This window comes from Triticum aestivum, chromosome 5A, assembly GCF_018294505.1.
Source record: "Triticum aestivum cultivar Chinese Spring chromosome 5A, IWGSC CS RefSeq v2.1, whole genome shotgun sequence".
Taxonomy (NCBI): Eukaryota; Viridiplantae; Streptophyta; class Magnoliopsida; order Poales; family Poaceae; genus Triticum; species Triticum aestivum.
Window position 1 is genome coordinate 395,551,929 of NC_057806.1, and position 141,447 is coordinate 395,693,375.

Genomic DNA, 141,447 nt, shown 5'->3' on the forward strand with positions numbered 1-141,447 from the left:
AGTGTGGACTTTGGTTGACTTGCCCGATGATCGGCAAGCCATTGAGAATAAATGGATCTTCAAGAAGAAGACTGATGCTGACGGTAATGTTACTATCTATAAAGCTCGACTTGTTGCAAAAGGTTTTCAACAAGTTCAAGGGATTGACTACGATGAGACTTTCTCACCCGTAGCGATGCTTAAGTCTGTCTGAATCATGTTAGCAATTTCGCATTTTATGATTGTGAAATTTGGCAAATGGATGTCAAAACTGCATTCCTTAATGGATTTCCTAAAGAAGAGTTGTATATGATCCATTTATGTTTTGTCGATCCTAAAGGTGCTAACAAAGTGTGCAAGCTCCAGCGATCCATTTATGGACTGGTGCAAGCCTCTCGGAGTTGGAATATACGCTTTGATAGTGTGAACAAAGCATGTGGTCTTATACAGACTTTTGGAGAATCCTGTATTTACAAGAAAGTGAGTGGGAGCTCTGTATCATGTGGGATTTCTGGAAGAAGAGTTGTATATGATGCAACCGGAAGGTTTTGTCGATCCAAAGGGAGCTAACAAAGTGTGCAAGCTCCAGCGATCCATTTATGGACTGGTGCAAGCCTCTCGGAGTTGGAATAAACATTTTGATAGTGTGATCAAAGCATATGGTTTTATACAGACTTTTGGAGAAGCATGTATTTACAAGAAAGTGAGTGGCAGCTCTGTAGCATTTTTGATATTATATGTGGATGACATATTGCTGCTTGGAAATGATATAGAATTTCTGGAAAGCATAAAAGGATACTTGAATAAGAGTTTTTCAATGAAAGACCTTAGTGAAGCTGCTTACATATTGCGCATCAAGATCTATAGAGATAGATCAAGACGCTTAATTGGACTTTCACAAAGCACATACCTTGACAAAGTTTTGAAGAAGTTCAAAATGGATCAAGCAAAGAAAGGGTTCTTGCCTGTGTTACAAGGTGTGAAGTTGAGTAAGACTCAATGCCCAACCACTACAGAAGATAGAGAGAAGATGAAAGATGTTCCCTATGCTTCAGCCATAGGCTCTATCATGTATGCAATGCTGTGTACCAGACCTGATGTGTGTCTTGCTATAAGTTTAGCAGGGAGGTACCAAAGTAATCCAGGAGTGGATCACTAGACAACGGTCAAGAACATCCTGAAATACCTGAAAAGGACTAAGGATATGTTTCTCGTTTATGGAGGTGATAAAGAGCTAGTCGTAAATGGTTACGTCGATGCAAGCTTTGACACTGATCCGGACGATTCTAAATCGCAAACCGGATATGTGTTTACATTGAACGGTGGAGCTGTTAGTTGGTGCAGTTCTAAACAAAGCGTTGTGGCGGGATCTACGTGTGAAGCGGAGTACATCAAGAGACGCTTTGTGACAATACTGGTGCAATTGCCTTGGCAAAGGAATCCAGATTTCACAAGAGAACCAAGCACATCAAGAGACGCTTCAACTCCATCCGGGATCAAGTCCAGGTGGGAGACATAGAAATTTGCAAGATACATACGGATCTGAATATAGTAGACCCATTGACTAAGCCTCTTCCACGAGCAAAACATGATCAGCACCAAGGCTCCATGGGTGTTAGAATCATTACTGTGTAATCTAGATTATTGACTCTAGCGCAAGTGGGAGACTGAAGGAAATATGCCCTAGAGGCAATAATAAAGTTATTATTTATTTCCTTACATCATGATAAATGTTTATTATTCATGCTAGAATTGTATTAACCGGAAACATAATACTTGTGTGAATACATAGACAAACAGAGTGTCACTAGTATGCCTCTACTTGACTAGCTCGTTGATCAAAGATGGTTATGTTTCCTAGCCATAGACATGAGTTGTCATTTGATTAACGGGATCACATCATTAGGAGAATGATGTGATTGACTTGACCCATTCCGTTAGCTTAGCACTTGATCGTTTAGTATTCTGCTATTGCTTTCTTCATGACTTATAAATGTTCATATGACTATGAGATTATGCAACTCCCGTTTACCGGAGGAACACTTTGTGTGCTACCAAATGTCACAACGTAACTGGGTGATTATAAAGGTGCTCTACCGGTGTCTCCGAAGGTATTTGTTGGGTTGGCGTATTTCGAGATTAGGATTTTTCACTCCGATTGTCGGAGAGGTATCTCTGGGCCCACTCGGTAGTGCACATCACTATAAGCCTTGCAAGCATTATAACTAATGAGTTAGTTGCGGGAAGATGTATTACGAAACGAGTAAAGAGACTTGCCAGTAATGAGATTGAACTAGGTATTGAGATACCGGCGATCGAATTTCGGGCAAGTAACATACTGATGACAAAGGGAACAAAGTATGTTGTTATGCGGTTTGACCGATAAAGATCTTCGTAGAATATGTGGGAGCCAATATGAGCATCCAGGTTCCGCTATTGATTATTGACCGGAGATGTGTCTCGGTCATGTCTACATAGTTCTCGAACCCGTAGGGTCCGCACGCTTAAAGTTCGATGACAGTTATATTACGAGTTTATGTGTTTTGATGTACTGAAGGTAGTTAGGAGTCCCGGATGTGATCATGGACATGACGAGGAGTCTCGAAATGGTCGAGATGTAAAGATCGATATATTGGACGACTATGTTCGGACACCGGAATGGTTTCGGGGAGTTTCGGGCATATACCGGAGTACCGGGGGGTTACCGAAACCCCCCGGGGAGACTAATGGGCCTATTGGGCCCAAGTGGAGAAGAGGAGGGGCGGCCGAGGGCAGCCACGTGCCCCCTCCCCCCCCAGTCCGAATTGGACAAGGAGGGGACGGCGCCCCCCTTTCCTTTCCCCCTCTCTCTCCTTCCCTCCCCTCTCCTACTCCCACATGGAAGGGGGGAGTCCTACTCCCGGTGGGAGTAGGACTCCTCATGGGAGCCCCTAGGGTGGCCGGCCCCCTCCCCCTCCTCCACTCCTTTATATACGAGGAGGGAGGCACCCCTTGGAGACACAACAATTGATCTCTTGGATCTCTTAGCCGTGTGCGGTGCCCCCCTCCACCATAATCCACCTTGATAATATCGTAGCGGTGCTTAGGCGAAGCCCTGCGTCGGTAGAACATCATCATCGCCACCATGCCGTCGTGCTGACAGAACTCTCCCTCAAATCTCGGCTGGATCGGAGTTCGAGGGACGTCATCGAGTTGAACATGTGCAGAACTCGGAGGTGCCGTGCGTTCGGTACTTGATCGGTCGGATCGTGAAGACGTACGACTACATCAACCGCGTTGTGCTAATGCTTCCACTTTCGGTCTACGAGGGTGCATGGACACACTCTCCCCGCTCGTTGCTATGCATCACCATGATCTTGCGTGTGTGTAGGAATTTTTTTTGAAATTACTACGTTCCCCTACAACTTCAACCTTCTATTGCACCATCGGTACCATCAGAATCTGCATAATTATTTCGCTTCCGTCTCACTACTAGGGAAAAGCCTAGCAGTAGCACGGGTATTAGGTATAGCAATAGCGCGGGCACCCGCACTACTGATACGGCGCTACAGCTAACCTGTAGCAGTAGCGCGTGTCGGCCCACGCTACTGCTATACATGCGTAGCAGCAGCGAGCTCTACAACAGCGCACTACTGCTAATAGCTGTAGCGCTTCGTGTTATGCCACACTACTAGTAAGTATACGCTGTTGATAACTTTACTCCCCTCGCTACTGCTAATTTTATTAGTTTTGATTTTTTTCCTGCATATTTGTTTTGTATTTGAACAGGCTATATACAATAATCTTTAGCACATACAAATTTCATCATCTTACACATACAAATGGCTGCGAGACCACAAATGTAATCATAGCTTATACATACAAATAGTCTCATCAAATCATGTCATCATCATAATCATCATCCAACACAAAGTGGCACTACAAAAAAAGACACATCCGTGACATTTTGGGCCGAACGAATTTTTTTGTCATGCTTATGACAGTTCTATGATGATAATGTTGGGAAACGTAGCATGCAATTTCCAAAAATTTCCTACGCTCATGCAAGATCTATCTAGGAGATGCATATCAACGAGAGGGGGAGAGTGTGTCCACGTACCCTCGTAGACCGAAAGCAGAAGCATTTCACAACGCGGTTGATGTAGTCGAACTTCTTCACGCTTCAACCGATCAAGTACCGAACGTACGTCACCTCCACGTTCTGCACATGTTCAGCTTGATGACGTCCCTCGACTTCTTGATCCAGCAAGACATCGAGGTATTAGATGAGTTCCGCCAGCACAACCGCGTGATGACGGTGATGGTGAAGTGATCTCCGCAGGGCTTCGCCTAAGCACTACAAAAATATGACCGAGGTGGTAAACAGTGGAGGGGGGCGCCGCACACGGCTAGGCAATTGTCTGTTGTGTGCTAGGCGCCCCCTCCTCATATATATATAGGTGGGAGGGAGGTAGGAGCAGCCATAAGAGACGTCCAAGTAGGAGGAATCCTACTTGGAGTCCCTCCCAATCCGCGTGCGCCCCCTACCATATATAACCGAGGGGGAAGGAGAGAGGGGAGGGGAGAGGGAAGGAAGTAGGAATCCTAATCCACACTTTGCTTGCCCTCCCCTCTTTCCTTCTCCTCCTCATATGGTTGGCCTCTATAGGGGCGCAACGGGGCTGGTGTGTTCCCTCAATTGGCCCATAAGGCCCATATCTTTGTCGGGGTGCCCGAAACTCCTTTCCGGTGACCCGATAAGTACCCGGTACCTCTGGAACACTTCCGGTGTCCGAATACCATTGTCCTATATATCAATCTTTACCTCTCGACCATTTCGAGACTCTTCGTCATGTCTGTGATCTCATCCGGGACTCCGAACAACATTCGGTCACCAAATCACATAACTCATATAATACTATATCGTCATCGAACGTTAAGCGTGCGGACCCTACGGGTTCGAGAACTATATAGACATGACCGAGACACCTCTCCGGCTAATAACCAATAGCATAACCTGGATGCCCATATTGGCTCCTACATATTCTACAGAGATCTTTATCGGTCGAACTGTTATGACAACATACGTAATTCCCTTTGTCCGTCGGTATGTTACTTGCCCGAGATTCGATCGTCGGTATCTTCATACCTAGTTCAATCTCTTTAACGGCAAATCTCTTTACTCGTTTCGTAATAAATCATCCTGCAACTAACTCATTAGTCACCTTGCTTGTAAGGCTTCTTATGATGTGTATTAATGAGAGGGCCCAAAGATACCTCTCCGATACTCGGAGTGACAAATCCTAATCTCGATCTATGCCAACCCAACAAACACCTTCGAAGATACCTGTAGATCATATTTATAATCACCCAGTTACTTGTGACATTTGATAGCACACAAGGCATTCCTCCGGTATCCGGGAGTTGCATAATCTCATAGTCGAAGGAATATGTATTTGACATGAAGAAATCAATAGCAATAAAACGGAACGATCAATATGCTATGCTAACGGATGAGTCTTGTCCATCACATCATTCTCCTAATTATGTGATCCCGTTCATCAAATGACAACACATGTCTATGGTTAGAAACTTAACCATCTTTGATTAACGAGCTAGTCTAGTAGAGGCTTACTAGGGACATAATGTTTTGTCTATGTATCCACACATGTATCAAGTTTCCGATTAATACAATTCTAGCATGAATAATAAACATTTATCATGATATAAGGAAATATAAAATAACAATTTTATTATTGCCTCTAGGGCATATTTCCTTCAGAAAACGCTCTACCTAGAGGATAAGGATATAGAAAAAGAAAAATGTTGAAATGAAATGAAATAATAAATCCAAACAAATAGGTTGAAGATAGAGGGATCCCAACTTCCAAACGAAGAAATCAAAACTAAAAAATGACCGTTCTGATTCTCCAAGAATAAAGTTGTGACACATGCTACCTCTTGAGCACTGCGTTGGATTTCCCCGAAGAGGAGAGGATGATGCAACAAAGTAGCGTAAGTATTTCCCTCAGTTTTTGAGAACCAAGGTATCAATCCAGTAGGAGGCTACGCGCGAGTCCCTCGTACCTACACAAAAACAATAGCTCAACGCAACCAACGCACTTAGGGGTTGTCAATCCCTTCGCGATCACTTACGAAAGTGAGATCTGATAGAGATGATAAATAATATTTTTGGTATAGAGATGCAAGGTAAAAAGTAAAAGCAAAGCAATAATAAAGTGATAGAGATTGATATGATGAGAAAGAGACCCGGGGGCCATAGGTTTCACTAGTGGCTTATCTCAAGAGCATAAGTATTCTATAGTGGGTGAACAAATTACTGTTGAGCAATTGACAGAACTGAGCATAGTTATGAGAATATCTAGGTATGATCATGTATATAGGCATCACATCCGAGACAAGTAGACCGACTCCTGACTGCATCTACTACTATTACTCCACTCATCGACCGCTATCCAGCATGCATCTAGAGTATTAAGTTAAAAACAGAGTAACACCTTAAGCAAGATGACATGATGTAGAGGGATAGTTTCATGCAATATGATAAAAACCCCATCTTGTTATCCTCGATGGCAACAATACAATACGTGCCTTGCTGCCCCTTCTATCACTGGGAAAGGACACCGCAAGATCGAACCCAAGGCTAAGCACTTCTCCCATGGCAAGAAAACCAATCTAGTAGGCCAAACCAAACTGATAATTCAAAGAGACTTGCAAAGATAACCAATCATACATAAAAGAATTCAGAGAAGATTCAAATATTATTCATAGATAGACTGGATCATAAACCCACAATTCATCGATCTCAACAAACACACCGCAAAAAGAAGATTACATCGAATAGATCTCCACAAGAGAGGGGGAGAACATTGTATTGAGATCCAAAAAGAGAGAAGAAGCCATCTAGCTACTAACTATGGACCCATAGGTCTGAAGTAAACTACTCACACTTCATCAGAAGGGCTTGGATGAGATGTAGAAGCCCTTCGTGATCGATGTCCCCTCCGACGGAGCTCCGGAACAGGCCCCAAGATGGGATCTCGTGGATACATAAAGTTGCGGCGGTGGAATTAGGTTTTTGGCTCCGTCCCCGATCATTTGGGAGTACGTAGGTATATATAGGAGAAAGAAGTACGTCGGTGGAGCTTCGAGGGGCCCACGAGGCAGGGGGCGCCCTCCACCCTCGTGACCGCCTCGTGGCTTTCTTGACGAAGGGTCCAAGTCTCCTGGATCTTATCTGATGAGAAAATCACGTTTCCAAAGGTTTCATTCCGTTTGGACTCCGTTTGATATTCTGTTTCTCCGAAACACTGAAATAGGCAAAAAAAACAGCAATTCTGGGCTGGGCCTCAGGTTAATAGGTTAGTCCCAAAAATAATATAAAAGTGGAAAATAAAGCCCAATATAGTCCAAAACAGTACATAATATAGCATGGAGCAATCAAAAATTATAGATACGTTGGAGACGTATCAAGCATCCCCAAGCTTAATTCCTGCTCGTCCTCGAGTAGGTAAATGATAAAAACAGAATTTTTGATGTGGAGTGCTACTTAGCATAATTTTAATGTAATTCTTCTTAATTGTGGTATGAATATTCAGATCCAAAAGATTCAAGGCAAAAGTTCATATTGACATAAAAATGATAATACTTCAGGCATACTAACTAAGCAATTATGTCTTCTCAAAATAACATGGCCAAAGAAAGTCCATCCCTACAAAATCATATAGTTTAGTCATGTTTCATTTTCGTCACACAAGAATGCTCTCAGCATGCACAACCCCGATGACAAGCCAAGCAATTGTTTCATACTTTAGTAATCTCAAACCTATAAACTTTCACGCAATATATGAGCGCGAGCCATGGACATAGCACTATGGGTGGAATAGAATATAATGAGGGGGTTATGTGGAGAAGACAAAAAAGGAGAAAGTCTCACATCAACGAGGCTAATCAATGGGCTATGGAGATGCCCACCGATTGATGTTAATGCAAGGAGTAGGGATTGCCATGCAACGGATGCACTAGAGCTATAAATGTATGAAAGCTCAACAAAAGAAACTAAGTGGGTGTGCATCCAACTTGCTTGCTCACGAAGACCTAAGGCACTTGAGGAGGCCCATTGTTGGAATATACAAGCCAAGTTCTATAATGAAAAATTCCCACTAGTATATGAAAGTGATAACATGAGAGACTCTCTACTATGAAGATCATGATGCTACTTTGAAGCACAAGTGTGGTAAAAGGATTGTAACATTGTCCCTTCTCTCTTTTTCTCTCATTTTTTGGGCCTTTTCTCTTTTTTAATGGCCTTTCCCTTTTTTGGGGGGCCTTCTCTTTTTTATGGCCTTTTTTATTATTATTCCTCACTTGGGACAATGCTCTAATAATGATGATCATCACACTTCTATTTATTTACAACTCAATGATTACAACTCGATACTAGAACAAATATGACTCTATATGAATGCCTCCGGCGGTGTACCGGGATATGCAATGAACCAAGAGTGACATGTATGAAAGAATTATGAATGGTGGCTTTGCCACAAATACTATGTCAACTACATGATCATGCTAAGCAATATGACAATGATGAATGTGTCATGATGAACGGAATGATGGAAAGTTGCATGGCAATATATCTCGGAATGGCTATGGAAATGCCATAATAGGTAGGTATGGTGGCTGTTTTGAGGAAGATATAAGGAGGTTTATGTGTGAAAGAGCGTATCATATCACGGGGTTTGGATGCACCGGCGAAGTTTGCGCCAACTCTCAATGTGAGAAAGGGCAATGCACGGTACCGAAGAGGCTAGCAAGGATGGAAGGGTGAGAGTGCGTATAATCCATGGACTCAACATTAGTCATAAAGAACTCACATACTTATTGCAAAAATCTACAAGTCATCAAAAACCTCGGCACTACGCGCATGCTCCTAGGGGGATAGATTGGTAGGAAAAGACCATCGCTCGTCCCCGACCGCCACTCATAAGGAAGACAATCAAATAACACCTCATGTTTCAAATTTGTTGCATAACGTTTACCATACGTGCATGCTACGGGACTTGCAAACTTCAACACAAGTATTTCTCAATTTCACAACTACTCAACTAGCATGACTTTGATATTATTACCTCCATATCTCAAAACAATCATCAAGCATCAAACTTTTCTTAGTATTCAACACACTCATAAGAAAGTTTTATTATTAATCTTGCATACCAAGCATATTAGGATTTTAAGCAAATTACCATGCTATTAAGACTCTCAAAATAATCTAAGTGAAGCATGAGAGATCAATAGTTTCTATAAAACAAATCCACCACCGTGCTCTAAAAGATATAAGTGAAGCACTAGAGCAAAACTATAAAGCTCAAAAGATATAAGTGAAGCACATAGAGTATTCTATCAAATTCCAAATCATGTATGGCTCTCTCAAAAGGTGTGTACAGCAAGGATGATTGTGGTAGACTAACAAGCAAAGACTCAAATCATAAAAGACGCTCCAAGCAAAACACATATCATGTGGTGAATAAAAATATAGCTCCAAGTAAAGTTACCGATAGAAGTAGACGAAAGAGGGGATGCCTTCCGGGGCATCCCCAAGCTTTGGCTTTTAGGTGTCCTTAGATTATCTTGGGGGTGCCATGGGCATCCCCAAGCTTAGGCTCTTGCCACTCCTTGTTCCATAATCCATCAAATCTTTACCCAAAACTTGAAAACTTCACAACACAAAACTTAAAGTAGAAAATCTCGTGAGCTCCGTTAGCGAAAGAAAACAAAAGACCACTTCAAGGTACTGTAATGAACTCATTCTTTATTTATATTGGTGTTAAACCTACTGTATTCCAACTTCTCTATGGATTATAAACTATTTTACTAGCCATAGATTCATCAAATAAGCAAACAACACACGAAAAACAGAATCTGTCAAAAACAGAACAGTCTGTAGTAATCTGTAGCTAGCGCAAGATCTGGAACCCCAAAAATTCTAAAATAAATTTCTGGACGTGAGGAATTTATCTATTAATCATCTGCAAAAATAATTAACTAAATATCACTTTCCAAATAAAAATGACAGCAGTTCTCGTGAGCGCTAAAGTTTCTGTTTTTTACAGCAAGTTCAACAAGACTTTCCCCAAGTCTTCCCAACGGTTCTACTTGGCACAAACACTAATTAAACACAAAAAACACAACCAAAACAGAGGCTAAATAAATTATTTATTACTAAACAGGAGCAAAAAGCAAGGAATAAAAATAAAATTGGGTTGCCTCCCAACAAGCGCTATAGTTTAACGCCCCTAGCTAGGCATAACAAGCAAGAATAGATCTAGGTATTGCCATCTTTGGTAGGCAATCCATAAGTGGATCTCATGATAGATTCATATGGTAATTTTATTTTCTTTCTAGGGAAGTGTTCCATGCCCTTTTTTAATGGAAATTGAAATCTAATATTCCCTTCCTTCATATCAACAATTGCACCAACCGTTCTAAGGAAAGGTCTACCGAGAATAATAGAGCAAGAAGGATTGCAATCTATATCAAGAACGATAAAATCTACGGGCACATAATTCATATTTGCAACAATAAGAACGTCATTAATTCTTCCCATAGGTTTCTTAATAGTGAAATCCGCAAGATGCAAGTTTAGAGAGCAATCATCAAAATCACGGAAATCTAGCAAATCACACAAAGTTTTGGGAATAGTAGAGACACTAGCACCCAAATCACACAAAGCATAAAACTCATAATCTTTAATTTTAATTTTAATAGTAGGTTCCCACTCATCATAAAGTTTTCTAGGGATAGAAACTTTCAACTCAAGTTTTTCTTCATAAGATTGCATCAAGGCATCAACGATATGTTCGGTAAAGGCTTTATTTTGACTATATGCATGAGGAGATTTTAGCACGGATTGCAACAAGGAAATACAATCAATCAAAGAGCAATTTTCATAATTAAATTCCTTGAAATCTAATATAGTGGGTTTAGCATCATCTAGGGTTTTATTTCTTTTAATCCCACTTTTATCAATTTCACCATCAAGATCTAAATACTCCAAATTTTTAGAACGCCTTCTAGGTAAAGGTGGATCATATTCAGTCCCATCATTATCAAGATTAATATTGCAGAACAAAGATTTAATAGGGGACACATCAATAACTTTTAGATCTTCATCATTATTTTCATAGGAACTAGAAGAACATGCTTTAATAAAGGCATCTTTCATAGCACGCATCCTAGCGGTTCTTTCCTTGCACTCATTAATGGAAATTCTCATGGCTTTGAGAGACTCATTGATATCATGCTTATGAGGAATAGATCTAAGCTTTAAAGAATCAACATCAAGAGAAATTCTATCAACGTTCCTAGCCAAATCATCAATCTTAAGCAATTTTTCTTCAATCATAACATTAAAATTCTTTTACGAAGAAATAAATTCTTTAATATTAGATTCAAAATCATAGGGTATATTATTATAATTTCCATAAGAATTGTTGTAGGAATTACCATAATTATTAGAGGGATTACTAGGATAAGGCCTAGGATTGAAATTTCCTCTATACGTGTTGTTACCAAAATTGTTCCTACCAACAAAATTCACATCCATAGATTCGTTGTTATTCTCAATCAAAGTAGACAAGGGAATATCATTAGGATCAGAAGAAACACTCTTATTAGCAAATAATTTCATAAGTTCGTCCATCTTTCCACTCAAAATATTAATTTCTTCTATCGCATGCACCTTTTTATTAGTAGATCTTTCAGTATGCTATTGAGAATAATTAACCATAATATTATCTAGGAGTTTAGTAGCATCTCCTAAAGTGATTTCCATAAAAGTGCCTCCCGCGGCCGAATCTAAAAGATTTCTAGAAGCAAAATTCAATCTGGCATAATTTTTTTGTATAATCATCCACAAATTCAAACCATGAGTAGGGCAATTACGTATCATTAATTTCATTCTCTCCTAAGCTTGTGCAACATGTTCATGATCAAGTTGCTTAAAATTCATAATATCGTTTCTAAGAGAGATGATCTTAGCGGGAGGAAAATACTTAGAGATAAAAACATCTTTGCACTTGTTCCATGAATCAGTACTATTTTAGGCAAAGATGAAAACCAAGCTTTAGCACGATCTCTAAGTGAAAAAGGAAATAGCTTCAATTTAACAATATCATTATCGACATATTTCTTCTTTTGCATGTCACACAAATCAACGAAGCTATTTAGATGGGTAGCGGCATCTTCACTAGGAAGGCCGGAGAACGGATCTTTCATGACAAGATTCAGCAAAGCAGCATTAATTTCACAAGATTCAGCATCGGTAAGAGGAGCAATCGGAGTGCTAATAAAATCATTGTTTGTTGGTATTGGTGAAGTCACACAATTTAGTATTATCTTGAGCCATCGCGACAAACAAGAAATCCAACACAGGAGCAAACAAAAGGTAAACAGGCAAAAAGAGACAAATAGAGAAGGAGGATAGAGAGAGAGAGGGCGAATAAAACGGAAAGGGTGAAGTGGGGGAGAGGAAAACGAGAGGCAAATGGCAAATAATGTAATGCGGGAGATAGGGATTGTGATGGGTACTTGGTATGTTGACTTTTGCGCAGACTCCCCGGCAACGGCGCCCGAAATTCTTTTTGCTACCTCTTGAGCACTGCGTTGGATTTCCCCGAAGAGGAGAGGATGATGCAGCAAAGTAGCAAAAGTATTTCCCTCAGTTTTTGAGAACCAAGGTATCAATCCAGTAGGAGGCTACGCGCGAGTCCCTCGTACCTACACAAAAACAATAGCTCAACGCAACCAACGCGCTTAGGGGTTGTCAATCCCTTCACGGTCACTTACGAAAGTGAGATCTGATAGAGATGATAAATAATATTTTTGGTATTTTTGGTATAGAGATGCAAGGTAAAAAGTAAAAGCAAAGCAATAATAAAGTGATGGAGATTGATATGATGAGAAAGAGACCCGGGGGCCATAGGTTTCACTAGTGGCTTCTCTCAAGAGCATAAGTATTCTATAGTGGGTGAACAAATTACTGTTGAGCAATTGACAGAACTGAGCATAGTTATGAAAATATGTAGGTATGATCATGTATATAGGCATCACATCCGAGACAAGTAGACCGACTCCTGACTGCATCTACTACTATTACTCCACTCATCGACGGCTATCCAGCATGCATCTAGAGTATTAAGTTAAAAACAGAGTAACACCTTAAGCAAGATGACATGATGTAGAGGGATAGTTTCATGCAATATGATAAAAACCCCATATTGTTATCCTCGATGGCAACAATACAATACGTGCCTTGCTGCCCCTTCTATCACTGGGAAAGGACACCGCAAGATCGAACCCAAGGCTAAGCACTTCTCCCATGGCAAGAAAAGCCAATCTAGTAGGCCAAACCAAACTGATAATTCGAAGAGACTTGCAAAGATAACCAATCATACATAAAAGAATTCAGAGAAGATTCAAATATTATTCATAGATAGACTGGATCATAAACCCACAATTCATCGGTCTCAACAAACACACCGCAAAAAGAAGATTACATCGAATAGATCTCCACAAGAGAGGGGGAGAACATTGTATTGAGATCCAAAAAGAGAGAAGAAGTCATCTAGCTACTAACTATGAACCCATAGGTCTGAAGTAAACTACTCACACTTCATCGGAAGGGCTTGGATGAGATGTAGAAGCCCTCCGTGATCGATGCCCCCTCCGACGGAGCTCCGGAACATGCCCCAAGATGGGATCTCGTGGATACAGAAAGTTGCGGCGGTGGAATTAGGTTTTTGGCTCTGTCCCCGATCGTTTGGGGGTACGTAGGTATATATAGGAGAAAGAAGTATGTCGGTGGAGCTTTGAGGGGCCCACAAGGCAGGGGGCGCCCTCCACCCTCGTGACCGCCTCGTGGCTTTCTTGACGGAGGATCCAAGTCTCCTGGATCTTATCTGATGAGAAAATCACGTTTCTGAAGGTTTCATTCTGTTTGGACTCCGTTTGATATTCTGTTTCTCTGAAACACTGAAATAGGCAAAAAAACAGCAATTCTGGGCCGGGCCTCAGGTTAATAGGTTAGTCCCAAAAATAATATAAAAGTGGAAAATAAAGCCCAATATAGTCCAAAATAGTAGATAATATAGCATGGAGCAATCAAAAATTATAGATACGTTGGAGACGTATCAAAACACTTCGTACCTCTGGTGAGGATCTTCCCCGTTTTTCCTGTTCTGAAATATTTTACTGAAATCTTCCCATGCTGGCGATTTCCCAGGCCCACCTGATCCTTAGAGCGGCGTCACTGGTACACACATGTAGACAACAATCAAATTAGCAAGGCCACTTGTCCCTCTACAAATATGACAAGTAAGTGCAACAAATGTAGATTTCAGTACCTATGGGAACATCTTCTCGCAGTGTGTTGTTAGGCATGAGCTTTGTTTTCGGGCGGCATGAACTCCGAGAAATGTTTGATATCAAGCCTAATAATTAGGGGTACACTTAAAAGTTTTCCTAGAGTAGGGGGAGGGGGCGCAATGGTCCCTTTTGGCCCCATGAAGCTCCGCCACTATTTTTGGCCCTCGAAGATTTTATCCAAATTGATTTCTTTTTTGCATGCCATATAAATTTTAGTTGCCAGATTATAAATGTTATAATCTATTTAGCTAACCATCAACTTTTCGAATGGTATTTAGCTAAACTTACGAGCGACAAAGTTTGGTCATATTTGATGTTGCAAAGTTTTAAAAAAAATTGATTTTTTTCCTTTTTTTTGGATTTTACTATTCATAGATGGTGTAAGGGAACCCTGGAGCTGAAGAACCACTCTCGTTTGGGTATGTAAATTGGTGGGAGTGTAAACCCGTCTTTTGGAGCCAGCTCCTGCTGCGGAAAGCCTGAAATGGTAGCTACGGCTTTTGGGTCTAATTTTTGGAGCGCTCCGATCCTAGGATCTTTGGTGCCAGCTTGGAAAATGGGTGTTTGTTTGGGCTTCCGGCTTTTCCGGGCCAGAAGCCATAGAAGCCCACTAGGAGCTCAAACAAACACACCTTAAGAAGAGGAGATTCCGCCCTGAAAGCTGGCTATTGGCATCATGCGTCATGACGATAAGTGGAGTTGTATTTTTTTTCTCAAATACGCACGAGTGTGCGTATTTTATAGTATTATAGAAGGAGGGTGAAGAGCCCTCATGCATCCATTTACATATTACAATGCCTATGTAATGTCCACCCCACCCAAGCTGAACTAAACAAGCATGGCTAACTCCTCCCGTTCACCCACATTGACAACGCCACAAAGAACGCTGTGGTATCACACATCTTCCACGGCTGTCCTTCATCTCGCATTCCAGTGTTTTTATAGCTCCCACATCACCAGCAGGAATAATGTCCTGACATCTTTCCTGCGGCCTTGTTTCCAGTTATCTTGATGCACCAGTCCTGAAGTGAGTTTACCATTGTCGGTGCCCATTCGGGCCTGCCCAAGGCCCAGCACAACACCATCCATGGAGTTGTATTCTTCTAACAAAGATGATTTCCAAGACAGAGTTGTTTCTTATGTAGGTAACTTTGATCTGTGCCTCGTTCTTCAATGGTGATAGATTTCTGCGATCTGTGCCTTGTTCGCCGTCCAAGTCTAGCACCATCATAGATTTTCGACAAAGGGTGGATTTTATTGACTCAAAATAAAGCATCAAGTGTATACAAACATAATGAGTACACATCCGGCCTCTGCACAACTAGGATGTACACAGCCAACATGAACGCACACACAAAAAACGCTTCGGTAAAGAGCAAAGTCATACAAGACCAAAGCTATGCCTAGGCGAGAAAAAACACATAAAGTGATCAATAAACTACAACGACGACCATATCCGTACCAACCATTTTTGACACCATAAGGACTGTGAGATTCTTCAACAACAACACCTTTATGAAGGGAACGACGCTCAAGCGCCGCTGTCATCGGACCCAACCACCAAACCGAATCTAGATTTTCACCATGAAGAACATCCGAGCAATGCGACGATGCAAAACATCGCCATTCCCAGGTATAACCAACTCGGGCCAAACCTAGGTTTTTCACCTCGGAGCTTGAGATCAGGTACTTGAGAAGCACCACAAATCAAAGTCAATCATATATTATCGCCACCACTTTTCCACGATCTAAGCAGCTATATGTGCTAGATTAAAAATCTCGGCACCGCCGCTGCACAACCATACCCTTTGTGTCAAGCCAACGTCCATAGATTGCATCTCACCTTACTAGCCACACATGGAGGCAGTGGCGGAGCTTGACTGGAATGTTTGGGGGGCAAAAGGGCAAAGTGTGCATGTTTTGGGGGGGGGGGCTAATGAGAAAATTTCTTCTAACTATGTCCCTCCAAAAAATATTTCTTCAGGAATTTGTCATGGGCTGGGGGGGGGGCACAACCCCCTCAGGGATGCATAGAGCTCCGCCCCTGCATGGAGGGCGCCACCACTGGCCAGAGAGGTCCTGAACGGTCGCCCAACCGTTGCCTGCCATGACATGGACCCAAGGTGAAGAGCACCAAGTCGCAGCCATGGCGACCAACATTGCCGACACAGCTGCCGGACATGAGGAAGCCAAATCAGGTCGCTCCCCATATCACAAGGCCACCGGTGCGTTCCTGCAGTGTGTTGTCGTTGTTGCATTGGATCCTCCATTGCCGGCTACTCTTGGGCTGCCCATTGGGCTTAGCAGCCCGGGATGCCGCGATATGGCGCGGGTTCAGAGGAGAGCTGAGCCCAAAAGCAACAGCGGCGGGGTCATGTGCCCGCGAGAAGTCATCCGATGCACCACCAATGGACGAATGCGGCCGGCCTAAAGATGAAATGTAGATCGACGACATGGGAGAGAAAAGGGGGTGGGGAGAGGGGAAAGTGGGGGCGTGGGGAGCCCCGCCGCCGCCATCAGCCTTGGTGGCTTCCTCCGGCGGCGGCAGGTGGATTTGGCGGTGGGTGAGATTGTTTTTGGTGGCGGCGGGGAGGCCTCCAGTAGATAACTTGCTACTTCCTTTGTAAAGAAATATAAAAGCGTTTAGATCACTAAACGCTCTTATATTTCATTACAGAGGGAGTACTATATATATGCTTCTATCAATATTTGAATTAGTGCTACACTGAACCTATACTGGGATGTGGTCTTGAATTTTGGTTTTAGAATTATTTCCCCACTAAGCCAAAGGCGGATGAGGGTGGCCTCGTTGTTGGATATACCCTGTCGCTGCGCTCTTTCCGAAAATCGACCAAACAAACAAGGCGACCAAGCTGCTAAAATCTCTTTCTTTTTCACCCGCAAAAAATAAAATAAAATCTCTTTCTTTTTTCCCAGCTACAGTTCTGAGACATCGCCACACCATTGTATCAAAGCAGTGTTTCAACCAATGAAACCCATCCCATTTATGGCACCTAGAAGGTTTACGGTGTGCCCGAGCAAATGACAAAAGTGTCAAGTGATAAATTGCATAAAGCTTCTTGGCAATTCAAACACAACAAAGTAGTTGTACAGTCATGTCACATTTTATACAGCTTCTGCTCAACGTAAGCGGCGGCGATACGATGGAGCATTCAGCTCGTGCAGCGATAGAGTTTGGCAATGCAAAATACAAAGCTTGCATGTGGATATGACGCAAATAATGCATCCACCTGGACATAGCCCACATAGTTTTCACAGCCACTGAAAATTCTGAAGACACAGTGTACACGATGCGCCCGATCTTCACTTGTCGGATTCTTTCTTCGGATGGATGGCCTCAACGATAGCTTCGATCTCTTCCTTGGCACGTTCAAACACGCCCGGGCCTTTGACTTTGCTGACAGGCGTGTCCTCACTTATATGATTGCTTGTACCATGAGTTTCGTTCTCATGGGTCTTCTTATGCATGTTTGCCTCACTGTGTTCCTTGGAATCCTTGTGCAATTCTGCAGGTAAATCAGAGCGGTGGATAAAAATCAAGACGGGGTACTAAACAGAGCACTACCAAAGAACCACAACTACCATGTATGAGGAAAGTAACACAAAGAATCAGGAATAAAGGAATTGAACACTAGAGGTTTTAAAGGAGGTACGATTATCTATTATGCCCTTCTTGTATCCTTATTGATACATCCTTCAATCGAAATGGTAACTTGTAGTGAAGCTATATTTCCGAAACATCTTTTATACCTGATGAATTTTTGTCCACAAAGTTCTATTGTTTCAGTTTGGGTGATGTTAGGTTATAAACCATAAAATTGTATGCTCAAGAAGTCTTCATTATAACTTAGACAAAGCTGAAAATCCAAATGTTCTTGGTCTTAGAAATCCCTGGTACACAAAACAGAATTTCCAAACTCGATTTCAGAGGAGGTTCTATTATCCTTTGCCCTTCTTGCATATACTTAATTTCTCTTTCCTTCCATCAAAATGGAAGGCCTGCTTTGTATACAGCTTCTAGATAAGTGCTATTTCAGAAACATTTTTCATGCTTGAATTTTTGTACACAAAACTATTGTTTCAGTCTGGGTGATTGTTAAGTTATAAACCTCAAATACATATGCCCAAGCTACCTCCATAACACCTCGGACAAAACTGAAAATTCAAATGTTCCCAGTCTCAGAAGACAAAACTCCTTTACAAAGAACACTACTCTTCTCAACAAGGTGAAGTCTCCCACAGAAGCCTACAACAGCTTAATAGTTCATCACTGCAAACAAATTAACTGAATATGCAGAACAGGAACAGCAAACAGAAAGTTCCCGTGAGCCTATGTCTTAGCATTCAACACAGAAGCACTGTTTCCAGTCAAACCCTGTCAGCTCTCAAGAATTGAAAAGCTAAAACTTGTGATACGGATGAGCTCTCAAGAATTGAAAAGCTAAAACTTGAAAAGCTACGGTGAGCATAACCTTAAGGTATGTAACAGGAAGCAATACTTGTCAAAGTTAAATTAGGCAAAATGACATCAACTTAAGTAAATTACCACCCTCCTTCCTGCGGGGACTGGAATGGTGCTCCATCTTATCGTGAACAGCCTCCACAAGAGCCTCGATCTCTTCCTTGGCCCGTTCAAACAGATTGGGGCCCCTGACCTTCTCCACAGGCGTGTTCTCGCTTATGTCGTCGCTTGTTCCGTGCGTCTCCTTTTTGTGGATGCTGCCTTTGTTCATTATTCGCACCACCACTCTGTTGAAATATGCAACAGCTTTCAGTGTCAGTAGTAGTGCACAAGAAACTAAAATGAAACAAGAGATTTGCACTCGACCAAAAATGCCTTTATACAATGAATGAATGAATGAATTGGAACAGCAACACGTGGCGCCAAGCTTGCTTTGCAGGAATGCGTAAGGGTTAACTGTAAAAAGCACCAAATACCCCGAGATCAAGAGGTTAAGCATCTACAGTACTTCGGTAACAAACAGGAAATTTCTAACTAACTGGTATTGGTAGGCTACAAGTTCAGAAAACCTGCACAAATCGACATGGTTAGCTTACTGCGGTCCCAGTTAACCGCGACGAACTACCCTTTAGGCAACAGCTCTCTCCACTAGAGACGGTAAGAAATGTTAATGATCCATCCGCTGATCCCATGTACGAGCGATCTAGCATATCCCGGGATCGGGCAAACACAGACAGCACGTGAAGTACGAGGATGGCAGGAAAGTTTTTGAAACAGAGCGGGATATGGAGAGAGAGATAGATTCGCGCCTGTGGGGGTGTGTCGTCGCCGGCGAGCCGGCGCGGCGAAGTCGATCTCCTGCGTGCTCCGGCCTCCGGGAGGGGGAGAGATGAGGACTGCGGCAATTGGGAGAGGACACGATAGGACAGGAAGGGAAGTGGGAGAAGAAAGAGACGGAATTATTCCTCGGCCCAGGCCGAAAGCTCATGTAAAGCCCACTTATGGTCTGTTGACCCACATGTCAGTGGTCAGGGCTCTCTGGACTATTGGCCCACATGTCAGTGACAGGGCCGTCGGAAGAGCCGCGCGGCTTTTCTTGAGCGTCGGGCAGGGAACTCGGGCCCACTTGCCAGCGTCGCCCCCTCCCGCCGCGAGGACGACAAGTGGCCAGCGTCCGCGGAGACCCCGTCGTTACCGACTCGCCGGCCGCCGCCGCAAGGCAGACAGACGCATCCGCGCTCTCCCGATGTCTGGAGCAACCGCCGCGGGCGCGATCGCCGCTCTCCTGCGCGCCCACCGCTTGCCCATGCTGCATTCGCCGTTCGCGTGCTCGCTCGCCGCGGCCCGCTCACTGGGCGCGCATCTCCCTCTCCGCGCCGCGGCGGCCGCCGCGCCGCTCTCCTCACGCCTCCCCCTCGTGCGCCTCCGCTCCGGCGCTTCGCGTACGTATATACAATCGTAATTGCATAGTTTACTGGTTGCGCCTCGGCTGTTCGACGTAATGCCTGTACCCCTGGTGAACCTTCCAGCGCGCTTCTTCTCCTCCTCCTGCGGCGCCCCTGGCAACGCTGTCTCTTCCTCGGCGGCGGAGCATGATGAGCCGCGGAAGTCGGAGCTCATCTTCCTCGGCACTGGCACCAGCGAGGGCGTCCCGCGCGTCAGCTGCCTCACCGACCCCTCCAAGACTTGCCCCGTATGACCCTCCACCTGCATCTCGTTATCAACCGCCGGTGGACCCACTTTGTTCTGCTTTCTCACAGTGCTCGCCGCTCGGTGTGATGTTGGCTGTTTGTTTGTTATGTCCTGTTCGCAGGTTTGCACCAAGGCAGCAGAGCCGGGGAACCGGAACCGAAGGCGCAACACCTCCATTCTCCTGCGTCATGTCACGCCGTCTCGCACTTCTAACATCCTCATCGACGCTGGCAAGTATGCACTACTTCTTGCACTGCCAGTTGCTTCTTCTCCCTTCCTCAACAAGTAACGGATTATCATACTTGAAGCTAGAGCTATGGGTAGGAATAGTAGAAAACACCCAGAGTATCACTGTTTTGAAGCAGAGTACCTGAAAGTTCTTCCATTCATAGTAGCTGATATAGAGGCTGTTTTTTGTAAATAATGTGCATCTACAAAGTAAAAAAATATTAATGAGTTATCACACCCTGATGATTAGTTCTTCTGTCAGGTTTTTCTACCATTCCGCGCTCCAGTGGTTCCCTGCTTTTGGGTACTGAACTGTTCACATCCTCTATTAGTATTTATTTTAAAGGAACATAAGTGTTGTTAACGTTTGGTGCTGATCTTCAGGTTGAGGGAGATTGATGCTGTCATTATTACTCATTCTCATGCTGATGCAATTGGAGGTCTGAGTGGTTCCAACCTTCTCAACTCCTATGCACCTTATAATTGAATCCTTGTACCATTTTTAAAAGTCCCGTCTAGTGTAAATGCTTTCTGCAACACAATTTTGTTTCTATTAATCGAGACGAGAAACCCATCATCCTTGTGGCCTTTTCCTTTCCAAAAAGATAACAGCATGAATGGTGCAGGCCTTGATTGTCTTCGTGATTGGACGAACAATGTCCAGCCCTCCATCCCAATTTATGTGGCACCGCGTGATTATGAGGTTTGAAAATCTTGTACTTAGTTATGTTGTATGTTATTTTTTCTAGTATTACAGCCTCAGAAAATTTTATGGAATACATGAAAATCCATTATGCCATTTTATTAAAAAAATCACGGCCTTCCCATTTTTGGTTTATACTATATCTTTACAGCTGGCTCAGTTTTCTTTCCTTTCCCCCTTTGCTGGTTTGTATCAGGTGATGAAGATGACACACCACTATTTGGTCGACACAAGTACGGTTATACCTGGTGCAGCAGTTTCAACATTACAATTCAACATTATGAAAGAGGAACCATTTACTGTTCAGGATCTTGAGGTTTGTAATCTGAAACAACAACTTCAAAGCAAGAAGTGGACTTATACTTCTAAGCTGTTCGCTTACAAATTACAAATGATATTCTCCCTTTAGACTCAGTGAGATGTAGTAAGGAAATAGTCCATGTAGTCAGGTATACAAATATGCATTTAACTCCTTTATTTTGATCAGTTATAATGGGATGGGATCACTTAATTGATTGATAGTGTTGTTAGTAACAGCCAATAGGGCAATTTACCAGCGCAATTCAGACAAGATGCCTTCCAGTAAGTTTGAGTAAATCTGTTTTCATTGATGGCTCGAGGTAATATGGAGAACTTTTGGGTAGAAACATAATATGGAGAACTTACCAACCTGTGGCTGTGGAGCTAAGTAAACCTGTCATGAGCTCAATTTTTATGTATCCTGCTCAAATGCAAAATTACTTATTCATTAGGTTTGTATGTGTTGAGTATACTTGGGATTCATTACAGATTCTCCTATTCAATTTATTTTGCTAAAGATGTAATGTCTACATTTCAGGTAATTCCTTTGCCTGTATGGCACGGTCAGGGTTACCGTTCCCTTGGTTTCCGTTTTGGTGACATATGCTACATAAGGTAGATTGAGTTCACTGGAAGGCCTGTTTATTGTAATGACTTGTGTTGTTGGTAGGCATCTTATCTGAATTGCTCTGATGTTTGCAGTGATGTCAGTGATATACCTGACGAAACCTATAAACTTCTGGAAGACTGTCAACTTCTTATATTGGTATTCCTTTTTTTTTCCTTTCTTGTTTTGCATCTCTGGTTGTTAAATCATGAAATTGTTTCATTTGACTGTTGTACGCAGCTAACTTTGTTTTCTTGCGTATCTCTGATTTTTGAATCATGAAATAGTTAGATTCATCTGAAAGATGTACATTTCTTATGCTGCTAACTTTTGTATTGAGCTACTTGTGCATCTCTCTTGAGTATTCACTGTTGACTATGAATTGGATTGATCTTGGTTTTATGTAACTTACTACAGGATGCTCTTAGACCTGATCGTTCTTCTTCAACACACTTTGGATTACCTAGGGTAAGTTATAACACATTAGTTCTACCTTCTTACTATTTCACTGTATCAAGTTATGATATATTCTTCAACTATACAGGCCCTCGAGGAAGTCAGGAAAATCAAACCAAAAAGAACGCTGTTTACCGGTATGGCCTGACTAACCAATCATTTTGTTGCTTCTTTTTATACTAATTTATAGTGAACGTTTTTTCCCCTTACAAAATAGCTCAGGAGTTGTATTGAGATTAGGGCACATGAGATCTGTCGTTTAATTCCAACTCCTTTGTTTGGTATCTAATGGGAATTATGTGTGGGAAATTGACAGAGAAGTTTATTCCGTTATTTGTATAGTGGGAATTGATGCAAGATTAGACAAGCGATGATGACATAAGTCATGATGAAGGGGTTAAGATGTCACCACTAAAACAATTCCCTCCCAATTCCCATCCCCTCCCTTGTTAATAAAACGGTGGGAGTTGGACTCTCAACTGTCATGCCTAATTCCTCATCAATTCCCATGCCCCTAACCATACGATGGATTTAAAGTCTCATACCCCTTCAATCCTCACCCCCTAGCTCTAATTACACCCAACCAAACATGCTGTCAGTGTCAGCTCTTAAGTGCATTTTTGAGTTTCTCTGGATCCACAAAACATAACGCACTCTTAAACAGACTGCACAGTTTGCAAGAGAAAAGTTTAACATGATTTTAGTTTACAGTTGAGAAATGTCACCTATCTGTTGTTTAATGGACATGATTTCATCTAGAAAAGTAACAAGGACAACTATTTGATCTCCTTAGGGAACTGTTAAGCAAAACTCTTAACACACGTTGACATTGTTATTTCTTACTCTTGCAGCTTTTGATGTTAGATATTAGTCCCTCCGTTCCTAGATATAGGGTGTATAGTTTTTTGCTCGAATATTAACGCACAGGCTGGGAAGGCAAATTCCGTTGCTTTTGGACGTAAAAGCCCCTAGGCGGACCATGTGAGGCTAGATGGAAAATAGGTAAATCGGGGGATCCTCTCTCTCCTGATCAGATTACTTCCATATAAATATCGCCCTTGCGTTAATATTTGAGCAAAACACACCCTATATGTAGGAACGGAGGGGGTATGATCTGTTAAGAAACGCGAAATAGAGAGAGGTACCGAGAGAAATTAACACGATCGGCTGGGCATGCAAGCTACACGATTTGTTAAAAGGAGAAAAAAAAAGAATATTGATTCCTAAATCTAAGGGATTTCATGCGTGGGAGCTGATCGGTGGAGGGGTAAAATTGACAACAAAGGCAATACATCCTCTATTCCGGATTTTTTTTCTCAAAAAACTATACACCTTATATCTAGGAACGGAGGGAGTAGTATATCACCTCTCAAATACTTGTCCAAGAAAGTAATAAATTGCGCCTGAACACATTAAATCTCAATATTTACGTCGAACACAGTTCATAATTATTGATTCCAGGAATGGAGTCTTGGAAACTTTATCGCAATATTTTCTTCTTGACATGGAACTATGGGAAGCTTATAGCCTTATTTGATCAAATGGCATGTGCTCATCTTCCATTATTTTGAATGGTATCTTCAGGGATGATGCATTTAATGGACCATGAGAAAGTGAACGATGATCTTGCCAGGCTGATGGAAACAGAGGGGCTTGACGTCCAGCTTAGCTATGATGGTCTCAGCACACCTGTAAGGCTCTAGAACTATTGGACACACACGATATGTTATCTTTTGGGCACTGTTGAACGGTGGTTACAGATTTTCTGTAGTTTCATTTCAGTAAAATGGTCACAACATGTAATCCGTTGAACTCCTCACGTCAAGCTTTCCTTTTACTTATCTTTCTCCCCCCCACCCATCCTCATCAACAGAGGAATTATATGTACTAGCAAATTTAGTCCTTACATCGATGATGAAATAAAGTTTCAGCACAGTGGTTTGTTTCATACTTTCTGTAGTTGAGACTTTTTTTTTTGGTATACTGCACCACTATTAATGGATTTAAATAGTGGATCCTTCCCCGGACCCTGACACCCTGCGCAAGCGGGAGCTACATGCACCGGGCTATTAATGGATTAAATAGTTCTTGTAGATGTTTTATCAAACCATTCAAGTAAGATTAGGGACCGTATACTGAAGCAATTCATCAGGGCTTGTGTCTCATACTCTACTTAAGAAGAAAAGGAAGAAAGATGAGTTGATAAACAATTTAATGGGCAATATCGTACGCGACAAATAGTTACTGGGTACAGATGAAACTCCTAGAATGTCTTACATTGGTGATTCACACTGGATCCCAGCAAAAATTAGTGATTTCTTTTCTAGGTCACACACACATCATAAAAGGCAGGTGTTCAGGAATCTACTACACCCCAGCTGCTCGTCCTAGCCGCTGCCTTAAGATCTTCACTCCAAAGTACCTGAGCATAAAGTATGATTAGAAGCCATTACAGTTTAAAATTGAGCATTTATTTTGCCAAGAAAGTTATGTTCTGCATTAAGTACCTGCCCATCATCATGACCGTGGCTTGAGGGTTGGTCCCTGGTGACCTAGAGAACGTTGAGCCATCAACAACCCGGAGCCCTGAGACTCCAAGCACTCGGTGCTGCTGGTCGACCACCTTCCCTACATGGCACCCACCATGGTAGTGCCAGATGGTGATTACCGTGTCCTTGCAAAATTGCTCCAGGGATTCTGTGGTATTGGTATGCTTGGGTATCAGATTCACGTTAGCCCGCACGCTCATGTTGAGCACCCTTTCTATTTCATATCCAGCATCATCATCAGGAGTCAGATGAGCGAAACTGTTTGTCTTCAATATTTTCTCAATGGTCTTGATGCCATAGACACAACGGCTGAGATCTTGTGGATGGCTGAAATAGTTGAAAGTAACTGCCGGGTTGTTCTTGACATCAGTGTCTGCAAGGACAAGATGGCCTGTAGACAGTGGACCATCGATCTTCTCAAGGATAAAGCCACCCTGGAACACCTCTTTGGGTAGACTAAGTTTGTTATGTGCATACTCCCTGGCTAGTTCCAGGCTTCTTTGCTTCGGAGGAACTGTGGACAGCTGTCCAATCTGTATTGATAGGAATGTAGTATGGTGCATTGGATCGGCAACGGCAAAAAATAAAATAAAGGAATAACTTCACATGATTAATTATGCATGCAATGATGACATAGTTATACTTGCATTTCAAGACATAAGTTTCATTTTGACTCATAGCGAATGATATAGTTATAATTTAAGGCTTCAATAACTTATATGTTGCATACCCAACTACCCATCTTAATTCTAGATTATCAAGAATAAAGCTTCATACAGTGCAAATCTGAATCTTGTGGTGATATTACATAATTTGGAACTATGCAAGTAAGTAGTAAGATTGGTGCCAAACCTCAGCAGACATGATTCCGTGGTGGCAGTGGATGCTATCTTCTGACTGGCCAAAACCACTGCTGGCCTCGATGAACACACCGGCTTCAGTTATCCCGACAGTCTCAATCAGTGACTGCCGCGGGGGGCTTTTCGTAGGTATGAAGATGGAGTTCATGGGGTTGTCGGCCATCCCTTTCCCCACATACTTGTTGTGGAGAACAACAGGAATGTTATGATTCTTAAGATCATTCTTTGGCCCAATCCCACTGAGGAGTAGCAGCTGGGGGCTGCCAATTGCACCAGAAGAGATGATAATTTCGCTATCTCTGTTGTTGTTGAGGAGTGCCTGGTGGAGTCTCCCGTCCTCATCAGCAAATTGTACCCCGATAGCCCTTGGTCTCAGTCGTCCTGCATAGGAGTTCATGTTATTGAAAAAGGGTACATGATGGCCAATGTCTGTTGTAGTATCTACACTTTCTGTTGTAGAAATTCTAGAGTGTTTTGGAAGAGAAGTAAGCTTTTAGGAGCTTGGATGTACCTTGTTGCGAGTCGAACACTATCTTGTGCACACTAGCATGAAGCAGGACCCTCAGGTTGTTACGGTCTCCAGCTGCGAGCAAGTCGGCTGCTGTGTGGCGGTGGCCATTTGCGTCGAAGATGGTGCCGCCAACCTTGGTCCCAGAAACATGGTCATAGGTGTACCCATTGAAAGGGGATACACCTGCTTCAACAAGCCCATCCCGCAGTGCAGCCTGCCAAGGCGCGATCTTAGGCCACTGGACAACCTTATCCTCTACCCAAGGGTAGGACTCATTCACCAGGTCTTCTTCCCAGCCAACATCCTGCACGAAGCTGTTGGTCCAAGAAACACAAGGTATGTAAGTATCAGGTTTGATGGAATAAGTAAATTGCCTTCAGCAATAATACTGAGATGATATTTCTGTTTTTCTGAAAGACACTATGGCATGCTTATCAATTACAAATGCATGTTTGCTAATTCATCTTCATGGGTTTCGTTTTGCTAATGCGATATGTCAGAAACTTATTCTTGGTTCAAACTTTAAGTTGCGCTGAACTGTACTGCGGTTACGGTTATCTCTTGGGCTTTGCTTAGCTATCATAGTTACCATGGGCATCAAAGAATTGTTGATATGCCCATGTGATCTTGTTTTGTTGCCTCCTTCAGTAATACACCCTCTGTTCCTAAATATAAGACATCTCTGCTGTTCAAATTGAACTATATAGCTGTATGATTCCAACAGGAAACATGTGACAGTACTATATTTAGGAACGGAGGTAGTACTATATAGCTGTATGATTCCAACATGAAACATGAGTCATTTTTGTATGATTTTAATTCTGTGAGAGAAACAGAGCATGTGTTACTGTCAGGGCCAGTTATTACTTTGCACTACCAAAGCCGAGGCACTTGAATGCAAATTAATGCAGTACCTTCTTGTTTTTCTTTATGTTATCAAGTTGCCCACGAGTGCCAATTTGTACGCAGGTACTCATTGTTAAAAACGCTGCCAGTTTTGCAACTACACTGAAATAATAACCAAAATATAAGTGGAAGAATGTACTACTGACATAACCCAAATTACTGAAGTGGATAAAAGTGAATGACAATATTCTTCTCTGCTTTACTGAGAGGGGTCGGCCCCCTTTATATAGCAGACAGGACTTGACCGACAAGCCGGCAAGTCTATTCAAACTCTAATACGATATCTGAGCTGATTGTACTCTTTCCTAACAAACTTGCTTAATCAACTAGGACTCTAATTAATTAAGGCTCCACGTTTGATGATGAATGCAATATCTAAACTGACCGTACTCTTTCCTAACAAACTTGCTTAATCAACTAAGACTCTAATTAAGGGACAAGACTCCATGTTTGATGGGCTGGTCCACATAACAATAAGGTCATGGTCCAATCGAGAGCAGTGTCGGGTATGGTAATGCAGAGCATAAATGATTTTGGCAGGGTAATCTTAGTACTTTGGGGAGAAATTTGAGCTTGTTATTTTGTGCATGTAAGAACAGTTGCTCTTGCTGTCCATTTCAGCAATCTGCAAATGCAGAGAGCTGGTTATAGCAGCATACTACATTGCTAGGGTGGCAGCACTCAAGCAGACCTCTGCATTTATTTCCTCCTGGCGCTATCACTGCTCACTGCCCTGCATTTACCCTAGATCTGACATTTACTGGCCCGAAAGGGACACGTCTTGTGCTGCTGCATAGACTGAATCATGACATGGCATTTTACCTAAGCTAACTTGATTCTGGGTTAACATGAAAGGGACAGTGTTGTTGATTTTGGGTTAACTTGCGTAGACTGCTTTCACGTTTATCATGCGCAGAGACAGAGGGAAGAATGATGATATACTACAACTCTTAAGAATGATGATACGGAACCTCAGCAGTGCATTGCGTACCTTGAGCTGGCTCGGCTGTAGAAGCCAGCATTGATGCAGGTGCCGCCGCCGAGCACCCTTGCCCGGGCATTGATGACGCCGTCGGTGGAGACGAAGGCCTGCGACGAAGAGTCCGGCGCCGTGTTGCTCAGGCCAATGTGGAAGTTCTCCATGTAGGAGACGTTGCGGTTGCCGTAAGGGGACCCGCCCCTCTCCAGCACGAGCACCTTGTACTTGAGCGACAATGTCGCCGCCAGGGGGCAGCCGGCGGTGCCCCCGCCGACGACAATGTAGTCGTAGCTGTCGTGGCGCATCGCGGGGAAGCTGCTCGCCTTCTCGAGGGGAGGGAGGTTCCTCAGCGTGAATGGCGGCTTGGCCGTGCCCCTGCCTGCAGGTACAAGTGTTCCATACTGTTTGTTATTGCTCGCTTTGTTTGTTGCTGGGCTCTAAAGTTCGCAAGTTCTAGTTTGTTCTTTTGGCAAAAGAATGTCCCAATCTAGTGGTTGAGCACTTGGGCTAATGTACTTGTTAACTATTTCATCAGTGTCTGGTCTCCTGGTATTATGCTACATTGCTACTCCAGATAAACAGGTACACCTTTTTATAGCATGATATACTCTGTCCATTCCTTTGTGTACTCTATTTTCTACTAGTAAATAAAATATATAAAGATGTGAATAGTGCATGGTCCTCTATCTGTTACAAAAAAGGAAAAACATAATCCGAGGGCACAAGATAATGACCGGAACCAAAATGTCCGAGGAGAGAAGTTCATCCACTGAATCTGAATGAGCAAGCGACTACTGGGAGAAGAAGGAAAACAGAAGCTGAGAAGCGCAGGTGCAGCATTGCTTCTTGCTAAGCGAGCAATCAATCTCCCAGGCAGCATTGCAAGTTCTTCACCGGGAAGGGTGGAGCAGAGGTGTTTGGATGGAAGCAGAAACGCTCAAGAAACACGGACAGCATGCATGGAGTCAGAGGTGAGGCCCGCACCTTGGGATAATCCGAGGAAGCAGAGGCAGGCCACGAGCTTGATGCAGAGCGAGGACGCCGCCGCTCCCTTGCTGCTGGAAGCCATGGAACCTGAGAAGCACCTGCCAGGCTAAACCGTGGATTGGTGCCGGTCGACGGTGGTGGCTGGCTCTACGCCTCTAGCTGTCCACTACTTCCTTCCAGCTCGCTGTGGAGCTCTCCAAGGTCGCCCGCCGGACTTGACCCGTTTATGTAGGCGGCGCCGGAGGGAAGGACCGGAGGCCAATGGAGTAGCGTGTGCGCATTGAAGAGAGCTCACCAGCCGCAGTAAGTGCCATTGAATGCGGAGGGAGCACTGCCCCGGTACAACTGTGATTTATGGGCTTCATCAACCAACCAACCAATGCAGGGCTGCGCCGGATACAGGTACGTACCCACACCCACACCACCCCCCCCTCCATTTACAAGAATGAATGACTGTCGCATCCATCCTTCCCAGTTTTCTTATGCTTCTCTGCGCATGGCACTCGCCCAACTGGTCGCGCCAGCGCGGCATTTTCTGTCTTCTTGGCAAAGAATATGTGTGGATGCTGCATTTCTTTTCTTAATGGCGACAGTCCTGTTCTGTAGCAGATGATGGCGTGCATGAATGCCCATTATTCCATAGAAAATGGCCGGCTCTAGAAAATGCACTGTGCTGTTTTTTATACCGGTTGCAGAAAGGGCGTGCTGCTGTGAGTCTTCTTTTTTTTTAGCGGGGAAGGGTGTGCTGCCATGTTGACGCACCATGCTGACGTACGTATCTCCCTCTAGGTGGCTTCAATTCCGAGACCATGGTTCCGATGAAGATAATCCATGGTGTTAAGTTATTGACTTCTTGTACTACTCCAGTTCATCGGTGCAAACAAGTTAGTGCCATCCCTGAAAAACCAAGAGTTAAGAAGCACAATATAATCTATTCCCTAGTGTTTCTCCTTGCAAAATACTTCCTCCTTCCGGTGTAGTATTTTTTGTGACAATATGATGCGTTTTACAGTAAACTAAAGGCAGAACAGATTTGAAGTGACCAATAGTGGTGTCCAATCTATAGCAGTACTACAAGGATTCATATCGGTACCGGTGTACTGACGGCCATAGCAAGAGAGCAAGCGATGTTAAATGTCGTGTCCATCATCTGGTTAGGGAGCAGTGGTACATACACCACACCACATACTGTAGGATAACCAGGATCGACATGCCCAGGCTTGGTACAATGCTGGTATTGTAGAGGATTGTACCTCCATGTCCATTTTTGAGGTGGTCACTTGAAGTATTGTGAAGAAACAATTAGACATCCACGATCCACCTACGTTCTTGAACTATCTTATTAAGAAAAGCAACTATTAACTGGAAAGCAAATGAACAGCAACCGCCTCTGTATTCTGCAGCAAAACAATTGGCACACAAGAAAAGAGTGAAGCCTAAAGTATCACAGCTACCCCGCAGCTGCAGGCTGCTCTCTTTCCGTTCGCCTGCTAGCATGGAACCTGTGAGCTGCTGTTAGGACTTAGGACTGAAACATAATGCGCCCTACTGTATACAGACGTGCCGCCTGCGCTAAGCCGCGCTCTCTCTCTCTCTTTTCTTTCCCTGGGAACATATGACCTGAGAATCGGGAAATGATGACCGGGAAGTAAGTACTACTGCCATAGTTGTGTGCTGCGGCTATGTGAAGCTGCAAGGTTTGGGGTGTGTTTTCCTTGCTCCCGTTTGCCTGCTGGATCTGTTTGTTTCTGAAACTGGGTGTGTTAATCTGTCTGCAGATTTGAGGAAAGAGACGTCCGTCCTACTCTCCTCTCTGCTCTTTAAAGCTCCCCGCAGCCGGAGGACACGGAAGGTCTGGAATGGTCATGTCTCTCCATCGTCATCACTTGACACCCACCAACCTGATCAAGGCACTCTTTGTCATGTGGTACGTACGAGTTTACAGGTAAATACAGGTACGCCGCGTCAGTTCACTGTAATTTTGTACTGACCGTTTCACCCCACACACACACACACACACACACACACACACACACAAAGTGGCTGCAGAATTAGCTGCAGAGCAACGGACAAAGCCTTCAGACTTCTTGCCAGCCATGCAGCTCACACTGACTGAGTGACTGCCTGAGTCCTGACTGGTGGTGCCGCCAGGAGATCTGGTCCAAATGAAATGGTGCAATCAAACCAGGATGCTCGAGGTCAAGGCCCTGCCCCTCGCTTACTGTACCGTGATGATGCAGGAGGATGCTCCCCCTCTCCCTGATAAGAGAATGAGATCCCAAATTCTCCAATGGTATGGATCAATCATGAAGAAAGAATGGTATGGATCAATCGTGAAGAAAGAATGGTATGGATCAATCATGAAGAAGGAAGCATCATGGATTCATGGGGGCGACAAAACATGGGTATGTATATATAGTGCATCATCTTCCCTTGTTTGACGACGCTGGCCGTCTTGTTTTCGTGTCAACAGTGCTTAAACAGGATCCTAAGATAAGAGTGGCATGGGCAAGGCCCCGTATTAACTGGTGTGGGGTAATTCGCAACCTCCTCCCTGCCGTGGACTTGAATGGGGATCATGAGATGCATATGGACGGCCAGCCATCGCCATGGCATGGGGACCCCGGCGAGCTGCGCTCCAGTGCCTGTCGCGAGCTCTGCGCCCAGGCACCTACCAAGCAGTCAGAGCCAGTCGACCACCGCGGCACCAACCTACGCCTGGTCGCGCGCCCACGGAGTTGAGTGAGCTGCTGCTCGTACGAACTGGTCCATCCGTCGTCGGCGTGGTCACCGCCAACAGTAGTTGCCGCTGCCGCGCCCGGCGCCCGCTCGGGCGGGGCCATGGGCTCGGGCGATTGATTCACTGCGCGGCTGGCCACGGCACGGCTGGTGGTCGATCGTGAAACTGAAGTGGCTGCCCGTAGGCGGGGGGAAGCTGTCTGTCGACCGATGGGAATGAATGGCGGCAAGTGGCAGCGGGATGCTTTGCTTAGCTGTGCGCGCTTGAATGAGGCGGCAGAGCAGCACATGGGATGGCGGGGGGCAAGGGAGGTTTACGGCTGTGCGCCCCAGCTCTGGCCGCTTGCCCCCGTCCTGGACGCAACCGCGCGTGACCCCCGTGCGTGGTGACCGCCCCATCCGAGCGACTCCCTCGCCGGCTCGGCTCATGACTGTTTACGGTCTCGGTAACCCAACATGCTCTCTCGTGAATGATCGGCTGATTTACCGCATGCTCTCTCCGTGGGGACGAACTCTCACACAAAGTTAGGCTACTCATAATGGGAGTAACATAAGATATGTCATTTATAGTCTACCTCTTTCTATATATGGAAAGTCAAAGAAATTCTCATCGAAACATCGAGAAATTGTGCATATAGAAAACTCTAAAAGAAAAAAAAGGAGACCCATGCCATGATTTTCAAATTTTTTTTCGAGAGTACGCCAATGGCGTATCATATTTTTATAGAAGAGAGCAAACATAATTACAAGAGGCTAGGCATAGATGCGAACATCCTGCTAGCGGAACCCACTCAACACCTAAAGGAAAAAAGACTTGACTACTCACAAAACGGTGTATTCTTCCGACTCCGGCTTCATCCCATTCTCTAAGATCGTCAAAGATTTGGTGCATCAATTGTCTCGGCCTCCTCTGTTGCTCCAGTCGCCCAAAAACTCTGGCATTTCTTTGTTTCCATATGGACCAAGCGACGAATATGACAATAGTGTCAAAACCTCCTCTATCCCTTGTCGCAATTGCACTCACACTTGAAGCCACCGTGCCTCAAGTGAATCATCAGGTTGCGGCTGCCTAACGGTGACACTGATTTGTGTGAAGCATAGATGCCAAACCTCCCGAGCGTAGGGGCAATGGAGAAGTATGTGATTGACCGTGTCTTCCTCTTGTAAGCGTGTGTAGCAAGCAGCCGTACTATCCTGCAGGCCGTGCCTAGCTCGCCGATCCGAGGTCCAAAGTCTAGCTAGCCATGCAAAGATTTTGCATTTGAGGATCGCCCCACTCCTCCAAATACACTCATACGTTGGAGAAGTCGCAAGCCCAAGATGGAGAGCCCGATACACCGACCGAGTTGTCTACTGCCCCGAAGCGTCCCAAGGCCATGTGAACGTATCCAGCGCTTGAGGGTCACGATAAGCATCCATAGTAGCCACTCTGAGATGCATGAGCTATATAAGGGCCATAAAAGGTGGCTCTCCATTAATATCCATCTCCCACCTGCTATCCACCATGGCCTGGCCGACCGTCCGTTTATTTTGCACTCTGGTGGGAACCAAAGGTAAGATGGCCGGCGCAATGTCTTCCACCGCCAAGCCGTTCATCCATCGATCCTTCCAAAAGAGCACTCTGTTGCCGGCTCCCACCGTGATTTGCACTAGTTAGTTGTAAAGCTGCCTCGCTTCCTTCATCGACCAAGAACGGGATGCCTTGCCAAGGTCTATCCAAGTCCGTTCGCCTCAACCATTCCCATCTCACCCGGAGTGACAAAGCTTGCAACTTCAGATTCTTAACTCCGAGGCCTCCAAACCTTGTTGGGAGACATATGGTGTTCCACGCCACAAGGCATTGCCCGCCGTTAACCTTATCCTTCCCAGCCCAAAAGAACGACCGCATCCAGGCGTTAATTTCATAGAACACCCAATCAGGAGCATTGAGCACCATTAGCTGATGGATAGGTCTCGCCGCCACCACTGATTTGATGAGAACAAGACGTCCTGGCCGTTGAATAAGACCTCGTTGCCAGGACGGGAAGAAACTCCTCACTTGATCGACGAGAGGCTGCCAGTCCGCTCTGGACAGTTGGTGAATCGCCAGGTGAATGCCCAGATACTTGCAAGGGAACTGCCCAAAGTCACATTGCAGATGTGCGACAACTCTGTGTTGGTCGTCCTCCGTGCCGCGAATCAAGATCGCCTTTGATTTACTATAATTCACCTCCAAACCTGATGCATGGCCAGCTCGCCAGCGCCTGCTTGACAAAAATCAAGTCCATCTCCGTTGGTTTGATGAACAACGCAACGTCATCCGCATAAATTGATAACCTTTGTGTCGGAGAGATCCCAGTGAGGTTGCTAACCACCCCTTCCTCAGCGCCTTTCCTGAACATCACCGTTAGGGCTTCCATCGCAATGACAAACAGTAGTGGTGAGATGGGGTCCCCTTGGCGAAGGCCACAGGCGTGCACAAAGCTCTGTCCCGGACATCCATTCACCACCACCTTTGTGCTAGCGGTCTGAAGCAAAATGGCCACCCACCTGACCCACGCCTCCCCGAAGCCCTTCTTTCTCAACACTTGGAACAGAAACGGCCAAGACAAGGAATCAAACGCCCTTGTAATGTCGAGCTTCAGGAATACTCCGGGCGTTTTTCTGGCGTGCAGTTTCCTCGCGATCTGTCTGACCAGGAGATAATTGTCGTGCAAGCATCTACCAGCGATGAAAGCCGACTGGTTTGCCCGGACAATTTCCTTCATTCGTCTCCTAGCCCTAAGAGCCAGAGCCTTGGCGAAGAGTTTCGCAAAGCTATGCGTCAGGCTAATCGGGCGATAGTCTCCCACCGAATCAGCATCCGCGCGCTTAGGAATGAGAGTGATCAGCGCCTTGTTTAACTTGCCAAACCCGCGGCTGTCTCCGACATATAACTTTGTGATAGCTGCCATAATATCATGCTTGATAATAGGCCATGCCTTCTGGTAGAACATGCCAATAAATCCGTCAGGCCCCGGCGCGCGATCAGCCGGAAGGTCGTTGTGGTAGTCTAAGTTTCTCGATGAGGATAATTAATTCGGTCGTTGTGGTAGTAACATAGCACAGCTCAAGAAAATTGTGCTTTGTGGCATGTAGTTAATGAGGAGAGGGGTGTTTAGAATAACATAATATGTTACTGTAATATAGCGCTTTCCGAAAAAGGATGAGTCTACAAGCAAATAAATGAACCCATCTATGATACTACTATTATGTTATTTTGCACTATGATGGTAATAATTTAGACTAGTGTCATATGCATGACACTAGTATAAGGCTACTACCAATGCAAAGGTGCTTAGATGAGGTGCTAAGTGCATTAAATACCTTAGCAACCCAACTCCTCAATGCATAGGTGCTTAACTTGTTGTTGCTAAGCACACTTTATTTAATGAGTTAGCACCTAAAGTCTTTCATGCATTGGTCAAATTGTTTCATTTAAGTGGTTTGCCTAGGTTCTCGTGCTTGGCATTGGTTCTTCCAGATGTCACCAAAGTGCTCTCTCTCCTCCTTAAATGTAGTGCCATGTCATTTTTTTGCTTATATGGCATGCTTAGCACCTGTCCATGGTGAAGCACTGAGAAGGGCCTAAGTTACTCCCCACTATGACCGATGCTACTCACCTGGCTGGTTAACCAGTAATCTCATCCTGTGGAAGTAATCAACGTGCGTCCTTTTCTTCCACGTGGATCCAAAACGTTGGAGAAACACTCGCAAAGTACTGTACTTGAGTCAATTTTGAGTAAATAATAAGACCTCGGATCGCATCATTCATAATGTTGCATCTCAAGCATCTTTTTCCCACTGGCTCATAAATTCGACTTGGTTTCACCAAAATTCGTTTATTTCGTTCATTAATTCGTTCTGATAGCTACGCAGAGGTCTTGAGACGTACGTTCGCGGGTGCAAAAACCATCATCATAGCTCATCTGATTGCTGCGTCCCAACGGACTGGTGTCACCATTTGGCGAGGCGTTTGAAATGGGTGGCTTGATTAAGTTCACACTTCACACCATCGCCGTTGACAGGCTAGTAACAAAACACACTAGATGAAATTGATTACCTGATGTTAGTTGCTCAGTACTTCAGACTTCAAATGGAGGCCATGATTTGACAAGTTGTTAATAACGATAGTACGACCTGACCATGACCGACTCCCAAATTTCCTTCCGCCTCCGTTCATGGACACAGGAGGACCAGTCCGGGGACTTTGATGTTGAAGGCCGACATCTAACACTGCCCGTATACATTTCAACAATTTTTTAAATCAATCGGACGAAATTCATGCATAGCGGATGGATTTTGGTATAAACCGAAAGAGATTCATCCAAACACTGTGGATTTCATATGAACATGAAGAAATTCATTATATTTCAGACATACTTTAACTAAAAGCGGAGCTCGTCCAACTCTATAGGTATAATATAATATACTTCAACTAAATGATCATCAGCGCCCGTTCCCCATGTTTGGCCAAGATCCGCGATAACTGAAGCTTTACCATCTCCAGTTCCGTCTTGGAGCTCTCCAGTTCCGCCTCCGTAGGCGCTCAGCTCCGACTGAGCAAAGGACAAGGACCTCCCCCCCTCCCCGGGCGGCGATGCCGCGCTGCACCGGGGCCTCCCCGCTGGTCTTCCTTCTCCCCCGGCGAACGACCCTCCCGCCGCCGCCGCCGAGGGCATCACAGTCTAAGCCTGCGGGCCGCAGCGGTGGCGGCGGTAACCTTCCTCGGCCGGCGATCGGATCTGGGTGGCGGCGACCCACTCCGGCCGATTCAAGGGCGGCGGCACAGGCCGGCGGCGACCAGGGTTGTCGTGCTGGCGGCAGCGACGAAGAGATCACGGCGGCGGCTAGGGTGCCCGATCTGGATCCCATTTCGGATTTGGATGGTGGTTCGTCGAGCCGTCGCGCGCATCCTTTGTTCCGGCGCGGCAAGCGGTCTCTGGACTAGGTCCGCGACACGAGGATGTCGGGGGCTCCGGCCTTGGGCGTGGAGGTGGTGGCCATCTTCTTTGCCTGAGGTGGTCGGCTAGACGGTTGTGGATTCTCGCATCTAGTCCCGGCGTCGAGTGGGGAGACGAGGCTGCCGGTGAAAACCGTGCTATGACTTGGGTCATGGCGGGCGATGGCGGCGTTTTCACGTCGTTGTCTTGTTAAAGACATCGCCACTGCAGCTTCTGTCGACTTGCTTGCACTGCTCTGGGTGAAAACCTATACCCGGAGTTTCTAGATCAGACGATGGTGGTGCTTTTGGCGTCGTTTTCCCTCCTGGAGGCATCATTTTTTGAGCAGCGGCTGGATGTAGGACCAGAGGATGGATTCTTTGGTGGAGCGGTGCGGCATCACACTCATTGATGACGACGGGTCTCGGAGGCATGGCGTTGTGGTGACTCTGCATCCGATGCGCGGAGATGGACTCGCACAGGAGGGTGACGCGGTCTGGCGTCGTGGTGGCGTCGACGGCAGCTAGACCTGGGCAAGGTCGATGCAGCAGTACAGCTTTGATGATGGATTGGTGGCAGGTGGTTGCTGTGCCCTCAGACCCGGTAGGCGTCCTGGTTGAGGAGTACGCCGGACTGGTAGGTGCCCCATACCCGGCAGGCGTCCTGGTCGGGACCTCAGGTCTTAGATGTTAGGTTTGGTTGCGAGGTCTGTTTGGTACTAGGACCAGACTATCAGCATTCCTTCATCACTTAGATAGGAGTAGCGACACTTTTGTTGCCTAGACGGCGGCTTCAGTCTTACTGTTGTACTCCCTCCGTCCCCAAAAACATGTCGCGAGGTCATTTTTTTCAGTTTAGTCCTTGTCGTTCTCCTGACCAAACCCGCGGTCCTCGTCCTTCCTCAGTCTTCTCCGACGCCGGCCGATTTGGTCGCCCCGCCCCCGCCGCCCCACGCCGCCTCCGCCTTGCTTCCCTCCCGCCTCCCCACACCGGCGCCTTGTTCCCCTCCCCTCCGATCGCCGCCTCGTTCCCCTAGGCCCGGCGCCTTGTTCCCCTACGCCCGCCACCCGCGAAGGTTCAATTTTGGAGACCACCGTCTGCAGTTCTCGCTCTCCTTCCGCCTGCGCTCGTCGTGAATCACCTCCTCTCTGTCGACCATGAAGCTCGCCCCTCCATGGACGTCGTCGACCCGAGCACTGGGAAGCACGGGTGCCCCTTCTCCAATTCACAGACGGTGCCTTCCACCAGTGGCGCTCCGTCCGACGGAGCCGTCCTTCCCCGAGGGTGGCGAGTCGGAGCTGGCACTGCCCTTCGTTGACCTCCTCCTCGCCGTATGGCTGCCTCGCCGCCCAGCAGCCACCACCACTGTCCACCTGGCCGTCAACCTCATCCACTACTACAGAGCGAAGGTGAGGATGCTTGCCTAGATCCCCAAAATGTCAAAAATGAAAATTTTAGTATTGTACTCACATGTGAATCACTCCATTTTGGGCAATTTTGTGGAATTTTGAAACATTTACTCCATTTTGGGACACACGCAGATGGGATTCAGTGTACTCTATGAACTGCTTCAAAATGTAGGGCATTTTGGGACACACGCAGGTGTGCATTTTTGTGGAATTTTCCGTTTGTAAAATTGGAGTATTGAAGAAGTGTATTTTCCATTTTGAAACTGAAAATAAACCGTATGTTCTGCATTCTGTATATTGATTATCAATTCTGTTTCCACTAAATTTTGATTAGTGACTATAGCACAATATTCAGTTTCCACTTTGTAAATTCAGTTAACACATTTGCTCCTTTGTAAATTCAGGTAACACATTTAACACTTAGTAAATTCAGTTAACTCAAGGCTAAAGACAATCTACCAAGGCTAAACCATATACTGACATGAAACGACAATAATGAAGCCATGGAGCAGCAGCAACTCAAGGTCATGGATCATCTCTCTTGCCTTGTGTAGCTTGCTCTGTTTCAAAGCATCTAAATTTTCCATTAGTTGATAGCAGCACGAGTCATGAGTCTCATACGATTTTCATCATCCTAATAAGAGTATCTGTCAACTGCTTGTTTGTGCCCAAGTGTTGCCATTTTCTTTAGATTCTTCTTCAATTGCTTGCTTGTGCGCAACTGTTAGCAATTCTATTTTTCATGGTTATCTTGTCGCCACCCATGCAGGTCCTTTGAAAATCAAATCGTCCTATTTGCAATATCATGGGCTTTCACAAAGACAGGTACTCCCTCTGTAAACTAATATAAAAGCGTTTAGATCACTACTTCAGTATTCTAAATGCTCTTATATTAGTTTATGGAGGGAGTATAACAAGGATTCCAATGAGAAATAGCGCCTAAAGAACAAGGTATGTGAGGGAGTCCGGGATTAGGGGGTCTCCAGACAGCCGGACTATATCCTTTGGCCGGACTGTTGGACTATGAAGATACGATATTGAAGACCTTGTGTGACCCTAGCCCTCTCCAGTGTCTATATAAACCTTCTTGGCGTGGAAGGAAAACTAGGCAATACGAATATGGATATCTCCTTCTTTGTAACCGACCTTGTGTAACCCTAGCCCTCTCCGGTGTCTATATAAACCGAAGGGTTTTAGTCCGTAGGACAACAGATAATTATACCATAGGCTAACTTTTAGGGTTTAGCCTCTTCGATCTCGTGGTAGATCAACTCTTGTAATACTCATATCATCAAGAATAAATCAAGCAGGACGTAGGGTTTTACCTCCATCAAGAGGGCCCGAACCTGGATAAAACATCGTGTCCCCTGCCTCCTGTTACCATCCGCCTTAGACGCACAGTTCGGGACCCCCTACCCAAGATCCGCCGGTTTTGACACCGACATTGGTGCTTTCATTGAGAGTTCATCTGTGTCGTTGCCATTAGGCTTGATGGCTCCTACGATCATCGATAGCGATGTAGTCCAGGGTCAGACTTTTCTCCCCGGACAGAACTTTGTGTTCGGCGGCTTCGCACTGCGGGCCAACTCGCTCGGCCATCTGGAGCAGATCGAAAGTTACGCCCCTGGCCACCAGGTCAGGTTTGGAAGCTTAAATTACACAGCCGATATCCGCGGAGACTTGATCTTCAACGGATTCGAGCCCCTGCCTTGTGCGCTGCGTGGTCACGATGAGTACGATTTAGCTCTACCATTGGATAGTGTTCGAGAAATCGCACCGGCAGCCGCTCCGACCCTCAATTCGGAGCCAATTGCGCCATCCATGGACGGGTGGATAGACCCCACCACGGAGGCCTCATCCTCAGCGGCGATCGAGCCAAACATCGACCTTACCCCGCATGAGAGTCGTGTTGTCAAACTGCCGGACCCTTCTCCGACCACGGACTCCGAACCGCCTGCGCTCATTCCTATCGAATCCGATTGGGCGCCGATCATGGAGTTTACCTCCGCGGATATTTTTTAGCACTCGCCCTTTGGCGACATACTGAACTCATTAAGGTCTCTCTCCTTGTCAGAAGGATCCTGGCCGAACTGCGTCCGGCAGGATTGGAATGTGGATGACGAAGAAATTCGCCGCCCACCCACCACCCACTTGGTAGCCACTATCGACGATTTAAGCGACATGCTCGACTTCGACTCCGAAGACATCGACGGTATGGACGACGATGCAGGAGAGGAACAGGAACCACTGCCCACAAGGCACCAGACGCCCACGTCATCACATGACGTATACATGGTGGACACACCAAAAGAAAACGACGACGAGGAACAGAAAGACACAACGAAGGGTTGTCCCCTCGAGAAGCAGCCAAAACGGCGGCGTAAGCGCCGCTCCAAATCCCGCCTTGACAGAAACAACGATCATATGGACCTAGCGTTAGAGCAGGGTGAACCATCGCCGGACCATGGCAGCACGGAAAATCAAACCAAACAACCCGACTCTGTCAAAAATAATAATCCGGACAACATCACACCGGACAGACACCCGGAGCAACAGAATGCCCATCAAAGGCTTGTTGCCACCGCGAGGAGTCTAAAAAAGCAGAAGCAAAGGCTCAAAACTGCACAAGACACACTCAGAATCAGATGGAGTAAAGTACTCAACACAGTAGTGAAGTACGGCGGTAATCGCCACAGGGTGCTAGCTCGAGCATCTTTTCCAGTACCGGATTGTCCAAACCCTTAGGAAGGGGGGCCGAACACCGAATCATCTTCGCCTTTGTTAGCCAGTCCTGGTCAGAGAGCGATTTCTCAGAATGACGTCATGATAAATAAAAGATGGTGTGTTCGGCTAGAGGATTACTTACTTGGTCGGCAGAGCGGTTGCTGCTCGGGCCCACGTCCTCGGTAGTATCTGGACACTCTGTTTGGGGTCCGAAGAATGATTTATACACCTCCTTGTGGGTCAGGCCGAGGAAATTCTAAATAATGCACGGTCCTTCTGGGTTGAACTCCCACATGCGGAGGGGCCGACGTTTGCATGGCTGGACTCGACGGACCAGCATGACTTGCACCACCATAACCAGACTAAAATCTCCTTCGAAGAGATCTTGAATGCGGCTCTGCAGTGTGAGCACGTCCTTAGCTGGACCCCAGCTCAACCCTCTGCTAATTCATGACATCAGTTGTGGGGGAGGGCCCGAGCGGAAAGCAGGGGCAGCTACCACTTGGCACTTCTGGGAGCTGTGATGTAAAACCACTCCTGTTGCCATAATCCGGATACATCTGGAAAGGAACCCTTCGGCCATGAAGCGCCAGTGATTTTTCTTATTAGAGCGCCTCCGCACGCTGCGTGGTGCCCTTCAACCATCTTCGGCTTCATGTCAAAGGTCTTGAGCCACAGGCCGAAGTGAGGGGTAATGCGGAGAAAGGCCTCACAAATGACAATGAATGGCGATATGTGTAGGAGGGAATCCGGGGCTAGATCGTAAAAATCCAGCCCGTAATAGAACATAAGACCCCTGACAAAGGGATCCAGAGGAAGGCCTAGTCCTCGGAGGAAGTGGGGGACAAACACGACGCTCTCGTTGGGTTCGGGAGTAGGGATGACCTGCCCTCGGGCGGGCAGCCTGTGCAAAATCTTGGCGGTCAAATATCTGGCCTCCCTCAACTTTTTTATGTCCTCCTCCGTGACGGAGGAAGGCATCCACTGGCCCTGGAGGCTGGATCCGGACATGATTGGAGATCTGAAGCACCTACCTGGGCTTTGGGTGTTAGAACTCAAGGCGGGGGAAGGATTCGATTGAGCACGGGAGGGAAAAAGTAAAGGCCTTGTCCCTTTATAAATAGGATGAATATCAAGCGTCCTCTCAGTAGCCGTTTGGGACTTGCCTAAGATTTAGGAGTCCTAGGCGCGGTTGGGTTACCCACGCCCGTATTGATGAGAATCCCGTAATAAGGGGGACGCGATCTCTGCTTTGACGAGACGTGTCAAGAAACCGCCTCGCGTTATGTGCGGGGCTAGTTAAAGAAAAATAGTTCGAATAATCGCCGGGCCATGGCATGATGTCATGTTGCCAAAACATGTCAGCAGATTAGATTTGTGGAAATATTATTCGCTCTACGGTGGTATGTGGAACTTATTTTGCAGGGTCGGACACTATCCTTTTATTCGAACTCTTCTGTGGTGTATCCGGAGGAGGAACCCGCCTTGCAATGCCGAAGACAACACTGCACGCCGGACTCATCATCATTGAAGCCTGGTTCAGGGGCTACTGAGGGAGTCCGGGATTAGGGGGTCTCCGGACAGCCGGACTATATCCTTTGGCCGGACTGTTGGACTATGAAGATACGAGATTGAAGACTTCGTCCCGTGTCCGGATGGGACTCTCCTTGGCGTGGAAGGCAAGCTAGGCAATACGGATATGGATATCTCCTCCTTTGTAACCGACCTTGTGTAACCCTAGCCCTCTCCGGTGTCTATATAAACCGGAGGGTTTTAGTCCCTAAGACAACAGATAATCATACCATAGGCTAGCTTCTAGGGTTTAGTCTCTTCGATCTCGTGGTAGATCAACTTTTGTAATACTCATATCATCAAGAATAAATCAAGCAGGACGTAGGGTTTTACCTCCATCAAGAGGGCCCGAACCTGGGTAAAACATCGTGTCCCCTGCCTCCTGTTACCATCCGCCTTAGACGCACAGTTCAGGACCCCCTACCCGAGATCCGCCAGTTTTGACACCGACAGTATGTGTGATAAAATCATCGTGCTTGGTGCATTTGTTGTCCCATCACTACTGAAGCTGAATTGAAATTCTTAGAACAAAGCCCACGTTTATAAATGTGGCAGATCATAGCTGTCAATGGTGGAGCTTTAATTATTTTTGTTACCTTGCAGCCCAGGATTATACTGCTGTGCTCTGCTATTTATCAAACTTCATTGCCATGCTGTAGTATATAGTCATGCTCACTCACTCTTCTCTCTCTACCATGTAATGGCACTGGCACTGAAATTATTCAATCTCTGTATAAAAGGACTCACCAGTATATAATCCAGTGCTACTCCTCTCATTATCTAATCTATCCATGCTATGACTACATATTTATTTACTGTACCAAACATGTCCACTGCATATCTGTTTTTGTTATGCCAATAATTTCAGTAAATTAGAATATACAGTAGTACACCTCGTGACTATTCTTGAGATGGTCTTTCTTATTTTAGCTGATCCATCCCATGTGATATGCTAGAATCTTGCCATTCACTGTCCTTTTATTTGTTCCATGCCAAATGGACCTCTCATTAGTTGATGTAGTTGTCAAGCAAAAATTTCGGTCCACTAACCCAAATTAATTCAAATAACTAAAAGTAATCCAAATCAATTCAAATAATTCAAATAAATCCAAATAACCCAAATTAATTCAAATAACCCAGATAATTCAATTAATTCAAATAACCCAGATAATTCCAATAAATTCCAACAAGGAGTTGATATACAAGGATTAGACAATGCATACACAAGGACATGCCATAAGGGCATCTTTGTCCCCTCTTGACACAAGATTACACAAGACATACACAAGGAGCACCTGACTACATGACATAAGGGCCTCTTTGTCCCCTCTTAACTACATTCTTTTCCTTTCTCTGTCCACTTCTTCCCTTTCCTTCCCTTTACTTTTCTTTCTTTTCCCTTCTCTAGCTAATTCTTTCCTTTCATTTTCTTTTCCTATTGCAATTTCCATTTCTTCTATAACGTCCCTAGTATCAACAACTACCCGACTGTCGCAATATACACCAGTTATTTCCATTCCAGCATTCTAAACGCGGTCCTTGTGCCAGTGGGGCAACTTATATTGATTTCCTCCTTTGTCTTTCATAACTTCAAACATAACTGCTTCTAATGTGATAAAGCTTCTGTGCAACTTGTCGGGATCGTAGTTCTCGAATTCCTCTTCCACACCCTGTACCAGTTCCTAGATGTTTGTAGGTGACTTGCAGTCGGTTAGAGACTGGAGAGAGTTATGGAAGCAGAGGTCCAAACAATTTAACTCAGGGCTATTTGGGGGCTGTTGTAGCACTCGGATGTCAACATCTGTTTGTTCCACAGCTTCTCAAAAAGATACATCATTGGGAAGGACATGAGGCTTTTGCGTTATCTTGTTGGATGAATATTGTTGCTCCCTCATCATCGTCAGGCCACTTATCCTGAATTGCCGGGATAACCTTATTGATTAGATAATCTCTGCACACAGGTCTGGTTACTTTCACTGATGTCAACACTTTTGTTCCCTTTGTTCTGTTATGACTTGTTCGCTTCGCCTCAGTCTCTTCGACGAATGCCCAAATGCCGATCTTCCCATTGAATGTTAGCTCCCCCTCATTGTTATATCAAGGCCTGGCAACAGCTGTTAGGAACATTACCTTCCCAATGCTGCGAGTGTTTGACACAGTGCACTTTGGTTCAGGTTCTCCTGGAAGTACATAGTAACTATTCTTCACTCTTGTCATGTCAAACCACTTCTCATCGATGTGAACCATATTCATCATTGGTTTGAACATAGCCCGAGAAGTTGAGATCGAATTGTCATCGACCATGGACATACAAAATTTCAATCTCGCAAGCTTGTTCTCTAGCTTGAGGTGAGGCTTCACGGTGCTTGTGATGCGGTTGAGCTCATTCAACTGGAACCTCTTATGTAGGGTCGATCGGGCCACACCTAGAGACCGTGCCAGAGATCGAATTGTTTTTCTTTTATTCAGTGGGATTGTTGAAGTCCTCTCTAGATCTAGCTCCTTTCTCTTTCGGCCAGATCTTCCCGGCTTCTTGCTTGAGACATCTACTTCTTTGCCATCGGCAATTTGCTTTTTGGCGTCTTCCCAGATTCTTTCAATAGATCGTACACTTATGTCCAACAGGTTTGAGACTAGCAGCTTGTCGTCTGGTTGAACAGACCCATCTCTGAGCTCGATTACCAGCAAGGCGAAGTAAACACCATGCCTCTCCTTATCTGACAATTCTCTTCTCTTCTCTTGAAGTATCCAATTCATAACTTCATCCTCTTCCTCTTGAGCTTCATCCTCTTTCCCTTCATCTTCTTGAGGCATCCAATTCATATCTTCATCATCTTCTTCTTGAGGCATCAAGTTCAAATCCATAGCTACATTCTCTGCCACTTGAGGTTCCTCCTCTTGAGGCATCAAATTCAAATTAATACCTTCATCGTCTTCCTCTTGAGGCATCATGTTCAAATCCATACTCCTGCTATCAATGACAAAAGATGAGTACATCACGGTACCATAACAAGGATATACACACAAAAAATGAGTAGAATGACAGGAGCCTTGCAAGCATTACAAAATGTGAACTACTGACTAAGAATGAGTAGAATGACATGAGCTTTCGTATTGCCTAGGTGACTGGGTATATATAGTGGAAACAAACTGAAAAAGAAGAAAAAATGCATTCTATGCAGTAGGCATTAATACAGAGGATACTTCAAGAGAAGAGAAGAGAAGAGAAGAGAAGAGAAAATGCATTCTATGCAGTAGGCATTCTATGCTCTTCTCAACTTATTACAGTTGGATGATGGCTTGGAGTTCTCCTTCACTGATAAGAGGCGTTTTGCAAAAATACGATTGCTTGACAACGTAATACTCTTGTGATTCCTTGAAAACAAAATTTGTTCTCTCAATATGTGTTTTGTACTCTGTCTCTGTTTATTTCCACTATATATACCCAGTCAGAAGCTGTCTCTGTTTTTATATTGCTTGACAACGTGATGGCTTGGAGTAATTTGTTTTTGTTATTCTGTCTCTGTTTAATAGCCAAAAGCTGTCCCTCCAATTTCTGAACTTGGACCAGATGCCCTACGCGAACCAATGCAGCTTGATGATTTTGTACAATCTTTTGGTAGAAAGAATGCGCCAATAAAATCCCTTTTGCTTGATCAGGTATAATCTTAAGCTCCATACTTTGCTCAAACTGCTTGTCTGAAGCAGAAGGGGTTATCCATATTATATTCAGATATCATATAAATTCAGAATTCAGTTATGAGCTTATAGCAAAGTGTTGTTAAATAACTGAAGAAATTTCTTGACTTCATTTCCAAATATTTCTAAACCTCAAGCACCGGTTAACATTTTTTACCAGTTAATTTATAGCTTGTGGTTTAAGATGATCATGTAGTTGCCTCAGTAGCACACAGGCACACACAGTCATCCCTTTCATTCTTATTTTCAAGGTAATGTTTAGCACAAAAACCTTTTTATTTATGCCAATTCTTACACCCCCTTTTGTTGAATCATCTTTGCAGAGCTTTATGTCAGGAATCGGCAACTGGATGGCAGATGAGGTGCTTTATCAGGTATGTTTCCCTGACAATGCTAAAACTGCTTTGCTAAATAAAATTATAAGAGGCGTTAGTCTTTTAGTTTATCTATCCTCTGTATCATAGTTCTACTCTAGTGAGGTGGCTTGTTATATGCAGAATTTGTTTTTATCTCTGAACTTGTATGATATGTGAACCCCAAAACATGCATCGTCAGACATGTGTAGGTTGATGCCCCTCCATTTTTCACATCACAAGTGATCATTTTCTTTTTAAATGCTAGGAAAAGGGGAGGTGTTCACCATACTATAGAGAGCAGAAAGATTGATGGCTAGGGAAACTCATGGAGAAAAGAAGACAAAGTTCTTCAGTTAACATTGACTGACTGAGTATCTACTGATTTTTTTAGTTAACTCATGGAGCAAATCCTTACAGTACCTTCTTCCTGATGAATGTATCTCTGGCGGCAGCACGGGCACACGAGCAGCAGCAGTACGGGTAGACGAGCAGCAGCAGTACGGGTAGGAGCTCCACCGGTTAGTTCCTTACTCGCTAGATAGTTCTAGAACCTGACAGATAGAAACTGCTGTTTCAGAAGGAAATGAAACAGAAACAACTAACCAAAGGGAAATCAGAGTGCCTTGAATCCCAAAATTAGTTTTCCTTCCATATGCAGAGATTTGTGTTTGGGTGTGGCCACGATAAATTAGGATCACGACGCTGTGTGGGTGTCAGATCAGTTCAACTGATTCGGTTGACAGGAATAATGGGGACATTGACTCAAGAATGCATTTTAAAAACTGCTTTGTTGCCTATCATCTTCTCTGATCCCCTCCTGCCATGGCTATGGATTTTCTCAATTAGCTCCAATGGTGGTGTCTGTAAGACATGGAAGTGTGCAATTTTTTTGTATGTGATCTCATATTTTTGCTCATGCGTGCTTTTTTCAGTTATTTTTTCCCATATTTTGGAAAGAACCATGCACAAAGGAAACAAACACTTCATCTGATGGAGTACCTTCTTCAGCTAGCAGTACTCTGATGGAGTAACTTCTTCAGAGGGCAAATAGCACCAGCAGCAGCAGTCACGGCGGCAGTCAACAGCAACAACAGCAGCACAGGCAGAGGAGTCGTAGCATCAACACGGGAAGAGGAGCAGAAGCAGCACCACCGGCGGCAGGGGAGAAACAGAGGAGAAACAAGATGCAGCAACACGGGCTAGCACCACCGGTGGGCACGCAGGCAGAGAAGGAGCACGACGGCTGCGCATGGGAGCTCGACGAGGACTCGCGGGAGACCACGGAGGGCGCGCGCGAGCTGCTGTCCACCGGATCGTGGAGGCCGGCTCTGGCGATGCCCGTAGTTGGATCGCGGTGGCGCACGGGAGGCAGCTCAAGGTGGACTCGCGGGAGCTCGAGGACGATGAGAAGGAGCTCCTGCTCCACCGGATCGTAGTGTCAAATTCCGGCGACGCCCGCAGGTAATCGCCGCGGGAGGGGATCGCGGCGGCGCAGGTCTGGGCGGCGGTGGCGGAGCAAGTACTTGGCGACGGCGGCGGCGTTGAAGGTACTTGGCGGCGGAGGCGGAACACTTCCTTGTGGGCGGCAATCACGCAGCTTGGCGGCGCCGGCCCCTGGAGACGCACGGGCGACGGCGGAGGAAGAAGACAGGGGTGGAGGGACTTGTTTGCTATTATTCCGAAACTACAAGGGCTTTTTTATAAAATTGTCAATGAACTACGCCTGCGACGTGTCTTTCGGGACGGAGGGAGTTTGACTTTCTAAGGTCTTGTGTGAATAATTAATAAAATGGCTGCATGCATCGTTCAGATACAGAGGCCGGGTGTCCTCCTCCATTTTTTAAAAAAAGCTCCACCTCCGTAACCTCCTCCTCTGGAGCCCCGAGAAGTGAAGGTGTCTGCTTCCATGTCGCCGCCAAGTAGCTAACCGGCTAACGATGTTCGACCAACTAAGCTTGGCTTCAACGTGACGGTGGGAGCAGTGGCCTTCTTGCACTACTCTTTTGTCGACGACACCTGCAGACGTGTCGGCTTCGCGGTCGTGGCGGCGGGGCGCGGCCTCGATCGGCGAAGCCAATGATGTCCTCATCGTTGTCGCTCTTGCCCCACATCTTATTCGCTGCTTCGTCGAACTCCTTGTAAGCGGGTCTCCAGTTTCGCCTGACATTAGCGGTACCGCCAGCGAGCGAGGCGGATCTCGCGGGCGAAGCGGTAGGACTCGAACAACGTAGCCTGCTCCGCCACATCCGCGTCCGGCGTGATCTCCCTGCCGGCGTTGAGCTCCTCCTCCGCTTACTAGTGCTCCTGGAGGAGTTGGAGGTTGTAGGCGATGTCAGCCTGCGCCTCTCGGAACCGCTCCCCCCGCACCATGTCCATGTAATGGGCATGAGCCTCACCGATGGTCATGATGCAAATTCACCGGCTAGGAGGGTGGTGTCGGCGAGTCCTCGGGCGCGTCCTCCATTGGGACGTCATCGGCCTCTAGTTGCTTGCTAGTCGGCAGCAATGCCGACCATCTCCTTCTTCTGCTCCGGCGACAATCCATCCCAAAGAGTTTTGGAGCACGAAGAGGCCATGGTGGGAGTGGTATGGAAGAAGAGAAAGGGATCAGAGGAGGATGAATGCGGCTATGGCCGGGGCTGCATTTTATAAAGCGGGCGAGGCGGCAATGGTGGGTGGCAAAGGGACCCATAGGTGACACCGGAGTAGCTTCCCGAGCAACAACGTGTAATTAATATGGGCGGCAGACGGACGGACGGACGACCATGGTCTCGTTTGAACGCGGAGCAGTCACGTGCACTGGGAAGCGGCGCTTTCTGGACCAACGCGCCACTTCAATGCCGACGCCAATAAGAGGTCACGTCCGCTTTGGCCCAACATAAATGCGGCGCTGACGCTCTGGAGCAGTGTTGATCGTTTTGAGCGAGAAGCATGCGTTGGCGAGAGAAGGGTTTGGATGCGCCAGGCGGTCAGACACGGGCGTGGCAATGGTCCGGACGCGCACAAAGCCCCAACATTTTCTCTGGTTTGCGAGAGAATCTGCGTCTGGACCGCTTGATAGACCGATACAGTCCCACGTTGAATGACACAATATATTCGACCACACAGTCAGGGCCGGGTCCATAGTAATGCAGACTGTGCGGCCCGCACAGGGCCCATAAATTTTAGGGGCCCAAATTTTTGTATAGGCCCCCCGTTCCTGGGCGCTGGACCGCTGGCGCGTCCGCGCGAGTTGAGGCGTCGAGCGTCCGCAGACCGCTGCTCGATCGGAAACGAGATCCTTGGATCCATTGCGAAAGCCACTCGTGGCGCTACAGCCTACATGAATCCTGCCTCTGGCGCCGGGCGACACGGCGAGTCGGCGACAGTTCCTCTCCTCTCACCAAAACAAAATCAACCGTACCCAGACTCCGGAGCGCCGGCAACGGGCGACACGGCGATAGTTCGTCAGTTCCTCTCGCCAAAATACGTAGCCTCCGGCTGGCTAATCCTTCTTTTTAATTAACCCCGACTCCTACTTCTAATTCCTAATTAACTTTTGGAACGCAAGCACGTTCCACTGCCGCACGGGCGTTTCACCACCATAGGGTACAAGAAGACAAGGACCTGCTGCGCGAGCCCGCCAGGAAGCCCATGGAGCTGGCGCGGTTCGTCGGGCTGTCTCTCCGCCGCGGAGGGGGATACATCTCACCTGGAATCATTACGACGGGCAACTTGGATCCCCTCCGCCTGGTCAGTTCATTCTTGGCATTGATTCAGTCTTGTTGATGACGTACGAGTAGCACAGTGATTCAGTATTGTTGATGGTGTCCAAAATTCATTTCTCTTGCTATGCAAATTCTGTTTATGTACTGTCCAAATTTCAGTGTTTTGTTGTCCAAAAATTCATTGTATGTGCTGTCCAAATTTCAGTGTTTTGTTGTCCAAAAATTCAGAGTTGGTGTTAGTTATCCAAATTTCAGTGCGTAGATAGACTGTCTAAATTTTAGTTTATATGCTCTCCAAATTTCGGTGTACTTTCCCTGCTATTTTACTGCCATTTATCAAATGGTTTGCTGCCTTTCATCTAGTGATTTCAGTGTACCAAGGTTGACTTTAACCCTCTTTTTTCCTAAGCACCCACGAGCTTGCATTGTTGCAAGGACGAATATGCTGATCTCGTAATCAATAGAACAAAAGGTACTGAGTATTTAATATTTCTACTGAAATAATATTATTTTTGCAAATTACTGAAATACTACTATATACGATTTTGGAAAAATAATCAGGTTTCTCATTTAGTTTAGTCCACCTATTTATTTTTCTTTGTAGCTCCGCCACCAAAAGATGGGCCCCAGTTTAAAGTTTAGCACAGGGCCCTGGATATTGCCGGCCCGGCGCTGCACACAGTTCAAACGTATGCGGACGGTTTAAGAGTCCCATGCTCTAACTCCTCAGAAAACTATCAACTGCGGAAGCGCCTGCCTACCTTCACTTTTTCCATTTAGTTAAAATGAGCTCCATCAGTTCAGGAATGGTGCACACCAAGGTTCCTCGAAACGCATTTCGCTACTTTCACAAATGCCAACAGATCAGAGTGACCAAAGAGTTAAACCCTTACCGAAGAGCCTTGCAAACCGCATCCTTGATCACTAGCCATCAACTTCTGAGGCCTCGTACAATTCTAAATGCTTAGAAAAATAAACCGAATTTTTCTAACGTATTGATGCCTATTTCTAAATGAGAGAGTTTAGTTAAATATTTACCCTCTGTAAATAAACATCGATACTTAAAAAAATTAATTTATTTCTCTAAGCATCTTGCATTATACTCCCTCTGTAAACTAATATAAAAGCATTTAGATCACTATTTTAGTGTTCTAAACGCTCTTATATTAATTTACGGAGGGAGTACAAGTCTGAACGAGTCTGTGTAAGAGGGGTCAACAATATTTATACTTGAAGCCGGAAGCAACGATGCCCGACCTCCCTAGATGACACGCATTGCATGAGGATGCGATCCACCGAGGCCGTCTCCTGCAAGCAAGTGAAACAAACCGACACCTCATCCTGGAGCCCATGTCTTTGCCTTCTGTCCGACACTCAGAGCATGTACTAAAAAGGCATCGACAGAAATTTTTTGCACTTAAGATGTGACCAGCAATTCCGAATCCCATATGCAGCCTGAAAGCATATCTTTCCATGATAGAGAGCTCGATAGACAGAGGCAATTGAATAAGAACCGGACGCAGTACTGACGCTGACGTTTATATACACACACATCCTATTCTTATGTGCACTTTCGAGAGACCGAGCCGATACAACATCTTATAAAATTAAAGAAGTCACCGCAAATACTTTGTAGTCGACAGAACATCTCCTTTTACTGAACGAACATCGTTGGACGGGCTAAAATAAATTCATAAAAATGGAAACACCAATGCCAAATCTAGGAATTAAACCTTGTGGCCAGGTTACATCAAAAGAACCTAACAATTTGAGATAGACTCAGTTACTTTAGTTAACAAAGAGGAGGAATCGTTATAAGGAAGTGGGAACTTTTGTTTTCTTTTCAGGGAAAATCTAGCTTTTTCCATTAGCGGTGGAAAATCCAAATTGCCCACCAAAAACAGATGAAAAAGGTGTGGCTGCCCCTCCAGGGGCAGGTGCATCCGCATGAGCAGTAACTTCAGAAAAGAAAAATACAAAAAGAAAATTGAAAAAATAAATCTGGTTTTGTCTTTTTACATCAAACAAGATCAAAAGTTTTTAGCTTCTTACAAAATTTCGTGAACAAATACCATTCAAGGAGCCCTCACAGAAAAAACAAAACCACTTCTCAAAAGTGAACAAAACATTGAACACTGATTTTGTTATTTCTGGTGAGGGCGCCTCGAATGTTATTTGTGTACGAAACTTTGCAAAAAGCTAAAAGTTGGGATCATGTTTGATATCCAAAAAATTCAGAATTTTCCGATTCTGTTTTGTATTGTTTTCTTCTTCTAAATCCACTCAGTGTAGGTGCACCCGGGAGTATAGAGAATCCAATCTCCAAATGAATACAAAGGCACGCGTTTCAATCATCATCCTATATCGTCAACGGCCATACCATGGGCGAAACAGAAACTTTTTTGTATTATATCTCGCAAAAGAAAACTTTTTTGTATTGGAAGTAGCGAAACAGACGGGGCTTCATGTTCTTGCTGCAAAAGAAATCGACTCAGAGCCGTCCCTTTTCCGATCATGCCAAGGAACGGGACCACAGCTCGATCGATCCGAGCATCACACGTACTACGTTCTCTTCCCACAGGCCGAGTCGGACCTGATCCCGTGTCGTGTGTGGCGCGCACCCATATATACATACGCGCACCACCCCTCGTGGCGCCCAGCGAGAAAAACCAACCTAAATCATCGCCACCACAACTTTGGAAGCCCCGCGCACGCAAAGCCCTAGCTAGGTGGTAGCGAACTCAGCGAGGGAAGGATAGTGCCGATGGCCGAGGAGGATCGGACGGTGCTGGTACGGTGCGAGGACCTCGTCCGGGTCGAGCTGCCGGCGTTGCTGGCGCAGCGGGCGGGGCGCGTCGCGGCGGCGCTGGAAGCCGGGGAGCGCGTGGTGGAGCTGCCGCGAGGGGTCTCCGGCAAGGGCCTGGCGACGGCGGCGGCGTACTACGAGGCCCGCGCGGAGGCGGAGGCCTGCGGCGTGGACGGCGGCGAGTTCGACGGCGAGTTCGTCCGCGGGCTGACGCACGACGCGGCCATCGACCTCATCCACGCCGCCCACCACCTCGGCGACCAGGCGCTCTTCAACCTCTTCGCAGGCTACAGGGCTAATCACTTCTAAGTACAGTAGTAAAGCTTTTTATAGAGTCAGTTTATGTTTTTTTTTGTAGGGAATTCGGTTATGTTGATCGGCTGAATTTGACTTGTATTGATGCTACCTTGATTAATCATTATGCGATATATGTGGGCTTGGAAGAAACAAATGATCCGTAGTACATTGTTTTTCTTTTTGTGAAACAGTTCACATTGTCTTGGTTTTAAGGTCGTGTTTTCATGCACATATACCATGACAAAACTGACAACAAAGCTTTATATAGCAGCTCGATCAGTTTCGTTGTTAAATATAAGAAGACGACACACATCCAACGACAAAAATTTGAAGCAAGTCTTGCGATGCACAAGGACGCCCAAGCACCAGCCAAGGCGAATCTTCCAAACAACGGAACACCGAACACGCAGGGAGCAAAAACATAAGACTCACGAAAAACACATCCTAGCACGCACGCGAATTTCCTGATGCGACCCAAACTGTACTACACAATAGAACAAGGAAAGAAGATGTGCATAGCAATCGGCCGGCAGAAATTATGGATGCACAAAGGGCGTGAATCATGCCGTCATCTCTTTTAAAAACGACTTTGCAGCGCCAAACATTTTTTCGAGGCAAAAAACTTTTTTTTTGCGAGGAACAAAGGAAAAAACTTTGCCAGCCCATTTTTTTTACGCAACTAAGGAGTTTTATTCATGAATCAAAGGGTTACAATCGAGTGGCAATAGATCCTCACAACATGGAGGACATCTGCTCATCCACACCGCAGTACACGACTCGGCTCGGCTATAATTTGCCATACAATCTGCTACCCTATTTTGAGCTCTACTGATTTTCTGAGGAATAAACTCCCTACCAATCATCATCGCCTTGATTTCAACAACTAAGTGTCCATAAGCTGAACGAGACCAATTATCACCTACGAGTATTGAGAGAACCTCTAAGGAATCCGCTTGTACCATCACTGAACAATCCGTATGTTGTGCAGCAAGGGCCATACCTTGCAAAAGTGCATGTATCTCCGCCTCAAGTGCCTCATTGCAGTGAAAAATAACTTGGTATGCAGAAAATATAACCGATCCATCCTCTCCGGAGAAGGAACCATCGACGGGCAAAGCTGTCCATCCTGATGGCGGCGGTGGCCAAGGGGCAGGAGGCACCACATGATGCACCATCTGACGTGGTGTCTCCTCTTGTAGTAGCATTTTACCTTTTATAATCTCATCCATACTATATTTCCTCGTGAGACCAAGAGATTTATAATAGATATCCAAAAACTCCTTGGTAATCTCAATTGATGGTACATCCTTGCCATGCACCACATCATTTCTTAATTGCCATATCCTCCAGATTAGAAGAATTACCAGGTCCCGTGATTGATCATTGCACTTTGCTAGAACATGTAGAAGCCATTCTTTCCCACTATCCACGTTCTAGCCTGGGCAACACTCATAACATAGGTGGAAATAGCCTGGGCAACCGATTTTATTAAAATTTCCTTGTTACCTGTAGGCATATACTGCTCGCTCCAATCTACCAGCCTCTTCCTAAGGCTATCTTGGAGAGTTTCAAATCTCCCTTTATGCATCCTTCCTTCCGGCACAGGAAGACCCAAATACTTTGGTTCAAAAACTTTTTTTGTTATATCCAGAGTTCTCTGGACCTCAGTAGCCACTTGCTCAAAACAATTATCAGAGAAAAGGATGGAACACTTTAAAGGGTTGATGAGTTGACCCGTAGCTTCCTCATAAGTGTTCAACAAACCTCTAACCACTGTAGCTTGTTGTTCTGTAGCCCGGAAAAATAATAAAAAATCATCGCAAATAATAAGTGTGATATCACCGGAGCACGTCGACATATCTTCACACCATCCAGTCGCTCCTCCATAATTGCTTTGTTGACAGGAGCAGATAAAGCATCAGCCACAAAGAGAAATAGAAACGGAGATAATGGATCACCCATTAAATAAGAAGTTCCGGGGAAACCAGACTAAAAACCACAGTTACAACCATAATTCAAAAAGAATATGGCCTTTTGGAGAACGAGCTCCATAAAGCTCTTTTTTATGAAATATTCAAAAATCACATTTTTTAAGTTCCAAAAATTCTAAAAAATCTACACTTTCATATGGATGTATTCTACATGTGTCTATAGTCTGAGAATGAAATACATTATGGTGTGAGCTAGGCAAAAAAGACAAATTCATGCATTTTTAATAGGGAACAGTGGGTGTACCGTTAACCATTTTCAAAATCATGATTTTTCTTTTAGTGTAGCTCTCACCATAATGTATATCATTTTTTAAATTTTACACTATATGAATGTGTGTGATTTTTCTAGAATTTCTTAAAGCTTCAAAATGTGATTTCCATTTTTTTAACAAAATAGCTCCATGGAGCTCGTACTCCATTCCTCATTTTCGCCTAAAAACCACAATCTAGCCAAACTAGATCCATGGCACGACAAGCTGACACAGCCAAGACGACTCAAACTCAACGCCTCAAAGGAAGGGATTCAAAGAGTCCATGCACGCTAGCCAACCCACGCGAAAATGACCAACAAACTCTGACCTTGGGGATGAGATCTAAGAGCATCTCTAGCAGTTCCCCCTATCTTAAAAGTGCAAAATCTTCTCCCTATCCCATTTTCCTAAGAAAATTTAGGGAAATCGTTGTTGCTCATATAGCAAATCCCCTATCCCAATATTTTTATTTTCGTCAAATCTTACGTTTCAAACTTACATACCTGATTAGTTGTCTTGCTACATACCTATAAAGATTTGTGCAGCCGAGCTTCATGCGATCTAGTGACATGATTTGTTGTTGTCATCTTTCTTTTTAGTTTTCGGTCGGTTTGAGTGTGTTGCTAATTTTTTTATTCTTCATACTACCTTCTTTCTGGCTTATTAGGCATGCGTGTATCCATAAATTAATGATTTTAGTAACAAGGTATGATTTATATATCACATGAATATATCATTAGAAACTTTAAATGGTATATTTTCTAGTCATATAAATTTTGGGATCTATTATATTGATTAAATTATCAATTAGGGATACGTGTGAGCCTAATACCCCAAAAAGGAGGTAGTACCTCTCACCGACTCTATGGTTATTTTGAGCTTAATAAATGTGGATGTATGCATCGTCAAATGCAGGGGCCAATGAAAAACCCTTATTTCCCGAAAAAATTATTGATTTGCACATCCCCGCCTCGCAACAACACCAAAATAATGTAGGTTTAATAAGATTTTTCCATATATTTGGCTCTTCTCTGCCATGGGTCTGCGCAGATGCCATTGACAAGAACCATACCTAATCATGGACAACCTTACACGTGTTCGACCCAAAAAAAAGACAACAGACTGGGTCGTAAAGTACGTAATAGCTTTTGTGCAACGTCAAAAGGTTCTTGATGTACTTCATCCTTTCTGGTTTACTGGACTTATCTTGTAAATCACATTAAGGAAGGCCTATTTAAGTGCTAAAATATATTAATGCTACATGCATGGCCCTCTCACCCCTCATGCATTGGTCGATTCTACATTGAGAACATAAATTTGACAGAGTTTAATGTGGACATAGCTATATTTGCATGTTCCCAAGATAGTGAGCCTTGCAAATCGAAATTGAAATTGTTTGGGGCCGGGCTCTTCTTTTGGCCCAGGCTCGAATTTCATTTTATAGCCCAAAAGAAAATTCAGGCCAAGCTCGGGCTTTTCTATTTTTGTGGTTTTTGGGTCGGGCTTGCACGTGCGTGGCTAAAAAGTAACGTTTGGTCTGGTCTTTTGGGCTTTGACTTGCTTTTGAGGCCAGGCTCATGCTACCTTGCAGTCCGTGGCCACATGTATCCTCCTTTCATAGAGATCATCTGAGAGATCTAGTGCTTCTCTGATTGCAATTGCCTCCAAAGTCTGTAGTTCTGCAATAAAATTGAGGACCATTACAGAAGCTCCCAAGAATGTCCCATCCGCACTACGGCATACTGCCCCAACAACACCACACTTAGCTCGTCTCAACACCGCAACATCAACATTAACCTTAACACATCCCGCTACCGGTGTTTGCCACTGGTTCGGTTTTGGGATGGCCGCAGGACTCACTTTTGGTAGTTTTGCATTGATTGCACTAACTTCAGCCAGATAGCTTGTGATGAAACCATTTATGGCATGCGGTGATTGATATATATTTTCATAGATCGCTTTTCTCCTCGCTACCCAAATCGCACACATGGTAACAATCAGCCGTACAAAGGACTCCTTATCAAGACGGTCATGAAGGGCAAAAAGCCACTCCCTCGATCCTTCCTCCTGTCTTTCCATCAGAAAATAGCTATTTTCGGGCTTCAGGTCAGGCTCGGGCTTGTAGTTTCAGGATCGAGCTTTTACAATTCCGGTCCGTCCTAATGTATGATCAAGTTTAACAAGAAGTCTTTCCTTCTCTTTTTTTAAATCAACCATATGGACGTGGTGTCTCTGAGCTTGAGCTCAAATGAGCTCACGGTGAACAGTAAAATCTGAGAAAATTGAAAAGAAACTCAAATAATTCTATTTTTTTTGGGTGCAAACATTTACAAATATTCTGTGTGCTCACAAAATTTCATAATGAAATAACATTTGTGGAAGTCGTGAAAGAAAAAATTGATGCTCCAAAAGTGTTATTTTCAAAAGCATTTTTGAGTGCTGATTTTTTTTGCCAGGACTTTCACGAATATCATTTCAGATGAAATTTTGCAAGCACTGGAAACATTTGTCAAAGTTCGTCTCAACTTTTTCAGAATTGTTTGAATTTAATTTTTCACTTTTTGGGTTTTTATGTTCATCAGGAGCTCAAGATGACTTTCATGCTCATGGATTGCCTTTCTTCGAACCCTTTCCTTCTCTCGAGGAGTGTTTTTTTTTTTGAGTAACTCCTTCTCTTGAGGAGTAGGGGTTGAAGATACAGCTCCTTTTTTTTTGAACTTACAGCTCCATTTTTTAGTGTATGTAGAGCTACTTTTCACGGCAACTCCTATCCTGCGGCATGGGCTGACCCACTCAGGCTCCCTGTGGTTTGGTTTGGTTCTTTTTGTTTTGGAAAGGTTTTGTCTGTGTTTTTCTCTATGCTTTTCTTTATTGGATTTATCGGTTTTCTTTTAGTTTTTTACTTTTCCCTTTTTTCTTGTTTATATTTTATCGGATGTCCCCGAAGGGACAACTTATTTATATTTGATTACATGTTTCTATTCTATTTTTTCATTTTTTAATAAATTCATAAAACATCCTTTTAAATTCTTGAAACATTTTAAAAAAACTTGAATATTTTTAAAAATTTCGTGAACATTTTTTAATTTCGTGATTATTTTGTAAAATTTACAAAGATTTTTTCTAAATTCATGAATATATTTTAAATTTGTGGGTATTTATTAAATTCACGAATAAAAACTTTTAAAGTTCATGTACTGCTTCTTTTGAGCTGCTTACATTTATTTAAAAAATTACGAAATAAAGACATTTTCCGATTTTTTTTTAATCTGTTTAAAACCTGGGTCGAGTGATTCGCCTCTGTAGCTATAGCCTATAGAGTAAACGCGCACCCGGGAGAGGCAGAGTGGGCACCTTGTTTCAGATCGAGTGAATGCGGCCGCCTCCCTCTTCTCCGCGTACAAGGACGACTTTGTGGGCAGCGAAATCAACGCAGCAGCAGTGCGCAAGTCTGCGCCGCGGCTTCGCTCCCAGCAAGGTCGCAGCGCGTGCCCGCGCAAGGAGGAGGAAGCTGCAGTGCGCGGCTTTGGCTCGCGTGCCGTGTGTTTAGCTTTGAGTTGCGCAGCATTCTTCCGCCCCCATATTCCATGATTCGGTGCGCCCTGGTCCATGGAGACGCATCGCATCTCGGAGACCTCACCAGCAAATTAGCCGCGTAGCGGCGGCTTAGAGGTTGCCGAAGACAGCGGATCGACGGACGTGAGTTCTCTCCTCTCTGTCTGTTTTCTTGCTATATCTAACATCTTTCCTTAGCCTGAATATGTATTATTGTTGTGCACTGATGTTATTGATAGCACATCTGAATGGCTCTGCTCATGTGAACAATTGTCTTAACAGCTATTAATAGTGACCAGTTGGACATCGACCTTTATTATTTGAGCTTTGTTTCTCCTATCCGTAATCTGAATTTTGGTAACTTCCGTTACTGAATTCTGTTAGGTTCAGATTGTAGCCTGAAAGGTGTTCACAACTTCAGACAGCTGCAAATTTGATCTTGAACCATTAGGAAACAGAGACCCCTCCTCCCGACCCCGTGCGGCGGCCGCCGGGCCGCACCGGGCGGCCACATCCCAACCTCCCCTCAACTCCCCGTGCATCCCCCTCCCTTCGCCGCCGCCGGCAACGTCGCTGGGCGAAGGCCCCGTGGCACGGCGGCGGCAGACCTCCTCTGGCGTCCCGAGATCTGAGGCGGCGGCGGCCTGATTTGGATCTCCCTCCCGACGAGGATGGCGGGCAGCGGCGGCCGGGGCGCGGCGGGGGGTTTGGCTGCAGCCGGCGGGAGTAGTACGAGATGGCGGCAGCGGCGGCCGGGGCGTGTCCCGGGCTCAATCTAGGACCTTCGGGTCTAGGCGGGCGGCTGCCGTTACGTCCTCAAACTGCTGCATCTCATCGGATTCGGCGACGGCTCGCTGAAGCACTCCGGGTCTGCATCGCATCACGAGGACTATGGTGGTGGTGGTCATCTCCTACGTCGGAGGTGGTCGACTTGAGACTGGATGATCGGATCTCGAGATCTGTAATCTAGTCCCGGCTGCGAGTCGGGAGACATAGTTGCCGGTGAAAACCGAGCCGATGGTGGACGATAGCGGCGTTCTGCGCCGTTACCTTGATGAAGGCATCGTTTTGTAACTACTGTCGACCCACTCGTGCTGCTTCGGGGGAAACCCCAGGATCTGGTTTTCCAAATCGGACGATGGCGGCACTGCGGTGTCGTTTCTCTCTTGGGAGCATCGTTTGTGGAGCAGCGCTGGAAGTCAGAGGCAGGAGGTTGAGCGGTTTCGTCTTGCATGGAGCTTCGGCGGAGATGTCAAGTCATGCCTGACCGACAGGTGCTACGCTTTGTCATGCCTGGTCGGCAGGTGCTACGCACGACAGATCTTCCAAGGACTTCAAGCTGTGTCGGCTGGTGGTACTTGGCAGCATGGCGCTGAGGTGTATCCAGGGGCGAATCTAGCAATATGGCGAGGTTTGGCGGCTGCCATACCTAAAATTTGGCTAAATACCGCGTATGTATACTATATATCTGGAGTTTGAGCGTTGGTCGATGGAGTTCTATCCGTTTCATCAGTTTGGAGGAGCAGGAGACACACAGGGGCCTCAAACTTAATTGCCAATGGCCCAGTTATCCTCCCAGCAGCCCACCTAGCTGTATGTAGCCCAGCTCGATCTGTCCAGTTACGCTGCGATTCACAGCTTGGAAATCGCATGCACACAGCCGCAATTACGGAATAACGGCACGATCTACCTCAGTTAGGGTGACTCAGGCACCCGGCGATGATGCTTGACGAACACAGCAACGGCGGCGGGTGGCACTGCAGGGAACTCGGTGGCGAGTGAAACACTGCGCTGCAAACCACAAAACGACGAGCTTATGTGCCAGCGACGGCGAGCCGGAAGCAGCGACATCAGGTCAGGATCACATCCATAGTAGCCCTAAAATTTTGTAATCCTTTTGTCCAATTTTTTATAGTCCATAAACTATCAAACATCAATCTTTATAATTTTGATTAGTTATATGCGACCGGTTAATTTTGATTATTTGTATACAACCAGTGAATTTGTTGTTCTAATCTACTAAGATGGCAACGATCTGCACATAGTTATATTATCAGTTATATTAACTTGGGCACATCTTGATTATATTATACATTGTTGTGTTTCGTCCTTCGTGAACTCCGCCACGCCTATAAAATTTTTTTGCCTTCGCCACTGGGTGTATCAGTGGCGACCGCGACGTGCTCAGCTGTTTGCGCGCAGGGAGGAGGTGCCGTTGGGCGCCGTGGTGGCGTCGACGATAGCTAGACCGAGCAAGGTTGATGCATCAGTACAGTTCTGAAGATGGAGCGGTGGCGGCCTCTGAGAGCACGCCGGACCAGTGTGTGCCCCAGACCCGACAAGTGGCTAGGTTGGGGTCTCAGGTCTTAGATGTTAGGCTTGGCTGCGATATCTGTTTGGTATTAGGCCCAGGCTATCTGCGCCCCTTCATCAACTGGATAGGTGTAGCGACAGTTTGTTGCTTAGATGGCGGCTTTAGTCTTACTGTTGTATGACTTTGTAAGGTCTTGTGAGAATAATTAATAAAGTGGCCGTATGCATCGCCCAGATGCAGAGGCCGGGGGTCATCCTCCTTTTCTAAAAAAAAGAAAGCCAACATTCATGTGATCTCATCTGTTAAGTTAAAAATCATCTTGGAAGAAAAACGAAGATAAATTATATGACTTTTATCTTCGAGCACTATAATCCCATGTCAAAGATGATCTGCTATTGACCTTCCATTATCACAGGAAGCAAGTTCCCAAGAACCACTTGCTGCTATTAGGCATGGCAGAAGGCATTGTTGCCTCACTGATGGTCAAGCTGGGAGTGGCCTTAGCAACTCAGGCGGCAACATTTGGTGGATCATGCATCGCTCATGAAGTGACTGCTTTGAGAAGGCTCTTCAGTGAGATGGAGGAGATCAAGGATGAGTTGGAGTGCATGCAGACCTTCCTGCAGGTTTCTGAGAGGCTCAGAGACCACGACGAAACAATGGCAACATTTGTTAGGAAGGTACGGACGCTTTCCTTTGGCATCGAGGATGTTGTTGATGAGTTCAGCTGCAAGTTCTGCGACGATCATGGTGGAGCCGCTTCCAGGGCAATACGGAAGCTCAGGCGCATCAGGACATGGCACCGCCTTGCCTTTCGGCTTGTGCGAATCAAAGCCAGCCTAAAAATTGCCGTAGAAAGAGTTAAGATGTTCAACACAGAAGGAATTAGCAAGGTACAACAACCTCAAGCACACGATAAAAAATTGGGACCATCAGAATCTGCTGGCCTTGTAACAGCTGATTGTCCGGTTGGGATTGAGCATAACAGGGACTTGCTGATTGGATGGCTAACAGATGAGATCCAGCAGAACATGGTGATCTCTGTGTGGGGCATGGGTGGAGTCGGAAAGACTACTCTTGTAACTCATGTTTACAACATTATCAAGCCAAGATTTGAGAGACATGCATTCATTACAGTTTCACAACACTGTAGGTCCGTCGATTTGCTAAGACAGATACTGAAAAAGTTCTGCAAGAAGGATCACAATGTAACACTATCTGAAGGCATCGATTCCATGGATCGTGAAAGCCTAGTCGAGATTATGCAAAGTTATCTTCATAGTAGAAGATATGTCCTCGTCTTGGATGATCTATGGGATGCTAATGTTTGGTTCGAAATCCGTGATGCGTTTGCTGGTGGAGATGGTTCCAGTAAGATAGTTCTTACTTCAAGGATCCATGACGTCGCATCACTAGCAAAAGACAAGTACATAATTGATCTGAGACCATTAGAAAGCCAGCATTCATGGGATTTGTTCTGCAAAGAAGCATTTTGGAAAATGGAAGATAAAAGTTGTCCTCGAGAACTGGAAGCATCGGGTCAGAAAATTGTAGAGAGTTGTGACGGCTTGCCAATAGCTATTGTGTGCATAGGACGCCTCTTGTCCTTCAGAAGTCAGACTAGTTATGAATGGGAGAAAGTGCAGAAAGATATTGAGTTGCAGCTAACGAGCAATTCGATCCTTGATATGAACCTCATTTTGAAGGTTAGCTTGGAGGATCTGTCACACAATTTAAAGAACTGTTTCCTGTTTTGTAGTTTGTTTCCAGAGGTCTACAGGATCAGAAGGAAGAAGCTGATCAGATTCTGGGTATCAGAGGGATTCATTAAAAGAACTGAAACAAGAACAGAGGAAGAGATTGCCGAGGATTACCTGAATGAGCTAGTTAACCGGTGCCTGCTACAAGTTACTAAGAGAAACGAATTTGGACGAGTTCGTGAATGTCGAATGCATGACGTGGTCCGTGTTCTTGCTCTATCAAAATCGAAAGAGGAGATGTTTTCTGCTGTTTATGACTGCTCAAAAACAACCTCTTTACTAGGCAAAGCACGAAGGATGTCAATTCAGAGTGCTGATTCTACGCTTTCAAGTCATGAGATGACACATGTGCGATCGTTACTTGTATTTGACAAATGTGTCCCTATAGATGCTCTAAGTGCTTCACTCACATCACTCAAGTTGTTGTCAGTTTTGGACCTACATGGCATTCCAATAAAAAGTATACCTGTTCAAGTGTTCAGCCTGTTTAATCTGCGATTTTTGGGTTTGCGAGGAACTGAAATTGATGTGCTTCCTAAAGAAATAAAAAAATTACAGAACTTAGAAGTACTGGATGCTTACAACACAAAAATTACATCACTGCCAGAAGAAATGACAAGGCTCCGGAAGTTGAGGCATCTCTTTGCATCTGGAATCCGAGATGATACTGACAGCAATGTCGTGGTATCCACTGGTGTAGCTGCTCCTCGAGGCAAATGGCATTCCACTAGTCTGCAGACCCTTCAAAATTTTAAAGCAAATGACGAGATGTTGCAGAGCATTGCATGTTTGTCCGAGTTGAGGACGCTTGGCACTACAGATATAAGATCAGGCCAGTCTGCAAGCTTGTGCAGTGCCATCTCCAAGCTGTCTAAACTTCAACATCTTTTGGTGTCCTCGAAAGGTGATGAAGCGCTTCAGCTTTCGTCTGTTCAGCTGCCCCAAACAATTCAGAAGCTCGAGGTTGGGGGTCTGCTGGGGCAGGCGACAGCACATAACCTCTTCACTTCCATCCGATGCCTTGAGAACATCACTCATCTCCATCTATGGTTCTCAATGATAAATCAAGATCTCTTCCGCTACCTCCAATCAGATTGTTTGTTGTCGCTCTGTATTCTGCAGGCGTTTCAAGGTGAGGATATGTCGTTCTCTGCAGGATCATTTCCCAAACTTCAGTCGCTTGTGGTACACGGTGCATCACAACTCAGGCGGATTGAGTTAGAAGAAGGCTCTATGGTGAACCTGGTCCGCCTTACGGTAACAGGTTGTCCAACACTGAAGGAGCTGCCTCAAGGTGTTGAGTTCCTCCACAAGCTCGAAACGTTGCAGCTCGAGATCACGGTTGATGACTTTCTTGAGAAGATTCAGTCAGAAGAAGAATGGGAGGTACACCAGAGCAAGATTAGTCACATCAAGAAGGTTTATGTTGGATTTTCAGGAAATGAATAAAGTACATTCCACTAATGGGTTCTTACCTCGTTTTTCTAGGCTGGACAAGAAATATGTGCTAAATAGGGTAGGTATTGCGTCTGGCCTACCTTTATCTCAAAATGGTTGTAACAGATTGTATGTTTTTTTTTGGCAAAAATAGTTGTAACAAATTGTATGTTCTGTATACTTTGATGACTATATTGGAGTATATAAATATCGCGATTCATTCGTCTTTTCTCATCATGAAGGTGACTTTCTATTCTCCAAAGAATTGTATCACACATATGGAAGACAATAGATGGTTACATGTAATCAGTTGTGAATACTGAAGTTTACAAGTTGGCGGTTAATTTTCTCATAAAATAGCTATATGTTGCATCTCAACCATGCACCTTAGCCATGGCAGTCAGTGGCTTGGTGCCGACGAACCCCTCCCGTCAAACCCTCCCAACTTCTTCCTTCCGACCACTTCCTCTTCACCTCTCATGTGGTCACTATCAACTTCAAGGGCGTTAGATCTGTCATTGCCTATCCAAGTGATGCTGGCAGAGAGGAAGTTAGCAATTGCATCCTCTCCAAAAGCTTTCTTGCCTCCGCGAGATAGCCCCGGATCTACTCCTCCCACAACAATCTTGGCTTCTTCTCTCGGGCATATGGTGTGAGGTCAGCTAGATTGGCGGAGCGAGTCACCATTGATTTGTGTGTCGATTATAATGTTCATTTCTCGTGTTTGCCTTGTTGTCTCTAAAAAGTGGATTCGACTTGCACATGTTGTATCGATTTTCATCTGTTTTCTCTATTAATTTATTAGGCAACCAACATAATTACTTTCTCCGTCCGGGTTTATTGGCACCCCTCATATTTTGTATCTAAGTTTGACTATAGATTTAACTAACAAAATATAAGTTGTATCTCACAAAAATTGTATTGTTGGATTTGTATTTGAAAGAAAGTTTTCAATAATATTGTTTTTTGGTATGTAACTTATATTTTGCTTGTTAAATCTAAGGTCAAGGTTTGATCCAAAACAAGAGAGGTCTAATAAACCCAGAGGAAGGGAGTAATACAACAGGTAAATGTTTTTCCTAAGAGAGACACCCAAAGGATCTTGGTAACTGTTTTGCCTTAGTTTTGAAGGAAAAGGAAATTACCAAGTCCAAATGGTGAATTTTTCAGAAGTCAAATCACAATTGGAGCCTAGCCGTAACGGGCCAGCCACACGGGGAGATGACCTGAACCGTAACGGGCCAGCCACACGGGAGATGACCTGAACCGTAACGGGCCAGGCCACACTGGGAGATGACCTGAACCGTAACGGGCCTAGCTCGAAGCGGCCACAGATCGAGAAGTCTCTTCCCCCACCCTCCGCTGCAAGGAAAAACCTGCTCAAACCCCTCATGGCCGCCGCCCCGTCACCGGCGCCGCCGCGGATCCTCCTCGCCGGCGATGCCCACGGCCGCCTGCACCAGCTCTTCAAGCGCGTCAAATCGGTATCCTCCGCTCCCTAACCTGGCATTTTAGCTGGTTTCGTCTTCTCATTCGTGTATCCGTGCGCCCCAGGTGAACCAGTCGACGGGGCCGTTCCACGCGCTGCTCTGTGTGGGGCAGTTCTTCCCGCCCGAGGCCGCCGAGGGGGACAGCCCGCCGGGGGACGTCGCGGACTATCTGGAGGGACGGGCCGCCGTGCCCATCCCGACCTACTTCACCGGCGACTACGGCCCCACTGCGCCTCGCCTCCTCTCGAAGGCTGCTGCCGACGCCCGAGGATTCAACCCCGGTGGCATCGAGATATGCCCCAACCTATTCTGGCTCAAGGGCAGCGCCCTCTTCAACCTCCACGGTCTCTCCCTAATTTGTTTGGTTAACCGAGCTATCAGTAGATTACTTCAGCAAGAGTCGTGCTCACTTGCTACATTTTTGTACTCCTAGCTGATAAACCATTTCATGTGACAATGTGAGCTGATTTACCTGACAACGAGCATATGAGATCATTTGTATGGCATGCTTGTTTTAATTGCCATTGATTGCTTTCCCCTTCTGTTCATAGGTTTATCGGTGGCTTACTTGTCCGGAAGGAAAGGGTTAGGAGGGCCTGGCTGCTACAGCCAGGATGATGTTGATGCCCTGCGGGCTCTTGCCGAAGAGCCAGGAATTGTTGATTTGTTCTTGACATATCCTTTGTTCCATTTTAACATTCTTTTAAATATCTACGAGTGTTAATACCAAGAAATTTTTTATTGTCAATTTTGAAAGCATCAATCATGCATAATTGGTTCCCTTGACGATTATGAGATGTACTAACGAATGGCCAGCTGGAGTGGTGGATGGCGCTGATACTTCTAAGGTGCCTCCTCAGGTCTTAGATCCTCAGGGGTATGATCCTGTTGTTGCCGAATTGGTTGCTGAGATTAAGCCAAGGTTTGGTTTCTAGACTCATATAGTAGCTTAATTGTTGAGGCTAGCGCCTCCTTGAAACTAATTTGAATTTTTGTAAATGTTGATATCATACACTGAGATTCTATGCCACCATCCTATCTTTTCCCTTTTTTATTTTAAACCAGAAAACAGAAGTGTGCCAAATTCCCAAAATACGTGACATGATTTGTTTCTTGCAGATATCACATTGCAGGTACTAAAGGTGTATTTTATGCAAGGGAACCTTATGTGAATGATTCCTCTCCCCATGTTACCCGTTTCATTGGACTTGCTAATGTGGGTAACAAAGAGAAGCAGGTATACTTATACTTAACAAAGTCAACTTGTCCTGAAATACTTTTCCGTGTATACTTCTGTTATGCCACTACATTCTGCCCTTTATTGCTTTCACGGTTTAAGACTTTTCCTCCTGCCATTCAGTTTCAAAAATAAGATCCATTCTTTTGTTCACATATATCTCGTGCTGCTGTTAACTTAAGTTATGTAAATCTTCTGTTATAATATATTTTTCCAGTGTAAATGTGCTGCTGCACTGATAACCTGTTTAACTATCAAGTCATTAATTGGCTACTCCTTATTGCATATACTTTTCAGAAATTTATTCATGCGATTTCTCCTACTCCAGCATCCACCATGTCCAGTGCTGATATTCATGCGAGACCTCCAAATGCTACTTTATCACCATATGCTGCTCCAGCAAAATCTGTTCATGCTGAAGATACTCCAAAGCGTCCTGCTGAAAGCACGGATTTGCAATATTGGCGTTATGATGTCAAGCGGCAACGACAAGGGCAAACTGATGGAAGTCTATTGTGTTTCAAATATACATCCTCAGGGTCCTGTCCTCGAGGGAGTAAATGCAACTTCAGGCACGATGAAGAAGCCAGGGAACACTGTCAGAGAAATGTCTGTTTTGATTTTTTAAACAAGGGAAAATGTGAGAGGGGCCCTGAATGCAGGTTTGCTCACAGCCTTACTGAAGAGGCTGCTGCAAGGGATGCAAAACCCCGTAGGTGAGAGGAGTTATCCGAATCTCTCTCTCTCTCTCTCTCTCATGCATTCAGTAATCAGTTGTGGTACTCATCCTATAATTTTGTTAACTATAGTGAACGACGACGTGTTGAGAGCAGTTGCTGGTTCTGTTTGTCAAGTCCAGATGTCGAGTCACATCTTGTTATTAGTATCGGAGATGGTTACTACTGTGCGCTTGCAAAGGGACCACTTGTTCCGGACCACGTTCTAGTGATACCGGTTGAACACTTCCCTACTACAATAGCGATGCCTGTGGAACCTGAGGCAGAGCTCAGGAGATATAAGGATTCACTGGGCAAGTATTTTGAGAAACGAGGAAGAGCAGCAGTATATTTTGAGTGGGTTTCACAGCAGTCTCGCCATGCAAACCTTCAGGTAAGGATACCTCTGTAGTATGATTTGTTCCATGCATTTCATTTTTTGTTACATTGGATATTAATCGACCAAATTTCTTTGTGAAGGCTGTCCCTGTACCATTGTCAAAGGCAGCTAATGTTAAGAAGATCTTTCACCTAGCAGCCCAACGACTGGGATTTGAATTTTCTGTTGTGAATCCAGGTGCGCCATTATGTAATTTTTTTATATGGCCCGACTTAATGTAAAGGAAAGACACAAACATAGGCACATTCTTTCAATCCATGCAGCAAGATACATGCCTTGTCCTGGTTACCTACTCGTCATTATTTCCTGTTTAAGAAACTTCCAGAAACATATTGATCTTTCCACCAATTTTCCTATCGGGCGGCATTTTCTTATTGTGATGCCAATATTACTTCTACATATGATACTGCTACTTTCAGAAAGCCTTCGAATTGTAAACATAGGTTGATCTCGGTCTCATGTCAAGTCATTGTTCTGGGGATTAGATAACTGAAATTAATGGGTTGCAAATCATTGTCCTTTGTAAATAGCCTTTTCAGCTTGTTCTATCGATTAAATGGTCTTAACTCTGATCACAAGTAAACTATAGCTGTATATCCTTTCTTTTAAAATAAAAAGTTTGTGCATGTATTCTATTGCTAAGCTCCTTTTTGTTTTGGCTTATGACAGATGGTGATGCTAACCAAGGTAGAGAACTGTTAAGGTCGCAGTATGACGGCAAATCGGGCTTGTTTTATGTAGAGCTCCCTGATGGCACACTACTCTTGCATATAATTGACAGTGGTGAGAAGTTCCCTGCCCAGTTTGGACGTGAGGTATGTCAGAGATGATTATTGATCCATTTTTTAGTTTCAGATGATAACCTGATACCTCAGCAACCTAACTTTGTCAATCTTAAGACATACTTCAGTAACTTACTTGGTTAATCCCAAGGCATAACTCGCCTACAAGGCGATGCCTGAAATTGATGTTTGACCAATACACGAGTGCGATCCTACAGCTGCAGCTGAGTCTTTCCATGTACTTGTGACAGGTATTGGCGGGATTGTTAAGCATGGCAGACCGTGCAGACTGGAGGAACTGTAAGCTTTCCAAGGAAGAAGAAGTTAAGATGGTGGATGATTTTAAGCAAGGGTTCCACGAGTTTGATCCTGCTGAATGACAACATGCTCAAGCCACCTATCTCTTGGAGGTTGATGATGCATGCCTGATGTCCATGACTTCTTAAGCTAAGCCACTGAGACAAGTCCTAGCGTGTCCCCAACAGGTGAGCCGGGCCATGATCGAAAACCTGCTGCGGATTCGTGGTTTTGTAGCTGACCGTACGTAGGTTGGTCAGGTATAACTACAAGAAATGAGAATCGGACAGTCACAAGAAATTTTCATTGATGAGGAAACTGGGCAGTTGATGGTTGAATCCAGCCTTTTTTTTTCAACCTGCCATTTGAGTCTGTACCGCTTTCCTCTCCCTTCTTTGTTTGAACTCTAGAACAACAAAAAAACAAACAAACAAGAAATCTATTGTCATAGATGTACATCTATGACGCACCCTCCATCATGATCCGGCTTTCGTCATAAATTTGTAATAGATGTTCATCTGGGACGAAAAACTGCTTATACATGTTGAAGGCGTAAGTGACATCACATGGAGTGGGAACTAATACCATTAACCGGTGTTCCCTACAGGAAAAAATGAAAAGAAAAAATTGCATGGAAATGTCTACATGGGATCCTTGCTTACTTTGGAGTTTTGGCAAATCGGCAGTGGACCTATTGGCGAGAAGCCCATCATAGGAGGACATCATTGGCCATGTGGTACGTCTATCATAGGTTGTGAATTGAGAAGACCTCAATGGCCACGTGGCCACATGGGTACGTCTATCATAGATTTTGAAGGGGTGAATAGGGCTGTGGTTACGAAAGCATGAACCAAGGAGAGGACGCTTCTAAATCTCACCAGCATATTAATTTTATATAGTGAGAAGGCCAAAGTGTGATCGGATGCTTGGTTGAGACAAAGACATGGCTACATTAAATTAAACATGGATGCGGGTTTTGATGTGGACACGCTCCAGGGGATGGTTGGAGCAGTCATTCGAGATCATCATGGAAAGTTCATTGTAGCCTCACTGAAAAGATTGATAGTTGCTTTGACTCATTCACAACGGAGGCAGTTGCAGTGAGGTTTGGAATGAACCTTGCGCGTACAGTTGGATACAGTAAGATCGACGAGGTCTAACTCTGGTATGCTGAGGTTGTTACTGCCCTAATTGATGGTTACTCTTCTTCAATAGCTTTTGCCATCTTTGATTGATGACTATCTTTTTATGTCACTTGACCTTACTCATGTCATTGTAATAGAGAAAGAAATCAAGCAGTTTATGAACTGGCTAGGATAACTAGATCCTCTCATCCAAATCTCTGGATGGACACCACTCCAAATGCGGTTATTCCTCCTATTGTAAACAATACTACGATCCTTATGACTGAATAAAAGAGGAAATGCCTGTCAAAAAGAAGGAGATGAAGCCTTAATCTTTGATTTACCCTACAGCATGATCGTATTAACACCCTCTTTAAAAAGAGAGAATCCCAACTACTGAGTGTTAGTAGTGGTCAACACTAACCTGATTGATTTTTTCCACTTGAGAAGAGAAGACATGCGTGCTTGCCTAGATTGTAAGGTGGTACCTAAAGAGAGTGTTGTCCCTCAACATAACCTTGTGGTGGTGGACTTTCGCTTCTCGATGGTCAAAGTTGCTACGACAAGTAGTGGAAGCTCAAGGGAGGGGGGGGGGGAGCTCAGGCTTTCAAGGAGAGAGTTATTAAGGATATATCTTGGGAGGAAGGGGATGACACAAACAATATGTGGATGAACATGACGACTTGCGTTCATAAGGTGGTTTCATAGAAGTTTGGGGCGACTAGGGGAAGTCGAAACGAAGCTAAAGACACTTGGTTATGGAAAAATGATGTCAAAACAACTATTAAGCAGGAAAAAAAGAATTTTTAGCACCTATACCTGGATAAGAGTCAACATAAAGAAATACAAGGTGACAAAGAAGACCGCAAAGCAAAGTGTGAGTGAAACAAGGGTTCGGGCGTGGATTCATGACTAAAAAGATATAGAATATATGCTACAAAAAGTACACTGTTGGATTTGTATTTGAAAGAGCTTTTCGAAGGTGTGATTTTTATGACATGTAATTAGATTTTATTTGTTAAATTTGTTGGTCAAACTTTAGCCCAGAATAAGAGGGGGACTAATAAACCCGGATAGAGGTAGTACATTAACCTCGTCAAGGATATGTATCATAATATTGTGACAATTGTTCATACAAGTGATGTCAACACTGATCCTTTCCAATTAAAATAGGCATGCACCAAGGGTCAACTTTGAGCCCTTATCTTTTTTGCCTTGGTGATGGATCAGATCATTGGGCATATATCAGAGATATTTCATGGTGTATGCTCTTTGTAGATGATGTGATGCTAGCCGACGATAGTAGGACAACAATTAATATAGGAAGTTAGAATTGTGGAGACAAATATTAGAATCCAAAGATTTTAGGCTTACTAGAACTTAAACTAAGTACAAGAGGTACATTTTCAGTACTATTAGGCACGAGGAGAAGGAGGTCATCCTTGATGGACTAAGAAGACACCTTTCGATATATTGGTTCATTGTTGCACAAGAATGGTAATATCGATGAACATGTGAGCCATGGAATCAAAGTCGGATGGATGACGAAGTGGCGCCAAGCTTCGTGTGTCCTATGAGACATGAGAATTTCACAAAAGCTAAAAGACATTCTATAGGACATCGATTCGACCCGGGATATTATGTTGGCCAACTAAAAGGTGACATGTCCAACTGTTAGGTGTAGCAAATATGCACATGCTGAGATGGATGTGTGACCACACAAGAAAAAATCGGGTCTGAAATGTTGATATATGCGATAGAGTCGTGGGTTCACACCAATTGAAGAGAAACATGTCCAATATCCTCTAAGATGGTTTGGGTATATACAACGTGGGCCTCCAGAAGCGTCGATGCATAGCAGAAGGATAATGTTTGCCGATAATGTCAAGAGAGATTTTTTTTAGGGAAAACCTGTTGGAACTTTATTCCAAGGATGAAAGAGTTACATCATTGAGTACATGCGGTAATAAGAAATCTGGAGATTCATTATCCCATAAATAAGACAATTGGGGATAAACATGTCTAGCTAGTAGGTGTGCCAACCTATTTGCTTCCTAGGGCAATGTTGAAATTTTTGCAACGATAGTACATGTGCTAAATCAAAACAATTCACCAAGATCGCTGAGTATGGAGCTCAGATGTCAGTATCTCCTTTGCATGCTTGAACAATCTTAGGGCAATTTGTTTCCATGAGTACACGAGAACATGCAATATCAAGAGTCAATTGTAGGCCACACTTAACTACCATTACTTCTGCCGAGGCTGCATCATGCACTTGATGGATCAACTCGTCTACCCCCGCAACATGACCTCTCGAATCTCGGACGACTGCAACCATATCACCTGATCCATCTTCAAAAAACACTGCATGTGAGGAGTCCCTTATTTAAGACTTGAAGGGCTCGAATATCATCAAAGAACTAGCCATGGACTGGGTCAAGTGAAAGTTAGCTATCCACGTGCTAGAATCATAACTATCATAACTAGAGTTCAAGATCTTATGAGTTTTAACCCTAGCCCATCCCTACTTTTTAGGGAATCTAGCCTATCCTAACTTGTTTGGGATTGAAAGATGTAGTTGTTGTTGTTTGCAAGAAGCTCATTATTGCCACTAGTAGAAAAAGGGTCAAACGTGAAGCACATTAGTGCCGGTTTGTATTTGAGCCGGCACTAATGTATACATTAGTGCCGGTTCCAACGGCTAGCCGGGCCGCTTTCATTAGTACCGGTTCGTGGCGAACCTTTAGCACCGGGTCGTGCCACGAACCGGTACTAATGAGAGTGGTGGCAGGATGTTGTTAGACTGGGGCCCCTCCAGCCCCTTTAGTACCGGTTCTTGGCACGAACCGGTACTAAAGGTTGTCCTACATAAACCCTTCGTCCACCCAAGCTCGCTCTGTTCTTCTCCTTTCCCCTCTCCTCTCTGTTCTTCCCCTCTTCCTCTCGAGCTCATCACACATTTTGCCCAAAATTTGTCAAGATTTGAAGGCCCCCATCCATTCAAATGATCACAAAGGTTAGCAACTTTGTCCTTTCATCTCTCATTGCTAGAGTAGCTCTTGCAATGCTTTATATAGTGATTAATTTATGAGTTTAATAATTTGGGAGGATATATATATATATGTGCTAGTATTTGATTTATATGCAATTTGATGTCAAAATAACACTTAGTTTGCATATATAGGTGTGGTTTACTTAGTGCCTTCTAAATCTCCATCGCAACCACCGTCGATCGCCCGCACCGTCCCGTCGTCGGCACCACCTTGTGGTGAGCCTCTTGTTCATGAAATTTTATATAAAAATTGATGTTTGTGTGATTTGGATATATAGTTACTCGTATAATTATCTTACCCGTACGTTGTTTGTTATACATATAGTGCCATGGTTTTGATATTCGTCCCGTCGGCCCTCGTCCTTGTTATGATTCGGATGTGGTATATATATTCTCTTTTAAAACTAGTTGCATTTCGTGTTTATGACAAATTATGCCCATCAAGTTGACATAGAAATTTTTTCTAGGAGGTATGTGAACCGGAAATTCCAACCGACCCTATTGTCGAGAGGTTAAATTTAGTTGAAAGAGAAAACGAGTACTTGAAAGAAAAATTGAAAAGAATTGAGCGGGAGAAGATGGAATTGGAGTTGCATGTTGCTGATGTCGTCGATGATCACAAGATCAAGATGGAGAAAATGCGCTTGAAGATTAGAAAGATTAGAAAATATGCCATCGATGGTGAGGCTTGGTATCATTATACTGTTGGATCCATTGTTACCTTAGTTACGATCTTGATCGTATTTGTTGTTGCATTTAAATGCTTTAGCCAGAGAGTTATTTGTTTGTTGCATTTAAGTGTTGTATGAACTTTATGTATGAACTTGTATTAATTTGGTCTATTCGGTGTTGTGTAATGAAGATGAGCCGGCAATGGATGTACGATGACCGATGCTCTCCCCAGTTCATTGAGGGCGTGCATACTTTTCTGCTTGCGGCTGAGGCAAACAAGCGGGCGGATGGTTTTATGCCTTGTCCATGTGCTCGCTGTAAGAATGGTCATAATTACTCTACGTCAAGAACCATTTACGTCCACATGTTTAAGTCCAGTTTCATGCCCCACTATAATGTTTGGACCAAGCACGAAGAAAGAGGGGTTATGATGGAAGACAATGAAGAAGAAGAGGACGGCGACATCTATCCTGGCCATGGGTTCCCTGAATACGATGATACAACAATAGGGGAAGAAGCTGAGCCGGTAATGCGGGAAGAAGCTGAGCTGGCAATGCGGGAAGAAACTGAAGAAGAGGCATCAGATGAGCCCGTTGATGATCTAGGTCGGGGCATTGCCGATGCAAAGAGAAACTACGCAAATGATTTGGAGAAGAAGAAGTTGCAGCGCATGTTAGAGGATCACAAAAAATTGTTGTACCCGAATTGCGTAGGTGACAAGAAAAAGCTGGGCACCACACTGGAATTGCTGCAATGGAAGACAGAGAATGGTGTATCTGACAAGGGATTTGGAAAGTTGCTGGTAATGATAAAGGATATGCTTCCAAAGGACAACGAATTGCCTGAGAGTACGTACGAAGCAAAGAAGGCTGTCTGCCCTCTAGGGTTAGAGGTGCAGAAGATACATGCATGCCCTAATGATTGCATCCTCTACCGCGGTGAGTACGAGGATTTGAACGCTTGCCCGGTATGTGGTGAATTGTGCTATAAGATCAGCCGCGATGACCCTGGTGATATCGAGGGCGAGCGCCCCAGGAAGAAGATTCCTGCCAAGGTGATGTGGTATGCTCCTATAATACCACGGTTGAAACGTTTGTTCCAAAACAAAGAGCATGCCAAGGCGATGCAATGGCACAGAGACGACCGTTAGAAAGACGGAAAGTTGAGAGTACCCGCTGACGGGTCACAGTGGAGAAAAATCGAAAGAAAGTACGGGAAGGAGTTTGCAGACGACGCAAGGAGCGTATGGTTTGGTCTAAGCGCAGATGGCATTAATCCTTTTGGGGAGAAGAGCAGAAACCATAGCACCTGGCCTGTGACTCTATGTTTGTATAACCTTCCTCCTTGGTTGTGCATGAAGCGGAAGTTCATTATGATGCCAGTGCTCATCCAAGGCCCTAAACAACCCGACAACGACATTGATGTGTACCCAAGGCCATTAGTTGAAGAACTCTTACAACTATGGAATGGAACAGGTGTACGTGCGTGGGATGAGCACATGGGGGAAGAATTTGACCTAAAGGCGTTGCTGTTCGTGACCATCAATGATTGGCCTGCTCTCAGTAACCTTTCAGGACAGACAAATAAGGGATACCACACATGCACGCACTGTTTGGACGATACCGACAATATATATTTGGCTAATTGTAAGAAGAATGTGTACCTGGGACATCGTCGATTTATTCCGAGCAGGCATCCTGTAAGAAAGAAAGGCAAGCATTTCAAAGGTGAGGCGGATCACCGGACGAAGCCTCGCCACCGTACTGGTGCTGATGTACATGATATGGTCAAGGATTTGAAGGTGGTCTTTGGAAAGGGTCCTGGTGGACAACCTGTTCCGAATGACGCTGACGGACGCGCACCCATGTGGAAGAAGAAATCTATATTTTGGGACCTGCCCTATTAGAAAGACCTAGAGGTCCGCTCCACAATCGACGTGATGCACGTGACGAAGAATCTTTGTGTGACCCTGCTTGGCTTCTTGGGCGTGTATGGGAAAACAAAAGATATACCTGAGGCACGAGAGGACCAGCAACGTATGCACAGAAAAGACGGCATACATCAGGGTCATGCAAGCTACGCTCTTACCAAAGAAGAGAAGGAAATCTTCTTTGAATGCCTGCTCAGTATTAAGGTACCGTCTGGCTTCTCGTCGAATATAAAGGGAATAATAAACATGGCAGAGAAAAAATTCCAGAACCTAAAGTCTCATGACTGCCACGTGATTATGACGCAACTGCTTCCGGTTGCATTGAGGGGGCTTCTACCGGAAAACGTTCGATTAGCCATTGTGAAGCTATGTGCATTTCTCAATGCAATCTCTCAGAAGATAATCGATCCAGAAATCATACCAAGGTTAGAGAATGATTTGGTGCAATGTCTTGTCAGTTTCGAGTTGGTGTTCCCATCATCCTTCTTCAACATCATGACGCACGTCCTAGTTCACCTATGCGAAGAGATTAACATTTTGGGTCCTGTATTTCTACACAATATGTTCCCCTTTGAGAGGTTCATGAGAGTATTAAAGAAATATGTTCATAACCGTGCTAGGCCAGAAGGAAGCATCTCCAAGGGCCGTCAAAATGAGAAGGTCATTGAGTTTTGTATTGACTTTATTCCTGACCTTAAGCCGATTGGTGTTCCTGAATCGCGGCATAAGGGCAGACTGGATGGAAAAGGCACGCTAGGAGGGGAACAAATAATATGTATGGACAGACATTCTTTTACTGAAGCATACTACACAGTTCTACAGAATTCCGTCTTGGTGGCTCCGTATATGGATGAACACAAGAATTTGCTACGCTCCAAACACCCGGAGCGGTCTGATGACTGGATTACACGTGAACAAACCAGGAGTTTCGCCAGCTGGTTGCAGACACGTACCATGCATGACACCTCTATTGAAGATGACCTGTACTTGCTGTCCCAGTTACCATCTTCGAATATAATGACTTTCAAAGGGTACGAGAAAAATGGTAATACATTTTACACGATAGCCCAAGATAAGAAGAGCACCAACCAAAACAGTGGTGTCCGCTTTGATGCAGAAACCAAGACGGGAAAGAAAACATATTATGGTTATATACAGGACATATGGGAACTTGACTATCGACGTGGTTTGAAGGTCCCTTTTTTCGGTGCAAATGGGTCAATATGACACGAGGCGGGGTAACGGAAGACCCACAGTACGGAATGACAACAGTGGATCTCAACAATCTTAGGTATGCAGACGAACCATTCGTCCTAGCCAATGATGTAGCACAGGTTTTCTATGTGAAGGACATGTCTACCAAGCCAAGAAAAAGAAAATATAAGGAAGCGAATGCATCGTACGATGAGCCAAAGCGGCACATAGTTCTTTCTGGGAAGAGAAACATCGTGGGAGTGGATGACAAGACAGACAAGTCAGAAGATTATGAAAAGTTTGATGAAATTGCTCCATTCACAGTGAATATTGACCCGAGCATCCCGTTAAATGATGAAAATTTTCCATGGTTACGGCGCAAAGGGATACACGCGAAGAAAAAATTTCACACCCAAAGATCTGGGATGTGATCGGCTTCACTATCATCACTTTCTTCTGTGTTTCACACCCAGAAGGGAATCTCTGTAATAGTTAGGGTAGTTAATTATGTGTTTCGGCATTTGAAACGCGAAGAAATTTTATGTGCAAATAAATTCTTTCATGCTTTTACTGATTTTTAAAGTTAAGTTATTCATAAACTAGTGATTCATACTAATTTCAAATAATTCAAAATTTAAACTATTCAAATTTGAAAACTACGGGCACTAACAGAAAGTTTGTAATTTTTTGTACCTAAAGCAAAAATATTCACAAAGAAACTCTAAATACACAAAAAAAAACTCAAAAATAAATAAAGCAAAAAAATAAAAAAAGCCCGCCTACTAGGCCAAAGCGGCCGGCATACGACTAGAAACCTAACCTGTTGTTGGGCCAGGATGCAGGCCCGCATAGGCCCAGTAGGCCAACAGGGCAGCACAGAACATGTAGGCCCAATAGGCCTGCTTTGGAGAGGAGCTCGAGAGAGCTACCGCACGGGGGTTTATAAACCAGTGCGGTCGCCCCTCGGCTAGCGAGGTGGGACTAAACTTGCCGCACCGCACCTGCGCCAGCGCCCTTTAGTACCGGTTGGAGCCACCACCCGGTACTAAAGGGGGTCGCTTCCCGCCGCTTGGCTTGGCCAAAATAGGCCTTTAGTACCGGTTGGTGGCTCCAACCGGTACTAAAGGCCCCTCCTATATAAACAACACTTACGAAAATTTCAGTTTCTCATCTGCTTCTTCTCCTCTGCACCGTCGCCCGCCGTGCCCCCCGTACGTCTCCATCCCTCATCGCTGCCCCCGTTGCCGCCCCGTCCCCATCGTCGCCGCCCCGTCGTCCCCGTCCCCGTCGTCCCCGTTGTCACCGCCGCCTCGTCCCGGCCCGTCCCGCGTCGTCCCCGTCCCCGTCGTCGCCGCCCCGTACGTCCCCTCGTCGTCGCCGCCCCGGCCCGTACGTCCCCGTCCCCGTCATCACTGCCCCGTCCCTGTCCCCGTCGTCGTCATCCCCGTCGTCGCCGCGCCCGTCGCCGTCCCCGTCGCCGCCCCCCGTCGCCTCTCGCCTCGCCGGTGAGCGCACACACACACACATACATATTTTGTTTTTTAGTTATACAAATAGTTAGAAATTTTTCTGTTTTTTAGAAATTGTTAGAAATTTTTTTGTTTTTAGAAATAGTTAGAAATGTTAGAATTGTTAGAATAGTTAGAAATGTTAGAATTGTTAGAATAGTTAGAAATGTTAGAATTGTTAGAAATTTTTCTGTTTTTTAGTTATAGAAATAGTTATAAAAAAGTAAGAATTGTTAGAAATTTTTCTGTTTTTTAGAAATAGTTAGAAATGTTAGAATTGTTAGAATAGTTAGAATTGTTAGAAATTTTTCTGTTTTTTAGTTATAGAAATAGTTATAAAAAAGTTAGAATTGTTAGAAATTTTTCTGTTTTTTAGTTATAGAAATAGTTATAAAAAAGTTAGAAAGTTTTCTCTTTTTTAGTTCTAGAAATATTAGAAATGTTATAGAAATGTTAGTTATATAGAAATGTTAGAAATTTTAGTTATCAAAATCCAATCATTAAAAAAATGTTACTTTTTGCGGGCATATAGCTAGTATTTGTTCTCGACGATGCCCGACCCGCATCCTCGCCGTCGACCCGTCCGCGACGATGTCCGACTGACCCATGTCCGGGACTGGGCTCCGCCGGGCTGGCACTGGGAGGTGCTGCCTGGAGGGGCGCGCCGCTTGATGAGGAACCCGGCCCCGGGTCCCGTCGTCGAGCCTGATCTCATTTGGTGGCGTTCGCGTGAGCCAGTTTCGGTGCGGAGGGAGCCGGCCCCGCCGGAGGTGGTACGTCGTCGTGTCAGGGAGGAGGACGAGCACGTTCATCGCTACATGGTTGCGTTAGAGGGCGGCAGGTTCTTTAATACCTGGCAGTTTCTTCAGGGATCTCACTTCAGCTATGATCCTGTGAGGGTTCCTTCTCTTTGGGTGTCCACCGCCCGCGCCGCAGGAACCGCGAGTGTCCTAGATTCTTCTGTAGTATTCGATCTTTATTAGCTACCTAGCCAGTGACGTCCTCGATATATAATATTCAAGGCGATGTATTCGAGATTATATATTATTCGAGACGATGTATTCGAGATTATATCTATTATTCGAGACGATGTATTCGAGATTATATCTATTATTCGAGACGATGTATTCGAGATTATATCTATAATTCAAGACGATGTATTCGAGATTATATCTATTATTCAAGACGATGTAATTTGAATACTAAATTGTTTTATATTTCTTTTGGCATAGTTAAATAAAAGCTATGGCGGACAATACCAACAGAGAGGGAGAACAGACCATGTTCAATATAATACGCGGGCCAGATGATGATCAGAATGAAGAAGATTATGACGGCTCCGAATTTCTAAACAAACCGGAGAGGGTGATATGATATTCGATCGCGACGACCGAATTGATGAAGTCATGAACTATGATTATGTTGGAGATGTATATATATTTATATAAGCAGGCATCTGGTGATCATCACATGTTTTAAATGAGTTGAAGATATATTAACGAATCGATCTTTCTTCTTTTAGCCATCCGGATCGAGCAAATCTTCAGGCAACAGGACGAAACGAGGCCCGAACAAAAAGTTGAAGGAGGGCATAAAGTATAATATCGAGGCAATCAAACCTAATGACGAACCATTAGCGCCTAAGAATATTGCGGACAAGTTCGTTCGTCGGTGCGCAGTTCTTGTGAAGGACCAACTCCCGATCTCCCTTCAAGAATGGAGAAAGCCAGCAAAGCCACGTCCAGATCTTACTTTTGTCGACGACAGACAAAAAAGTCTGCTTTGGGATACTCTCATGGAACATTTCACCCTACCAGATCATTTCACAGAAGCAAATGTGCAGAAAGTCAAGGACGCTGCTCTTAGGAAGATGGCGGTTGCATTCAAGAACCACAAGAATCGTGAATGGGACAAGTACGTCAAGGGAGGAAGGAAGACTTCAGTATTCGAGGGAACACTAGAGAATCAAAGTGCTCATTGGGACGATTTCGTGAAATTCAAGGATTCAGAATTATCTAAGGAACGGTCAAGAATAAACAAGGCCAATGCCGCAAAAAAGGATAAGTTCCATAAGCTGGGGCCAGGTGGCTATGCGGTGGGAATGCCTAAGTGGGATAAGTCTGAGAAAGAGATGCTGGATTCAAGTGTCACTCCAGAAACATTGAGCTGGCCCCCCAGGTGCAGGACTTGGTTCTATGCGCATGGGGGGGAGTTGGACCCGAAGACAGGCAAAGTTTCCAAGAAGGCATGTCTGGACGGAGCCGAAGATAAGCTACTTGTTGCAATAGAAGAGGCTCGATCCGGGTTGTTCGAGCCCAACAGAGAGAACGACGAGCTTACGCGTGCCCTGGGAAATCCTGAACACCCGGGAAGAACACGAGGCATGGGCGCTATTCCGTGGTATGAGGGGTTTCCGGACTGGAACGCCGACTACAGAACCCGTGCGAGAAAGAAGATTGCGGAGGAGAAGAAGAGGAAGATGGAGGAGGAGCAGAGGAAGCTCGACTATGAAAGCCTTCAAGGCCTAGAATCAGCGCACGCGGACTTGGCAATCAAATTCCAGCGGCAGCAGGAGCAGATCGACTCACTTAGCCAACAAAGGGGGTCTCAGCAGCTGCAGCAGCTAACGGATGATCCAACATTGGATACCACCGCCCCATCCATGCCGAGAAGCAGCGTGGGTTCCGCCCCGTTTGACGCAATGCTAGATAGATACCCCGTGAATGATATCACGGAGAACACTAACTGCGAGCTACACTTCAAAATTAAGAACATATCCTTGAAGGTGGCGGACGGCATTGCTTATACAAATTCCCTCGATGCAACCTTCCATTGCAACCCGATTCCAGCAGGCTATACTCGTGTCGTGGTTGATGAGGTGGTGGACCAATATTCGGGGCTAGAGCTTGACATTCCTGGAGGTGACGAGGAGCACACACTCGGAGATGCCAAACATCGTATCATCCTATGGAGAAAGGATTGCATCATCTTTTGAAGGCCACCGACACCGCGTCACCCGACTCCTCGTCGAAGTCCGCCACCGAGGCAGCAGACTCCCGCTCCTCCAAGTCCACCAACGCGTGAGGCCACTCCTCCTCCTCCAAGTCCGACAAAGTGTCAGGCCACTCCTCCTCCAAGTCCGACACAGCGTCAGACGTCCACTCCTCCTCCAAGTCCGGCACAACCTCAGGCCACTACAAGTCCGGCACAGTTTCAGGCCACTCCTCCTCGTCCAACTCAGCCCCGTTAGCCGTCTTCGCCGCCTCAGCAATCGCAGAAGAGACACCCCGCAGCTATGGTGCGTAGCGGTACGAGTCGAGGTCATAGTACAGGAAGTACAGGCGGAGGCAAGCGATATAAATATGGTCCAAACCTCACTACTCCTCTTCCTGAGAGGGCTTACGACAGGACCGAGGAGCAAACCAATGTCATAGTGCGAGCAGAAGTCGACGCCCATTTTGGACCGAAACCGCCACCGCCGCCAAGGGAGAAAGTGCCTGTGGAAGTAGTTGACCACTTCATTCGTATGTCTCAACCACCAGCTCCTAAGCCCGTTGACACAGACTATGAGCGCCACATCAGGAAGTTACATCGACAACGTCTACAGAAGAAGGCGAGCTCGAGCTCGAGCAAACAACAAGCAGCTGTCAAGAAATGCGGGAAAACCGTTGCCCAGCTGGGAGAACAGGCGGCACAATCGATCCCCCCGCTTGTTGTGCCGCGAACAACAGGTGACAGTACGCGCGCCCAATATTATTGTGGGCAAACAGTTTACGTTTCCGAGGTGGGCGATGTGGTAATAACCTAGGAGCATATAATGCAGGCTGAAACTCTCAACATCACTGTTGGAAAACTCCTCGAGATCGAGGACATGCCTGTGCTTACAAAGGAGGAAATAAAACGGAAATATGCCCGGGGCCAACCTTTGGTCAAGCCAGAAGAGGTCAAGAAGTTCCCAACGAGAATGTATGAATTGCATCAATGGTACATGGACATTACCAAGAGATCCAATCGAGTCCCTCGTGGTGCAAGTCAAGAAGGATCATTACTACCATGAGAATGTTGTGACCGTTGAGTATTCTGAACTGTTTCAGTTATACAATCAAGACGCACTCGACAAATCTATCGTCAGTTGCTATTGTCTGTAAGTGATTTCTTTCTGTAATTTAAGTCTCAAGCTAGCTGTAGTGATCCTTTTGATCAATCATTACCTGTAATTATCCTCACTATATTCTTTTCTGTGGTATTATGCAGGATGAAGATGTATGAAATGAGAAAAGGTGGACGCTATGACATTGGGTTCATTGACCCAAACACCGTTAATGAATACACATGGAAAATAAACAAGCATTATGAAAAGCAGGTAAATGACAGCATGCTAGAGTTCTTGAAGCGCCTCAAATACAATGAAGATATACTACTTCCTTACAACTTCCAGTGAGTCACACTTTCTTGTACTACAAATTCTCTGTTTTTGCCTACTAGCTAGCTACATGTTTTTGCTTACATATGCCCGCTTAATTAAGACATGCAAACGTGTGTGCATGCAGATTTCACTGGATCTTGTGTATCATTAAAGTTGACGCCGGAACAGTTCGAATACTGGACTCACTACTCAAAGCAAATAGTAACTATAACATCTTGTTTGGGATAGTCAACAGGTAATTTCAATCATTATTAACTATATATCTCGGCCTATTTAGTTCGTCATTTCATGATATGAACTATTTAATAACCCCTTTATTCATTTTCTTTGTCGGCAGGCAGGGCTTGGGCAAGGTTCATCAGCGTCACGGAAGGCGAATGGAAACAACAGCTGAAATAGTTTCGACCCAAGGTAACTAATTAAGTAGTACTAGCTAGCTAGCTAGCTGCCATCTCTTTAATTATCATGCTTGATTAATTATTATCTGATCAAATTAAATTCCATTCTCGTAATAAAGGCCCTGAAGCAGGCGCAGGGGACTGATCTATGTGCATTCTGCGTTTGCGAGAATATTCGCATGATGGCGTCCGAAAGGAGCAGATCTCAAAGATAGGAATGGGTACGCTTGTCAGAACACTATTCACAATTTTTACACCATTATCGATATCTAGTCACACAACTAATACGCATACATATTGATCTCCTTCTTAACAGTTCAAAGAGGTGCGGGACAAGCTCCTAGAAACGGAGCGCGTAGAAGCACTTCAAGAGAAAATAGCGGGATTTTTGCCCGACCAGGTCATAAATCAGAAGGGAGAATACTATTACCCGCTACCGCTCCCATCGACCAGGTCATGAACCACTTTCAATTGTCATCGTGCTCCGAAGGCACCAATTAGGCTAATGCCACTGGCTCCGAAGGCAACATGCATATGTAGGAGAAATTGTATATAGCTATACATGTGTGTATGTGTGAATTAATATGGTGGTTTGTGAGACATTGATGATATATATATGATTGGTTCTACTAGAAATTCTATATATATATATATATATGCATAACGTGTATAATGTGTAGTATCGTAAAATACCAGCAAATGAAAAAGAATTAAAATGGAAAACACAAAATTAAATGAAAAAAAATCATAAAACCAAAAAAAACCCAAACATTTTAGTACCGGTTGGTGTTACCAACCGGTACTAAAGGGCTCCCGGCCCCAGAGCTGGCTCGTGCCACGTGGTTGCCCTTTAGCACCGGTTCGTGCTGAACCGGTACTAAAGGGGGGGGGGGGGGCTTTAGTGACCACATTTTAGTGCCGGTTATGGAACCGACACTAAAGGGCCTTACGAACCGGTGCTATTGCCCGGTTCTGCACTAGTGTGCATTTGGGTGGATAATCCTCTTGTTTTTATCACATCACTATTAAGTAACGATATAAGTGTAATTCCTCTTTATTCTATAAAACGGGCTCCTAAGTCCTAATGCAACATTATGTTAAGCCACACCATTCTAAAAAAAAGTTGTAGAATTATATTAAGAATCAGTCAAGGCCAAGATCTTGGCAATTGAACCTATGTACAGTCATATCCTTCATTGAAAACACATGCCCATGCCCTTTGGTGAAAAGATGTCGCTTAATGAAAAGACTATGGTGAAAAGGTGTCTCTTCGATGAAAGACACATTCCTTAATAAAAATATATCTCTTCATTAGAAGACATTGCTGCAAAGATATCTCATCCAATAAAGACACGCCCCTTGATAAAAATACATCTCTTCACTAAAAGACGGATTGTAAAATAAATAAAGGAAAACATTATTAGATTAACATGTTACAAAAAATATTTATAACTTCCAAAAAATGCGACAATCGAGATTGTCTTAACCGAGTTAGAATACTATGTATCAAATGCCACTGTTTGAATTTGTTTATGCATTTCAACGATATTTAAACTTTGCAACTCTATCGTTTTAAAAATATATTTTATATGTACATAATTTTAAACAGACTCGCTATATAACAATACCCGTTACAAAAATGTGGGCTTCAAAAATAACACAAAGTTGCGAGATGAGCATAGCTCAGATGGTTAGGTTCCTTATGTTGGCATTAATGCTCATATTTTTCTGGGTTTATTTCAGACTTTCTAGCGATGTTTGTTCTACGGGAGGAGACGTTCTGGTCAACTATGTAATCATCTATGATTGTACCATGCTAAAAAATATTAATAAAAAGTTGACACGATAGCTTTCCCCCAAAAAAGGAAAACCGAGAGTTGATGGATCTGAGGGACACCCTTCCCCGAAAAAAAGAAACTCCGAGGGACACCCTAAGGGCACTCACCGTGTGGATCAATTCAAAAACAGAACAAACCCACGGTGCAAATTTGTTGTAACAACTCAACAAAGCCTCGAACGGCATTACGGATTAATTCAAGTACTAGTTCTGGATCGAAATGGCCCGTTGACTGCAGATGATGTTATAGCCTGCACGCACGCGCCCGCGAGTTTGTCGGGCACGCGGGCGCAGGAGGCACGACCAATTCCACTCGGCAGCCGCACGTAGCTTAGCCTAGCCACAGGAAGCTTCCTGCTGCGGGAACGTAGTCTTCTCTCTCTTCTGTGTCCAACTTTTCTTCTCCTTCTTCGGACGGAAAATGTCTGCATGCATGGATAAGTCTGGTTCAACAAGCCTCCTTTTATTAGGCACCGATCGCGCCGACTGAGGAGGTAGCCTCCTCCTCCTCCTCCTCCTCCCCTCCTCTCCTTCCGGCCGACGCCCCCGACCTCGCCGGCCGCGCAATGACCCGCTCCTCCTCCTCCTCCAGCCCACCGCCTGCCGCGTGCCACCTCCAGATCACAACTGCTGCCACCACCGCCGCAGCCGCAAACTCCTCCGCCAATCCCTCCTCCCCCGTCGCCCACTCCTCCTCCTCCTCCTCCTCCCGCGTCGCCGGAGCCGCCGCCGGGTCCGGGCAGAACCAGGCCTGCGCGGCCTGCAAGTACCAGCGCCGCAAGTGCAACCCGGACTGCCCGCTCGCCCCTTACTTCCCCGCCGACCAGCAGCGCCGCTTCCTCAACGCGCACCGCCTCTTCGGCGTCGGCCACATCCAGGCCACGCTCCGGGAGACCCCGCCCGACCTGCACACCGACGCCATGCGCGCGCTCATCTTCCAGGCCGAGGCCCGGGCCTACGACCCCGTCGGGGGCTGCTGCCGCATCATCCTCGACTACGAGAGGCAGCTCGGCCTCGCGCAGGCCGAGCTCGCCGCGCTCCTACGCCACCTCGATCTCTGCCGCCACCAGGCCGCCGCCATGGCCCAGGACGCGCTCGTCGACGACCCAGGGATGCTGCTGCTTGCCCCGGGGCCCAACCCGGCCGATGTCCAGGACGGTGTCGCCGCTCTCGACGCGCTCTACGCCGGCCACGAGATCAGCAATGGCCAGGCTAACCACCACGATCACGATCATTATCTGGTCGGCGCCACGGACCAGCTGCAGCCGCAGAAGCACCAGCCTTACGACTACTTCTACTACGACGGGCCGGCGGCCGTCGACGAGAGCAGCAGCCAAGCTTGGAGCAATGCCGGCAACGTGCAGCAACACTACGGAAATGGCGTCAAGGCCGAATCTCCGGTGGCGATCGACGATCAGATCGAGACACAGTTCGTCGACGCTTTCGACGTGAAGCCAGAGATAGCAGCATCATCGTCAGCCGCCGTCATGGAACACGACGACGGCGGCGGTGGCGCCAGCTTCGACCACCGCCACCTGGAGCAGAAGGCGGTGGCCACCGTGGTGAAAAATGAACGGCTTGACCACCAGGCGGCGGCGCACATGGCAGCAGAGTCGTCGTCCCGCTGCCAGCTGGAGCTAGGGTTCTCTTCCTTCTGATGCATGGTAGATTTCATCCATCCATGACCATGCAAAGGTTGGAACGGCGCGTGGTGGACATAGACGCCTTTCGGGCGAGGCACAGTTTCTGTTCTTCACTCCATTTCAACAGGGTTAAGAAATGCTTCTTCTCTGTTGCATTTCTCAATTTAGTCTCCATGTAGTGTTAGTTAATTCAGCTAGCTAGCTAATAATCCTTAGCTTTAGGTCACAGATTAGTTACAATAATATTCCTCGCCATTGGTTATGCGAGGGAAATAATAATTAGTTAGTACTTGTTGATAAAATATTTGTACTCCATTTTTCTAGTTAGTACTCCCTCCGTTCCTAAATATTTGTCTTTCTAGACATTTCAAATGACTACTACATACGGATGTATGTAGACATATTTTAGAGTGTAGATTCACTTATTTTGCTTTGTATGTAGTCACTTATTGAAATTTCTAGAAAGACAAATATTTAGGAACGGAGGGAGTATATCTATGAAAGGAATAGCTCGTTGGACTACAAAAATATAACGTATCATTTTTTTCCATGAGATGGGGTAATATTTTGCAACATATATGTATTGATGAACTTTTTCACAAAAGCACATACCAAGTTCACTCCTTTCGTAGATGAGCATGCATGCTCTATCTAAATGACACACTTTCGAAAACTTGTAATCTAGTAGTTCAAAGTCTTTTTTCATGCCGACCTTGACATAGTAGTTTTGCTGGAACTAAGTTGCTTGAATTTCAAATTCGGGTCAGTCAATTCGGTGGAGAAGCAAGCAAGCGACGAGACGGAGCAACTAGGCGGCCTAAGGCGGTGCTGGGTGCCAGGGCGAGCGGTAGGGAGGCCCATGGGCACCGGCAAGGCCTCGGCCAAGGACGAGTTGTAGCCGGCAGTAGCCAACACAGGCGAGTATGAAACTTGACGATTCAAGGCTAGGGGTGCAAGCTAGGCAGTTTGGAGGGATGGAGGTGGGTGACGCCAAGACTGTCATGGACAACGGTGAGGGGAAGGCAGGACCACGAGGCTGGTGGGGGAGCACCGCCGACTGCGGGCGGCAGAGGTAGACGGTTCAGCCGGTGGTCCGTGGCGCGGTTTGAGGAACAAGATTAATAGATAGGGCAGGAGGTTGAAGAAGGCCATCTATCAAACGGTTGAAAACAAATCGATTGATCTAATTTATTTTCAGTCGACCGACCCTTAGCCAGTCATTTATCATAGCTTCATTAGTCAAGAATTTTTGTTAACACCGGCGAGATGATACCGTGTCACTCTTTAAATCGTGCAAATAAATTTCATTGTACAAAACACATGGCTATAGTAGGTCAGGCATAAACATTATTTTCCGAGGTAAAAGAAAGTGATCTGACCCTTAATTTTCCATCCAACGCCTCAGATCAGTCGATTGGCACAGATTTTTTTTTTCAAGCCACACACTGAATGGTGCTCCTATATTTTCTCAGACTAGTAACAGTACAGTAGAGGACTTCCTCTGTTCTAGTAGCACGCATGGAAAAATGAATGGGTGTCGCTACTTGGGAGCCAAGCCTCCGAGTGACGTGCATTGGGTGTCTTCCTGTTAGCTACTCCCTCCGGTCAGAATTACTTGTCTCGAATATGAATGTATCTAAAACTAAAATACATCTAGATACATCTACTTCTGCGACAAGTAATTCCGAATGGAGGGAGTAGATAGAGTAAACAGATATCAGATAATGTACACCATGCATATGATTCCTCAAAAGGGATATCTACACCAAGTCAGCATGACCAAACATAAGAGAAAAGAAAAGGTTTTGGTCGATGGTGGTATGATAGCGACGATGACTCAGCCTACTAGATTTTTTTTTGGGACAATATCCTAGTACTAGTTTGCTAGTGTCAAGCCATACTACGCACGGCTCAGTTTTTCTTTTCCGGAAAACATGAAGAAATAGGAACAAGATAAATGAAATCCAACTAAAGTAGCATTAGACGTACACGGTAAATAAAGTATGACATATATACATACTCCCTCCGTCTTTGAAAAAGTATACTTTCAACTTTGTTGGAGGGTCAAACTATCTTAAAGTTTGACCGAGTTTGTGCAAAAATATGTCAATGCTTGTGAAACCAAATAGGTATATGACCAAAATATATTTTATCATGAATTTAATGCTACTAAATAGGTAAAATGAAAACTAATTAATCCTTTCAGAATCGTCCGATACAAAAAATAAATAAAAAAACCGTCCGATACCTGATTGAGAAACGAGCTGTTCATTTCATTTCATTTATAGTAATTTACTTGACTAGTTTAGTTATTCGAAAAGGCCTGGAAGCGTCCGATACCATGCATATATCAAAATCAGATGAGAAACCATGTTGACCTAATCGATCGTATAATAAACGAAGGTTCCCGTACGTTTGGGACTTGGGAGTGATGGGCTGACGACGTAGCTAGCACGTGACGCGGAATATGCTCTCGTGTAGTTTGACAATTTCAAATAGGATTGTTTTATATTTATAAATAGTTGAGATAATTCTCTTAGGTATATAAGACTTCCATAAGATGCCAATAACAATTTGTTTTTTTAATTAGAAGTCTGCACACCATAAAAATGTTAGGGTATCTCTAACGCAGATCGGTAAATCTTTCCCAAATATCTGGACCGAAGAGTCCGGACACTTTTAACCATCCCATCAAATGTTTATGAACCAGGTCACGTGATCTGGATGTCTATTTCCATAAACTGGCACCAAATCAAGGGGAGGTTTTAAAAGTCCGGATGTCCCGACCCACTGTTAGTTGGACCACATCTCCCTATAGTCCGTTTGCCGCATTCATCTTTTTTTTCTTCTCTCGACCTACTGGACCCAATGTCAGTCATAGCCCATTAGGATATGTACAATGATGTTATCTTAAAAGTGCCGTGTAGAATAAATATTGATGTGGAGGAGAAAGAAGTCACAATAAAAGACTTGTCTTCTTTTATTTAAAAGATGATTTCTTAGCACAATAATGTCTTGTCATATTTTTAGAAATAGCTAGTTATTGAAGATAAGGCTAAGAATAATTCATTGTGGACATCCTTTTATTGTCAGATCTAAATTACATGCAAGACTTAAGATAAGGTTGTTTTGTCAACCATTGTAAATGCCTTTATCTGGATTTGATGACCACGGTTGGATAACTTGGACCAAACACATCCAGACGTGGCCGTGGACATTAGATGATTCAAAATAAATAGGCCATCCGCTTTGGAGTTGCCCTTGGCTGCCGGCGATGCGAAACCGAACGCAGATGCTTATCGAAATGGATAACAACAGCAACGAATTAATGCGGTTTAATTAGCTGACCAGGACATGAAACCGCACATGGGAGGAGACTACAGCCCGCCCAGTCTACGGCTCACGACCATGATGACGCGCTCGGAGCACATGAATTGCTTAACCTAATCACATCTTCCCACCGCGAGCTGCCCGATTACCTCTATATATAGGGGGATACTGTCATCTGTGCGATCAGATATTCAGATCACCATCTTCGTCTCTGTCTCTCGAGCCTTTCACAAAGCAGAGCAACGCACAAGAAGCACACGCGACTGCGCGACTCGTTGGTGCGCCGGCCAAAGCCTAACCCGCTAGCGATGGCGGCGGCTGAGTGGTGGTGCTGGCCGCTGCCGGCGTGGCTGGGCTCCGGCGCGGCGTGGTTCGTGGCCCTCAACCTCGTGGTGGGCGCTATCTTCGCCCTGTCCTCCCGTGCGCAGCCGCAGTCGCCGTCGCCGCGCCGCGGCGGGAGCGGGAGCGGGATCACGCGCAGGGCCTCGTCGGCGGTGCTGCACCGCATCCGCTCCTTCAACATCTTCTCCTTCCCGTCCTCGGAACCGAGCCCGGGCGCCACCGCCACCGCCACCTTCCGCGAAGCAGAGGACGCGGCGACGGCGAGGACGAGGTCGCCATCGACGCCGCGTCCACCACAACCACAGGCGGCGATAGAGGAGGAGGACGTGGAAGACGAGAGCTCGATGAGCATGGACGAGGCGTACGCGCTCGTCCTAGCGGGGCGGCAGCGGGCGGCGCCGACGGAGGAGGAGGCGGCCGGGTCCGAGGTGGACGCCAAGGCGGAGGAGTTCATCCAGGGGTTCAAGGAGGACCTCAGGCAGCAGCGCCTCAAATCCATCTTCAACTACACCCAGATGCTCAAGCGCCGCGTTGCCGCCGGCCGGCCGCCTGCCGCTCCGTGATTGGCTCACGTGATCGTTGAAAGTTCACAGTAATCCAGCTGCGAGCTACTCGGGCTTGAGTCGCTGTCTGGACGTCGCCGCCTTTGATTCACATGTTCATTGATTCATTTGTCTTTTCTTTAGAGATGATTGATTAGTTTTGTTTGTATAAAGGGAGAGCTGGCCTTTTTGAGTTGCTTGCCCTCGTGAACATAACGAAAAAGGCTTCCGCCCAGCTTGCTCTCATGCACATAGGCATTTTGGTTGTTGGTTTGTGCAGATTGCTTCTAGCGGGTTTCCTTTTATTAGCTTGCTTTGCATGCAGTGTTCTTTGTTGTAAGTGCATTCATTCATTTGTAAGTTGTTCTTCAACTGTAAAGTGTATTCATTTATTAGTAAATAAATTTCAGACTTGTCTAAATATTCCAACTATTCCCACCTTGAAAGATTGCTCAACCGACAAGACCTGTTTATGACATTTGAAGGAAGGCGGAATTCTTTAAGGAAAAAAAAAGAGCTTGAGTTAATTAAAAACTAACTGAATGAAAATAGTATGAGAAGATCACTAATATTTTTCGATGTCTAAAAATTGAGACACATTTTACCTCGTTCTTTACCTATTTGGATTTATGCCATGCGAATCCAACATAAAGCCCCTATTTTATTTACTTTTTGTACCTAGTCAATTTTCTTACAATTGCATTTTCATTGACAAAGGCATATTCAAACATGGGGGAGTGGTACCACAAGACATAGTTGCCAGATAAAACCACAACAAATGGATGATCACTGGTGGATTGATCTCAACTGAAGAGTTTTAGCAAAATAATAGGTATAAAAATGCACTCCTGTCTTCATGGCCTCAGACTAACCTAAAAAGATATAGAACCCACATGCAGTTGTCCATACATCCTCCAATTATTTGATTCCAATATTCTTTAGAGTGTAGATCCTATCAAACATTTTATATTTACAAATACTTTCTTGTGAATCCTAAACCCGTAGTTGCATTGAACATACTTCTTCAGGGTCGTGGCCTCTTCTCCTCGAGAATGATGACCTACACCAATATTATTCTCTCCCGAACAATCATATGATGGGCTGCTTTAGACGCTTCCTCAACGACACCGAACTCATGGAAGCACCTCTCACAGGGTGTCGATTCACGTGGTCAAACGAAAGATCCCATCCCACACTGATGAAAACGATAGGTCATTCCACTTACTCCGATAGGGATATTGCTCACCCGAATTGCCTCCATACATTATCAAGCTCGATGTCTGGCCACAACCCAATTATCATGGCCACAAGCATAGACTTCAAAAGACATCGCCACTTCCACTTCAAAGCCTTTTGGCCCAAGCTCCCCGGATTCATGGAGGTGCTTCTCGTGGCTTGGGATGCTCTTGTGGCGGCGGGTGACCCAATCCTAGATCTTGATTAAGGACTTAGAGCAACCAAAAGGGCTCTCTCCTAATGGGGCCAGCGCCATACGGAAACATCAAGGAGCAGCTAGCTACGGCAAAGGTGTTCGTTCTTCAAGTTTAGATCGCTCAAGAATCCTGACTCCTCAACCAGGACGATCTATGCCTCCCCAAACGTTGGATCGGACAACACAATCATTGTCGATCAAATACTCAACACCCACGCAGGACCTCCCAAATCCAACCCAAACGTCCGGGTTGCTCGACACTCCTCTGTTGGGGAACGTAGCCGAATTTTAAAATTTTCTACGCATCACCAAGATCAATCTATGGAGTCATCTAGCAACGAGGGAGAGAGGAGTGCATCTACATACCCTTGTAGATCACGAGCGGGAGCGTTCAAGAGAACGGGGTTGATGGAGTCGTACTCGACGTGATTCAAATCACCGATGACCTAGTGCCGAACGGACGGCACCTCCGCGTTCAACACACGTATGGTTGGGATACGTCTCCTTCTTGATCCAACAAGGGGGAAGGAGAGGTTGATGAAGATCCAGCAGCACGACGGCGTGGTGGTGGAAGCAACGGTGATCTCGGCAGAGCTTCGCCAAGCGCTGGGAGATGAAGGAGTGTCACGGGAGGGAGAGGGAGAGGCCAGGGGCTTGGGTGTGCAGCCCTCCCTCCCCCCAACTATATATAGGATGCCTAGGGGGGCGCCGGCCCTAGGAGATCCAATCTCCTAGGGGGGCGGCGGCCAAGGGGGTGCCTTGCCCCCCAAGGCAAGGGTGGCGCCCCCACCCCTAGGGTTTCTAACCCTAGGCGCAGGGGGAGGCCCAAGGGGGGGCGCACCAGCCCACTAGGGGCTGGTTCCCCTCCCACTTCAGCCCATGGGGCCCTCCGGGATAGGTGGCCCCACCCGGTGGACCCCCGGGACCCTTCCGGTGGTCCCAGTACAATACCGATGACCCCGAAACCTTCCCGAAGGCCGAAAATGGACTTCCTATATATAAATCTTTACACCCGGACCATTCCGGAACTCCTCGTGACGTCCGGGATCTCATCCGGGACTCCGAACAACTTTCGGGTTACCGTGTGCTAATATCTCTACAACCCTAGCGTCATCGAACCTTAAGTGTGTAGACCCTACGAGTTTGGGAGACATGCAGACATGGCCGAGAAGCCTCTCCGGTCAATAACCAACAGCGGGATCTGGATACCCATGTTGGATCCCACAAGCTCCACGATGATCTCATCGGATGAACCACGATGTCGAGGATTCAATCAATCCGTATACAATTCCCTTTGTCAATCGGTACATTACTTGCCCGAGACTTGATCGTCGGTATCCCAATACCTTGTTCAGTCTCGTTACCGGCAAGTCACTTTACTCGTACCGTAATGCATGATCCCGTGATCAATCACTTGATCACTTTGAGCTCATTATGATGATGCATTACCGAGTGGGCCCAGAGATACCTCTTCGTCATACGGAGTGACAAATCCCAGTCTCGATTCATGTCAACCCAACAGACACTTTCGGAGATACCTGTAATGTACCTTTATAGTCACCCAGTTATGTTGTGACGTTTGGCACACCCAAGGCACTCCTACGGTATCCGGGAGTTGCACAATCTCATGGTCTAAGGAAATGATACTTGACATTCAGAAAAGCTACAGCAAACGAACTACACGATCTTTGAACTAAGCTTAGGATTGGGTCTTGTCCATCACATCATTCTCCTAATGATGTGATCCCGTTATCAATGACATCTAATGTCCATAGTCAGGAAACCATGACTATCCTTTGATCAACGAGCTAGTCAACTAGAGGTTCACTAGGGACGTGTTGTGGTCTATGTATTCACACATGTATTACAATTTCCGGATAACACAATTATAGCATGAACAATAGACAATTATCATGAACAAAGAAATATAATAATAACCATTTTATTATTGCCTCTAGGGCATATTTCCAACACCCTCAAACCCATCACATATGTGGGGGCGGATATGAAGACGCCCGGACGCGTTTGCCATGTCGGATCCAACAGGCCGGACCCATCCCAAATTTCTCCAAAAAGCCCGAACCCGCCATCCTCCTCTCCTCTCTTCTACCTCGTCCGCACCGCACCTTTGTATCTCCTCTGCTGTCCCCAACCCACAACATCTCCACCCCTATGTATTTTATGTACGAATAAAATTTGTGTTGGAACTATGTATTTATATGCACGAATACTATTTTTTTTGTAAATTATTCATTGCTCATGTATATGTATCATCAATGATCGATGTGTATGTGGTTGCATGGATTTGAGATTGAAAATGGGACATGTGGTTGCAAAGGAGGACATTTGAGGCGGGGGCCGATGTTTAGAGGGGGGAGGGTGCAGATTTGGCCACTCCGATTGTAGATGCTCTCATGCGAGGGGTAAGACCATTTGATCTGTAAACCCACCGAAATATGAGTGCTAAAATTGGGGATTTAGAACTCTCCCTCCTTGTTTGCTTTCACATTGTACTTGATTCATCTTTATAGAGAAAGATTGCTCGGCGCCGCCCTTGTTTTTCCCCGCAAGGGTTTTGGCGTAAATCCTTGTATCTCCCTTTGATTTGGTGTTTCACTTGTCATATTGGTTGCTGCTCGGGTGCTTACTTACTATTGGTTTCTATTGCTCAAGTTTGGTATGTTTTGGTTGTGTTGACATAGCAGGCATGTCATACACGAGTTCTTTGATATTCCATAATTATGTTGGGGGTATTGATGTAGTAGTGAGCTGCTCTTGCAAGTATATTTTTATGGTGAACATTATATAGCTTGATGCTTGTGGAATGGTTCAAATATTTTACCTGAAGGATTAGTACACTATGTTGGTCGTTTTCGTTGCCCATGTACGCTCACAGCTAACGAAAACAAAACTACTCTAATTAATAGTATCATGGTGGACCAATAAACGGGCTAGGGGAGCAAACATTGATACACAGGTTTTTTGTTATTCTTTTCTTCCATGACGATGATGAGAGAAATGCTTAAAGTAGGACAAGAAACGAGCTCGATGGACAGCGAGGGATATGCGCGTAGAGCCATGTACTTTCTCCGTTCGAAATTATTTGTCTCGTAAATGGATGTATCTAGTACTAAAATACGTCTAGATACATCCATTTCTGCGACAAGTAATACCGAATTGAGGGAGTATATTTTATCGATATCGACATCAACACCAGTAACAGTACAGTAGACCACTTCTTCTATTCTACAGTAGTATACTATACGTACATGTGGAAAATGAATGGGTGACGCTACTTGAGGGCCAAGCCTCTGAGTGACGTGCAGCCAGTGCCTTCCTGATACTTAGTGCAGCCAGTGACACCTTGCACGGTTCTTCCTCAAAAGGGATATCTACACCAAGTCAGCACAACGAAACTTAGGAGAAAAGATAAGGTTTTGGTCGATGATGATATATAATACGATAGCGACCAAGACTTGGCCCAGTAGTTGGTTAGCGCGACAGCCATACTACTCACGGCTCAGTTTTCTTTTTGAAAAATATAAGTAAAGAAATAGTGGGGGATAAAACAGCCATGAAATTCCACTAAAGTAGGAGAAAACGTAGCATTAGTTTCGATCTACCAAGCGTGACATATAATAATTATGAGTGCACATACGACCATGGGTTGTTCATCCGGATCTTCATCATGTTTATAATTATTGGTTCATCAAATTATTTTGTGTGTGAAAAAGTACCCAAATTAATTATAAAGGTTCACAATAAGTAGAAGGCATCTTAAACATAATAAAAATTACATTGAGAACCCTGCACCACCGAACGATCGCTGCTGCCGGCAAAACGAGCCGTCGACGTGTCGCTTCCCTATCCCTACCGGACCATCTTGACCTAGGTTTCATGGCCAAAGTGTCGCTTTGGAGCTTGTTGATAGCTGAAACAAGTTAGATCATTAATATTATTAATTAGTAATTTGGACCTTTTCTTTTCGTGGGAATGGTAATTGGGAAGGAGAAATGATAATGTGGAGATGCTCGTTCTGCTTTCCAAAGCTGGCTAGAAGGAGTTAGTCAAAGACCCCTCTGACTGCAAACTGAGTAGTAGTAGCTACTCGTAAGCACCATGGATTTATCCTCGAAGTTGCTCCGGCGCAATCGACTTGACTAGTTTGTTTACTACTACTACTACTAGAAGAACGCTCGTGCGTTGCAACAGGGCCACATTAACTTTAAGAGTTTAATATTACGACATTGGCGACCTTTTTACCATCAAATCCTCACACACACATACACACACTCTTCCTCCTTCTTCCTCACTCTCTATCCCCCTCTCCCTCTCTCTCTAACACACACACATATCCGTCTTATTGAGTACGGGACCATAATCCATCTATTTCATACATACACGCTAGTGCATAATAATATGGATTATGTGTATTATATTTGCCACCAGAACTGAGGGAATTAATTTCATGTAAATCGACCAGCCACAGCTCCAAGAATACGCGGACGAGGTGGCTCGGGTCGGCGTCGGCGCCGTCCAGCGCGGGCCACGGGCCCGCTTCCAAGTGCACGTGCAATGCACGTCTTCACAAATGTTATAACCAGATGTGAGAAATCACATGCATAGAAAAGACATTCTGATAGCAATCCAAATACCATACTCAATTGAATACCTAACCTGGACAATACTCTTATTTCTATGCGCCAGAAAAAATGGAATAGCAAAGCTAAGTATGCCTACATACGCTCAGATTATATATAAGAATCTTGGGTGAACAATTGCAACAAAGCACTAAGCAGCGATAAATTTAAATAAAAAATCCATTAACTATGCAGGCAGCAGGCTTGTTACAACATAGAGAGATAGGAAAATGTCACCTCCAGTAATGTAGCGCGAAGGAGTGGAACGAAGCATGAATGAGCGGTTGTCTGTTCTTCTCCATGTACATGGATCAGCAGTAGAGGCCAAGTATATAAGTACTTGACCGAACTTCACTCTTCGTGTACGGAGAGTCATGTCACTTTCTCGCCGCTGCAGCATGGGAGAACGGCTGGTTCACGTGACCCTCCAGCTGGGGGATCCATGGTGGCTGACCGTCGAGCTCGAGGCAGAGAAGTTAAGGGCAGTAGTGGCGAGATCCATGCCGGCCAACCGGGCGAAGAGGAGGTCGTCGGGGAGGGACACATCGGCAAGATCCGGTCACCACGCGACCTGAAGAGCAACAGTGATCTCCACAAGCTGTAGGCCAACGGCGTGCTCCATCCCCTGCGATGGGGTGACCATGGCGGTGGCCACAACTCCTCATGCTCGCCTCGATCTCGGCGACACACCCTGAGTGTAGGAGGCAGCAACGACCTCGACGAAATCATGGCCTCCATCCCGGAACGCAATCATGTCGCTCTAAATAAATGGATTCAATCATGTAATCATGTGACTCTAATTACTTCGGATTGTTATGTGCACACTAAGCGGGGTGCAGTTAGGAAAGAAAATGTTTTCTAGTTAAAGTGATTGAGTGATTTAAGATAAGATTAATTAATTTAGATTTGATTTTAGTGATTGTTAGTAAAGTATGATGCGTCTTTAAAATCTTTTATTTATTTCCTTAAAATCTATTATTTGTTTCCTAAAGAAATTTGCAATAATGGAAAGTATCGGTTGATTTGAACAAGTTAGTAAATTTAGATCCGTGATTGCGTGCACGTTTGGAAAGTGCTGATTTGCAAGGAAAGAGCTGAGGGGTAAATAAACCGGTGAATAAGAAACCAGCATCGAAAAAAATCTATGACGGTTAACCTAAAAAAACCGGATGAAAGTGGTGAGACGAAAAAAAAACCTGAAAGCGAGACTACCAACTGCTTCATTAGAAGTAGAGACTACTCTCTTTTGGAAAAATAAAGTAATAGAAAAACAGGAAGCGTCCGACAGCGGCATATATCAAACCGGCAACAGAGGAGGCGTGAGCTGATCGGTAACCTCGGCCGCCCCGAACAACTTCGTTGACCGCTTTTGCGTGACTGACTGAGTAATGAACGAAGGTTCCGTACGTCCGAGTAGCCAGCCTGTGTGGATCCAGCTCTCGTCTCGTGGTTTGCCAATTCCAAGTACGTACAAGCAGGAGCATTCGAAATGAAATGGAAGGCATGCCTGCCCGGCCTCTCCGTCTGACCGTCTCTGTTCGCGGCCGAGATGAGGACGCGCCGAGAGCCCGAGACCCACCCACGATTCCGTAACCTAATCCCCCTTTTCCACCGTGAACCCGGGCTATTCCCGCGCGCTCTATAAATACCATCGGCCGCCATCAGCGCCACTCACAAGTCACAACAGGCAACAACAAAGCTCGTTTACCATCTCGTCTGTCGAGCTTCCAGCGAGCCCGAGGAGAGAGCAGCGCACGAGAAACACGCGATCGAGCTGGTGACCGATGGCTGGAACGGAGTGGTGCTGGCCGCTGCCGGCGTGGATGGGCTCCGGCGCGGCGTGGTTCGTGGCCCTCAACCTCGTCGTGGGCGCCATCTTCGCCCTGTCGTCGCGTGCGCAGCCGCAGTCGCCGTCGCCGCGCCGCGGCGGCAGCGGGATCACGCGCAGGGCCTCGTCGGCGGTGCTGCAGCGCATCCGCTCCTTCAGCATCTTCTCCTTCCCGTCCTCGTCCTTCCACACGGCGGAGCCCAGCCCGGGCGGCGGCGCCGTCGCCGCCGCCACCACCTTCCGAGAAACAGAGGACGCGGGGACGCCGAGGAGGTCGCCAGCTACACCGCGTCCACCGCGCCCACACGCGACGGCAGAGCCGGCGAAAGAGGACGTCGTGGAAGACGAGAGCTCGATGAGCATGGACGAGGCGTACGCGCTCGCCCTGGCGGGGCGGCAGCGGGCGCCGCCGACGGAGGAGGAGGCGGCCGGGTCCGAGGTGGACGCCAAGGCGGAGGAGTTCATCCAGGGGTTCAAGGAGGACCTCAGGCAGCAGCGCCTCAAGTCCATCTTCAACTACACCCAGATGCTCAAGCGCCGCGTCGCCGGCGGCCAGCCGCCTGCCGCTCCACAATGATACCGTCGCATCGCACCCATGGTTGTTGGTCTGATCGTTCCTCCGCTCCGTGATTGGCTCACGTGATCGTTGAATGTTCAGACCAGCTGCGAGCAACTCAGGCTTGACTTGCCGTCCTGGACGTCGCCGCCGGTCCACCATTGATTCACATGTTCATTGCTTCATTTTTTATTTTCTTTAGAGAGGATTGCTTGGTGTGTTTGTTTTTAAAAAGGGAGAGCTAGCCTTTTTGAGTTGCTTGCTCTCGTGTACATAGGCTTTCGGTTGTGGGTTTCCTTGCTTTTTATTGGCTTGCACTCCTGTACATAGGCATTTTGGCTTGGCTTGTATGCACTCCATGCCGTGCTCCTTTGTTGTAAGCACATTCTTTTATTTGTTCCATGTAACTTGAAAGCCTACAGTCGATTTATTTGTTGTAAACTGGGATTCTACATTAGTCATCAATCAAATGCAGACAACATAAGTGCGTTATAAACATTAGATGAAAATACTAGTACCAAATTGGGAGCAACACGAGTTTGTTCAACTTGACATGTGATGATTTCAAACATGTTTCTAATGTAAAAACCACATACATGAAGTAAAAAAACACCGACTTCCTGTAAAAGAATGGAGGTGAATGGTACCATAAAAAATATTGGTGGCTGACAAATTACTGCCAGATAAAACCACGACTTAAAGAATGATCGCATTATGATTGATCTCAACCGCAGAGTTTCAGTAAAATATCTTACCAGACAGAAATATAAAAATGCACTCAAATCTTCAGACCAACCTGAAGACATATAGAACCCACATGCAGCTATCCATACATGCCCAAATTATTTGATTCCAATATTCTTTAGAGTGAAGATCCTACCAAACATCTTCTATTTACAAGTACTTCTTGTGAATCTAAACCCGCAGTAGCGTCGAATAGAAACAGTGTAAAATCATCTAATCCTTGTCCACTTTGGGTGTGGAATCCTTCTTGGCAGCCTGGGACTCAAGCTCCTTTGGTACCGATCGCTCAGCAGATCTGTGGAGATCAAAGATATGGTAGGCAGGGACCAAATCAAATATGCTGTGTTGACTTTACCATAGTACGAAGCCTTGAATAAAGCAGAGGAAATAGAAACCCATGCAATCATGGTATTATAGAATGGAACGATTAAAAATTAATGTTATCTTCGAAAGGGAGCTTTGTAGAAATGTGATGTCAAACATGATTTGCAGTTTCATACCACTGGGACATAGTACAAAGGTGAAATACTAGCAAGTGCTGCTAATGTTATTTTGGAACATGAGATTAGTACAACTTTTTTTCTCAACTCAGTGCGTGCATAAAGGCTAGTTACAGCATAAATAAATCGAATTGTACAAGAACAATTAGCAAGAGCAATTCCTGCCCAGCCCTCTCTTAAACTGATGCCAATCAATATGGTTAAGCCTTCACATCAGGAACCAAGTCACAGCATGGAAAATAAGGGCAACAAAAGAAGGAATGAAAAACCAAGGGGTGGAACTAGGGGACAAGTTTGCTCTCTTTGGCATTGCCAATAGACAATAGGCACATGGTTTTAGGTCTCGAAAAGTTGAGGTGGCTAGCCTAGCATGTCTAATCCTTTACGACTAGTTTTTGATAAAGCTAAATAAAGTTCATAATCATTTAACACAAGTGTATTAATTATAGCCTCTTCATCAAGGAAGAAATAAAAGCACAAAGAAAGCTATAAAAGAAACTAGGCTAGCATCTAAACTGGAGGTGAAATTTGTTACAAGCCTGAGCTCAATATTAACCACAACCATTATTGGTGGTATTAATTAAATAATTCAAAATATTTCAGGGTTTCAGCTCAAATCTGTTATCATGAATGAAATGATGAATATGTTGTCAGCAAAGGATAGAAGGGCCTGTAAGGCTCCAGAGTGGCATAAGGTGCTGGGCCAAGATATTGAAATACTAAGTTTGTAGCTTGAAAGGCAGAAATCTAAATCTGAAAGAAAGCTTACACTATCATGCAACATTAAATCTACAAAAGGGGTAATTTCCATAGTGAAATGGTTTTGTGCGTAACCTCCATTCTCTCTCCTCTGCCCTCACTCCAAACCCCAAAACAGGTGTGATTTAAAGAAATAAATTCATGGATGTTCATCATGTTATAAAGTGTACACTTGAAAATTACAGTACAAAAATATGACCAATTGACCATACATGTTTTGCACCCAAAAAACAAATTGTTACAAGATGAGTACATCAGAGGTTCAGTTTTCCTTTTTGTCGAAGTCAGATGTAGTCAAATTTTTGCACAAACTTGCAAGTGTACATGTTTATGTTATACCATAATGAACATGAACGAACTTTTCAAGGAAAATCACAGCATATTGATGCGGAGAAAGGGAGAAGAATATAGACTCGGCACGCAGCCGTGTGCAGAATTCAGGTTCTCTATAAAAGCTGAGACTGGCCAAGCAGGTGGAAACAAAAGTGAAGATTATATCTTCTAGTGAGGGATCAGGGAACTACTTGTCGCCAATGAATCAAGCATGGAATGATAATTCCAGCACTAGAAAATCACGGATGATAATTTCCAGCACTAGACAAACACGATACAGAATTTATGCCAAAAAGGCGAAATCGGGGATATGAATCTACACCTATAGCACTTATAAGCGCCATATCTCTTACCGCGATGCAGGAATAACCTCGGCGTTTCTTCATTGAATAGGTAGATCTATATATGATTTGTCAATTCGTTGAATATAACAAACAATGCTGAGCTACCATGGATAAGAAGACATCATACTGCAATTTCAGAAAAGAGCAAAGCAATCAGACACCAGACAGTGCTAAGATCTGAGCCGATGATTCCGATCCCTCCAGTCCCACCGCAATTGACTCAACGACAATCGACTAATACACGCAAGGGAGGGGGTGGAGAGCGTACGTGGTGGCGGCGGACTCCTCCTCGAGCCAGGTCTTGATGTGGCGAATGTTGCGGCGGAAGACGGCGGACGACTGCTTCACGTCCTTCCGCAGCAGCATCACCGCCGCGCCCACGCCCACCACCGTCAGGATTAAGTTAGTCAACGCCATCGCCTCTCTGTAGAACCCTAGCTCGTGGTGTGGATCGTCGCCGGAGTTTGGGGCGAGAAAGGGCCCGCTGACGGCGTCGGAGCAGAGAGATGTTCGCTGCGTCGTGCTGAGGCGTTGAGATATGGGCTTCCCTGCTGGACATGATAAGGTCCTGTGTGGTGTTGATGGCCCGTTAAAGGCCCAGGTGCTTCTTCACGAGGCCGAAAGCCCAGCTTCTGTTAACTCTTCCCCGCTGGGACGTCCAACACCCACCGCCGGTCACGACTCACGAATTGGCGGCGGCGGCGGCGGCGACACGGCAAGATGCTGTCCCGCGCCCGGCGCCTCCACCCCGCTCTCCGCTGCCTCCTCCGTGCAAGCGCTGCGCACTCGTCCCCTCACCCTCCTCCGACGCAACACATCCTAGCTGCCTCCCAAATCCCTAAACCCTTCCCCCTCCTGCGCCGCCACCTCTCGTCCCCACCGCCGCCGGTGTCTTCCCCTCCGGCTGTGGTGTCTTCTGACCTCCCAGCAGTCAGTACCAATGGCAAGTGCCCGGGCTGCGGCATCGCCATGCAGTCTGCCGACCCGGCCCTCCCTGGCTTCTTCAACCTCCCATCCCCCAAGTCTCCCGACTACCGCGCGCGCCTCGCGCCCGTCACCGCCGACGACACCGGCATCTCGGCCTCTCTGAAAAGCGAGCTCCTCCAGGAGGGCCAAGAAAACTCACGGGAGGGCGGGGCGGTGGCGGTGGCGGTGGTGGCCGCGGAGGCGGAGGCCGAGAAGAAGAGCAAGGTGGTGCTGTGTGCTCGGTGCCACTCGCTGCGCCACTACGGCCACGTCAAGCGCCCCGACGCCGAGGTCCTGCTCCCGGACTTCGACTTCGTGGCCGCCGTCGGCCCGCGCCTCGCGTCGCCCTCGGGGGCCAGGTCGCTGGTGCTGCTCCTCGCAGACGCGTCGGACTTCGACGGCTCCTTCCCGCGCGCCGTGGCGCGCCTGGTCGCCGTCACCAGCGAGGCCCACCACGCGGACTGGAAGCGCGGCGCGCCGTCTAACCTCCCCCGCGCGGTGCTCGTGGTCACCAAGCTCGACCTGCTCCCGACGCCGTCGCTTTCGCCCGACGACGTGCACGCGTGGGCGCAGGCCCGCGCGCGCGCCGGTGCTGGCGCCGACCTGCAGCTTGCCGGCGTTCACCTTGTCAGCGCGGCGCGAGGGTGGGGGGTGCGCGACCTGCTCAACCACGTGCGCGAGGTCGCCGGGGCGCGCGGCAAGGTCTGGGCTGTTGGCGCGCGGAATGTGGGCAAATCGACGCTGCTCAACGCCATTGCTCGGTGCTCTGGGGCAGAGAGCGGGCAAACCTTGACAGAGGCGCCTGTTCCGGGAACAACCCTCGGGGTGATCCGGGTGGACGGCGTTCTTGGTGCTCAGGCGAAGCTGTTTGATACTCCGGGCTTGCTTCATGGACACCAGCTGACGTCCAGACTTACGCCCGAGGAGCTGAAACTTGTTCAAGTGAGGAAGGAGATGCGACCCAGAACATACAGAATAAAGGTCTCATTCGTTCCATCTTATGCACATTTTGTCAGTTAATTTTGTGATTAGGTGATATGTGGACAGATTTTGTGCTTGTCTCCTCATACCCTTGGTCGCCTGTATTTCTTGCTTGTTCTATTATGTGCTACATAGCTACATCTGCTTTTCATTTAGCAATTGTGATTATGTGAGGGACTGAAGGGAATGGTCGGGACTTGGGAGGGGTCGTTATTTCACCCTCTAAGCAGTAACCATAGTATGTTTTTCTGAAACTGAAGTTGACAAATGCGTGTATTGGGGAAATTGACACCCTGAGTGTGCTTAGAAAGTTTCAGTTCTTAGACCTTTGACTGTATATATCACATTTCTGCTTCAATCCGAAATGACATGAATAGTCTTTTGATAAGAATCACTTGTGTGACAGGATTCTTATTTCTAATTCGTTTTGTTCACAACATTTTCAGGCAGGGCAGTCAATACATATAGGAGGACTGGTGCGCCTGGATGTGGAAGACTTGACTGTAGGATCAATCTATGTTACGGTTTGGGCATCACCACTTGTGCCACTTCACATGGGGAAGACCGAAAATGCGGAGTCTATGATGAAAGATCACTTTGGCTTGCAACTGCAGGTATCTATCTTATCCTTAAAAAAAATGTTGTTTTTATCCTAATTCATTTACATCATAAAATAACTTGCTGCTTGGTGTGATATGTGCAGCCTCCTATAGGCCAGAAACGAGTGAAAGAGCTTGGGAAATGGGTGAGGAAACAATTCAAAGTTTCTGGAAATAGTTGGGATGCAAATACTATGGATATAGCCATTTCAGGTCTTGGCTGGTATGGAATCGGGCTGAAAGGAGAGGCAGTATTAGGGTTATGGACATACGATGGTGTTGATGTTGTCCCCAGGAGCTCCCTTGTCCATGAGAGGGCGTCGATTTTTGAGGAAGCAGGATTCTCAGTTTCAAAAGTCGTCTCGCGGGCAGATAGCATGACAAATAAGCTGAAAGGCAATAAAAAAACAAACAAGAAGGAGATGAAAGGCATTTTGCAATCTTCTGAAGTACCAGAACCTTCAGAACCTGCTACGGTCATAGATGCTTGAGTGTTCCATTCCATTCTGTGATACGAGTTTCATTTAGATAATCATATCTTATAAACTGCCGGCTGAGGTTTGAAACACATAGAAGCATAGTACAATTTAAGCTTGCTCGGAGGGGGATTGTTGTTCACTGAAGATTTTTGTGGGAGCATGGGTGTCATTTGGGCTTGCTGTTGACTGGTAATAATAGCAAAATATCAGTCAAATGAATGTTTGCTGGTATGCTTGGCTCATAAGAACAGTAAGAGAATGCCTCTCATGTTTCAGCATCCATGTACCTAACGTTTTGTGTTACTATGTCAAACATGCAGAATTGTTATAGTCAGTTTTTACATCTGAATCATGTGTTTGCATTGGAATTTTGAGATAGAATCTATGGATTTCCACAGATCGTTTATCTATCGAAGGTTGCCAGAGACTTGTAAATCCCGTCTACACCCTTCATCACACAATAACAACTTGTTTTGCCAAAGAACATCTTACTGAATCCTTTTGCTGCTTCAGCTTGCCTTTTGCTGGACTGGTTATGTATGGTTATTGTCTACATTTTCATTCAGTGTGACATTGTTTCTTGAAATTGCACCATTGTTAATGTACCTCTGCTACCAAAAACACAACATAATGTTCTCTCTTAATAAATTAAAAACAGAGATGTTTCAAGAAATCTTCATGCGTGTACAATGGTCTGATAGAAGCAGACACAGGATTGCTGTCAATCGACAAGTTTTCTGGATGATAAAAGAGCAGCATGTGAGCATCGCTGAAGCCTGAAGATGTTATCTTCACATTCTTTTCTCGTTCTTGTTGAGAAGATGCATATTGTCAAGAGTCTGGAATTGTATGCTGTGACTTATAAATCTGCACCAGGAAATCACATTAATTGGAGATAAATCCACTGCAAAATTAGCAGGTACTCCAGTTATATGCATGTGCAAAATATTGGCGCATGCTTCCGTCTCTGAAGCTGTACCTGATGCTTGCTTTCGTTAGTAACAACACCGGATGAGCATGCAGGCAGAAACTTAGGCCTCCTTGGGTTTGGAGGAATTTTATATAATATGATTCTTATAGAAATTTTTTCTTTAGAGTCCTTTGGTTGATAGAAACGGATTCCTAAGTAGGATTGGTTCCTATCCTCCACATTTTAAAGGAAAATAAATATAAGCCTAGACTCAATGAAAAAAATTATGATGTGAACCAAATGACATCTCTTTTCCTATTACTACGCATAGAATTTAAGATACATGTCATCTCATTTTCTATAAGTTTCTTATTTCTATAATAATCCTATACTATGAACCAAAGGAGGCCTTAATAACTTGCTCCTGCTTGGGTTTCTGCTTTGCTTGTCTCATTTGTTATGTTATTGGACAATCGTGTAAAAGGTTTTCCTCCGTAAAGAAATAGTGATCTAAACGCCTTTATATTTCTTAACAGAAGGAGTAACTTACGAGAACTATCTTCTTTTTTTGAGAATCGTAACAAGAACTATCTGGAATGCAAGATATGTCCGGCAAGTGGAAGAAGCCTGCCTTTTCAACCCAAATCTTCAGATACCATCTTTGACGTATTAAAAAACAGCAACATTTCATCTTAATGTGTTATTAACGGCTGAGCTTTGCCAGAATCAACTTTTGGTAAGTTTTTTTAGGGTAAACTTTTGAAAGTTTACTTATATACTTGCTTTTAGCAACTGAATGTCAAAAGAGTCAAGACTAGGAGAAACACAATCACATTTATTCGACAACCAGGACTGGGGGACTAATTCACAAATCCCACAAAATTTGAGACTTTTATATTATCGATGGAGCCGGCTGACATGATGATTGATGAGGTAACCTTTTTTTACATAAAAAAAGAGATACCTGGTGTTGGTGTTGTTAGAGATAATGGTTGGTTTTTACAAAAGAAAAAGAGATATTCTCTCTGTTCCGAATTACTTGTCGCAGATATGGATGTATCTAGATGTAGATACTTGCTGGTTGGATGGCACGTGGCACGGTTATACTCCGAGTCTATCAGCAAGCAGGCCCTAGGCTTAAAATCTTGTATGGTTAATTCTCACGGTGAGAAAATACATTTTCGTTTTTAGCGAGACAGACAAATGACTCTTTTGTTGGCAATTGTGTGGATGGTGCGTTCGTACAATCAAGGGTCTATCCTTGCTACCTCATGTTACTCGGAGTATGTTGATTCCTACTTTTGGCAACCGCCTCATGTAAATGCCTTTGTACCAGGGGTATATATATACCCAAATCCATTGGTGAAAGAGACTGGTCCATCATTCACTTTTTACATTCACAAAACATACGACTGTCACTAAACTCTGCACTGTTATTGGGAAGATTTCCCTTCGTAGTACAAAGAAAACTACCGGAGCAATCTGGCAATGCGGTACTATAGTGGCGAGGCTAACCTAAAGAAGAAGAAAACACAGCCCGCAGTGGTGCACTCGTGCTACATCCGCGAGCAAATCAGCGTGTGTTTTCTTTTTCTTTTTCTTTTGCGGAAATTATTAATTTCATTTCAATCAAGGTGGTTCGTTACAATCCTTTTGGCAAAGAGTGCCAATTTCGTCTGGGCCATGGCGGAGCAGACGGCCGTGCGAGTAGATGATCTACCCATTTGTGCTAAAGTATGAGTTACATTATTTTGACTTCTCTAACATGTGCTATAGAGTAATCACGCCCAGACTTAAGTAGTAGCTTTTCCTTCCTCAACTAAAATAGATATCCTTTGCCGCCCAAAAGACCAGGGGGTCTGGGGATTGAGAACTTAGAAATTAAGAATAAATGTCTTTTGAGTAAATGGATCTACCCATTTATGCTAAAGTATGAGTTACATTATTTTGACTTCTCTAACATGTGCTATAGAGTAATCACGCCCAGACTTAAGTAGTAGCTTTTCCTTCCTCAACTAAAATAGATATCCTTTGCCGCCCAAAAGACCAGGGGGTCTGGGGATTGAGAACTTAGAAATTAAGAATAAATGTCTTTTGAGTAAATGGATCTACCCATTTGTGCTAAAGTATGAGTTACATTATTTTGACTTCTCTAACATGTGCTATAGAGTAATCACGCCCAGACTTAAGTAGTAGCTTTTCCTTCCTCAACTAAAATAGATATCATTTGCCGCCCAAAAGACTAGGGGGTCTGGGGATTGAGAACTTAGAAATTAAGAATAAATGTCTTTTGAGTAAATGGATCTACAGGTTAGAGGCAGAGCCGGAGGGCATGTGGGCATAGATTTTACGAAATAAATATTTGTAGTCGAAAACACTCGCTCAGGTTACCATGAGACCAGTTGATTCGCCATTCTAAAAAGGCCTTATGAGGACGAAGGATTTGTTCTTTCGTAGGGTCAAATTCTTGGTTGGCATTGGGATGTCAACAAGATTTTGGAAGGATACGTGGTTGGGAGAGACGCCTTTAGCCATCTAATATCCAACCCTGTATAACATTGTGCAGCGTAAGGACTACGTAGGCACAGTTTTCCAAACGATTCCTTTGAATATCCAGTTTAGACGAGCGCTAGTTGGAGAGTGATGGACAGCCTGGATGCACCTTGTTCGGAGATTGACAGATGTTCAACTCTTCCACCAGCCAGATTCGACGCAATGGACATTAGCTAAAAATGGGGGTTTTACGGTGAAGTCGTTTTATATGGATTTGATTAATTCTAGCCCAATCTCAAGAACGTTGCATATTTGGAAGATTAAGGTTCCCTTGCGGATCAAAATTTTTATGTGATTTGTCCACAAGCAAGTTATTCTCACCAAGGACAACCTAATTAAGAGGCGTTGGGTATGTAGTTCACGTTGTTGTTTTTGTGATCATGATGAAACAATACAACATTTATTCATTGACTGCCCACTAGCCAAATTGCTTTGGAGAACGATTCATATAGCCTTCAACATTAACCCTCCAGTTGACATTGACTCGTTGTTTGGAACGTGGTTAGCTGGGGTTGAACATACTATTGCGGCTCGCATTCAGATTGAAAATATGTGTGTTTTTGTGGGCTATATGAAACTGTCAGAATGATTTTATTTTTAACAGACAATACAATTTAAATTTCTCGCAGGTTATCTTCAGAGCTACTGCTTGGATCCGTACGTGGTCCTTACTCACTCCTATGGACTTCACGGAGCCTTTTGTTACTGGGTGCATCCAGTGTGAGATGGTAGCACAGGCTATATTCAACCGGTTCGGATGGGGGTCGCATAGCAGGATAGGACTCTAGGAGTCGTATCATACATTTTGCCGTACCGGTTGTGACTCTCAGTGTGTACTTTTCTATTTTTCATTTCCTCTTGCTCCGCTTGCGAGCTGTAATACTTTTATGACTTTGTGGTATTTTACGAACTTTTAATAAGATGGCTGCATGCATCGTTATGATGCAGAGGCTGGGGGATGAACCTCCATTTTGAAAAAAAAACTAAAATAGTCACTGAAGATCTATTTGACATGTCATCCACAAGCATTTGAGCAGCCAAGTGTTTTGTTTTACTTCTTTGTGTGCCTCAACCCTCGCTCTGTTTCTTGGAACAAGTTCAAATGTCATTTCGTTAATGGTATGCCAGTGGGTGATATGTAACGCCCTCGATGCGGCTATATCTCCCACGTGTCGAAGCACGACTTAGAGGCATAACCGCATTGAAAGCAATGTCGCAAGTGAGGTAATCTTCACACAACCCATGTAATACATAAGGGAAAGAGATACATAGTTGGCTTACAATCGCCACTTCACACAAATACATGAATAAAGCATTACAACAACCAAATACAATCAGGGCCCGACTACGGAGCCTAAATAAAAGAAGAACCCCAAATGCGACAAAGGTCCCCGATCGACCCCAACTGGGCTCCAATACTGATCAACTAAAACGAAACAACACAAAGGGCAAGATCTTCTTCGAGCTCCTCCTGAGCTTGGTTGCGTCATTTGCACAGACTCATCAGCACCTGCAAGCTGGTTTTGGAAGTATCTGTGAGCCACGGGGACTCAGCAATCTCGCACCCGCGAGATCAAGACTATTTAAGCTTATAGGAAGGCTGGGGTAATAAGGTGGAGCTGCAGCAAGCGACTAGCATATATGGTGGCTAACATACGCAAATGAGAGCGAGAAGAGAAGGCAAAGCACGGTCGATAAAAGTATGATCAAGAAGTGATCCTATAGCAACCTACGTCAAGCATAACTCCAACACCGTGTTCACTTCCCGGACTCCGCCGGAAAGAGACCATCACGGTTACACACACGGTTGATGTATTTTAATTAAGGTCAACTTCGGGTTTTCTACAACCGGACGTTAACAAATTCCCATCTGCCCATAACCGCGGGCACGGCTTTCGAAAGTTCAAATCCCTGCAGGGGTGTCCCAACTTAGCCCATAACAAGCTCTCACGGTCAACGAAGGAATAGACCTCCACCCGAGACACTCCGATCAGACTCGGTATCCCGGTACAACAAGACATTTCGACAGGGTAAAACTAAACCAGCAACACCGCCCGAATGTGCCGACAAATCCCGATAGGAGCTGCACATATCTCTTTCTCAGGGCACACTCAGATTGTCTTAGGTACGGGTAGGCCAACCCAGAGTTGCCCCTGGTGGTCACCGGTAGCTGACAGTTGGACCAACACTCAGAGGAGCACTGGCCCGGGGGGGTTAAAATAATGATGACCCTTGAGTCCGCGAAACCCAAGGGAAAAAGAGGCTAGGTGGCGAATGGTAAAACCAATGTTGGGCATTGCTGGAAGAGCTTTACTTAAGGCGAACTGTCAAGGGGTTCCCATTATAGCCCAACCGCGTAAGGGACGCAAAATCCGGGAACATAACACCGATATGACGGAAACTAGGGCGGCAAGAGTGGAACAAAACACCAGGCATAAGGCCGAGCCTTCCACCCTTTACCAAGTATATAGATGCATTAATTAAGTAAGATATATTGTGATATCCCAACAAGTAAACATGTTCCAACAAGGAACAACATCTCCATGTTCCAACAAGGAACAAACTTCGATCTTCACCTGCAACTAACAACGCTATAAGAGGGGCTGAGCAAAGCGGTAACATAGCCAATCAACGGTTTGCTAGGACATGGTGGGTTAGAGGTTGAACATGGCAATTTGGGTGGCTGACAAGCAAGTGGTAGGCATCGTAGCATTGGCATGGCAAAAGAGCGAGCAAACTAGCATAGCAAAGATAGTAGTGATTTCGAGGGTATGATCATCTTGCCTGAAATCCCGCAAGGAAGAAGAAAGAGTCCATGAAGAAGACAAACGGACGTAGTTGAACGGATCCTCACAAACGCGACGTTATCGGAACCAACCCGAAGAAGCAATCACCGGAAAAGAAGCACACAACATAGTAAACAACCAACACATCAACATGGCATGATGCACAAACGAGTATGATGCATGTCCGGTTTAATGAAGCATGGCATGGCAAAGTGCACAAGCAGTTCTACAAATTAAGTGGAGATCAATATGCAACGAGTTGCATATTGACGAAACACCACAACAAGTTATTTAGTTTGATCTCGTTTATGTACCCCAACAATATTAAATGTTGGTTAACATGGCAAGAGGGTGAAGCAAAGTAAAACTACCTATCTAGTCAAGTTTAAATGAGGCCGGGAGCAACGAACAACAATTCCGGAAACTCCTCATGAGCATAAATTAGGTTTGGTACTGTTCTGCCCTAAACAATATTTTAGAGTTGTTAAACATGCAAGATGATGCCACCATGTTAAACTAGGCAAAATTCTACCCCATTTACATATAAAGTTTATTAAAATTGGAGTTACGGTTATTTAGTTATGAAATAAAGCATTTTAGCATGGCATAGGAGCAAATTAATGCAAAACAGCATTTTTAACATTTTAGCATGGGATGAAAATGGCATATTATTAATCTACACAAGATTCTAAGCATTTTACATATTTAAATTATTTACATATGATGCATAGTTTGTGAGTTATTAAATGCATGAAGTTGAAGGACTTTTCTGTAAAACAGTTAATTCACTGGAAAAGGCTAAAATCACATATCTGTAAAAAAAAAACAAATCGGGCCGAAATATGCTGGGCCAGCAGTGCACAGGAGAGGGATCTGGAGGGGGCTGCTCACCCTGGGCCTTGGGCCGGTTCGCTGGAGAAGGGCGGCTGGGCCGGATGAGGCTGGGGCGGCGCTGGGCCTGGAGGGAGTTGGGCCGCGCGATGAGGAACGAGGCGAGGCCGGATCTAGCTTGGGCCGGCTGGATCGACCGAGGGAGGGGATGCGGTCAACGCGCTCGATGGAGCGGAAGCAGGGCGCTGTCCTCTGCTCGACAGGGAGCAGAAGCAGAGCAGCGGCATCGGGGATCTCCGGTGCGGTGGCGAAGGATGGAGGACGTGGAACCGGGCGCGAAGGAGGGACCGATCCGACCGGCGGTGAGGTTCTGCGGGCATGGGGCGGAGGCAAACCGGCGGCCACGGACCTGGAGATTCCTGGCGGGGCTCCTGTGTTCCCTGTGAAAGAGAGGAAGCAGGGAGATGAGAGGGAGAGAGAGAAAGCGAAGGAAGGGAGAAGAGACAAGGGCGCGGGGTGAGGGTGCCGGCCTGGAGCTGCTGCTGTGGTGGCGCTCGACGGCGGCGGAAGGGTGGCCGCGCTCTGGTGGTTTGGACGCCGGTGACGGGGCTGATGGGGTGGCCGTCGGGGTCCTTGGCCCAAGCGCAAACGGGCGCTGTGCTCGCACGGGGAGAGTCGAGGACGGCCCCTTGGGCGTCGCGGGTAGCAGAGGAGGCCGAGGCTTCATGGCCGGAGTACGGCAGCGGCGGGGAAAGTTGGGGCGAGGTGCTCGGGAACGAGCGAGCAGAGGAAGGGGCACGGCTGCGGTGGATCGATGGATTTGAGATTATGGTGGTGGCTGATTGGTGAATCGGGAGGAGGCTGCGGGATTGGTCCAGTGAAGAAAATGAGGGAGGTGGGTGGCGCTGTGGATGCACGGATTTGATGGGTGGCGGCGGCTCGGCAGGACAAAGTCCCTAGATTTTAGGGTTAGGTCGGTTTATATAGTAGGGGACTAGGTTTAGGGGTATTTGGTCCCTCCGATCGTAATCGGACGGTCGCGAATAAAATATCTAGGGAGTCCAAATAAGAAAACGGTGACGTTTTGTAGACGTTTGGGGATGATCCGGACACAACGGTGGCGACAGATCGGGTCGGGTCCGGGACAACTTTCGGACGCGCACGAGGAGGCTGCGGGCTGACGAGAGAGGTTAGGTTGGACCTGGCGGTAGGTAGTGAGCTGTGTAGACGGTCTCGCACTGAGAGAAGAGAAGAGAGGGAGGCCCGGCGACTATTTCCGGAGACCGAAAACGTCCGACGTTTTGACCGGCTACTATTGCCGCTATATTTATCCGTTGGGGCGTCAAACGAACTCCGATTGCGATGAAACTGGACAGGCGGTCTGTCTACACTATAATAAGACCACACACCAAATTTCAACCCAATCCGAGAACATTTTCCGGCCACTTATAAAATAATATTTCGGACGTGTCGCGGGCGCGTGCAAGTGTGTCTGGGCTCAGAACGGACAACGGACGGAACGAGGAGACCGGGACGGATGCAAGTTTTGAAAACATGATGATGCAATGCACATGATGACATGATGAAATGCAACACGCAAGCCAATGACAAGACAACAACAACGAATAACTGAACGACACCTGGCACATCGGTCTCGGGGCGTTACAACACTCCACCACTACGAGAGGATCTCGTCCCGAGATCTAGAATGGCACCGGAGGGAAAACGAAAGGGAAAGAGAAGCGGTAAAACTAAGTTGCTTCTTTGACCAATGAGTGAAACCATGAACCTTGAGAGGTTGAGCAATTTAAAAGAAAGAGTACAGCAGAGACGAACGAGATTGCAAACAATCCGTTAGAAAAGAGGAACAAGGAACATTACGAGGACTTGAAGGTTGCGAAGCTATGAATGACGAGTACAATGGACAAGAAGGAATTGAAATCACTCTGGTTGAAACGAGATAAACAAGGAACAAGGAAGATCAAAATCGGACAGCACTCCGGTTGAAAAGAGATGCAAGACTTGATAAGATGAAAAAGAACTTGAAAGAAAAAGGCAGGACACTCCGGTTAAATGGATAAGCATGAAAAGAACACGATCCTCACGAATCGAGATGGTGAGTGAAAAGAGCAACGTCACAATGCCTCCGGAAGAAAGAATAGAAGATAGGTCATTGGAATAACAGAATGGAGGGGGAAATGGCAACTTCTGCCACAATTGAGCTTGGAAAGCACTCTTCCAAGAAGGTTACAACGGGGTTGTTGGGAAAAACCAACAACGAAACGAATAAGCTTGTAGTGGGCTTATGGAAAACATCTCAAAATTATGAGGTGACAACCGGCCACTAACGGAAACGATTGCTAGCTTTAGATTGACGAAGAGATGAACACTTCTTCCACCAAGATGATAAAGAGATAACTTGGATCATTGGCAAGCACCACAAATAGCAACATTCCAATGGAAGGCTTTTAGGTGAAATATGACACAAGATAACTCCAACAACGAGGTTGATGGATTTAAAAATAACTCATTCTTAACAACATGTGAATCATGGAACACGAAGGGAACATTATCAAGAATAACATAATACCACCTCAAAAGATAAGGTAGAAAGAATTGCACTTCGAAATGCAAGATGAAGAATACTTGAGCTCCTCAAAATAAAACATGTGTTGAGCACCATGTTTATTTTAGAGTATAGCTTGGCGGGTCATAACTTCGAGAGAAAACCTGAAGAACAATTGAAGAATGAAAGGAATCCTTGATGAACCACCATGTAGAGCCTCCATGAAGAACTCCGGTAATAAAAGGATGATAAAAAGAAAGAGAAGTTGAAAACACAAGGTGAAGCCTTGCGATGATTTAGATGGAGCTTCGCGACGAGATAATGCGGAAAACTTAGAACTCCGGAAGAAAGATGAACAACCAGCAGCCAAGAATTTATTCCTCCTGGACAAACTCTGAAGGAAAGGATTAATCACTTGGATGAAACCAGAATAAGAATTATGTTATGCGTATCCTTCACCAATTTAAATTGATGACAAGCAACGGATTTGGCATACCACTTATTCTTGTAGAAAGGATTAAGAGAGATATGGCGTAAACTTGAGAAGGTCTTCAACGAACCACCGGTAGGATTTGGAAAGAACGAATGAATTGATATGATAACAAAGAAAGAGAACTCTTGAACGAACCACCGTAAGAATTGAAATTGAACGTAGCAAATGCACAAATCACCGGGAAGAATTGCAAAATGAATGAAGATACTTTAGGGTATTTAGATACATGAGAACGAAGAGAGCACGAGCCGATTAAAGATCACTTGAACAAGGCACCGGTAAGATCGGAGAATGATAACTGCAAACTGAGAACGAATAAATCTGAATTGATGGACTCCGGATGACAAACTGAGAAGACTCTTGAATAACTCCGGATGGATGAAAAGAATTCTCACGATCAAAACAATTATGAGAGGATGACAACAAGCTAGCACCATGAATCTTGAAGAGAATAGAGCAAGATTAAAGAGAAACTCTTCTTTGGTCTTCAAATGATGAGAATGACAACGCGAAACACCACCAAGAATTATTTAGACACTCCGAAAGAATCAAAACGAAGAGGTTGAGCCAACGATGAAAATAATTGTGAAAGATCTAGGAGATGGCATTTGACTGATGATAACTCATTCTTACGTCAAACTTCGAAAAGAATTTTAAGGACATCTCCGGGAGAATTAGAAGAGTCAGGTAAGATCCTGGGAAAAGACCTGTGGGTTAGGGCCCACTCAAAAGAACACCGTTGAAAAGATTTAAAATAGATGTTGCACCGGTTGAATTAAATGACTTGAATGAGATACCAATCTCGAAAGAGCTTGAACGAATGCAGAGTGGAAACACGAATCTTCGAGATATCTTGAGCACTCCGGAACAATAGAATAGCGAGAAATGAATAAATATGAGGAGCACCGTCAAGAGAAGGTATTTGAGACGAGAAAAAGGGGATATAATCGACAAATCTTGACTTGAATCCACCGGAGAAGAGAAAGGAATGAGGAATGACGAACTTGAAGCTCCATTAGAATCTTCATGAGAATCACCGGATAAGAACATTGACGGAAAAGAATGGAGAAACTTCCCATCAATAAAATGGATACTCGATTAAGAAATCTGAGTCCTTGAAGAAAAAGGGGTGGGAGGGCGGGAAAACAAAAACAACTTGGGACGGATGAAACAAACACCGTTGAGAGAACTGAGAGGTGATCTTGCGAATGTTGAAGTGATCGGATCCACTTGAAGAGAAAGACGCCGGTTGAAAAGGATTGACATGGCAATCTCGATTGTCGAGAAGGATTGGTATTCACATTGGAGTATGAAAACACCATTTGGGGAAGGTATGGAATCAACATTTGACTTCGAAGCAACTCGAATACCACAACTCAAAACAAAACAAAGGATTGGCTTGCAAAATAAGCCAGAACAAACATATGATAGAGATTTCGTCCGAAGTTTTCGTGGTGGGGCCTACACGGGCTCGATCGTACAGCACCATCATGTACAAGGCAGTGCACATGACATACGAAGCGTCCCCGAGTCGGCATAGCCAAGGACTCTTTAAGACACAACGAGACCACTGTAAAACCAACCGTGAATAGGCGGACCACTAGACGTCGAACCCCAATTTCATATCATACATCCGTCGGAAAGATATCCTAAGAGCTACTTGAATTCCCACCTATGAAACTCCCGAAATTTTTAGGTTATGCAATCAGGTGTTGGGGATACAGGGGAAGCATAATATCTCACCCAAACTAGCAAATCCTACATCCAGCTGTATCCATCCTTCAACACATAACCAAGAAACCTTCAGAAATCATCTACCTCAACCTTCGAAAATCATCCGTTATACAAATTATGGTGATACTCCCGAACTCCCGCCCCAGTACTGGGTGGCGTCGAGGTTATCTCACCAACGAACTGCATAAAAGAGATTTTCGATGTCGGCGTACTAAACTCAGGTATTCCAGAATTGCAACGATAAAATTATGATGACAACACCTCAGAGCTCAACTCCCCGGGACACTTCCACTAAACCCCTGACAGAAGGCACCAAGACAATGTTCTCATCATAAAACCATCGGAACGATTCCAAGATACCCGCGTGATCCTAAATTTTTTTTTAGTGAAATTTGAGAAGAGAAGAGTCAAAACTCTACGTCAGGATGCCTTACCAGAGCGATGAGGAGGCTGGGAAGTAAAAAGAATTCCTAAACTCTCCGATATATAATTCCTAAATGACTCAAAACATTTTTCTAGACACAACTCGGCCACTAAAAACGATCAAGCAATGGGGCTCCTAAGGTCGGGGAAGGCTCTGATTACCAACTTGTAACGCCCTCGATGCGGCTATATCTCCCACGTGTCGAAGCACGACTTAGAGGCATAACCGCATTGAAAGCAATGTCGCAAGTGAGGTAATCTTCACACAACCCATGTAATACATAAGGGAAAGAGATACATAGTTGGCTTACAATCGCCACTTCACACAAATACATGAATAAAGCATTACAACAACCAAATACAATCAGGGCCCGACTACGGAGCCTAAATAAAAGAAGAACCCCAAATGCGACAAAGGTCCCCGATCGACCCCAACTGGGCTCCAATACTGATCAACTAAAACGAAACAACACAAAGGGCAAGATCTTCTTCGAGCTCCTCCTGAGCTTGGTTGCGTCATTTGCACAGACTCATCAGCACCTGCAAGCTGGTTTTGGAAGTATCTGTGAGCCACGGGGACTCAGCAATCTCGCACCCGCGAGATCAAGACTATTTAAGCTTATAGGAAGGATGGAGTAATGAGGTGGAGCTGCAGCAAGCGACTAGCATATATGGTGGCTAACATACGCAAATGAGGGCGAGAAGAGAAGGCAAAGCACGGTCGATAAAAGTATGATCAAGAAGTGATCCTATAGCAACCTACGTCAAGCATAACTCCAACACCGTGTTCACTTCCCGGACTCCGCCGGAAAGAGACCATCACGGTTACACACACGGTTGATGTATTTTAATTAAGGTCGACTTCGGGTTTTCTACAACCGGACGTTAACAAATTCCCATCTGCCCATAACCGCGGGCACGGCTTTCGAAAGTTCAAATCCCTGCAGGGGTGTCCCAACTTAGCCCATGACAAGCTCTCACGGTCAACGAAGGAATAGACCTCCACCCGAGACATTCCGATCAGACTCGGTATCCCGGTACAACAAGACATTTCGACAGGGTAAAACTAAACCAGCAACACCGCCCGAATGTGCCGACAAATCCCGATAGGAGCTGCACATATCTCTTTCTCAGGGCACACTCAGATGAGCGCTCCGTACAACTAAAACCAAACCTCGAGTTGCCCCGAGGGGGCGCTGCACAGGACTCTAGTTCGGACCAACACTTAGACAAGCACTGGCCCGGGGGGGTTAAGATAAAGATGACCCTCGGGATGCGCGACTCCCAAGGGAAAAAGGCTAGGTGGCAAATGGTAAAACCAATGTTGGGCATTGCTGGAAAAGCTTTACTTAAGGCGAACTGTCAAGGGGTTCCCATTATAGCCCAACCGCGTAAGGGACGCAAAATCCGGGAACATAACACCGATATGACGGAAACTAGGGCGGCAAGAGTGGAACAAAACACCAGGCATAAGGCCGAGCCTTCCACCCTTTACCAAGTATATAGATGCATTAATTAAGTAAGATATATTGTGATATCCCAACAAGTAAACATGTTCCAACAAGGAACAACATCTCCATGTTCCAACAAGGAACAAACTTCGATCTTCACCTGCAACTAACAACGCTATAAGAGGGGCTGAGCAAAGCGGTAACATAGCCAATCAACGGTTTGCTAGGACATGGTGGGTTAGAGGTTGAACATGGCAATTTGGGTGGCTGACAAGCAAGTGGTAGGCATCGTAGCATTGGCATGGCAAAAGAGCGAGCAAACTAGCATAGCAAAGATAGTAGTGATTTCGAGGGTATGATCATCTTGCCTGAAATCCCGCAAGGAAGAAGAAAGAGTCCATGAAGAAGACAAACGGACGTAGTTGAACGGATCCTCACAAACGCGACGTTATCGGAACCAACCCGAAGAAGCAATCATCGGAAAAGAAGCACACAACATAGTAAACAACCAACACATCAACATGGCATGATGCACAAACGAGTATGATGCATGTCCGGTTTAATGAAGCATGGCATGGCAAAGTGCACAAGCAGTTCTACAAATTAAGTGGAGATCAATATGCAACGAGTTGCATATTGACGAAACACCACAACAAGTTATTTAGTTTGATCTCGTTTATGTACCCCAACAATATTAAATGTTGGTTAACATGGCAAGAGGGTGAAGCAAAGTAAAACTACCTATCTAGTCAAGTTTAAATGAGGCCGGGAGCAACGAACAACAATTCCGGAAACTCCTCATGAGCATAAATTAGGTTTGGTACTGTTCTGCCCTAAACAATATTTTAGAGTTGTTAAACATGCAAGATGATGCCACCATGTTAAACTAGGCAAAATTCTACCCCATTTACATATAAAGTTTATTAAAATTGGAGTTACGGTTATTTAGTTATGAAATAAAGCATTTTAGCATGGCATAGGAGCAAATTAATGCAAACAGCATTTTTAACATTTTAGCATGGGATGAAAATGGCATATTATTAATCTACACAAGATTCTAAGCATTTTACATATTTAAATTATTTACATATGATGCATAGTTTGTGAGTTATTAAATGCATGAAGTTGAAGGACTTTTCTGTAAAACAGTTAATTCACTGGAAAAGGCTAAATCACAGATCTGTAAAAAAAAACAAATCGGGCCGAAATATGCTGGGCCAGCAGTGCACAGGAGAGGGATCTGGAGGGGGCTGCTCACCCTGGGCCTTGGGCCGGTTCGCTGGAGAAGGGCGGCTGGGCCGGATGAGGCTGGGGCGGCGCTGGGCCTGGAGGGAGTTGGGCCGCGCGATGAGGAACGAGGCGAGGCCGGATCTAGCTTGGGCCGGCTGGGACCGAGGGAGGGGATGCGGTCAACGCGCTCGATGGAGCGGAAGCAGGGCGCTGTCCTCTGCTCGACAGGGAGCAGAAGCAGAGCAGCGGCATCGGGGATCTCCGGTGCGGTGGCGAAGGATGGAGGACGTGGAACCGGGCGCGAAGGAGGGACCGATCCGACCGGCGGTGAGGTTCTGCGGGCATGGGGCGGAGGCAAACCGGCGGCCACGGACCTGGAGATTCCTGGCGGGGCTCCTGTGTTCCCTGCGAAAGAGAGGAAGCAGGGAGATGAGAGGGAGAGAGAGAAAGCGAAGGAAGGGAGAAGAGACAAGGGCGCGGGGTGAGGGTGCCGGCCTGGAGCTGCTGCTGTGGTGGCGCTCGACGGCGGCGGAAGGGTGGCCGCGCTCTGGTGGTTTGGACGCCGGTGACGGGGCTGATGGGGTGGCCGTCGGGGTCCTTGGCCCAAGCGCAAACGGGCGCTGTGCTCGCACGGGGAGAGTCGAGGACGGCCCCTTGGGCGTCGTGGGTAGCAGAGGAGGCCGAGGCTTCATGGCCGGAGTACGGCAGCGGCGGGGAAAGTTGGGGCGAGGTGCTCGGGAACGAGCGAGCAGAGGAAGGGGCACGGCTGCGGTGGATCGATGGATTTGAGATTATGGTGGTGGCTGATTGGTGAATCGGGAGGAGGCTGCGGGATTGGTCCAGTGAAGAAAACGAGGGAGGTGGGTGGCGCTGTGGATGCACGGATTTGATGGGTGGCGGCGGCTCGGCAGGACAAAGTCCCTAGATTTTAGGGTTAGGTCGGTTTATATAGTAGGGGACTAGGTTTAGGGGTATTTGGTCCCTCCGATCGTAATCGGACGGTCGCGAATAAAATATCTAGGGAGTCCAAATAAGAAAACAGTGACGTTTTGTAGACGTTTGGGGATGATCCGGACACAACGGTGGCGACAGATCGGGTCGGGTCCGGGACAACTTTCGGACGCGCACGAGGAGGCTGCGGGCTGACGAGAGAGGTTAGGTTGGACCTGGCGGTAGGTAGTGAGCTGTGTAGACGGTCTCGCACTGAGAGAAGAGAAGAGAGGGAGGCCCGGCGACTATTTCCGGAGAACGAAAACGTCCGACGTTTTGACCGGCTACTATTGCCGCTATATTTATCCGTTGGGGCGTCAAACGAACTCCGATTGCGATGAAACTGGACAGGCGGTCTGTCTACACTATAATAAGACCACACACCAAATTTCAACCCAATCCGAGAACATTTTCCGGCCACTTATAAAATAATATTTCGAACGTGCCGCGGGCGCGTGCAAGTGTGTCTGGGCTCAGAACGGACAACGGACGGAACGAGGAGACCGGGACGGATGCAAGTTTTGAAAACATGATGATGCAATGCACATGATGACATGATGAAATGCAACACGCAAGCCAATGACAAGACAACAACAACGAATAACTGAACGACACCTGGCACATCGGTCTCGGGGCGTTACATGATACGACGAGGGACATGGCGGCGCCTACATGTAGAGTAGGTGTATGTGTGAACTGTGAACCGACAAGGGACATGGCGGCTTCGTGCCTGCGCAAATGGGTATAGGTTCCTCGTGCCTCGCCCCTTTTCGTTTCCGTTTTTGGAAATAGAAAAAGTCCATGTCCGTCGCTTTGGATGCCAATTATTGGTTGATCGTGGCATGTGCAAGAGACCAAGCGTAGTACGTGTGTCCAATGCCGCAGCAGTGACCGGTCGTCCTGTTCAGTACAGTACGTGCACCCACCCTACCTTTTTGCCTCCTCGTGAATCCTCCCGACGTGCGTGCATGCACAGCCAGAGCTAGCGAATTCGTTTCAAATTAAAGAATGCAGGTACGTACATGCTAGTCCTTTGCTTTGCTTTGCTGGTAGTACGCTACTCCAACTATATATATATATATATATATATATATATATATATATATATATATATGCACACACGTATCATGTACTACTATGTTTTTTTGTACATGTTCCATTCCTTATGGCCTAAGCTTACGCGGCGGCGCAGTGCGTCAAGGAAAGAAGAAAGAAATATATTCGATCAGGCGTGGGGGGTGCAAAGTTTGGAGAAATGCGCGCGGAATCTCTGGCAAGTATATTTTAAATGCACGTATGCGTAGTACGTGGAGTACCAACCCCCAAAGGCAACTAAAAAAAAGGCGATCTGCTAGTTCGTTCCCGCGGCATGATTATTCTTGACCCTTGAGCCGGTATCGACGTGACGCCGCTGTCGCTTCGATTTGCCCGGCTGCCGGCCGGGACACCTTTCGTGCCCGGGGAGCTCCGAGCTGAGCTCTCACAAAAATCTTGTGAAGCCGAGTGATTGCACCATGAGATGAGTGTGTCGCACCTTTCTACGGTGCTTGATATGATAATCCTATCTTAATCGTGCCACGTAATCTTTCACCGTAACTTGGTGAAAGATTTGTTGTTAAAGATACCATCTTTTAGTTAAGAGAAGGCAAAGCCTTTTCTTTGGTTTCTCTTTTCTTCACCTCGGCATTTATCCTACATAGCAGTGTTAAGATAGCATCATTGTATATGCCCTAACATGTTTTAGAAACATATTACCCAGGAGTTCCGCCGGCCGATTACCCGCCGTGGGGTATGCAGCCAACGGATGTTAACACTGTTCAACTCTCAATAAGGTTATACTACAAGTAAACTTGTGAGATATCAATGAAAACCAAGTTACGGTGGGTACTCACGAAAACCATGTGAAAACAATGTTTTGAAGCTTCGAAAAAATATATATTAAAAACAAAGTATGTTAAGAAGGTGATACTCTATCAGCATGTTTAAACTAAGTTAAAACATAAATGGATAGTAAAAAAAAGGTACAATTTTTAATTTTTTTCATGGGAAACTCTGTAGAAACCAAGTTTAAAAGTTTCCAATAATACCAAAAACAATACAGTATGTTCAGAGTGTGCCGTTCCATTAGCATGTGAAACTCAAAGTTCAAGCATAAGTTCATTTACGAGGTATTAAAATAATATTCAGCAATGAATATTGACGTTTAGTGTTCTGCGCTATTTATAGTTGAGTTTGTTATTTTCATATCTCAGAAAAGAATTTGTGTTTGAACTTGAAATTCCACATGCTAATACAATATCACAAAATAGGGTTTCCCCCCGCTTTAGATTATAAAGCAACCATCACAACAAATTCAACAGTCGCGGCCAACAAAAGGTCCCGCCAAAGAAATGAAAATAAGTTGCCACAGGGCATAACAGAAGTACAGCAACGAACGGATCGCTGGGGGCATAGCCAAACAACCCCAAAAGAGAGGATCAAAGTCTAACTAATCTGGCTCCGGTGGTGGAGGTGGTAGCGGAGGCGCCAATGTTCCTGCGGTGGAGCGTAAGGCCGAGATGATCCTGTCGATGAAGTCCCGATCACGCCGCTTGTTGAGCGGTCTCCATAGCTGTAAGAAGCCAGATAGTTTGTAAATAGAATCAGTCTCACGAGATGGAATCACATGCTCAATCACGAATTTATTGCGAGCCGTCCACAACGTCCATGCAATCGCCCCTACTACTACCCACAAGCTAGGGCGTGTCCTGGCGTCTTGGTTTAGGACCGTCTGAAATAAATCGGGGAGGTTATCATGGTTCCAATCACCACGAATCACCTCCCTGACACAGCTCCAGAGGAGGACTGCCATCGGGCAACGGAAGAAAATATGGTTGGAGTCTTCCGGTATGGTACAGAGGGGGCATAGACCATCCCTGGGGCCATTCTGTTTTCTAACTTCCGTACCCGAAGGTAAACGGCCCCTCACCCATTGCCATAGAAAGATGCGAATCTTCAACGGTAGCTTAATCTCCCAGAGAAGGGTCATTTCGGTTGGGCCCGGGGTGGCTAGCATGGCGCGGTATAGGGACTTGGTAGAAAACCTCCCACTTGGTTCCAGGGACCAAGATAATGAATAGGTGCGGTCGAACACAAATAGAGAAGAGCGCGTTGAAACGCCGAGCAAATGGTCGGTCACCCGACCAACGGTCCAGCCAGAACAGGGTGTTGGTGCCGGTCCCTACCGAGATGGATGTTCCAATCCGTAGGACCGGCATAAGTTGGATGATTGCCTGCCAAAACTGGGAGCCACCCGACCGGGGGGCGAAGGCCAGGGGCTGTCCACGTAGGTACTTTGCACGGATGACCTGAAGCCATAGGCCTCCATCTCCCGTCTCAATGCGCCATAGCCACTTGGAGAGCAAGGCTATGTTCATTCGTTTGGACGAGATGACCCCAAAGCCTCCTTGGTCCTTTGGCTTGCAAATCTCAGACCATTTTACCATGTGATACTTTTGTTTATTATCTAGGCCCGCCCAGAGGAACCGGGCCAAGTACTTGGTGACTTCCTGATGAAGGGATTCATGCAAACTATAGAATCCCATCAGGTACATAAGTAGGCTAACCAAGGAAGAGTTCATCAACACGACCCGGGCCGCCTTGGATAGCCACCTCCCTTGCCATGGTTCGATCCTGTGTTGGAGTTTGGACACCGTGGGGCGAAGGTCCTTTGCCTGGAGGCGGGAATCGCTAATTGGGAGGCCAAGGTAGGTGGTCGAGAACGAGCCAAGACGGCAGTTCAACCTATTGGCTATGCGTCGGGATTCTTCCTCTGAGTATCCTAGTACCATTACTTCGCTTTTGGCAAAGTTTATTATCAGGCCCAACATCTCTTGAAAACACAAGAGTAGAAACTTCAGATTTTGGATGTCAGTATCCGAGCCCTCCACCATGAGGATGGTGTCATCTGCATATTGGAGGTGAGTAATACCCCCGTCATCGACTAAGTGCGGGCATACCCCCTTGATATGGCCCGCCCGCCGACCTTTGTCCAAGATTGTGCCAAGAGCATCCACAATCAGGTTGAACAAGAAGGGGGATAGGGGATCACCTTGGTGGACCCCCTGGGCAGTGCAGAAGTAGGGGCCAACCTCCCCGTTGATATTGACCGCCGTACGGCCGTACGTAACCAGCTGCATCACCCGAGCTATCCAATATGGGTCAAACCCACGCTTCTCCATGACCTCACGGAGGAAGGACCAGTGGACCGTATCATAAGCCTTATGGAAATCTATCTTGAAAACAACCGCACGGAGGTGTTTCCTCTTGACCTCATGGAGGATCTCGTGAAGCACTAGAACCCCATCGAGAATGAATCAGCCTTTAGTGAACGCCGATTGGTTCGGGTGATGGATCCTTGGAGCCAGCAGAGCCGCCCTAGTGGCGTACCCTTTAGCTAGGATCCTAAAGATCACGTTAATCACCGTGATTGGGCGAAATTGGCGAATATCCGATGCCCCTGGACCTTGGGAATTAGAGAAATGATCCCATAATTCAGGCGAGATACATCAAGGGTTCCCCTCGAGAACTCCCGGAATAGCTCCATAATCTCACCCTTGATGGTGTGCCAGAAAGTTTGAAAAAACCGAACCGGGAGACCATCTGGGCCCGGGGCAGAGGTCGGGTTCATGGACTTGATGATGGCCTCTACCTCAGATTCCTCAAAGGGGTTAAGGAGGGTTTGGTTCTCTTCGGAGGAAATGCGGAGATGCTCCTCCCAGAAGTTCTCAGCTAGCGCGAGGCCCCCTCGCGGCCAGGCGGAAAAAAGGGCTGTATAGAACCCATCAACATGAGCCTGAATCTCATCCGGGTCCTGTAACAATCGGTCCCCATCCCAAAGGACGGGGATGGTGCAACGTCGCCTACGGCCATTGGCGATGGCCTGAAAATAAGCCGTGTTGGCATCGCCAAACAAGACCCAATTGACAGCGCCACGCTGGCGCCAGTATTCTTCCTCTTTGGCGTAGATGTCAGTGAGGGTATCTTCCAGACTATATCTCAGGGACCACTCCTCCGAAGATAGACCCGGGCCGTCCGCCCGAATGTCAAGAGCTCGGATCTCCATTAGTAGAGCCTGCTTCTGGACCCGTAGGTCTCGTCCAATATTTGCACCCCACCCCTTCATAAATTGTCGGGATCGCTTGGCCAGGTGATGCCATTCGTCCATGACTGACATAGTCCAGTGAGGTTCAGCACGAGCCGCGATCCAGTGATCTCGGACGGCCGTAATGAAGTCCGGATGGTGAAGCCAGAACGACTCAAACCGAAAGCGAGGGGGCGGTCGGGGCGCTCATCCCTGGATGATAGTAGGAGTGGTACATGGTCGGATCCAATCCTAGTGATGGCCTGTAGAGTAGCTAAGGGAAACCGGAGTTCCCATTCAGGGGATATAAATACCGGGCCGAGAACACTTCGGGTTGGATTCACCTGTTTATTAGTCCAGGTGAAGCGGGCTCCGACCCTATCTAACTCCCGGAGCTCGAGGTCGGCAATCCAGTCGTTAAAACGTTGCATGCCTGACTGGTCAACCCGACCATTATTCTTGTCTTCTACGGAGCGAAGGAGATTGAAGTCACCCCCAACGATCACGGGGAGAGTGGCCACCCTAATCTTGGCATGCAGTTTGGCGAGGAAAGCGGCGGAGCAGCTATGGTCAGCCGGGCCATAAACGACAATCACTTCCCATTTGAAGTTAATTTCTCTCTCCCATACTTCCATACTCACGAAGAAATCTCCGCGATCCATGGAGCCAACCTCAAAGGTGTCATCCTTCACCCCGAGAAGGATGCCACTGGAGTGTCCCGCCACCCCACTAGATGGCAACCAGTGCCATGCAAACAAGTGTCTGCTCAATCGATCAAGTTCCGAGAGAGAGAACTCGGTCCTCATCGTTTCTTGGATTGCCACTATATCAATATTCTCTTCGCGCATGTAGTCCACTAGTTGGCAACGCCGACCATCATGGCCGAATCCGCGAAGATTCCAGAAAAGATGCTAATACAATATCACCTTCTTAACATATTGTGTTTGTTTTCAGAATTTTTTCAAAGCTTTAAAACATATTTGTCACTTGGTTCTCATCAGTTTCCAATAGATATCCTCTCAAAAGAAGGGGCATGTATTTAATTTGGTATGCGATTTGGCATCTCCTTAGCATCCTCATGGAAGTTTGGAGATGGTATTTAACAATTTAGCCACATAGATATAGGTATAGCTATGCTACAGAGCTAGCTTGGGATTTATGCCAGTGTAGTCAATATTCACAATGTACTACTTTTGAGGGTATTGATGGTGCAAATGAAATCCATATCACTTAGCTAGTTGTTGCTAGTATGGTATGTTATTTAATTTCTCTTTTATATGCTGATTAGTGGAGGTCTATCATGTCGGAGATTAGCCATTGATTACTATTCCAAATTCCATTGGCCGGCTAGGTGTTTGTTCAATTTTTGTCATTCAACATTGCAGAATATCCTTCTTTTTGGATTGAAAGAATTTATTCTAAATAAGGTTAGTATTCACGTGAGTCATGAAAATTGACTACCACTGGGCACTATAACTCCTCCGAATCAATAGAGACATATGATCTCTTTGACCAATGTCCAATTATTTATTGGTCGCTATCTCACAAATATAGTGCTGATTGCTTTCTTTCAATAGTGATGGTCGTTATGAAAAAGATATTATTTTTAAGTTCACTTCTGCTAGCTTTATCTAATTGCAAATAACTTGTAGTTGCAGGCACCTTCAATTATTCTGCTACTTAACGCTAATTGCTATGGGTAGGTGCGATAGCAACAGGATCAATGCCAACATTTATCCAAAGGAAGTGGAAACAGAATTGGTCGAAAGAGGGGCGGCTGGTTGGGGATTAAAGAGGTTAGGCATCACCTTCAAAGTAAACTACCATGCTTCAGATGAGTAGCTAGGGTCTTTTCACATTTCCACCTTAGATTCCAAGCCAGTGTCACAATCATATTAGTTTACTTTTCAATATGGGGTAAAAGAGAGTAGCTTTCAGTCTTTCACTAACTCGAAAGATGGATTTTGTCTGCAACTTTCGGTTCATCTTTATTTTACTTCTAGATGTATTAAAAATCATGGTTCCTTTGTCATGCCGACCCCTCAACAAATGCAGCTTGGTACCATACGAAAAACATAAAATGAGTTGTGGTCAATTGGCCTTTTTTAAGAAAAAAGAAAGATAAAATGCATTTTGAAAATATATGAAAATTATTGTTTTTGAATAAGTGCATATACATTCTCATTATATATTCAGTAAATTTTACAAAACATGTTTCTTTGAGGGCTACATAAAAGTAACAAGTATGTGGATATATGATGGATCTACCCTTCAATACTATATATAGATCCAGACATTTATTGTTGTGCGGCACACAAATGGATTTTTTTATATGGTATGCAGATCGCATCTACATGTAGGTGCATGTGAGGTCTTTTCAAAAAATTATGACAATTTAAGTTGATCTCCTAGTGACCCAGAAGCCAAAACGGTTCAATAGGTACTATGTGTGGTGTGTCTATGTTCACCACTTAGTTATTCTATGGGTTTAAAATATATAATCCCTCCGGTTCTTGAAAGCTGCCATTTAGGATATAAATGTTGTCACACTTTCAAATTTTTCACTACTAATATCTATAAATATAGTTTGATTTGACACTTGAAAATCATGTATGTGAATTTCTCAAATAGTAGTGTTAGAAGATAGAATTATTTTGTATTTTACAAATATAGTAACAGAAACTAGTGGTCAATTTTTTTTTAAAAAAAATTCTGTCATTGTTCAAAACTACAAGTTTTAGCAAGCAGAAGGATGCTAGAAGATCATCTAAGTTCACTAGTTTACCATTCATTTTCATGATAAAGGACGTAGCTTCCACTAACTTGAAAGATGGATTTTGTGATCTTGAAGTATTGAATAAGTGAGATTATGGTTCCTCTGCCACGCCACTTTCCGACCACTAAATTTGACTTGTTGGCCAGCAAGTCATCTCCCAATGAGCATTTTTTTTTCAGGAATCTCTCAACAATCGGAGCCAAATCCTGGAGGAGGTTTGATATATGTAATATACTACCTCCCTGTCACAAATATGTGACGTTCTCAGGTTAAAACAACGACGTTTTGGACTATGACAGGGCTTCAAGATGTAACTTTGGCTACTAATTAATATCTTAGTATATGTAAAAGACCAAGAAATTTATAAGTTTACTAGTAATATTTTTTAAAACAAATATGCATATGACTTCTATAATTTCCATATGAATAACCAAAATGATATTGTTTGACTTGGGGCATGTCCAAAACATCACATATGTATGAAAGGGGCGGGAGTTTGTGATTATGTTTTAAGCTTTGTCTAGTTGTAGGTTGTTTGTTTTATCCTTTCTTTCAAATCGACTACTTTGGTCATTATATTTTTATGAAATTGAGATTTCCTTATTATGATTTCTTTTTACTATTTCCATGTGCATTCGCATAATGCATTATACCTATCAGATATAAACACACAATTTCAATTTGACACCAACACATTTCACACTGAAGATATTGCTATTTTTCTCTTCTGATGCATGGTAGGAATTCTGCTTATTTTCTTAGGTGTAAAACTTGAACCATACAGAGAGAACCTACAAGAACAAGGGTCACCAAAAGCAGCTTAGAAAAGCAACAACAAAACAAGAAAACCTAAAACACATTGCTAGGAAAACTCAATTATTCTTATCATGGGAGACAATTCTATAAAAGGCTAAATGACTATAACTGGCCATTTCATTGGCCAAGTAGATTTTTTCTTTCGAGCAACCGGCAGGAGCTCTGCCTTTTCATTAAGAAGAAGAGAATCGACCAGTTTATAAAGAAAACTGGCCGAAAACTGATACATCTGTGATACACGCACACGCCAGCCCCGAAGCTGCGCACCACTCGAGTCAACGACACTGTCACCCAAATGACCAGAGACGACACCCTACAATAGAACAATGGGCTTCGGAGCCGCCGCTCCGACATCCACACCGGCCCCGAGGCCACGCATCAGCCTAGTCGATGGCTCCGCCGCCCTAGAGGCCAAAGCCAACACCCAACGCACACGAGATCACCGCCGCCGCTGCACCGGCTTCCACTCCGGCCCCGAGGCCGCGAACCCACCTAGTCGATGACCATGCCGCCCTCGCGACCAAAGCCAACCACCACACGAAGGAGATACCCGAAGCCGCCGCTCTGACTTCCACGCCGGCCCCGAGGCCGCGCACACGCCTAGCCGACGACGAAGTTGCAAAGCCACAGAGCCACCACCAGCAGATGAAGGACCGGACCTCCAAAGGTGTTGCCCCCACGAGGGAAGCGACGAGGAACGCCGCCGCCGCCCACTTCGGCCTTTGGGTTTTCACCCGAAGAGCCCGTGGCTGAGATGACGAAGGGGCTCCACGACGCCACCTCCAACAAGGGAACGGCATCCTAGGACGTCGTCGACGTCGGCATCGACCGAGGTCGAGCTAGGCTTTTACCCGAAGCTCATCAAACCCATCTTCACCACAACCAATCACCACCGGCGGCGGCGAGCACTCTACACCGATCACCACCGCCAACCGCCTCTTACACGGCAAGCAAAACCATCACGGCACCACGCGCCGTCATGGCAGCCCCGCACCCACCGCCAAGAGCGGCACCGCCGCGCCGCCATCCTCCCTCCTCGCTGCCGTAGCCAACGCGCCGCAACGCCGCCCACAGCCCGCCGAAGTCGAGGTTGACCACCACGCAGCAGATCCGGGGCAGCCTCGCCCGGATCCGCGCCCCGAACGCCGCCGGGACCCGCCGTAGGAGCACCAACAAGCTGGGAACACCTCGAGCCGCTCTCCCACCGGCCGCCACACACCAGATCCGCCGGAGCCCCGCCCGTCCCGTGCGACGCCGCCGCGTCGCCGTCCTTTTCCGTGGCACGCCGCCACCGCCACGGACCTGCAGCTCCCGGCCGGAACCGCCACGTCCCGACCAGCCTGCCACCCGCGGTGGCCCGCCGCAGCAGCCACCGGCCGCGCCAGATCTGGGCTCGGGCCCCAGACCCGCGCGCGTCCACACTGCAGCGCCAATGGAGCTCGCCGGTGCGCCACATCACCCCCGCCACCGCGTTCCTGGTATTGACGATGTATACTTAGAGCTTAGAGATTCCCCTACTCTACTCTTCCGAAATGTCAATGGCGGAGTAGGAAGACCAACGTCTAGCTTGCAACATATCCTTCGTGAGCACACGACAATGTACCACAAGCCGACCTAGAAATATGCAATTATTATTTTTAGATGGGCATTCCAAGTGGCCACCTGGATAACAAAAATTGTCAACAAAAACTTCTATGTTATCGTCACATCATGCCGATACGATAGCACAAGAGTTCCATACCAAGCCTTTCAGAGCTTTGTCGTTCACTTGTTTTTTGTGCATAATGCCCGTGATTTAATTTGGAGGATAGATGAAAACATCTCGAGTTTTATAGCAAAATTACAAAATGGCGAACGCCTTATCTCAAATGAAGAAACACAATGAGCATCTTATTCAGGCAGAAGTGTCATTAGAAAATCCAAGACCTGACATGCAAATTAAGGATATGGTTATCCTAAACGCAACGAGTACCAATAATGATGGAGTCTATGAGCAATGAGTGAACCACTTCTGGCAGCATGCATGCCGGGCATGGCCAAGAGGAGTTTATTTGCCCCAAAGGTTTCAGTGAATTGAGGGACATGCTGTATGCAAGATGGAACATAAGGAACACAATGCAATGCAATGCAATCATAAGGAACACACCACCGCGCAATTCTCGCAGCCCCGTAAAGTTGCTGACAAATGTTTAAGTAGACGACGAGTATCTACGTAGTCACTTGTTGAAATGCCTAGAAAGACAAGTATTTAGGATATTGCATGAAGAAAACTAGTGTAACTGAGAAACAAGCTAGCCATGCACGCGAGAAGAAATGGATCAGGAGGCGCCCGGCACACGGTACGTCTCCACTTGCTTAGCGCGGGGGAGAAACGTTACTGATAACAATGGCCGGTTTCGGGCTCCCGGCCTAGCTTTATGCCCTATCTTTACATTACAAGTCCATATATATTTCTGAAGTCGGTTGGGGTCGACCGGAGGGATTCAGCAAAAGGTACAGTGCGAGCACCAACCACCAAGGCAGGCAGGTACGGCGAGGGGCAAGGTATCTTGGGAAGCTTCTGGCGGGCATCAGAAAAATACGGAGGCGGGCAGACGGCCGGCCGGCTCGCCGCTAGCTGTGCAACAAAACAAAGCAAAACAGATTCCGGAAAGCAGGCAGCTTTGGTAAGGCTTTGCTGGGTAGAGTACCGCCTTGCCACAAAGCCACCCAACAACTGCCAAGGGCCTATATATATAGGGACAGACACCAACCCATCTTGTGTCCATCAAGTCTCCAGCCATCTCATTTGTAGCTAAGCTTTGGTGAAGTTGTGCTGTCAGTGCGACTGTGTGACCAACTGATTCAGGAAGAGAGCAGAGCCTGATTCGTCCGGTCCTTGGGTGTTTTCTTGACTCTGTTTCTTGTTGCTTTCCTTGACAAGACAAATTGGACTGAGAGGATGGGTGTGGGCGGCACTCTGGACTACTTGTCCGAGCTTCTCGGCGGCGGCGGCCGGCGCCGGAGCTACAAGCAGAAGAGGAAGCAGTTCCAGACGGTGGAGCTCAAGGTCAGGATGGACTGCGACGGCTGCGAGCTCAAAGTCAGGAACGCCCTCTCCGGCATGAAAGGTATGCATACATACACATATCCTACCTTTCAACAACTCAAAGAATCACGGAATGATGACGTGCTTTCAAAAGAATTATGGCCAAGAAAGAAAAATGCTGGAAAACTGAGAGGCATTTTTGTTGTTGTGCTTGCTGCAGGGGTGCAGTCGGTGGAGATCAACCGGAAGCAGTACAAGGTGACGGTGCAGGGGTTCGTGGAGCCGCACAAGGTGGTGAAGCGGGTGCAGGCCACCGGGAAGAAGGCCGAGATCTGGCCATACATCCCCTACAACCTCGTGGCGCACCCCTACGCCGCGCAGACCTACGACAAGAAGGCGCCCCCGGGCTACGTGCGCAAGGTGGACGCCGTCATGCCCGTCGCCAGCTACGGCGGCCCCGGCGCCGGCGCGCAGGAGGAGCGGCTCACCACCATGTTCAGCGACGACAACCCCAACGCCTGCTCCGTCATGTGAGAACCTCCGTGAAGCGAGAGACGTCGATCGAGCTCGAGGTCATGTGTTCTTGGTGGCGGTGACATGTATGTATGTGGCTCCAGACAGAGTGTATGGCATGCGTGTGCTGTTTAGATTGTAAATTAAGAGGAGAGTAAAGAGCGTATATATGTTCGGATTAGTCTTTGTTTTTCAGGTTTCTGTCTGATGCATGTGTGCTGGAATCTCAACCTTTTTTGATCTTTTGCACGGTTAGATCTTTCTTTTCGTAGATTGTTGATTTTGAGCATGGTACAGTCGAAGACGTTCACATACACACACAATTATTAGATCGTTGATTGCTTACTGTAACCTAACAGAACTTTAACCACCGGCAATTTTACCAGATCATAACTTTCAATCAACCATTTAAAACGAAAGACTGCTTTGAAGATAATTACCAGAAACAACTAAATGGATGGATTTTCGCAGAAACTAAAGATAACCGCAAACTTCCCTATGACTATGATTGGAGTTGTGTGCATGTACCTTTTTAGTGCGCCCATGCGTGCGCGTCAACGTCGCAAGATTTTGAGCAGATGCTTTTCTTACTTCTATGGTTGAGCAGAACGCAGTCATGGCGTTTGGTTGCAAGCCTGTTCTAAGATAATGCAAAGCATTGCTAATTAGTTACATGCCTTGCATGTGGTTTGATAACCTCACTATTGAAGTGTGAGTTTACAAGCACACACACAGAGACACAACATAGACAACTAATAACAGGTGTAGCATAAACCAGAGTCTTAAACATACACTAATAAGCAGTTAAGTTGACAAACAGTTGTGACAAAGTCTTACACTACTAAACATCCAACGCAAAAGTCTCCAATTGGTGCAGAGATAACCTCCTAAAGATCCATGGGAAATGCCTCATTGTGCCTCTTGCACCTGGTCACCACCTCAACTCCATCATCATTGAAGACAATCACCTTCAAGGTGTTGGGAGTCGCCAGCTTGAAGGCGATGAGGTACCCGTCTTGATCTAGTGGGCAACGACTAAGGGGGCATAACCCTTATCAAGGGTGAGCTTGTTGTTGATCGTCCGGACTGTGACCCTCCAGGCGCAGCCGGTGTTCGTCCTCAGCATGAGTTCCTTTGGGATGGTGGTCAAGTGCTTGGTGAACTCAAGGTGCATTGACAGGCACTCCAACTTGGGTGCAAGGATGACCTTGCAGAAGTGTCTTAGGAAAACGTCCTCATGGAAATGGTCGTAGTTGTTAGGCCTCTTTGGGCGCTACCGAGCTCAACTTACTACTGCTTTTTGAGCTTGCGTTGGTTTTTCCCTTGAAGAGGAAAGGGTGATGCAACAAAGTAGAGATAAGTATTTCCCTCAGTTAGAGAACCAAGGTATCAATCCAGTAGGAGGTACAAGCAAGTCCCCAATCTATGCACCTGCACAAACAATCAAACACTTGCACCCAACGCGATAAAGTGGTTGTCAATCCCTTCACGGTCACTTGCAAAGGTGAGATCTGATAGAGATAGATAAAACTAAACAAAAGATAAAATATTTTTGGGTTTTTTAGTTTATAGATCTGAAAATAAAAGATTGCAAAATAGTAGATTGGAAACTAATATGATGGAAAATAGACCTGGGGGCCTTAGGTTTCACTAGAGGCTTCTCTCATGAAGGCAAATAATACGGTGGATGAACAAATTACTGTCGAGCAATTGATAAAAAAGCGCAAAGTTATGACGATATCCAAGGCAATGACTATGCATATAGGCATCACGTCCGTACCAAGTACACCGACTCCTGCATGCATCTACTACTGTTACTCCATACATCGACAGACTCATGCCTGCATCTAGAGTATTAAGTTCAAGAGAATAGAGTAACGCATTAAATAAGATGACATGATGTAGAGGGATAAACTCAAGCAATATGATGAAAACTCCATCTTTTTATCCTTGATGGCAACAATACAATACGTGCCTCGCTACCCCTACTTTGTCACCGGGTGAGGACACCGCAAGATTGAACCCAAAACTAAGCACCTCTCCCATTGTAAGAAAAACCAATCTAGTTGGACAAACCAAAATACAAAGATATCAAATCATGCATATAATAATTCAGGAGAAGTTTCAAATAATATTCATAGATAATCTGATTATAAATCCATAATTCATCTGATCTCGACAAACACACCGCAAAAGAAGATTACATCGGATAGATCTCCAAGAACATTGAGGAGAACATGCTATTGAGAATCAAAGAGAGAGAAGAAGTCATCTAGCTACTAGCTATGGACCCGTAGGTCTGAGGTAAACTACTCGCGCTTCATCGGAAGGGCAATAGGGTTGATGTAGAAGACCTCCATGATCGAATCCCCCTCCGGCAGATTGCCGAAAAAGGCCCCAAGATGGGATCTCACGGGTACAGAAGGTTGCGGCGGAGGAAAAGTGGTTTCGTGGCTCTCCTGAAGGGCTTTGAAATATATGTGAATATATAGGACGAAGGGCTGGGTCAGATGAGTCCCGAGGGGCCCACAAGGTAGGCGCGCCCTCCACCCTTGCCGCAGCCTCGCGGCTCTTCTGACTTGGACTCCAAGTCCCTTGGGTGTCTTCTGGTCCAAGAAAAATCATCATGAAGTTTTATTCCGTTTGGACTCCGTTTGATATTCCTTTTCTGCGAAACTCAAAAACAAGGAAAAAACAGAAATTGGCACTGGGCTCTAGGTTAATAAGTTAGTCCCAAAAATAATATAAAATAACATAATAATGCATATAAATATCCAAAACAGATAATATAATAGCATGGAACAATCAAAAATTATAGATATGTTGGAGACGTATCACTTACCATCTTTCCTTTCTTGTCGAACACAACCTTCTTGCCCTTGGAGGAGTTTCCCAAAGCAGTATTGTCGTCCTACATTGAACATATGAACGTGAGCTGAATGGAGGGACAAAATGTAATACACATATGAACAACATCGATGGATGTATGCAGAAAATCTACTACATTTCATCTTTAGCATTCATTCATACTACCCACCTACCACTTGAACCTCCAAAACCCCTAATTATCTACCACCACACTCCACTACATCTTCCACCCATCTCTCTATCTCTCTCTGTGTGTGTGTGTGTGAGAGAGAGAGAGTGTGTGTGTGTTTCTACTATCACCTCTTATTCATCTCTCTCTCACCGAAGCTGAAGGAAATATGCCCTAGAGGCAATAATAAAGTTGTTATTCATATTTCCTTATATCATGATAAATATTTATTATTCATGCTAGAATTGTATTAACCGGAAACTTAGTACATGTGTGAATACATAGACAAACAGAGTGTCCCTAGTATGCCTCTACTAGACTAGCTCGTTAATCAAAGATGGTTAAGTTTCCTAGCCATAGACATGTGTTGTCATTTGATGAACGGGATCACATCATTAGAGAATGATGTGATGGACAAGACCCATCCGTTAGCTTAGCACTATGATCGTTTAGTTTATTGATATTGCTTTCTTCATGACTTAAACATGTTCCTATGACTATGAGATTATGCAACTCCCGAATACTAGAGGAACACTTAGTGTGCTTTCAAACATCACAATGTAACTGGGTGATTATAAAGATGCTCTACAAGTGTCTCTGATGGTGTTTGTTGAGTTGGCATAGATCGAGATTAGGATTTGTCACTCCGTGTTTCGGAGAGGTATCTCTGGGCCCTCTCGGTAATGCTCGTCACTATAAGACTTGCAAGCAAAGTGACTAAGGAGTTAGTTGCGGGATGATTCATTATGGAACGAGTAAAGAGACTTGTCAGTAACGAGATTGAACTAGGTACGATGATACCGATGATCAAATCTCGGGCAAGTAACATACCGATGACAAAGGGAACAACGTATGTTGTTATGCGGTTTGACCGATAAAGATATTCGTGGAATATGTAGGAGCCAATATGAGCATCCAGGTTCCGCTATTGGTTATTGACCGGAGATGTGTCTCGGTCATGTCTACATAGTTCTCGAACCCGTAGGGTCTGCACGCTTAACGTTCGATGATGATTTGTATTATGAGTTATGTGATTTGATGTAATGAAGGTTGTTAGGAGTCCCGGATGATATCACAGACGTGACGAGGAGTCTCGAAATGGTCGAGACATAAAGAATGATATATTGGAAGGTTACATTCGAACACCAGAAGTGTTCCGGGTGGTTTCGGATAAAACCAGAGTGCCGGAGGGGTTACCGGAACCCCCCGGCGAAGTAATGGGCCTTAGTGGGCCTTAGGGGAGAGAGAGGGCCGCAGCCAGGAGGTGGCGCCCCCCCCCAAGGGGGTCCGGATAGGACTAGGGGAGGGGGGCGGCCCCTCTTTCCCTCTCCCTCTCCTTCCTTCTTCTCCTACTTGGACTAGGAAAGGGGGGGGGGACCGATTCCTACTTGGAGTAGGATTCCCCCCCTTGGGCGCGCCCCCTTAGGGCCGGCCCCATCCTCCTCCCCTCCTTTATATACGGGGGAGGGGGACACCCCATAGACACACAAGTTGATCTTTAGCCGTGTGTGGTGCCCCCTCCACAGTTTTACAGCTCGGTCATATTGTCATAGTGCTTAGGCGAAGCCCTGCATCGGTAACTTCATCATCACCGTCACCACGCCGTCGTGCTGACGAAACTCTCCCTCGGCCTTAACTGGATCAAGAGTTCGAGGGACGTCACCGAGCTGAACGTGTGCAGATCACGGAGGCGACGTGCGTTCGGTACTTGATCGGTTGAATCGTGAAGACATTCGACTACATCAACCGCGTTACCAAACGCTTCCACTCTCGGTCTACGAGGGTACGTAGATACACTCTCCCCCTCTCGTTCTGTGCATCTCCTAGATAGATCTTGCGTTATCGTAGAATTTTTTTTAAATACTGCATTCCCTAACAGTGGTATCAGAGCCAGGTCTATGCGTAGATGTTATATGCATAAGTAGAACATAAAGAGTTGTGGGCGATAATAGTCATACTGCTTACCAGCATGTCATACTTTGATTCAATGGTATTGTTGGATGAAGCGGCCGTGTCGGGGGTCGGGTGCGACATATACCAATGGATGTCTTATCATGGTGGGGGCGAGTAGAACGTCGCCGGTGCCTGGAAGCGGGATGAGGCGTAGACACGAACGCCGGCGTACTTTACCCAGGTTCGGGGCTCTCATAGGAGATAACACCCCTAGTTCTACATTGCGGGGTCTCCGCATGATCACTAAGGCAAAGTGAATACAAGGGCGCTCCTCGAGCTGTATCTGTGGGTAGGAGAAGGCAGGGCTAGCTCTCTCCTTCCTCTAAGGTCTGGTCTAGTTCTAATGGATCGGAACCCTTTGCATGGGTGCCCTGGGGGTTTATATAGGCCTACCCCCAGGGGTATAATGGTAAACTGTCTAGGTGCAGGGCCCAGCTGCCAGTCTCTTCGCCTGCGGGCCCTCCTGCCGACTGCTGGGGCCCGCCGATTGGTGGGTCCAGCCGACTGGTCTGGTACGGAGCCGACAGGCCGTACCCGCCGCTTGCGGGTCCTGCCGGCTGCTGATTACTGTAGCCGTGCTTCTAATGATGCAGGCTTGGTCATGAGGTCGTGGCTACAGCCCTGCCATATGGCGGGTGTTTACTATAGACACTCCCTTGTCTTGTCTGGTAAATGGCGTGGGGAGCCCGTGGGAAGGGCAGGCCGACTCCTGGGGGCCGGCTCCCCACGGGTCCAACTGGTGATGCCCCTGCCGTCTTCTGGACTCTCGCTGACTGATAAGGCCCACCATCCGTGGACCGTACCGTGAGGCCGTCGTGGGTACAGGACTCCGCCCATGGTTGCTGATGTCAGGGATGGCATGGCAACAGTGCCGCGCCGGACGGAGATCTCCGTTGGTACGGTGCACTGTGGCCAAGCCATCTCCTGAATAAGGGGAGGGAGTGGGCTTTACTGTTGCCACTCCCTGTCCCACCCCCCTGATGAGGGCATGGGATTTGCTGGTGTCGTGGGCCGACTCCCCGTGGCCGGCTTCTCCGGAAGCCGCCAATCGGAGTCGGCCGGTCTTGATCCCATCTCTAGGACTCAGATGCATGTGGGCAGCCAACTGTTCCTTCAGCCGCCCTCCTGAAGGCGGTTCTCCGTCTGTCGTCTCATGGGGCGCAGTCAGCCCCGATGTCTTGAAAGGTTATGGGCCTCGGGTTAGCCTACCCGTGGCCCATTACTTCGACAGTAGTCCCCGAAGCTGATGAGGCGCCGCGGACTACCAGCCGAGGAGCCTCAGCAGTTTCTTTCTCCGAGTACTTGAGGTGGAAACCCGCTCGACTCTGTCGGGCCGATTGGTAGGAGTCGGATTCGCCTGATTTCGACTCGTCCAAAAACTTTCGAATGCCCTTGTGGGAACTCAGTGGCGTACCAGCTAAGCTTCTTGGCTGCCACCTGCTTCGGGCTCACCACGTGGCAACCAGTGGCCGGGCCAGCCTGCCTACCCATTCATGCGATGGGACATGCCTGCAGGCGGGGCCCGCCACTACCGCGCCTCGGCACGCAAGCGGATCCGCTGCGGCCGTGGGGGACGGTTGAGGTTCCCACGAAGTTACTGCGTGTAGTAAGTTTGCGCGATAAACGTGGGGGGCGTGGGGTAGTGGGCGCAGTAGATCCCACAACCGCCCCCTCGGCTTCGCATCCCATGGGACTATAAGTAGGGGGAGGAGGGGAAGCGGCGGAGCACGCGCGTCCCTCCTCCCCATTGATTCCTCTCCTTCTTGTCTCTCTCCGCACCTCAAGACTCGTCGAACGTTGCGGCGGTCCGCTCTCGATGAGCTCTTCCTCCGCTGTCACGCCCCCAATGGCGCACTCCGGTACCTGGGACGGTTCGGAGGTCCACGATGATCACATCGATTTCCTCCGC

The 141,447-nt window shown here is 45.8% G+C and overlaps 11 protein-coding genes and 1 long non-coding RNA gene across 15 annotated transcripts; 8 read left to right on the forward strand and 4 right to left on the reverse strand.

Annotated features, from left to right (window-relative positions):
- Positions 1–17,465: 17,465 nt before the first annotated feature.
- LOC123103589 (uncharacterized) lies at positions 17,466–19,892 on the reverse strand. Of its 3 annotated transcripts, XM_044525229.1 has the most exons (4): positions 19,459–19,489; positions 19,273–19,345; positions 18,974–19,176; positions 17,466–17,933 (listed from the first exon to the last, which is right to left on the reverse strand). In XM_044525229.1, the coding sequence occupies exons 1-4, from the start codon at positions 19,472–19,474 to the stop codon at positions 17,731–17,733; spliced, it is 495 nt and encodes a 164-aa protein (XP_044381164.1). In that variant the 5' UTR covers positions 19,475–19,489; the 3' UTR covers positions 17,466–17,730. The 3 variants fall into 3 exon arrangements, with proteins under 3 accessions (XP_044381164.1, XP_044381162.1, XP_044381163.1); XM_044525227.1 differs by lacking the exons at positions 19,273–19,345; positions 19,459–19,489 and adding an exon at positions 19,699–19,892; XM_044525228.1 differs by having other exon boundaries at positions 19,273–19,650.
- LOC123103588 (putative hydrolase C777.06c) lies at positions 19,893–24,823 on the forward strand. The gene is made up of 12 exons (XM_044525226.1): positions 19,893–20,331; positions 20,419–20,582; positions 20,703–20,815; positions 21,072–21,113; positions 21,194–21,249; positions 21,436–21,512; positions 21,709–21,828; positions 22,351–22,427; positions 22,515–22,578; positions 22,837–22,887; positions 22,964–23,012; positions 24,460–24,823. Exons 1-12 carry the CDS (start codon positions 19,908–19,910, stop codon positions 24,576–24,578), a joined length of 1,356 nt encoding a protein of 451 aa, XP_044381161.1. The 5' UTR covers positions 19,893–19,907; the 3' UTR covers positions 24,579–24,823.
- Positions 24,824–25,061: 238 nt separating this feature from the next.
- Positions 25,062–30,084, reverse strand: LOC123103587 (protein HOTHEAD). Its single transcript, XM_044525224.1, has 6 exons — positions 29,665–30,084; positions 28,693–29,059; positions 26,796–27,109; positions 26,277–26,665; positions 25,383–25,957; positions 25,062–25,297 (listed from the first exon to the last, which is right to left on the reverse strand). The coding sequence occupies exons 1-6, from the start codon at positions 29,747–29,749 to the stop codon at positions 25,243–25,245; spliced, it is 1,785 nt and encodes a 594-aa protein (XP_044381159.1). The 5' UTR covers positions 29,750–30,084; the 3' UTR covers positions 25,062–25,242.
- Positions 30,085–44,241: 14,157 nt separating this feature from the next.
- Positions 44,242–48,917, reverse strand: LOC123106985 (uncharacterized). Its single transcript, XR_006451562.1, has 3 exons — positions 48,127–48,917; positions 47,548–47,678; positions 44,242–46,040 (listed from the first exon to the last, which is right to left on the reverse strand). It is a non-coding gene; the product is annotated as an uncharacterized lncRNA (long non-coding RNA).
- A 10,591-nt stretch (positions 48,918–59,508) lies between these two features.
- Positions 59,509–65,498, forward strand: LOC123103590 (disease resistance protein RPM1). Of its 2 annotated transcripts, none has more exons than XM_044525230.1 (2): positions 59,509–61,588; positions 62,464–65,498. In XM_044525230.1, the coding sequence occupies exons 1-2, from the start codon at positions 61,551–61,553 to the stop codon at positions 65,255–65,257; spliced, it is 2,832 nt and encodes a 943-aa protein (XP_044381165.1). In that variant the 5' UTR covers positions 59,509–61,550; the 3' UTR covers positions 65,258–65,498. The 2 variants fall into 2 exon arrangements, with proteins under 2 accessions (XP_044381165.1, XP_044381166.1); XM_044525231.1 differs by having other exon boundaries at positions 59,509–59,878.
- Positions 65,499–66,557: 1,059 nt separating this feature from the next.
- Positions 66,558–70,646, forward strand: LOC123103592 (zinc finger CCCH domain-containing protein 59). Its single transcript, XM_044525232.1, has 10 exons — positions 66,558–66,729; positions 66,800–67,079; positions 67,287–67,410; positions 67,538–67,657; positions 67,855–67,972; positions 68,270–68,688; positions 68,782–69,082; positions 69,169–69,265; positions 69,758–69,903; positions 70,122–70,646. Exons 1-10 carry the CDS (start codon positions 66,637–66,639, stop codon positions 70,248–70,250), a joined length of 1,827 nt encoding a protein of 608 aa, XP_044381167.1. The 5' UTR covers positions 66,558–66,636; the 3' UTR covers positions 70,251–70,646.
- A 16,149-nt stretch (positions 70,647–86,795) lies between these two features.
- On the forward strand, positions 86,796–88,372 carry LOC123106986 (protein ASYMMETRIC LEAVES 2-like). Its single transcript, XM_044529000.1, has one exon. It carries the CDS (start codon positions 86,875–86,877, stop codon positions 87,964–87,966), a length of 1,092 nt encoding a protein of 363 aa, XP_044384935.1. The 5' UTR covers positions 86,796–86,874; the 3' UTR covers positions 87,967–88,372.
- Positions 88,373–91,371: 2,999 nt separating this feature from the next.
- Positions 91,372–92,586, forward strand: LOC123106987 (pathogen-associated molecular patterns-induced protein A70). The gene has a single exon (XM_044529001.1). The coding sequence runs from the start codon at positions 91,590–91,592 to the stop codon at positions 92,184–92,186; it is 597 nt and encodes a 198-aa protein (XP_044384936.1). The 5' UTR covers positions 91,372–91,589; the 3' UTR covers positions 92,187–92,586.
- Positions 92,587–99,882: 7,296 nt separating this feature from the next.
- LOC123103594 (uncharacterized) lies at positions 99,883–101,071 on the forward strand. Its single transcript, XM_044525235.1, has one exon. The coding sequence runs from the start codon at positions 100,022–100,024 to the stop codon at positions 100,640–100,642; it is 621 nt and encodes a 206-aa protein (XP_044381170.1). The 5' UTR covers positions 99,883–100,021; the 3' UTR covers positions 100,643–101,071.
- A 246-nt stretch (positions 101,072–101,317) lies between these two features.
- Positions 101,318–103,856, reverse strand: LOC123103595 (uncharacterized). Its single transcript, XM_044525236.1, has 2 exons — positions 103,570–103,856; positions 101,318–101,660 (listed from the first exon to the last, which is right to left on the reverse strand). Exons 1-2 carry the CDS (start codon positions 103,716–103,718, stop codon positions 101,579–101,581), a joined length of 231 nt encoding a protein of 76 aa, XP_044381171.1. The 5' UTR covers positions 103,719–103,856; the 3' UTR covers positions 101,318–101,578.
- A 51-nt stretch (positions 103,857–103,907) lies between these two features.
- Positions 103,908–106,671, forward strand: LOC123103593 (GTP-binding protein BRASSINAZOLE INSENSITIVE PALE GREEN 2, chloroplastic). The gene is made up of 3 exons (XM_044525233.1): positions 103,908–105,248; positions 105,695–105,862; positions 105,952–106,671. The coding sequence occupies exons 1-3, from the start codon at positions 104,022–104,024 to the stop codon at positions 106,336–106,338; spliced, it is 1,782 nt and encodes a 593-aa protein (XP_044381168.1). The 5' UTR covers positions 103,908–104,021; the 3' UTR covers positions 106,339–106,671.
- A 25,191-nt stretch (positions 106,672–131,862) lies between these two features.
- LOC123103596 (heavy metal-associated isoprenylated plant protein 23) lies at positions 131,863–134,798 on the forward strand. The gene is made up of 2 exons (XM_044525237.1): positions 131,863–134,117; positions 134,256–134,798. Exons 1-2 carry the CDS (start codon positions 133,949–133,951, stop codon positions 134,567–134,569), a joined length of 483 nt encoding a protein of 160 aa, XP_044381172.1. The 5' UTR covers positions 131,863–133,948; the 3' UTR covers positions 134,570–134,798.
- Positions 134,799–141,447: the final 6,649 nt, after the last annotated feature.

What these genes read in the sequence shown, in the direction of transcription:
- LOC123103589 (XM_044525227.1), bottom strand. Translation starts at nt 19,877, where the DNA reads ATGAGCTTTCGGCCTGGGCCGAGGAATAATTCCGTCTCTTTCTTCTCC. An exon ending in GCGACGACACACCCCCACAG is followed by an intron (nt 19,177 to 19,698) that starts GCGCGAATCTAT and finishes ATATTTCAACAG; the next exon opens with AGTGGTGGTGCGAATAATGA. An exon ending in TCCCCGCAGGAAGGAGGGTG is followed by an intron (nt 17,934 to 18,973) that starts GTAATTTACTTA and finishes ATTTACCTGCAG; the next exon opens with AATTGCACAAGGATTCCAAG.
- LOC123103588 (XM_044525226.1), top strand. Translation starts at nt 19,908, where the DNA reads ATGTCAGTGGTCAGGGCTCTCTGGACTATTGGCCCACATGTCAGTGAC. An exon ending in CACACTTTGGATTACCTAGG is followed by an intron (nt 22,888 to 22,963) that starts GTAAGTTATAAC and finishes TCAACTATACAG; the next exon opens with GCCCTCGAGGAAGTCAGGAA. An exon ending in AAAAAGAACGCTGTTTACCG is followed by an intron (nt 23,013 to 24,459) that starts GTATGGCCTGAC and finishes TGGTATCTTCAG; the next exon opens with GGATGATGCATTTAATGGAC.
- LOC123103587 (XM_044525224.1), bottom strand. Translation starts at nt 29,749, where the DNA reads ATGGCTTCCAGCAGCAAGGGAGCGGCGGCGTCCTCGCTCTGCATCAAG. An exon ending in TACAGCCGAGCCAGCTCAAG is followed by an intron (nt 27,110 to 28,692) that starts GTACGCAATGCA and finishes TTGGACCAACAG; the next exon opens with CTTCGTGCAGGATGTTGGCT. An exon ending in ACGGTCATGATGATGGGCAG is followed by an intron (nt 25,298 to 25,382) that starts GTACTTAATGCA and finishes CTTTATGCTCAG; the next exon opens with GTACTTTGGAGTGAAGATCT.
- LOC123103590 (XM_044525230.1), top strand. Translation starts at nt 61,551, where the DNA reads ATGTGCCAGCGACGGCGAGCCGGAAGCAGCGACATCAG. An exon ending in GCCGGAAGCAGCGACATCAG is followed by an intron (nt 61,589 to 62,463) that starts GTCAGGATCACA and finishes CCATTATCACAG; the next exon opens with GAAGCAAGTTCCCAAGAACC.
- LOC123103592 (XM_044525232.1), top strand. Translation starts at nt 66,637, where the DNA reads ATGGCCGCCGCCCCGTCACCGGCGCCGCCGCGGATCCTCCTCGCCGGC. An exon ending in AGGGATGCAAAACCCCGTAG is followed by an intron (nt 68,689 to 68,781) that starts GTGAGAGGAGTT and finishes TGTTAACTATAG; the next exon opens with TGAACGACGACGTGTTGAGA. An exon ending in CTGCCCAGTTTGGACGTGAG is followed by an intron (nt 69,904 to 70,121) that starts GTATGTCAGAGA and finishes TACTTGTGACAG; the next exon opens with GTATTGGCGGGATTGTTAAG.
- LOC123106986 (XM_044529000.1), top strand. Translation starts at nt 86,875, where the DNA reads ATGACCCGCTCCTCCTCCTCCTCCAGCCCACCGCCTGCCGCGTGCCAC.
- LOC123106987 (XM_044529001.1), top strand. Translation starts at nt 91,590, where the DNA reads ATGGCGGCGGCTGAGTGGTGGTGCTGGCCGCTGCCGGCGTGGCTGGGC.
- LOC123103594 (XM_044525235.1), top strand. Translation starts at nt 100,022, where the DNA reads ATGGCTGGAACGGAGTGGTGCTGGCCGCTGCCGGCGTGGATGGGCTCC.
- LOC123103595 (XM_044525236.1), bottom strand. Translation starts at nt 103,718, where the DNA reads ATGGCGTTGACTAACTTAATCCTGACGGTGGTGGGCGTGGGCGCGGCG. An exon ending in GAGGAGTCCGCCGCCACCAC is followed by an intron (nt 101,661 to 103,569) that starts GTACGCTCTCCA and finishes TGATCTCCACAG; the next exon opens with ATCTGCTGAGCGATCGGTAC.
- LOC123103593 (XM_044525233.1), top strand. Translation starts at nt 104,022, where the DNA reads ATGCTGTCCCGCGCCCGGCGCCTCCACCCCGCTCTCCGCTGCCTCCTC. An exon ending in CCAGAACATACAGAATAAAG is followed by an intron (nt 105,249 to 105,694) that starts GTCTCATTCGTT and finishes CAACATTTTCAG; the next exon opens with GCAGGGCAGTCAATACATAT. An exon ending in ACTTTGGCTTGCAACTGCAG is followed by an intron (nt 105,863 to 105,951) that starts GTATCTATCTTA and finishes TGATATGTGCAG; the next exon opens with CCTCCTATAGGCCAGAAACG.
- LOC123103596 (XM_044525237.1), top strand. Translation starts at nt 133,949, where the DNA reads ATGGGTGTGGGCGGCACTCTGGACTACTTGTCCGAGCTTCTCGGCGGC. An exon ending in CGCCCTCTCCGGCATGAAAG is followed by an intron (nt 134,118 to 134,255) that starts GTATGCATACAT and finishes TGCTTGCTGCAG; the next exon opens with GGGTGCAGTCGGTGGAGATC.